General features: G+C 43.4%; 1 protein-coding gene across 1 annotated transcript; it reads left to right on the top strand.

The window, feature by feature from the left end:
* The first annotated feature begins 51,549 nt into the window (after positions 1–51,549).
* Positions 51,550–122,240, top strand: LOC141100007 (uncharacterized). Its single transcript, XM_073588176.1, has 6 exons — positions 51,550–51,618; positions 76,544–76,612; positions 109,636–109,902; positions 111,067–111,264; positions 118,695–118,747; positions 119,426–122,240. The coding sequence occupies exons 1-5, from the start codon at positions 51,579–51,581 to the stop codon at positions 118,724–118,726; spliced, it is 606 nt and encodes a 201-aa protein (XP_073444277.1). The 5' UTR covers positions 51,550–51,578; the 3' UTR covers positions 118,727–118,747; positions 119,426–122,240.
* Positions 122,241–125,479: the final 3,239 nt, after the last annotated feature.

Below are 125,479 nucleotides of genomic sequence, written 5' to 3'. Positions count from 1 at the left end.
AAGTAGAGTTGAGCGAAACAGGTCGGCCAGATTCATAAGTCACCGACTTATGGCAAAGTCGGGTTTCGCCGACCGAAACCCGACCACAGCGTGAAGTCGGCCATGCGGTCGGCAAAACGAGCGCCAAAGTCGGATTTCCCAGAATGCTTGAACGTGACTTTTTTTTCAGCCGATGAGCAAGGATGTACACTGTCGGCAACGAGATGACATGTGCAGCGTCCGGTGAGAGAGAGTTTTCACACACTTTAAAAAAGCGGTCCGGCATGTAGGTGTGTTTACTGTCCTCCACTCCCTGCCGACTTTGCTTCCCCATTGACTTGCATTGGGTTTCGTGTTTCAGTCGGACCTTCAACTTTTCACGATAGTCGGCCGATTTCGTTCGACTCGACTTTTCAGAAAGTCAGGTTTCATGAAACCCGACTCGACCCTAAAAAAGGCAAAGTCGCTCATCTCTAGTTGTAAGCAGTGGTTCATACTACCGTGACCTCTGACATTAACAGGTTGCGGTTGTTCGCCGGATGGTACGTACTACGTGAAGCAACGGAGTAAGTGCCTGCTAGCACCAGGTCCGTGGTTACCTACCAATGTCCGGCGTTTCTCCTGCATGCCTCCCACTCATTGTTTAGCATCAGTTGGTCACCGCTGTACGGTGGGCCCGGGCTGCGAACGCACCTCTTATATTTCATCTTTATTTATTTGGTGCGTTCCGCCAGCCCGTAACAATCTCCTCGTAGGTATGGTCTACATGCCTTAAGTCTTATTATGTATAGTGTTGGGGTGACTGGGTGGGTTCTTTGCCACAATTCTAGTTTTTTCCCCCCAAACTAGAGAGAGGTCTCACTGGAGGTGTGATCCCTCAGGAGAGCTCTACTCGGGTTGAACAAAGTTTTGTTTGAAATATTACTGTGCAGGTTTAGGCTTAGTTAAGAAAGTCTTTGATATTCTTCTTTGATTGTTCACATCCAGACTGTAATTTATAACTTGTAGGAACGTAGGCAGCAAATATGAAAGTAAAAATTCTATCATACAAAGTTAGAGGCTTAAATAGCCCGTACAAACACTTTGCCACTTGGAAAGAGATAAAACAAGCACAGGCTGATATTGTTTGCCTCCAGGAGGTCAAGTTAGACAGGAATGGCCACCCTTACTTCCAACACAAAAACTACCCCCACATGTCAAATCGCTGAAAGACAAAAAAAGGGCAGGGGTTATCACAATTATAAGCAAAGATATCCCATTCCAACTGATCAGTGAGGAGATTGATCCTCAGGGTAGATTCCACATCCTAGTTTGCAGCCTAAATTGTAAAATATGTACAATAGTCAATGTGCATGCTCCAAGTAAGAGACAATTTCCCTTCTATAATAAACTTATTAAAAAAATAGAAGAAGCCAAGAAGGGAGAGCTACTGATAGTAGGGTATTTCAATATAGTGCCAAATGGAAATATGGATTCCTCGTCTACCGTGCGTCATTTGGCTCCAACTCTAAATAACTGGATCATCCAAAATTAACTTTTCGATGTCTTTAGATGTCTCAATTCAACCTCAAGAGAATTTACACATTATTCAGATGTGCATAAAACATCTTTCAGAATTGATCTCTTCTTAACTAATATTTTCTCATTACCTCAATTCAAAAAGCTTGTGTAGTGAAACCTCCACCAGAGGGAGCTGGTGAGGGAAGAGAGGTTACACACTAAGGGTACCGTTACACTTGGATCGCTGGTGCATCGCTAAGTGGTCGCTAGTGAGCTGCCACACAGGCAGATCTCACCAGCGACATAGCAGGGGTCGGGGGTCGCTACTTACCTGTCAGACGCAGTGATCCTGACGTCCTCCCACCCGCGTCCATGCGTTGCTCGTCGGCACCACAGGAAGCCCAGTAGTCCAGTGGTCCAGGACGTTCTCGCGCGACCAGCGATGAGCAGCGGGGGAGCCGGTCGGAGGTAAGTATCAGACATAGCGATATCGCTAGCAATATCGCTGCTACGTCACAAAATCGGTGATGTTACAGCGATATTGCAAGCGATATCGCTATGTGTAACGGGGGCTTAAGAGTAGCAACACTGAGCAATAGCACAGGTGTGACAGGTAACGAGAGAGAATGGTCAGACGAACCGGGGTAAAAGCCAGGAAGTCAAATGCCAGAGAGGGAACGTAGCAACAGAGACGATTACCAAGAGATGGGGTCAGAGATCAGTCTGGGTCATACACGTGGATACTAGTCAGAAGCAGGAGGATCACCAAGGTACAAGGGTCAGTCAGAGGCTCTAAACTGGAAGCTTGAGCTATCACTAACACTGGTCAGGAGGCTGTGAAAGACTGAAATAGCCCAGCTAGCTCCAGAACGAGGCTGAGATTAACCCCCGCATGACCAGTACAGAGTGAAGACAGCAGAAAATAAAATCCGGACTGGACCATGACAGCTTGAAATATTAAACAAATCATTCTCTGACCAATTTATTCTAGGTCCCCCGATAAAAAATTTCTTTGGAAAACCAACCTGACATAGCTAAAAATCCCAGAATATAGAGAGATAATTAGGAATACTATTGATAACTACTTCCTTGAAAACTCCTCATCAGATGTTGACCCATTTATACTATGGAAAGTGCACAAAGCGGTCATTAGAGGTTGCTTAATGCAACTTTCAGTTAGGCATAAAAAAAAGAAGGGAAAAAAATTCAAGCCTGCAATCCCAAAATAAAAATAAAAGAGGATCAAAAAAATAAATCTGACTATCCATCTCCCACCATTCACATAGAACTGATGAAGCTGAGGCAGGAACTTAGGGTGGAACTCATAACAGAGTATGACTCAATTATTCGGGCATCCAAATCTAATGCTTATACGTCCACAAAAAAGCCGACTAGATACATACTTAACAAACTAAAGCAAGAACGTATACATAGGAGAGTAGACAAAATTAGATCTTCCTCTGGAGATCTTAAACTCCATCCTTCAGACATTGCAGATGTATTTGCAGAATATTTTAGCAAGCTTTATAATCTAAAGTCTGACTCTGCAATGCCTAGCCCAGATCAAGCTGCCATAGACTCTTTCTTCTCTGATCTTAACCTTCCACAGATAACTCCCTCAGATTTAGAGCTATTAAATTCACCTTTCAGTGTGAAAGAAATAGCAGGCACTATAAACAAATTTAAATCACTGAAGTCTCCCGGCCTAGGGTTTATAAACGAATATTTTAAAATATTCTCAGATATTATTTCACCTCATTTGAAAACCTTTTTTGACCATGCCTCGAATTTAGGAGCATTCCCTGCAGACATGTTGGAAGCATCTATAATAATGATACCAAAAGAAACTGGAGACATGGAAAAAGTCCAAAATTTTAGACCCATATCGCTAATAAATGGCAGTATTAAGTTATATGCCAAAGTCCTTGCAGAGCGTCAAAAATATAATGCCTTACCTGGTTAGAAAAGACCAAATTGGCTTAATTTCGGGCAGGCAGGCCTCAGATGGGACGCAAGAATTATAAATTTGCTTAATCTGATAAAGACATCAAACATCCCCTCTATGCTCGTAAAGGCCCTTTTACATTTAGCGATGCACCAGCGATCCAACCAGCGATCCGACCCGGTCAGGATCGCTGGTGCATCGCTAAATGATCGCTAGTGAGCTTTCATACAGAAAGATCTCACAGCGATGCAGCAGCGACGCAGTGCACGATACTTACCATTCACACACAGCGATCCTGCGTCCTCCCGCCCGCGTCCAGCGTCGCTCGTCGTCACAGCAGGAAGTCTCAGCAGGAAGCGCCTGACGAGAAATGGAGCCGGACATTCTCGCGCGATCAGCGATGGACAGCGGGGGAGCCGGTCGCTGGTAAGTATCACACATAGCGATATCGCTAGCAATATCGCTATAACGTCACAAAACCAGTGACGTTTTAGCGATATTGCTAGCGATATCGCTTAGTGTAAAACCCCCTTAAGTCTTGACGCAGAAAAAGCATTTGATAGATTGAATTGGCAGTATCTAAAAACTTCTTTATTTAATTTTGGCTTTGATAATAAATCCATCTCCTCAATCTTTTCCCTGTATTCTCAGCTGAATGCAAGAATTTATATTAACAACCATCTCTCTACGCAATTCCACATCTCAAATGGCACTAGGCAGGGCTGTCCTTTATCGCCCTTACTATTTGCCCTCGCGGTTGAGCCCCTGGCTGAAAAAAATTTGGAGTCATAATTCTATATTTGGCATCAAAACACAGCAACGTCAGCATAAGATAACACTTTTTGCTGATGACCTTATCATTTCAATCTCAGATCCAATAAACAATAAAAGCTTTGACCCAGGTGACAGGTCCTAGACCGATTCTCAAAAGTTTCTTACTTTAAGATCAATGCAGAGAAATCAAAAATTCTACCCTTCAATCTAAATAACACGGTAATTGAAAAAATCAAAAAGCAATCCAATTTTGTATGGGAAGAAAAGGGAATTGCTTATTTGGGTATCAAATCCATTATTCCCACCAATATAGATAACCTTATTAAAACTATTTCCAAAGATTTCCATAGATTCAAAACTCACGACCTGACCCTACTAGGAAAAATTTTAGTGGTAAAGGTCTTCATCTTACCAAAAATTCTTTATTTATTTAGAACTATCCCTTTAAACATACATGTCTCGTTTATAACAAAAATTCAGAATTTAATTCAGCTCTTTGTATGGAAAAATAAAAAGGCAAGGATGGAAGAGGATATTTTATACAAAACAAAGAAACATGGCGGACTCGCTTTGCCCAATATCTGGTCATACTACCAAGCGACACTCATCAAACTCAGTCAGGATTGGTTCAAAGAGAGTTTGCATCCGGCATGGCTGGATATAGAAAGAGCCCATATAAATTATAATTCCATTCCAAAACTTCTTTTCAGTTACTTCTTGGAATCTCGGCAGAAGGATCACCACCATCCAATCCTCCAGGCCATATTCTCGGCCTGGAACATTCTGACTAAGCTACATAGGAAAGAGAATAAGTAGGATATGGTTAGAAGACTCCCTCTTTCCTTCTTGGCCTAGATTTACAATTTCTCAATACCAGATACCTGGGATGAGGTACGCATAAAAAAAGTTGGAGACTTATGGGATGGGAGTTTAGTACTTTTAGTGAGCTTAAATCCAAATATCATCTGCCCTCGTCAGAAATATATTCTTTTTTCACGGTAAAAGAGAATATAAAAAAGCTGTTACGCAGCAGGGCTAAGAATCTGGAAATTGTCTCTTCATTACTAGTTAATATTAATCATAAGTTTAAATGGAGTATTAAAAATATCTACTCACATTTTAACAAAGATACGTCCTTTTCAAAAAACAATTATATGCAGAAATGGGAGCTTAATTTAAATATTATAGTTCAACCAGAACAATGGGAGTGCGCCATTAGGCATACCTATAAGTCTACTATTTCTATGGCCTTGCAGGAGTCCTTTTATAAAGTAATGAATAGATGGTACTATACGCCTATACGGCTATCCCATATTAATCAGGAGATCTCATCCCAATGTTGGAGAGGATGTGGAAACCCTGGCAATTTATATCATATCTTTTGGAGCTGTCCAAAACTAAAAATCCTCTGTTAGGAAGTCAAAATCCATATTAATACTTTACATGATAGTGAAATTACTGTAACCCTGCAGATGGTACTTCTCTCTTTAGATCTGGAGAGTATCAATCCTTCAACCAAATATATAATGATTCACATCTTTCTAACTATAAAAAATTCATTAGCATTTTTTAGAAAAAAATAGATATCCCTTCCTTCTCAGATATTCTAGACACATTACGCTTCCATAGCTCCACAGAAGAAAGATTTGCTTTTAATAGCAACTCTTTGAATAAATACCACACAAAGTGGGCTCAGTGGAACTCAAAATTTTTGTAGTTACAATAAACTGCTTACGGTTCCTACAGGAATGCGACTAAGGTTAAGCCTTAAGCCTGGATTGGTAGTAGTGTTAGGTTAGTTTAGTCTTTAGTTTAATACTATGAAGATAAATACAACAGTAAAATGTTTAATGCTTACGAAGTATATTGTATGGCATGTTTTGCAAAGCATCTATTATAAAAGAAGAGTTCTCTAAGTTTTATATTATTCCCTTTTCCCTTTTGTTCACCCTTCCTTACCTTATGAAAAATTAATAAAAAATATTTGAAAAACAAATGTGTAAATGTTGTAGGTGGTGTTACAGGGTAGTAAATAGGCCCCAAATATCAGAATTTGTTTCTTAAAGCACCACACCGCCATCTTCATTTCTTCCTGTCCCTGCTCTAGTCCCGCGCTGCCATCTCGTGACTTCAATTTCTGACTTACCGGAAGTCAAAAGTAACAGAAACAAGCTCTAAATGCAAGTCTATTAGAGTCAGGACAAGGCTTTCATAGACTTACAGTGAACAGTGACCTTCGGGTCACCAAGCATACACTGGGGGAAACCGGCAGGTTACAAACTGCTGGAGACCAAAAAGAAAGGTGCAAATTAAAGATGAATGCGGCGGGTACATTACTAGCACCACTCCGGCGTTGCAATAAAAAAACCAATGGAGTGGTGCTTTAACAAATGTACGCTGTTATCTGAATACTCTCTCACACACACACAGAGTGATACGTTTTAATACACATACAATACACAGTGGAACATCATATACACACCTCGGCACACTTAAACATACCTACAACATACACACCCCTCGGCACACTTACATATACATAAAACATACACACCTCGGCACACTTACGCATACATAAAACATACACCCACATCAGCACACTTACACATAACTACAACATACACACACCTCGGCACACTTACATACACATAAAACATGCACACACATTGGCACACTTACACACAAATAAAAAAGACACACCGCTGCACACTTACACATACACACAACATATACACATCTTGGTACACTTATATACACATAAAACATATACACACCTCAGCTCACTTACACATACATACAACATAATGCACCTCGGCACACTTACACATGCATACAAAATACACGCATAACAGCACACTTACACATACAACTTAAACACTCATATTCACTCCTTAAATATATACACACAAACATATGCAGCCTATTTATTCAGACATACAAAAATACATACCTTCATAGCATATACATAGACCCCTCAAAGTGACTTTGAATGTGATGTGGTCCCTAAAAATATTGTTCTGTAAATTTTGTTGTAAAAATGAGAAATCACTGGTCAACTTTTAACCCTTAAAACTTCCTAACAAAAAAAAATATTTGTTCCAAGATTGTGCTGATCTAAAGTAGACAATTGGGAAATATTACTTATTAGCTATTTTGTGTGACATATCTCTGTGATTTAAGAGCATGAAAATTCAGAGTTGGAAAATTGTAAAATTTTAAAAATTTTCGCCAAATTTACATTTTGTTCATAAATAAACACAAGTCATACCAAAGAATTTTTACTACTATCATGAAGTACAATTTGTCTCGAAATAACAGTCTCAGAATGACCGGGATCTGTTGAAGCATTCTAGAGTTATAACCACAATTGTAAAAATTGGCCTGGTCATTAACGTGCAAACCACCTTCGCGGGTAAAGGGGTTAAGTAGAATGATTTAATTTAGGTTGATTTATCTTTTGGCTTCTGACATTCTAAACTGATTCAGAATTGAGTTGATTTTTGTACTTTGGTTTAGAAGAAAGCTTCCATCTTCTTCTCTTTGGACATGGATTCCTAGATAATATGTCACATTTCCAAGGTCTTTATTTACAAAATGCTGATTCCAAATTTTTATCAACTTTGCAATTTCTGTTTCCTTTTGATGAACCATAATCACATTGTCCACATATAAGAGAATATTTATCCATTTTTCATCTTCCATGTTGTGTATAAACTCGGATCTGCTTGACCACTTTTAAATACTTCTTCCAATAAGACTTTGCTCATTTTGGTGCTCTTGCCGATTGCTTAAGACCATAGAGAGATTTTTGTTGTCTGCAAATGAGATTTTCTTCACCCTCTTTGATTTAACCCCTGGGTTCTCTCATATACAAGTCCTCTTCAATGTCACCATTTAAAAAGGCAGTTTTGATGTCCAAATGTCTGACAAACATCTTTTGTATAGCAGCTATAACCATTAGAGTCCTGAATATGGTCTGCTTAGCAACTGGAGAAAATGTGGAATCATAATCTTCACCACATTTCTGAGAATATCCTTTTGCAACTAATCTTGCTTTAAATCTGTGAACCTTGCCTTCAGAGTCATTATCGGTCTTAAAAACCCATTGGACCAAAAACATCTGTGAGTGCAGAAGCTGTCCTGATTTTGTAGTACTATTCTTTGGAAATGATTTTCTTGACATTTCATTGTCTGATTATACAAATTGACTGTAATGCCATCAGCAATTTGTTTTTGAACTAACTTTCCTATTGCTTCTGTGTCTCTATGTGCAAGACACCTGTGCCATACATGGATACAATTCTTGTGCTGTTCATGTTTAGCAGTGTTTACACTTTCCTTGAATTTTAGCTGTTACAACTCCTCTTTGATTTTTCGTGCTGCTAGTGTGTGTGTCACACTGTGATGGTCTTTGGTAAGGAAGACCTTAAACTATCCCTGGAACTGGAACCCTAACTATCCCTGTCCCAGGGGTAATTTTGAAGGTAGAGAGGCCCAAGTCTCTGACCTTGCTATGCTCCTGATAAACCGTGATCGTCCCTTCCCCCACCCCTTGAGGCATGGACATAAATATAATGTAAACAAGACAGAAAGACAAAACAGGGATAACAGAGAACCTCTATCATCCAAAAGCCACTATGCTCAATGAAGACATTAGGAGAAGTTACACCAATGTAGAATCAGTGTGAGTAAATGTACATGTAGATGACAATAATGGAAAGCTGCTAAATGGAGATTGCTACAAGCCTCCTAATGTAGCTGAACAGGTAGAGGATGAAATGCTGCAACAAATTAAAAAGGGCAGCAAACTGTAATAGGGTTCTTATAATGGGGTATTTTAACTAACTGTCCAGACATTCAATGGGACATAGAATATTCTGGATGTGCCAAAAGCTACAAGTTGTTATCCACAGTTAGGGACAATTATCTCTCTCAGCTGGTAAATGAACTAACTGGGGGGGGGGTAATCTGCTGGATCTGGTTCTGTCAAAGAGATCAGATACAATTTAAGATCTACAGGTGAGGGAGCATTTGGGATGCAGTGACCATAATATGGTAAGTTTCAAAGTAATTTTCAATCAAACATTCAAAAGGGGAAATGCCAAAACCTGGATCTTTAGGAAAGTTGATTTCAACAAATTAAAGCAAGAGCTTAATCGTGTAGATTAGGACATGCCATGGTAACTGAGGATACCGAACATAAATAGGGTATTTTTAAGGAAACATTACTAGAATCCTACAGAAAATTATAACCTCTGGTAATAAAATCTCAAGGAATAAAAATAAACCATTATGGGTAAATAAGACAGTACAAAGTTTAATAAGACAACAACAAAGAGCATTCAAAATCTTGAAAGCCAAGAATCCGGAAATAACATTTGAGGAGTATAACGAACTAAATAGGAAATGTTAAAAAGAAATCAAGCTAGCAAAGTTATCTACAGAGAAACAAATTGCCAATGACATTAAAATAAATCCATAATTTTTTATAATTTCATCAATGCCCAAAAAAACAATCATATGGTATCGGCCCCTTCAAAGATGACAATAACAAGATAATTACAGAGGACAAAGAAAAGGAAGAGATATTAAACAGGCACTTTTCATCTGTGTTCACCAATGAATTGTCTGTTACAGAATTCATTCAGCAAGGCAAAGTTCAAAGTTCACAACCTGATACAACTAGTTTAACACAAAAAGAAGTACACCTATGTCTCAGGAACTTAAATATTGACAAATCCCCAGGCCCAGAAGTCATTCATCCACGGATGCTGAGGGAATTGAGCTCAATAATTGACAGACCACTGTATCTCATATATTTAGACTCTCTTGTAACAGGGGTGGTGCCACGGGATTGGAGGATGGCTCACGTTGATAATTGAGAAAGGTAAGATGGTTGGATCCAGGCAACTATCGTCCAGTAAGCCTGACATCAGTAGTGTGCAAAATTTTGAAGGGCATAAAAAGGTACAAATCTGGTATAAATCTGGTATTACTGTAATCGCACCGACCCAAGGAATAAAGTGGCCTAATCACTAATACCGCATGAGGAACGGCATAAAAAATAAAACAAATTCTTCACCTTTTGTGGATTTGTTCATTCTGCCTCCCAAAGATCGCAGTAAGGGATCACAGTGGTTTACCTCCACATATGGGGTATCAGCGTCCTCAGGACAAATTGTACAACAACTTTGGGGGTTTAATTTCTCCTGTTACCCTTGTGAAAATAAAAATTTGGGTGGCAAAAATATCATTTTTGTGGAAAAAAATTATTTTTTTATTTTCGCGGCTCACCGTTATAAATTTCTGTGAAGCACTCGGGGGTTCAAAGTGCTCACCACTCATCTAGATAAGCTCCTTGGGGGTCTAGTTTCCAAAATTGGGTCACTTGTGGGGAGTTTCTACTGTTTAGGCATGTCAGGGGCTCTGAAAACGCAACATGACGCCTGCAGACCATTCCTTCAAAGTATGCATTCCAAAACGGTGCTCCTTCCCTTCTCAGCTCTGCCATGCGCCCAAACAGTGGTTCCATTCCACATATGGGGTATCAGCGTACTCAGAACAAATTGGACAACAACTTTTGGTGTCCAATTTCTCCTATTACCCTTGGTAAAATAAAAAAATTGAGGACTAAAAGATCATGTTATAAACTTCTGTGAAGCACTTGGGGGTTCAAAGTGCTCACCACAAATCTAGATAAATTCCTTGGGGCATCTAGTTTCCAAAATGGGGTTACTTGTGGGGGGTTTACACTGTTCAGGCACATCAGGGGCTCTCCAAACGCGACATGGTGTCCGATCTCAATTCCAGCCAATTTTGCCTTGAAAAAGTCAAACGGCGCTCCTTCCCTTCTGAGCTCTGCCATGCACCGAAACAGTGGTTCCCCCCATATCAGGTGTCAGCATACTCAGGACAAATTGCACAATAACTTTTATGGTCCAATTTCTTCTGTTACCCTTGGTAAAATAAAAAAAATTGGACCTGAAGTAATTTTTTTGTGAAGAAAAGTTAAATGTTCATTTTTTTAAACATTCAAAAAATTCCTGTGAAGCACCTGAAGAGTTAATAAACTTCTTGAATGAGGTTTTGAGCACCTTGAGGGGTGCAGTTATTAGAATAGCGTCACTTTTGGGTATTTTCTAGTATGCAGACCCCTCAAAGTGACTTCAAATGTGATGTGGTTCCTAAAAATGAAATTGTGTTGTAAAAATGAGAAATCGCTAGACAACGTTTAACCCTTATAACTTCCTAACAAAAAAAAAATTTGGTTCCAAAATTGTGCTGATGTAAAGTAAAGATGTGGGAAATGTTACTTATTAAGTATTTTGTGTGCCATATCTCTGTGATTTAAGGGCATGAAAATTTAAAATTAGAAAATTGCGAAATTTTCACAAAATTTTCATTTTTTTCACAAATAAACGCAAGTTATATGAATGAAATTTTACTACTAACATGAAGTACAATATGTCACGAGAAAACAATGTCAGAATCACCAGGATCCATTGAAGCGTTTCAGAGTTATTACCTCATAAAGGGACATTGGTCAGAATTGTAAAAATTGGCCCGGTCATGAACGTGCAAACCACCCTTGGGGGTAAAGGGCTTAAGAGAGCACATTAAAATCAGAAATCAACCCCCTGAGTCTTTATAATAATTTATACACTGAAACGCCACCGTATTTTTAAATAATATACATACCCCTGCTTTCTTGCCAGGGTTATTTGTAAAGAATGTGTGTGGGAATTGGGAATGGCTAATCCTGCTATTATCGGACTCCAGCAAATGCATCTCCTGCAAACACACCACATCAGCCTGTGACTTCCGCACCTCCCTCCACATCATGGACCTTTTCCCTGGGGAGTTCAGTCCCTTAACATTGAGTGATAGTATTTGGATTCTCATGGTGGAACATGTAATCGCCTAGGACTTCCCTTCCCATATGCCTCCAAGTACAATCCAATAGTGTTAATCAACGTGACTAAACACTCTTTCATCGTAGTATTACTTTGAGAGCACAGATGCATCAATAAATGTAAACAAGTCAGGGCTTCAAAATCGCACATTACCATAACAAGCAAAAAGAAGAAAACAACCGAAAAAAATCAAAAGTAGTTGGAGCTGGAAAAAAGGAAAAAAAGGAAAAAAGAAATTAAAAACAGGCTGCAAAAAACCAGAATGCAAACTGTTAAGTCAAGGATCAGCAGATAAAGTTGCTGCAAGGGCACTGTTTCCACTAGCCCCACAATGGGCCTCAGAGACATGGACCAGTATACTCCAAACCTCCAGATCATGGGTTAGACCACTCCTGGGTTAATTTCTTCCCATGATTGATTTTCTTAGGAGAGAAAGGAATCTTCCACTCAGTCTTTCTTCCCCTTGTTTGGGACAGTGACTTACCACCAGTCGTCCTTCATACGAGACCAACAACTTCACCGGCGAGAAACCCCATCTGTATCGGATATTGTTGTCTCTGAGAGACGTACAAACAGGACTGGGGCTGAAATTCAGTCCTGGCATTTGAAATCACACAGGCCCATGCTGTCCCCGTCCCCATGAACCAGATGGGACCCTGGATGGAGGAAAGGAAGATTTTCTACAAGACCAATATTTCTAATGATACCCATGGCCTGCTGGGGTAAGTGATGGAGTAAGCAACTTTGTGCTCCATCACACATCACAACTCTTAACAGTATAGGTATCTTGAGAACACAGGTTCTGTTAACAACATAGCAGACAAGGCAGCCCATGACCAGACAGGCCCTTCTGGCATTTGCCAGAAATGCCAGATGGCCAGTCCGGCCCTGCTTACAAACGAGGGCATATTCCCTCGTCTTATCTAACATTGCTATAGAAAGGTCTGAAAAAACTTGGAGGTTTTGCAAATCCTCTGGCAGGCTTGGGTACTTCCTTAATCTCTGCAGAAATGTTTCTTTAGTGGTGAAAAAATGCAGTCTGACTAATGTGTCTCTAGGGAGCTCAGGATTTATATGCCATGGTCTAAGAGTTTTATGAACTCTATCCACCATCAGATCTCTAGGGGTTAAATCAGGGAGACCTGCTTGCAGAAATGATTGCAGGAAAGCATGTAGGGTGTTATCAGCAATAGCCTCTGGGATGCCTCTTATGAAAACATTATTCCTTCTAGATCTGTCCTCTAGATCATATACTTTGTCACTAAGCTGGGCTAATTCTTCTTTTAGAGCTTTATTCTCAACAATTAGGGCATTATATGATGTGGTGAATTCTTCTATCATATTTTCCACATGGAAAGTGCGTTCTCCCAGGCGGGAGATCTCTCTCTTCATCTCCATCAGCATGGATTTCAAGCCCTCTCTTACTGAGGCTCTTAAGGAAGAGAGGAAACTTTCTTTTTGTGAGAGGTACATTAGGGTGTGTGCACACATTGCGGAATCTGCTGCGGATCCGCAGCGGATTTAGCCCTGCGGATCCACAGCAGTTTCTGCTGCAGTGTACCATTAGAACCTATATAAATCAAAAAACACAGTGCCCACGGTGCGGAATTTTCTGCGGATTTAAATCCGCAGCATGTCACTTCTTTGTGCGGATTCCACAGCGGTTTGGTACCTGCTCCATGACAGGTGTCAAACTGCTGGGGAAAACCGCAGGCAAATCTGCAGAAAATCCGCAGATAAACCGCAGTTCTTTTGACCTGCAGATTTACCTGCGGATTTAGGCAAATCCATGCAGAAAATTCTGCAGCCGAATCCGCAACGTGTGCACTCACCCTTATGCTCCTGCTCCCCTGTGTCCACTGCACCTCCCCCCTGCCATGTGAGGAGTGATAGGATCCAGAGGGAGAGGCAGGCACCATTTTACCTGAACTCCCAGCAGGTTTCCCTCTGGAAAATAAGGCCTCCAATCTTGGTGTGGATCCACGTTTCTGGGTTCTCCCCCTGGTCATCATGCACCCGGAGCCTTCAGACACCTGTAGCCTGTGTTATAGAAGTGTCGAGCTGTGTGTACACATCCGGAATTCCCACTTATTTTATGCATTTTTGCCACGCTTTTTCACCGCGAAAATGCGGCGTAAACGCTGCGAAAACACCTAAAATAAGCAAGCCATTGAATTCAATGGCATTCCGCATATGCTGTGCTAATGCTGCGTATTTTTCCATGCCTAAATTGCATCACGGAAAAATGCACAGCAGGCTCATTCTTTTTGCGGAAAATGTGTGGATGGCCTGTGTGTGTGCAGGCAAGGCGGCTGTGTGTTTGCGGGCTGTTTGCAGGGGAGCTGTGCTGTCTGCGAGGGGGGATCTGCTGGCTGTGTGGGCTGTCTGCTGGTCTGTGCGGGACTCTGTGTGTGCGTGTGTGTGTGTCTGTATGCAGGCATCGGCCGATGGGACTACAAGTCCCATCGGGCTATGCCTGCTACCCTGACAGTGAGTGACACATTAGCCAATGATGGGACAGTAGTAGTCCCATCATCCGGCTAATGTGTTCAGTGTTCAATGTAAAAAAACCACATACAGAACATACAACATATAACATACAGAATATATAACATACAACATATAACATACAGAACATACAACATATAGCATACAACATATAACATATAACATACAGAACATATAACATATAGAGCATACAACATATGACATACAACATATAACATACAGAACATACAATATATAACATATGACATACAGAACATACAACATATAACATACAACATATAACATATAGAACATATAACATATAGAAGATATAACATACAGAACATATAACATACAACATATAACATAGAAAACATACAACATATAACATACAACATATAACATATAACATACAGAACATACAACATATAACATACAACATATAACATATAGAACATATAACATACAGAACATATAACATACAGATCATATAACATACAACATATAACATACAACATACAACATATAACATATAGAACATATAACATATAACATACAGATCATACAACATATAACATATAACATACAGAACATACAACATATAACATACAGAACATACAATATATAACATATGACATACAGAACATACAACATATAACATACAACATATAACATATAGAACATATAACATATAGAAGATATAACATACAGAACATATAACATACAACATATAACATAGAAAACATACAACATATAACATACAACATATAACATATAACATACAGAACATACAACATATAACATACAACATACAACATATAACATATAGAACATATAACATACAGAACATATGACATACAGATCATATAACATACAACATATAACATACAACATATAACATATAGAACATATAACATATAACATACAGATCATACAACATATAACATATAACATACAGAACATACAACATATAACATACAGAACATACAACATATAACATACAACATATAACATACAGAACATACAACATATAACATATAACATACAGAACATATAACATACAACATACAGAACATATAACATACAACATATAACATACAGAACATACAAATAACATACAGAACATATAACATACAGAACATACAACATACAGAACATATAACATAAAAAACATACAACATATAACATACAGAACATACATATAGCATACAACACATAACATAGAGTGCGTACTCATGGCACACACCTAATTCCCCCAGGCCATCGATCACCTGTAATAAAAATAAAATAATAAGCCAACCTATATTTACCTTTCCACCGTAGTCCAATTAATAACAAGGGCCCTACGATGATCTCCCGTGGAGAACAGCCGCATCAGCTGATGTGACTGCTCTCCAGGGGCTCCAACTATGAAATGACAGGCAGAGGATTAGCTGTGTATCCCTCCACCGCTGTGAAAGAGGTCCCGTAACCCTAACCCTAGCCCTAACCCTAGCCCTAACCCTAACCCTAATTCCCACGCAGCAAAGTGAGACTTTGAACTCAGGTAACCCTAGTGATGCACTGCAGGAGGATTATCTCCTGTCAGTTCATCACTGGGAGGCTCCATAGAGCAGTGATATCACCTGATGTCACTGTTCAATAGGGGAGATCGTCTTGGGACACTCGTTATTAATTGGACTGCGTCGGACAGGGAGTATATGGTTGGTTTATTATTTTTTGTTTTTTTCTAGGAGATCGAGGGTGTCGCTTGGATCTGAGAGTTAAGTAAAAAGATGAAAACCATGTTGTGTTTTACTTCATTAAAAGACTTTATTCTTATGTGTGTTTTTTTAACCCTTTATTATTATAAGATTAATAATGGATAGGCGTCTTATTGACGTCTCTCCATTATTAACCGGGCTTAATGTCACCTTCCAATAGCAAGACATACAGTATTTTCAGTTGTCTCACACTTTTTTGTTAATTATATAATTCCACATGTGTTAATTCATAGTTTTGATGCCTTCAGAGTGAATCTACAATTTTCATAGTCATGAAAATAAGGAAAACTCTTTGAATGAGAAGGTGTGTCCAAACTTTTGGTCTGTACTGTATCTAAGGAAATATCTATGGAAATATCTATGGATATATCTATAGATAAATCTATGGAAATATCTATGGATATATCTATGGAAATATCTATAGATATATCTATGGAACTATCTATGGATATATCTACGGAAATATCTATAGATATATCTATGGAAATATCTATGGATATATCTATATCTATCCATCCCATTTTTATCTATTTCTCTATCTATCTATCTATCTATCCCATATCTATCTATCTATCTATCTATCTATCTTTCCCATTTCTATCTATCTATCCCATATCTATCTATCTATCCCATATTTATCTATCTATCTATCTATCTATCCAATATCTATCTATCTATCCAATATCAATCTATCCCATTTCTATCTATCTATCTACAATATCTATCTATCCCATATCTATCTATCTATCCCATATCTATCTATCCCATATTTATCTATCTATTCAATATCTATCTATCTATCACATATCTATTTATCTATCTATCTATCTGTAACGGGGTCTTCCAATCTCGGGTACCTCTTTCAGTACCACCCCGTGTTTCCGGAGGTCCACTCTTCTTTAGCTGGAGTCTGAATGAAGGACGCTGGCTGGAATTCCTTGGTTACATGGGCGCATATAAAAGATCACTGCTTCTCCACGTATTTCCAGTCTGACAACACTTTGCTCACAGGACACAGAAAATATCACACAGATACAGAGGGCAGGCCAATAGAAAAGCAGCAGGCCAGACATACATTACAATAGCCGCAGGTGGCCGGAGCCTGCCGATATTTACTGTGGGAATTACAAAGGTGGGGGGGGCAGACAAGAGGGGAATATCGTGTCCCCTCTGCCCAGGGCCGCAGCCTGTGGGCTGATGCATTAGGGACATGCATCTCCCATGGAACCTATTATACGTACATATAACTGCACAACATATTCTGGGTGCTGAGTGGTTCCGTAACACGTAACACTATCTATCCCATATCTATCTATCTATCTATCCAATATCTATCTATCTATCTATCTATCCCATATCTATCTATCCCATATCTATCTATCTATCTATCTATCTATCTATCTATCCCATATTATCTATCTATCTATCTATCTATCTATCCCATATCTGTTATCTATCTATCTATCCATCCCATATCTATCTATCTATCTATCCCATATCTATCTATCTATCTATCTATCTATCCTATATCTATCTATCTATCTATATATCTATTCCATATCTACCTCTCTATCTATCTATCTATCTATCTATCCCATATCTATCTATCTATCTATCCCATATCTATCTATCTATCGATCTATCTATTTATCTATCTATCTATCCCATATCTATTTATCTATCTATCTATCTATCCAATATCTATCTATCTATCCCATATCCATCCATCTATCTAATATCTATCTATCTATCTATCTATCCTATATCTATCTAGCCCATATCTATCTATCTATCTATCTATCTATCCCATATTATCTATCTATCTATCTATCCCATATCTATCTATCTATCTATCTATCTATCTGTCTATCCCATATCTATCTATCTATCCCATATCTATCTATCTATCTATCCCATATCTATCTATCCCATATCTAACTATCCAATTTCTATCTATCTATCTATCTATCTATCTATCTATCTATCTATCTTTCTTTCTATCTATCTATCTATCTATCCCATATCTATCTATCCATCTATCTATCTATTTATCTATCCCATATCTATCTATTTATCCCATATCTATCTATCTATCTATCTATCTATCTATCTCATATCTATCTATCTGTAACGGGGTCTTCTGTGCTGTAATACCTCTTACATTACCACCCCGTGTTTTAGGAGGTCCACTCTGCTTTTCCTCACTTCTGGATGGAGGACGCTGGCTCGAAAGGCTTTGTAACATGGGAACATATAAAAGATCACTGCTTCTCCACGTATTTCCAGTGTGACAACATTTTACTCTGCGGTCTCAGAATATATATACATACAGAGGACAGGACAATCAACATACAACATACAACATATAACATACAACATGTAACATACAACATATAACATATAACATACAACATGCAACATACAACATGCAACATATAACATAACATGCAACATATAACATATAATACATAACATACAACATATAACATATAACATACAACATATAACACACAACATATACAACATATAACATATAACATATAACATACAACATGCAACATATAACATGCAACATATAACATACAACATATAACATACAACATATAACATACAGCATACAACATACAACATATAACATTCAACATACAACATTACAACATATAACATATAGCATATAACATATAACATACAACATGTAACATATAACATGCAACATATAACATGCAACATATAAAATGTAACATACAACATATAACACACAACATATAACATACAACATATAACATATAACAAACAACATATAACATATAACATACAACATGCAACATATAACATGCGACATGCAACATATAACATATAACATACAACATATAGCATACAACATACAACATATAACATACAACATATAACATACAACATATAACATAACATACAACATATAACATGTAAGGCTGGTTTCACATTTGCATTTTTTTTTCGCGGTATTTTAGCGCTAAATAGCGCATGCGTTTTTTTTTCCTATACTTTGCATGGGATGCGCTTATGTGCGCATACACATGCGTTTGTACGCGTTTTACAGCGCATGCGTTTTTTGGCGGTATGCACTCGGGCGCACAAAATGCAACCTGTTGCATTTTTTGAGCGTCCGACTTGCCTCAAAAAAACGCATGTGCGCGCAATGCGTTTTTTTACAGCAAGACACCCATTATAAGTCTATGGTGAGCATATGTGCGCATTGGCATGCTTATGTATGCGTTTTTTTGCACATGCGTTTTTTTTTTTACCATTAGTTTAGACAATGGAATTTAGGGGTTTGGGTTAGAGTTAGGGTTAGTTAAGGGGGTTTAGGGTTAGGGTTAGGGTTAGGGTCAGGGTCAGGGTCAGGCTTAGGGTTAGGATCAGGGTATGGTTTGGTTAAGGGTTAAGGTTAGGGTTAGGGTCAGGGTTAGGGTTAGGGTTAGGGTCAGGGTTAGGGTTAGGGTTAAGTATGGTTTGGTTAAGGGTTAGGGTCAGGGTTAGGGTTAGGGTTAGGGTCAGGGTTAGGGTTAGGGTTAGGGTTAGGGTCAGGGTTAGGGTTAAGTATGGTTTGGTTAAGGGTTAGGGTCAGGGTTAGGGTTAGGGTCAGGGTTAGGGTTAGGGTTAGGGTCAGGGTTAGGGTTAGGGTCAGGGTTAGGGTTAAGTATGGTTTGGTTAAGGGTTAGGGTCAGGGTTAGGGTTAGGGTTAGGGTCAGGGTTAGGGTTAGGGTCAGGGTTAGGGTTAGTAAAGTCATGGTTTGGGTTAGTGTGAGGGGCCACCTAATGTTGGAAAAAAACGCAAACGCGGTAAAAACGCACTAAAAACGCATACAAACGCATAAAAACACTGCGTTTTTTTCATGCATGCTCATAAAAATGCTTGAAAAAAACGCAGCAGTTGTATGCTTTTGTATGCGTTTTTTCAATGCGTTTTTTTGCGGGAAAAACGCGCTGCAAAAAAAAGCAAGTGTGAAACTAGCCTCACATGCAACATACAACATACAACATATAACACGCAACATATAACATGCAACATATAATATATAACATATAACATAACATACAACATATAACATACAACATACAACATACTAGCTGAAGAGCCCGGCGTTGCCCGGGCATAGTAATTAACTGTGGTTAGTTATAGCAAATTATAATTATCCTCCATCCCATAGTCCCGTGCCCATATACCCATCATACATATCCACGATCCCATAGGCCCGTGCTCATATACCCATCATACATATCCTCCAACCCATAGTCGAGTGCCCATATACCCATTACACATCCTCCATTCCATAGTCCCATGCCCATATACCATCACACATCCTCCATCCCATAGTCCCATGCCCATATACCCATCATACATATTCGCCATCCCATAGTTGAGTGCCCATATACCCATCACACATCCTTCATCTCATAGTCCCATGCCCATATACCCATCATACATATCCTCCATCCCATAGTCCAGTGCCCATATACCCATCACACATCCTCCATCCCATAGTCAACCATTATGACATCATAGTGAGCGGTGGGGCTTGCAACCTATGATGACATCAGAGTCGCCATGGCAACCATTATGACATCATAGTGAGCGGCAGGGCTTGCAACCTATGATGACATCAGCATCGCCATGGCAACCATTATGACATCATAATGAAGGGCGGGGCTTGATACACACACTTTTTCCCCATTATGTAGAAAGGGGCAAAATTGGTTGGTGAATTGGAACGCGCGGGGTTAAAATTTCGCCTCACAACATAGCCTAGGACGCTCTCGGGGTCCAGACATGTGACTGTACCAAATTTTGTGGCTGTAGCTGCGACGGTGCGGATGCCAATCCCGGACATACACACAGACATACATACATACATACACACACTTGAGTTTTATATATTAGATAACATACAACATATAACATACAACATACAACATATAACATACAGCATACAAAATACAACATATAACATACAACATGTAACATACAGCATACAACATATAACATACAACATATAACATATAACATAACCAATACAACATATAACATGTAACATACAACATGTAACATACAACATACAACATATAACATACAACATACAACATATAACAAACAACATACAACATACAACATATATCATATAACATACAACATATAACACATACAACATATAACATATAACATATAACATACAACATACAGTGGGGAAAAAAAGTATTTAGTCAGTCAGCAATAGTGCAAGTTCCACCACTTAAAAAGATGAGAGGCGTCTGTAATTTACATCATAGGTAGACCTCAACTATGGGAGACAAACTGAGAAAAAAAAATCCAGAAAATCACATTGTCTGGTTTTTTTTTCATTTTATTTGCATATTATGGTGGAAAATAAGTATTTGGTCAGAAACAAAATTTCATCTCAATACTTTGTGATATATCCTTTGTTGGCAATGACAGAGGTCAAACGTTTTCTGTAAGTCTTCACAAGGTTGCCACACACTGTTCTTGGTATGTTGGCCCATTCCTCCATGCAGATCTCCTCTAGAGCAGTGATGTTTTTGGCTTTTCGCTTGGCAACACGGACTTTCAACTCCCTCCAAAGGTTTTCTATAGGGTTGAGATCTGGAGACTGGCTAGGCCACTCCAGGACCTTGAAATGCTTCTTACGAAGCCACTCCTTCGTTGCCCTGGTGGTGTGCTTTGGATCATTGTCATGTTGAAAGACCCAGCCACGTTTCATCTTCAATGCCCTTGCTGATGGAAGGAGGTTTGCACTCAAAATCTCACGATACATGGCCCCATTCATTCTTTCATGTACCTGGATCAGTCGTCCTGGCCCCTTTGCAGAGAAACAGCCCCAAAGCATGATGTTTCCACCACCATGCTTTACAGTAGGTATGGTGTTTGATGGATGCAACTCAGTATTCTTTTTCCTCCAAACACGACAAGTTGTGTTTCTACCAAACAGTTCCAGTTTGGTTTCATCAGCCCATAGGACATTCTCCCAAAACTCCTCTGGATCATCCAAATGCTCTCTAGCAAACTTCAGACGGGCCCGGACATGTACAGGCTTAAGCAGTGGGACACGTCTGGCACTGCAGGATCTGAGTCCATGGTGGCGTAGTGTGTTACTTATGGTAGGCCTTGTTACATTGGTCCCAGCTCTCTGCAGTTCATTCACTAGGTCCCCCCGCGTGGTTCTGGGATTTTTGCTCACCGTTCTTGTGATCATTCTGACCCCATGGGGTGGGATTTTGCGTGGAGCACCAGATCGAGGGAGATTATCAGTGGTCTTGTATGTCTTCCATTTTCTAATTATTGCTCCCACAGTTGATTTCTTCACTCCAAGCTGGTTGGCTATTGCAGATTCAGTCTTCCCAGCCTGGTGCAGGGCTACAATTTTGTTTCTGGTGTCCTTTGACAGCTCTTTGGTCTTCACCATAGTGGAGTTTGGAGTCAGATTGTTTGAGGGTGTGCACAGGTGTCTTTTTATACTGATAAGTTTAAACAGGTGCCATTACTACAGGTAATGAGTGGAGGAAAGAGGAGACTCTTAAAGAAGAAGTTACAGGTCTGTGAGAGCCAGAAATCTTGATTGCTTGTTTCTGACCAAATACTTATTTTCCACCATAATATGCAAATAAAATGAAAAAAAAACAGACAATGTGATTTTCTGGATTTTTTTTTCTCAGTTTGTCTCCCATAGTTGAGGTCTACCTATGATGTAAATTACAGACGCCTCTCATCTTTTTAAGTGGTGGAACTTGCACTATTGCTGACTGACTAAATACTTTTTTTCCCCACTGTATAACACATACAACATACAACATATAACATACAACATACAACATATAACATATACAACATACAACATACAACATACAACATATAACATATACAACATACAACATACAACATACAACATATAACATATAACATACAACATACAACATATAACATATAACATACAACATACAACATATAACATATAACATACAACATGCAATATATAACACATAACATACAACATATAACATGCAACATACAACATACAACATACAACATACAACATACAACATATAACATATAACATACAACATACAACATACAACATACAACATATAACATATAACATACAACATACAACATATAACATACAACATACAACATATAACATATGACATACAACATACAACATATAACATATAACATACAACATACAACATATAACATATAACATACAACATACAACATACAACATATAACATACAACATATAACATATAACATATAACATACAACATACAACACATAACATATGACATACAACATACAACATATAACATATAACATACAACATATAACATATAACATACAACATACAACATACAACATATAACATATAACATACAACATACAACATATAACACATACAACATATAACATATAACATATAACATACAATGTGCAACATGCAACATACAACATACAACATACAACATACAACATATAACATACAACATACAACATACAACATATAACATATAACATACAACATATAACACATACAACATATAACATATAACATATAACACATACAACATACAACATATAACATATAACATATAACATACAATGTGCAACATGCAACATACAACATACAACATACAACATATAACATACAACATACAACATACAACATACAACATATAACATACAACATATAACATACAACATATAACATATAACATACAACATATAACATACAACATACAACATATAGCATACAACATGCAACATACAACATACAACATATAACATACAACATATAACATATAACATACAACATACAGCATATAACATACAACATATAACATATAACATACAACATACAACATACAGCATATAACATACAACATATAACATATAACATACAACATACAACATATAACATACAACATACAACATATAACATATAACATACAACATATAACACATACAACATATAACATATAACATACAACATACAACATATAACATACAACATACAACATATAACATATAACATACAACATATAACACATACAACATATAACATATAACATACAACATATAACATACAACATATAACATACAACATACAACATATAACATACAAAATACAACATATAACATATAACATACAACATATAACACATACAACATATAACATACAACATACAACATACAACATATAACATACAAAATACAACATATAACATATAACATATAACATACAACATATAACACATACAACATATAACATATAACATACAACATACAACATACAACAAACAACATACAACAAACAACAAACAACATACAACATACAACATATAACATACAACATGCAACATATAACATATAACATATAACATATAACATACAACATACAACATACAACATGCAACATGCAACATATAACATAACAACATACAACATATAACATAACAACATATAACATATAACATGCAACATATAACATATAACATACAACATGCAACATATAACATACAACATACAACATATAACATATAACAACATATAACATATAACATGCAACATATAACATATAACATACAACATGCAACATATAACATACAACATGCAGCATATAACATACAACATGCAACATATAACATACAACATATAACATACAACATACAACATATAACATATAACATACAACATACAACATACAACATACAACATATAGCATACAACATACAACATACAACATATAACATACAACATATAACACATACAACATATAACATATAACATATAACATACAACATATAACATACAACATACAACATATAACATATACCATACAGCATACAACATATAACACATACAACATATAACACATACAACATATAACACATACAACATATAACATATAACATGTAACATACAACATATAACATACAACATACAACATATAACATATACCATACAGCATACAACATATAACATACAACATACAACATGCAACAGATAACATACAACATATAACATACAACATATAACATATAACATACAGCATGCAACATATAACATACAACATGCAATATATAACATATAACATACAACATATAACATATAACATACAACATGCAACATATAACATACAACATACAACATGCAACATATAACATATAACATACAACATGCAACATATAACATACAACATGCAACATATAACATATAACATACAACATATAACATATAACATACAACATGCAACATATAACATACAACATACAACATGCAACATATAACATACAACATGCAACATATAACATACAACATGCAACATATAACATACAACATGCAACATATAACATATAACATACAACATATAACATACAACATGCAACATATAACATATAACATACAACATATAACATACAACATGCAACATATAACATACAACATGCAACATATAACATATAACATACAACATATAACATACAACATGCAACATATAACATATAACATACAACATATAACATACAACATGCAACATATAACATACAACATGCAACATATAACATATAACATACAACATATAACATACAACATGCAACATATAACATATAACATACAACATATAACATACAACATGCAACATATAACATATAACATACAACATATAACATACAACATGCAACATGCAACATATAACATATAACATATAACATATAACATACAACATACAACATATAACATACAACATATAACATATAACATATAAAATATAACATACAACATGCAACATATAACATAACATACAACATATAACATACAACATATAACATATAAAATATAACATACAACATGCAACATATAACATATATCATATAACATATAACATACAACATATAACATATAACATACAACATATAACATAACATACAACATATAACATACAACATACAACATATAACATAACATACAACATATAACATACAACATACAACATATAACACATAACATGCAACATTATTTTTCACATGAAAACTTTCATTTGGGAAAACATCCTCATAAAATTCTTCATTCATACTAGTGTTTAATGATTCCGCATCTGAGGAGCTAAATGATACATGCTGCTCTAATGATTCTAGCGATCTTCCATGCTGCTTTAAAATAGAGCGAGGTGTAGATGTGGATTTACACCATCTTCCCCATTCATACACCTGGTCGTTCTGATAATCATGGACATCATGTTGGAATTTGCTTTTCTTACGAGACATAATGGTATTTTCAAGTTTAATTATATTTTGCTCAATGTTCGAAATTAAATCTTTACATTTCTCAGGCTCTTTCTCTTCAAGTTTTGATTTAATAGAAGTAATTTCAGCCTGAATTTTTTTCAGCTTCTCATCCTCATGTTTCATGATAAGTTGCATGAGTTTCATTGAGCAACTACTCAGGATCTTGTTCCAGTCTTCTACAAATTCCTGTGAGTAAATTGTAGTCGGTATTTTTTTGAGATGTAATCCTCTGGGGATCATACTTTTTTGAACATAATTGTCCAATGTAGTAAAGTCCCACCATACTTTCGTCTCTTGAACTAAAAGTCTCTTTTTTTGGGGGGGCGATGTGTCTGCCATACCAGAATTTGTCGGGTACTTAAACAGGAATGACTTTAATTTGCGTTTTACTCATCAATTGGATCCAGCAGGTGTTTCTTTTTTGGATTTAAAATTGCAAGGCATTCCTGGCCTTCCCATTATCACTTCCACACATTGCAAGCCATTAGCGGGGAATAATATCTTACATGCTAGAAGTAGCCATCCCCTGCATACCATAAAAGCGATTCCGGTGGGAGAACTCACCAGAATTACTAGAAATTGTAGTGACACACAAATGTTGACACATGAAATCCAGTCATGTTGTGATAAACTTAAAAAAAGAGGTTATCCACATTGGACATTGAATCGGGCCAAAAAAATAGTGAGCAAAAAAACCCAGAAGTGATTTATTGAATTCTCAAACAATATATAACCATAACAGTATGTATAAAATAAAAAACAAAAAATTGGTGTGTTCTATGAGTTTCGGTCCCCAATTTACCGCTATTAAATGGATTATTCGTAAAAATATGGGGATTTTACATGAGGATGATGTATTGTCAGTTATTTTGTCATAGGTTGCCATATAGTCGCCAAAAAAGCAACTACACTAGGTAATATAATTTCTCCTAGTTTTTCAGATTTCCGGAGTAAAAAACGCACCTGGCTACAACATTCAGGATTTTACAGATGTGGTGAAGCTAGATGCAGGACTTGTACACATTCTTAGGTAATATATTTTTTTTTCAGATAGCACAAATATACAACAATTTAAAATTCGGCAGTTTATTTGTGCTATTCCGTCTAAAGTTATTCTTATATGCTTTATATAGATCGTGTTATGTTACCATTCTTTGTGTACAGTCTTGCATTTGGTCTGCTGACACCTGCTGTCCTTTTTCTGTACAGCAGCCTCCAGCTAATTCTAGTACATGCCTTCCACTTCCGGGTCAGCTGACTCCTTTTCTTCCTGCTGGAGGCCATTCTAGTTTCATTTTCACCCGGGAGAGACATGCTTACCAGGCTGTGAAAGGCATCAGTTTTTCCACCACACGCACAATTTGTTGCTCACCTTGCTCCAACTTGCTACCAATTTGCTGCACACACATTGCTGTATCAACTTGGTTGTTACATCTGCACGTCTGGAGAACCTACTACATTACCAATCATATGCTGTATGTCCAGATCTCCAAATAAACAAGTCTGGACTTCACAATATCTGGTGTGTATCATCTCTCCGGACGCATGAATAGCAAAACAGCAACAATGGTCCTGTCTGCTCTGCATTGAGGAAACGGAAGGTAAGAATCTCTCCCAGCCCAAATCAACTATTCCTCCATTCACCTCATGTGGGGACAGAACAGTCAAAAAACTGCCTTGAAGCCCGGCAAAAAATCACCCTTATATCCTAACCCGTCTGCCCGCTCACATATTGCAGCCCTGCTTTGCTAAGAAACTCTGCAGCGTCACCCCAGACCGCATTGGGCATAGAGACTCTCCGTATATTATACAACATCGCTGCAGATTGTCGGACTGCAAAACCCCACAATTCTCTAAAAACACATTGGGAATCTTGTCAGGACATCTTAACTAAGCTGCTCTGTGATTTCCAGCCCCCAATTCAAAAGTTCAGTTTCTTAAAGAGACAGTGCACCTTAAATCAAAATGGCCGAAAAAGACCCTGCACAGTCTCCCACTGCTGAAACAGAGCAAATACTACCTGATACTGTCCATTATGAAGAGGGAGAAACAGAGCCAGCTTCAGAAACAGACCAAGACTCACGACCAAGACGCTCTGTCAAACCAACCATAAAGGCCGTTGAAAACTATCACAGTACAAAGGATGAGTTCAATGACAACCTGGATGACGTATGACCTATGGGAACGAGTCACCTCCCTCAAGTAAAGCATCCAAAAAATGATGCAGCGAGTCTACAGGACACAATAAAACGGCTAGACACGGCCCACGGAAGATGCAAGAGACTATCCACAAGGTACGTTGCCTTCTTAAAGGACTCAAATATTGATGAAGCCTCATTAGAATTAAGCAAAGTAGATTCCACAGAAAGAGAAAGGGACGCCGCCGTGCAAGACGCCAAAGATAAAGCGGAGCTCCGTATCGCTCATCTGCAAGAATCAAAATCTCACAGGTCAGGCTCATCCAGACACTGCTCGGTCATACAAATCATCCTGCTCAAGAACTTCAGCCCTCAGCGACAGAATCCTAGAGGCCCGTTTAAACGCAGAGCGATCCAACTAAGACGCTCTTACACAGAAAAGAAAGCAGAAGCAGAGGCAGAAAGCAAAAAGGCAGAGGCCCAAGCAAAGATCCTTCAAACAGAAGCAGAGGCAGAAGCCAAGAAAGCAGAAGCACAGGCAGAAGCCAAGAAAGCAGAAGCAGAGGCTCAAGCAAAGATTCTTCAAACACAAATGGAGGAAGAAACCAGGGGAAGAGTCTTGAGGAGATCATTTGCATATTCCCAGTGCCTTCTGGGATAAGTGAAGAGTCTCCGCGAGCTCAACGATCACTGGGTTTTGGCGGTTGCAGCTGAAAAGAGGAAATCGGAAAACCAGGGGAAGAGTCTTGAGGAGATCATTTGCATATTCCCAGTGCCTTCTGGGATAAGTGAAGAGTCTCCGCGAGCTCAACGATCACTGGGTTTTGGCGGTTGCAGCTGAAAAGAGGAAATCGGAAAACCAGGGGAAGAGTCTTGAGGAGATCATTTGCATATTCCCAGTGCCTTCTGGGATAAGTGAAGAGTCTCCGCGAGCTCAACGATCACTGGGTTTTGGTGGTTGCAGCTGAAAAGAGGAAATCGGAAAACCAGGGGAAGAGTCTTGAGGAGATCATTTGCATATTCCCAGTGCCTTCTGGGATAAGTGAAGAGTCTCCGCGAGCTCAACGATCACTGGGTTTTGGTGGTTGCAGCTGAAAAGAGGAAATCGGAAAACCAGGCTCATCTTTCATCGTTCTTAAGAAATCTCAAGATGGAAGAGGCCAGGAGCCATTTGGTGAGCTGCATTTCTTGCTACATGTTCACAGATTTACCAGTGGAAAAGCCAAACTTCACATGCCACAAATGCAAGCTTGTGTCCCTGTTGGAGGAAAAGTTGCAAAATCTCGAAGAGAGGTTAGCTACGTTGAAGATCATTAAGGAAGGTGAAGAGTTCTTGGACAGAGCAGAATTATCTCTTCATGTTACAGAAAGAGAAGAAATTCGAAGTGCACCTGAAGAAACAGAGGAATGGAGACATGTGACCCAGAGAAGCAGGAGGATCAGGAGGCAGTCAGCACCCATACTGCTCAGAAACCAGTACCAGGCTCTCACGCAGGAAAACGATGAAGAAATACATCAGGATAAGACTTTGCCAACAAACAGCAACCTTGTACGCCCTCAGAGTCCTCCTGGATGGAGAAAGAAAAATGTTGTGAAGAAGAAACGGAGAGTGGTGGTCATGGGGGATTCCCTGCTGAGAGGAACAGAGGCCGCTATCTGCAGACCGGATATAACTACAAGAGAAATGTGCTGTCTTCCAGGTGCAAAAATTAAAGATGTGTCTGACAGGATATCAGGACTCTTCAGACCTACAGATGACTACCCATTCCTGCTACTACATGTGGGGACAAATGACACCGCAAGAAACGACCTGGAAATCATCTGCAGAGACTTTGAAGACTTAGGCAAGAAAGTGAAAGAACTGGGAGCGCAGGTGGTCTTCTCTTCCATCCTCCCAGTGGATGGCCATGGAACAAGGAGGTGGAATAAGATTCTGCAGGTGAACAACTGGCTACGTCGATGGTGCCGTCAGCAACGATTTGGATTTCTGGATCACGGAGTGAACTACTTATACGATGGACTACTTGCTAGAGATGGGGTGCACCTTACGAAGACTGGAACGCATGTATTTGGAAGTCGCCTTGCTACACTTGTAAGGAGAGCTTTAAACTAGAACAACATGGGAAGGGAAGCAAAAGACCAGAAAAAGCCATACACCTGACAAATGCTATTGAGAACTCTGCTATTAGAAGTGGAAAGGAAGAACAAAGACGAAAGAATCTAATTAATAAAAATATTGGAGAAAGAGAAACCAATCACAAACTAAAATGTTTCTATACTAATGCACAAAGCATGGGCAACAAACAAGGAGAATTGGAACTACTAACACAGGAAAAGAAATATGATGTAATTGGAATCACTGAAACTTGGTGGGACAATACACATGATTGGAATACAAGACTAGAAGGATACAACTTATTTGCAAGAAACAGACTTGATAAACGAGGAGGGGGTGTCGCATTGTATGTTCGAAACGCGTATATCTGCACAGAGATTGAAGCTTCAGAGACTGGGAGTTCTGTGGAAACTGTTTGGGTAAGAATACAAGGACAGAACAATGGAAAGGACACCATTGTAGGCATTTACTACAGGCCGCCTGTGCAAGCCGAAGATATAGATGAACTCTTTATGCATCAGATGGCCAAGTTCTCCAAAAAATATGACATAGTTGTCATGGGAGATTTCAACTATCCAGACATTTGTTGGGAATCTCTCTCAGGCAAAACTAACAGGTCAAGGAAATTCTTATCCTCTCTTGCTGACAACTTTATCTTCCAAAAGGTAAGGGAGAAAACAAGGGGAACTGCTACCTTGGATCTAATCCTTATAAACAGGGAGGAAATGGTTGAGGAGGTAAAAGTGGCTGGGACCCTAGGAGGTAGCGACCATGCTATTTTAGAATTTTGGATAACTAGAGGTGGAAGACCTGTGAAGACTCAGACGTCAAGGTTAGATTTCGGAAAGGCAGATTTTAAGGGATTCAGAAAGAGAATTGGAGGGATCCAATGGCTGGATATCCTTAAAGACAAAAATGTCCAGGAAGGATGGGAAATCTTGAAAAATGAAATTCTCAAAGCACAGTTGTTAACAATTCCGAAAAGAGGGAAGAATAGGAAGCATTTAAGGAAACCAGGATGGATGAACACAGAACTTAAGCACATGCTAAAAAGGAAGAAAAAAATGTTTATAAAATGGAAAGAGGGAGGCATATCTAAAGAAGAATATAATGCTGTCTGCAGAACCTGCAGGGCACAATTCAGATTAGCTAAAGCTGAAAATGAACTGAGGCTTGCAAGAGATGTCAAAAGCAATAATAAAGGATTTTGGGGATATGTCAAAAGTAAAAGAAAAGTCAAAGATGCTATAGGATTTTTACAGGATGAAAATGATGAAATGGTAAGACAGGATGTTGAGAAGGCTGAACTTTTAAATTCCTATTTTGCATCTGTTTTCTCTCAGAAAGGAAATGCAACATCAACTGTTATTCACTGTCCTATTAAGGGAATAGAAGAATCCAGGATATCTATAAACAGAAAGATAGTGAGGAAACACTTAGTTAACCTAAATGAATTCAAGTCTCCAGGTCCAGATGAATTACACCCCAGAGTACTGAAGGAGATAGCAGAAGAAATTTTTGAACCCCTCTCCATAATCTTTGAAAATTCTTGGAGAACAGGAGAAGTGCCAGAAGACTGGAGAAGAGCAAATGTTGTTCCTATCTTCAAAAAGGGGAAGAAGGTGGACCCAGGCAACTATAGGCCGGTGAGTCTGACTTCTATACCAGGAAAGATCTTTGAACAAATTATTAAACAACATGTATGTCAATACCTGGATAAGAATGAAGTGATTAAACAGAGTCAGCATGGGTTTCTAACTAATAAGTCATGTCAGACTAACTTAATTTCCTTCTATGACGGTATCACTGATTGGGTGGATCAAGGAAATGCTGTAGATATAGTATATCTTGACTTCAGCAAAGCATTTGACAAAGTCTCTCATACAATCCTTATTGAAAAAATGACTAAGTATGGAATGGACAAGGCAACTGTTAGGTGGATTCATAACTGGCTTAGTGATCGGACCCAAAGAGTGGTCGTAAATGGCTGCACATCCAGTTGGAAGAATGTCTCAAGTGGGGTACCACAGGGCTCTGTCCTGGGCCCTGTATTGTTCAACATCTTTATCAACGATTTAGATGAAGGAATTGAGGGTAAACTGATTAAATTTGCTGATGACACAAAGCTAGGAGGGATAGCTAATACTAGAGAAGAGAGAGAGAGGATTCAAAAAGATTTAAATAAACTGGAGAAGTGGGCAGCAACTAACAGAATGGTTTTTAACAGGGAGAAATGCAAAGTACTACATCTGGGCAATAAAAATGAAAAAAGCATATATAGAATGGGAGGAATAGGGCTAAGTGACAGCACATGTGAAAAAGACTTGGGTATACTAATAGATCACAGATTGAATATGAGTCAACAGTGTGATGCAGCAGCAAAAAAGGCAAATGCAATTCTAGGATGTATTAACAGAAGCATACAGTCTAGATCACGTGAAGTCATTATTTCCCTCTACTCCTCTTTGGTCAGACCTCATCTGGAATATTGTGTCCAGTTTTGGGCACCACATTTTAAAAAAGACATCAACAAACTGGAGCAAGTTCAGAAAAGAGCGACCAGAATGGTGACCGGTCTGCAAACCCTGTCTTATGAGGAAAGGTTGCAGGATTTGGGAATGTTTAGTTTGCAAAAGAGAAGACTGAGAGGAGACTTAATAGCTGTCTACAAATATCTAAAGGGCTGTCACATTGTAGAAGGATCAACTTTATTCTCATTTGCACAAGGAAAGACTAGAAGCAATGGGATGAAACTGAATGGGAAGAGACACAGATTAGATATTAGAAAAAACTTTTTGACAGTTAGAGTGATCAATGAGTGGAACAGGCTGCCACGAGAAGTGGTGAGTTCTCCTTCAATGGAAGTCTTCAAACAGAGGCTGGACAGACATCTGACTGGGATGATTTAGCGAATCCTGCTTTGAGCAGGGGGTTGGACCAGATGGCCCAGGAGGTCCCTTCCAACTCTACGATTCTATGATTCTATGATTCTATGATTCTATGATTAAGAAATCGCGCTAGCTGAAGTAAAAATACTCGAGCAAGCATTGAATCAAAACCTCGACCCGATGTGCCTACCACCACTGGAAGAAGAGGACCCAGCCGTCCGCACCAGTGATTACGTGCAGAAACAGATATCTGCAGCACACACCTTCTCCAGCGACGTTCAACCCAACAATGTGGAAACGTCCAAGTCAGCCCTACTTACGGTGCCAGTGTTACCCACAGCATCCACAGAGACCCAAGACCAACGCCATAATGTGTCCCCTCAGGAGCAGCAATCATCACAAGCCAACTACAAGACGCACTCCAGTCCATCTCCACAGGTTAAACCACAGCTCAACCCTGCAGCAACATCATTCTACCCGGGAACAATTCACCCTTCCACGCCACACAGCTTATACGCCCGAGAGGCAACACAAGCTAACATGGTAACAAGGAGAAAAGGATCGGACATGTCCGAGTTAGCCAGGTTTATGGTGAGCAAAGAGCTAATCAGCACCAGCCTCTCAAAGTTTGACGACTGTGTAGAGAACTACAGAGCCTGGAAAGCAACCTTCAAGGCCACCATTGCTGACCTCAACCTATCTGCAGAACAGGAGCTCGACCTCATGGTAAAATGGTAGGGTCGTGACTCCACAAACCGCATCAAGAGTCTTCGGACCGTCTACTGTACGTGGGGCAAGCTGAAGCAGGTCTCGTTGCTGCCTGGCTGAGACTCGAAAGAACCTATGGCAGCGCTGAAGCCATAGAAAAGTCCCTATTCAAGAAACTGCAGAACGTTCCAAGGATCAACCTTAAGGAAGCCCACAAGCTTCTGGACTTAAGCCATCTGCTTATGGAGCTGGAACTTGCAAAAAGAGACCTGCATCTGTCTGGATAGTGCTACCTGGACACCGCCCATGGGGTGAACCCAATCGTCTCAAAGCTGCCACATAGTCTGCAAGAGAAGTGTGCTTTTCCAGGTACAAAAGGTCACATGATGTCACCTTTCCTCCGTTTAATCAGTTCTGCAAGTTTGTTGACGAACAGGCCCAAATGAGGAATGACCCTAGCCTAGACTTCCTGGAGTCTAACACTGCAGCTCCAGCAACACCGTCATCAAGGTATGAAAGCGCCTCACAAAGGCGCAAAGACTTGAAGAGCAGTATAAGTGTCAGAAAGACTAACTTGCCACCATCTGCAGTAACTATTCCATCGAGAGATAAGTCTTTCAATCGTGAGTGTCCCATTCACAAAAAAACGCACTCACTGAATAAATGTAGAGGCTTCAGGTCCAAAACCATGCAGGAGCGCAAGAAAATCCTCAGCGAACTTCGGGTATGTTTCAAGTGCTGCGCCTCATTAGAACACATGGCAAAGGACTGTAAATCTGCCATTAAGTGTGAAGAGTGTCATAGTGACAAACACTCATCAGCTTTGCATCCAACCTCAGCCGCCAGCGATCTAGCAGTCGCAGTTACCTCTAGTGCGGCTACAAGCCATGGCGGGGAGCCACAGAATAACGCCAATTCTACCACGGCTGTCTCCTACTCATGCTCAGAGGTAAGTGGGGAGAGCCAAAGTGATAAATGCTGTGCCAGGATATGCCTAATCAGAGTTTATCCAGAAGGGCAACCAGAGAAGGCAGTAAAAATATATGCCATCATTGACGATCAGAGAAATCGATCCCTAGCTGGACCTAAGTTCTTTGAAGCCTTTGGAATCAAGGGACCAGCAACGCCCTATACTCTGAACACTTGCTCAGGCCGCATAGAGACTAGCGGTAGGAGGTCACAAGGTTTCATTGCTTCTCCTGTCAACGGAGGCGTAGAAATACCCCTACCTACGCTAATCGAATGCGATCAAATACCCAGCCAAAGGGATGAGATTCCTACCCCAGAAGCTGCGTTCCACCAACCACACCTAAGCCACCTAGTCAGCGTTATCCCACCTATGGACACAGATGCTGAAATCCTACTTCTGCTCGGCAGAGACAATTTAAGGATACATAAGGTCTGCCAACAGTGCAATGGTCCTGACTATGCCCCCTACGCACAGAGACTCGACTTGGGGTGGGTAATCATAGGAAATGTGTGCTTGGACCGAACAAGAGTGAACGCCTTTAAGACCTACGTACGCCGAGACGGACAAACTACTTTCTGCAAACCATGCCCTCATCACTATGATGTGAAAGAGAAGGCTCCAGATCTCGTACAGCTGCCTGATGTCATTCCTTCTCCCTATGCAGACGACTTGGGAAGATCAGTGTTTCATACAACTAATGATGACAACAAATTAGCCCCGTCAATGGAAGACAAGGAATTTGTCAGAATAATGGACAATGAGTTCCTTAAGGACGAGACCAATCACTGGGTTTTTCCCCGAGCTACCAGGGTAAGACTCCCGAACAATCATGAACAAGCCTTGTCCAGATTCAACTCTCTCCAGCGCACACTTAGCAACAAACCGGAGATGAAAGAACACATTGTCACCTTTATGAACAAGATATTCCGGAATAACCATGTGGAGCCAGCACCTCCCTTAAAGGAAAACGAGGAGTGCTGGTACCTACCCTCATTCGGAGTATATCACCCACGGAAACCTAAACAAATTAGAGTTGTCTTTGATTCAAGCGCCAAACATCAAGGTGTATCTCTCAACGATGTCCTCCTCACAGGTCCTAACCTTACAAACAACCTAGTAGGAGTGTTGATGAGGTTCCAGAAAGAACCCATTGCCATCACCGCAGACAATGAACAGATGTTCCACTGTTTCAGAGTCAGAGAGGACCAAAGGAATTTCATCAGGTTCCTGTGGTACAAGGACAATGACCCCAGCAAAGAGATGGTGGAGTATCGCATGAGGGTGCATGTATTCGGGAACAGCCCTTCCCCGGCAGTGGCAACCTATGGCCTGCGGAGAACCGCTCAAGAAGGAGAGACCGAATATGGAACAGATGTCAGAGACTTTGTAGAGAAAGACTTCTATGTAGATGATGGACTAAAATCTCTACCCACAGAAGAAGCGGCTATCGATCTACTCAAGAGGACCCAAGGTATGCTGAACCAAGCTAAGCTTAGATTGCACAAAATTGTTTCAAACAGCCTGGCTGTCATGAGAGCCTTTGATTCAAGTGACCATGCACCAGGATTCAAGGACATAGACCTGGGACCAGACTGTCCGCCTGTGCAGAGAAGCTTAGGCTTGAGGTGGAACCTGTCAGTCGACCCCTTCAGTTTCCAAATCAACTGTGCAGACAAACCATTCACTAAACGTGGTGTCCTGTCAGTGGTGAATAGCTTGTACGACCCACTGGGGTTCGTAGCACCAATTACCATACAAGGTAAAAACCCTTCTGAGACAGCTTTCCGAAATCGTCAAGGACTGGGATGCCCCACTCCCTCCTGATAAGGAACCAAAATGGGAAAACCGGAAGCAGTCCTTGTGTGCCTTGGATGAGATCCACATACCGAGATGCTATGCCAGAACCTCACTTGCTGCTAGCACTAGGAAAGAACTCCACATGTTCTCAGACGCATCCACAGAAGCCATTGCAGCCGTCGCCTACTTGAAGGTGACGGGACACGACAATCAAGATTACGTTGGGTTCGTCTTCGGCAAGGCTAAGTTGGCTCCCAAGCCTGATCACACTATTCCCAGGCTTCAACTCTGTGCAATCGTGCTTGCAGTAGAACTCGGAGACTTTATACAGCGCGAGATGGACACCAACATAGACGACGTGCAATACTACACTGACAATAAGGTTGTATTAGGTTACATCTACAACCAAACAAGGCGCTTCTACGTGTCCGTCAGTAACCGCATCGAAAGAATAAGGAGGTCTTCCAAGCCTGAACAATGGCACTATGTCTCATCTGAACTTAATCCAGCTGACCATGCCACGAGACCTATGTCTATAAGGTCCTTTGCTAGCTCTTCTTGGCTTTCAGGTCCTAAGTTTCAGCATCCAGGATCCAGATGGCGATCCAGAAGTCTCCAGCCTCGGTTGCCAGTGCTTCGAACGCTTCTCCAATTGGATGAGACTCGTCAAGACTATCGCAAGGTTAGTCCACATTGCGAGATCTTATCTCACCTCACGTGGAGACAAAGACTGTCACGGTTGGCACGTCTGCCATAACTCACTACCAATTGAGAATATTCCGGTAGGATGAACCACGAACAGAACACTGCCCTAGTACTTCATCCATTGGATTACCGTTGGGTCAGAGACAGTTTGGCCTAGTGCGGCTTCTCAGATCCGAAGATGGGTATCATTGGATTGTCTCAGGAACTGACTGTCATCTACCTCGTTTTGAAGTTGTTATTGCATTGCATGTATATTTGTGTTTCTTTTCTAGGTTATTGAACTTCACTTAAACCAAAAAACATTAATATAGTGAAATCCCTTACGGAATTTCAGACCGGGAGTGTGCTATTCCATCTAAAGTTATTCTTATATGCTTTATATAGATCGTGTTATGTCACCATTCTTTGTGTACAGTCTTGCATTTGGTCTGCTGCCACCTGCTGTCCTTTTTCTGTACAGCAGCCTGCAGCTATTTCTAGTACATGCCTCCCACTTGCGGGTCAGGTGACTCCTTCTCTTCCTGCTGGTGGCCATTCTAGTTTCATTTTCACCCGGGAGAGACACGCTTACCAGGCCATGAAAGGCATCAGTTTTTCGACCACACACACAAATTCGTTGCTCATCTTGCTCCAACTTGCTACAAATTTGCTGCACACTTTGCTGCACACACATTGCTGTATCACCTTCGTTGTTACATCTGCACGTCTGGAGAACCTACTACATTACCAATCATATGCTGTATGTCCAGATCTCCAAATAAACAAGTTCAGGAAGAAACTGAGTATTATCTGACAGAATTGCAGGGGTGTCAATACTTTTGGCCACAACTGTATATTCCCCATGATGTCTATCTTTAAGCAGCTTGAAAAAGAACGTATTGTTTGAAACGCGTTGCTTTGCTATCCGTTCTGATGGGGCAAGTCCGTGTATCTCTGTTTTTATGTCTTTAATAAATTTTTTTGTACATTTGGAAACTGGATATTTTTTTTTTCTGTTGCATATTATAGTGCTGTAGCAGCCCACCTGATAATACTATGGGCGTCATTAATAGGTTGCAAGCCAGACACTTTGCATCACACTTGCTTGTGTGACTGGCGTCCTATGCAAGCCTTATCAATGTGCATTTTTTCTACTAGGCAGCCAACCCCTCCATGGTCTGGTAGGTGTGGGGTGGTTGTTTTTATCAGTAGTCTGCACCTGTGCTGCTCCTTGCCTTTATTAGTGGAGGCCTGCTGCATCCTGCTATATGTGCATTTGTCATCAGACAGGGTTTTGGGAGAGCCATATCTTGTGGTATGAGTTTTTTTTTTGTGTTTTTTTAACCCTTTATTATTAGAAGATTAATAATGGAGAGGCGTCTTATTGGTGACATTAACCCCTTCTATTACCCCATATCCCACCGCTACACAGGAGTGGGAAAAGAGAGGCTAAGCGCCGGAATTGGCGCATCTTATAGATGCACCATTTCTGGGGCGGCTGTGGGCTGGTATTTGTAGCCGGGGGGGGGGGCAATATCCATGGCCCCTTCCTAGGCTATGAATATCAGCCTGCGGCTGTCTGCGTAGCCTTTCTGGCTATAAAATATAGGAGGACCCCCACGTCATTTTTTGAGGGGTCCCCCTATTTTAATAGCCAGTAAAGGTTATGCAGACAGCTGCGGGCTGATATTAATAGCCTGAAAAGGGGCCCTTCACAGGCTACAAATATTGGCCCCCGGCCGTCTGCTTTCCCCCTATGGCACCATTTTTTTCAATGAAACATTGTTCATTAATAAACATGGATATGGATAAATTTCTATACATATATCTATAGATATTTCCATAGATATATCTATCCATATTTCCATAGATATTTATCTATGGAAATATCTATGGATATATCTAATCAAGCATAGGCAGCCTCAATAGTAAAAAAGTTGGTCACACTTGGCAAACTATGTTTGATGAGTATGACCAACCTTTCAATCAGCATGTGAATTTTTCGTGTATTTCCCGCGGCAGGGCAGAATTGCCACAGAAAATTCTGCGAAAAATCCGCACGTGTGCACATAGCCTAAAGGTAACAAGCAGGAATGCGGGATGCAGTGACGGGATGCAGGCAACAGAGCAATGGTTAACAGGTTTATTTACAGGGGAATATTCCACACAGGAAGGTAAAAGGTGGAACAGAATAAATGGCAATAGGTTTTGCAAGATGAAGTACAACGGTACAATTATCAGCAGTTCAGTAGCAAAAGTATAAGGAAGTCCCAAAACTGCAGCTCCTGCTGCAACCTCAATGGCGCCAGCAACGGCCGACACAGTGTCCTTTAATGGGGTTCAATAGAACAATATTCCCTGTCTTCTGGTGACAGTGGTCGGTCACCGGTACCTTCTACTGTCCCTAGTCCATATACCGTGGTGGCTGAACAACGATGAGGACCATGGTACTGTCTAAGCTCGACGTGACTCATGCACCACTCTCCTCACAGTCTCGGTCAAGCGAGCCCAGAGTGGCTGACAGCAATACAAGTCAGAGCCTTGTACAAGCCCTAGGTGGCTCGGCAGGGGCTTACTGGCACAGTCAGGGTGCTGGCGTCTGTCCTGTCCCCGGTCACTCTTATTGGGCACGTGTGTTATACTCACGGACACGGAGCGTTCTGTGCTTTGCTTCCTGACAGTCACCGGACTCGCACTGGAGGTCTCCTTCTCTCTGGTCTCCGCTGTTGTCGGTGGGCGATGACAGGCACAAGCTGGCACTCTGCTAGTGCTGTCATGGCATGGCACTTCTCTCTGTTTGCTGCAAGGCTAGCTCAGCTCTACTCGGAGTGCCCGGCTCAGCTCTGTATATGTGGCTCGGCTCTGCACAGTTCTGATCTGCTCTGCACAGCTCTGCAGCGGTCCCTCTCTCCGGAGCGTTGCTGGGCACGCTGGCTCTGCAGGTGACAGGCCCTCTGTATGCGACCCGTCACAGCGTCGGTACTTCGTGCAGGGGACAAGGGAAGCAGAGCGCGCCACTCACTGTTCTGAACGCTGCTCTGCCTTGGTACCAAAATGCTGTCCTTCACTCGCTTTCTACCCTACCATTTGGTTGAAAGCGAAGCTTTCCGCAATCTCATGGCCTATGCTGTCCCATGCTATGATCTACCCAGTCGGCACTTCTTTTCTTGAAAAGCCATCCCAGCCCTCAACCTGCATGTGAAAGACCGCATTGTCCATGCACTCAAGCAATCAGTGAGTGGAAAGGTGCACCTCACAACAGATGCATGGTCCAGTAGGCATGGGCAGGGCAGTTACGTGTCCATCACTGTGCACTGGGTCAATGTGGTGGATGCAGGCTCCACAGGGCACAGCGGCGGTGGAACAGTGCTGCCTAGCCCACGGTATTGAAAACAGTTGCCTGTAGGCTTTCGAGCCTCCTCCTCCTCCTCTATAAGCGAAAGCTCGTCCACTGAGCGCAGTCACGCGAGCACTCCATCCGCAGCTGTTAGTGTTGCACACGAGGTGTCCCACTATCAAACAGCTAGCGGTAAGCGTCAGCAGGCTGTGTTAAAGATGATGTCTTTGGGTGACAACAGACACACCGCGGAGATACTGGCCGACTACTTGCAGCGACAAACTGAGTCATGGCTGGGCAGTCTACATCTTGAGCCAAGCAAGGTAGTCAGTGATAACGGCCGTAATTTTGTGGCAGCCATAGGCCTTGCAAAACTCACACACATACCTTGCCTGGCTCACACTTTGAACCTGGTGGTGCAGTGCTTCCTTAATAATTATCCGGAGTTAACATCCCTGCTCCATAAGGTGCGAAGACTGTGCTCGCACATCCGTACACTCCAGTCGTATGCAGAAGCTGCAGTGATTGCTCCACCTCCCCAAGCACCGCCTAATTATAGATGTTGCAACAAGGTGGAACTCCACCCTGCACATGGTTGAAAGGCTGTGCGAACAGAGGCAGGCTGTAATGCATTTGTGGGAGGATACACGGGCAGGTAGTTTGAGGGCAGACATTGAATTGTCGGGTGTGCAGTGGTCAAAGCTGAAAGACCTCTGTAAAGTCCTTCAGTGTTTTGCGGAATGCACACGGCTGGTAAGCGCTGATGATGCCATCATTAGCATGAGCATCCCACTTATGCGTCTGCTCATGCAAAGTTTGACGCACATTAAGGAACAGGAGTCTGCAGTGGAGGAAGAACAGGATGAGGAGGAGGAGGAGGGAAGCCTTGCTGACAGTCAGCCATTGTCTGTTCAGGGAACTGTCCTGGACGAGGTGGAGGAAGAGGAGGAGGAGGATGAGGGGGATGATTATTTTGGGCAGGAGGATGCTTCTCAGGGGGCAAGAGAAAATGTTGGCATTCCAAGGTCAGGTGCAGGGTTTGTGCGTGACTGTAGGGATGTGGATATTCCAGAAAGTGCTCCTCCACCCAGGAGTGGCAGTGCATTATTGACACCTGGAACATTGGCCCACATGTGCGATTATGCCTTGCGGATCCTAAAAAGTGACCCCCGCATTGCCAAAATGATGAAGGATGACGACTACAGGCTGGCCAGCATCCTCGATCCATGCTACAAAGGCAAATTACACAACATCATGCCACAGGAGAACCTAGAGATAATATTGGCTAACAAACAAGCCACTCTGGTAAACCGTTTGTTTGAGGCTTTCCCAACACACAGCAGCGGTGCTGTTTCTCCCATGAGCTGTAGTGAGCACAATGGAAAAGGTGTTCGTGGTGCACACACCCGAAGTGGCGTTGGAGACAGGGCTTTCATGACCATGTTGTGGACTGATTCTCAAGTACCGCTCACACGACTGCTAATACTGCATCAATTAAAAGTGACAGGAGACAGAAGTTGTCAACTATGGTTACAAACTACCTATCCTCCCATATCGATGTTCTCCCTCACAGGTCATTGCCCTTTGACTATTGGGCCTCTAAACTGGACACCTGGCCTGAATTGGCACAATATGCCTTACAGGAGCTCGCTTGCCCTGCTGTCAGTGTGTTATCTGAAAGAGTCTTCAGTGCTGCTGGATCAATCCTGACTGAAAAAAGGACCCATCTGTCGATCCAAAATGTTTATGATCTAACCTTCATTAAAATGAACCATGCATGGGTTTCCAAGGATTTTGTCCCAGCTTCCCCTGATGACACCTAAGTTGCCAGAAAACTGCCTCGCTTTTGTTCTCCTCTTCCTCTGACTTGCCCAATTCCGCCATTTACAGCTGCTGAATATCCAGCCTACACATCAACATATGCCATTTTTTAAACCTCCTTTACTGGGCTGCCCCCCCACGGGCTGGGGTCAACACCTTGGGCACCCAGGCAAGTGCCGTTGCTCTGAACAGGTGGATGGGCCCACTGATGGCCGACTGCACTGGCACAGGGCCCCTCATAGTACAACACAGAGTCTCTGACGGTGGGGGGGCCCACTCGCCGTCAGACACACCAGCGTACTATGAGGGGCCCTGTGCCAGTACCTTCGCGAGTGTGCCCCCCCTGCTTGGTCATGGCCACAGCACTTGCAAGTTGCAATACTCACCTCTCCACCACTGTGTAGTCTTGTCATGCTTGCCATGTCTGTCATATCCGCCATGTGTTTTGCCTCATGACCCCTGGAGCGGTGTGCACGCGCATCTCATGTCTGCTATCCTGCATGTTCCCTAGAGCAGTGTGCACACTCACCTCATGACTGTTGAGCTGTGGGATGCCTGCATTTCTGCTCTGCCTTCTGTGATCGTCTCATCATGTCTAGAACCCTTGATCATGTGTCCTTCCTATGTTCCAGCAGAGGCTGGTTCTGCATTCATCTCTGCATGTCTGGAACTCTGATCATGTGACCAGCCTGGGTTTCAGCACTGGTTCTGCTATCATCTCTGCATGTCTGGAATTCTGATCATGTGACCTGCCTAGGTTTCAGCACTGGTTCTGCTATCATCCCTGCATGTCTGGAATCCTGATCATGTGACTGCTCTCTGTGATCCTGGAGGATCTGAACTGGAAGTTCTTCCCTGGTCCTGACCCGGAAGTGGAGGTGCTATGCCCTATATCAGACCGCCCCTTCCTATGCTCAGGGCCTGAGTATTGTGTTGCTTCCCTGCAGGGCTGCTTGGTCTGCTGGGTCGCGCCCTCTATTCTGTGCCCTTGCACTTTACTCTGTCGTGCGTCTCTGCACATGCCCCGTGCTCGTATTCCGTCTCTTGTCTCGTGCTTTGTCTCATGCTGTCCTTCGTGCTTTGTTTGTCCTCGCTATGCTTCCTTGTTATGCTATGTTCTGTACCCTGTCCCTGACATGTCTTTCTACAAGTGCAGGCCACCGCTCTGTACCCTGTCCCTGACGTGTCTCTCTACACGTGCAGGCCTCCGCTCTGTACCCTGTTCCTGATGTGTCTCTCTACACGTGCAGGCCTCCGCTCTGTACTTCGTCTAGTCCCAAGACTCTCCCTTTTGCCCGGCTCTGGGCTTCGGCCTACGCTCCGCTTCTAGACTCTGTCCCTGGCGTGTGTCTCCACACGCGCAGGCCTCATCTTGTACTTTGCCCCTGGCATGCCCTCTGCATGCGCAGGACTCTGCCTCTTACCCTATGCCTTGTCTCTGATGTTTCGTGCGCCCTTGCACTTTTCATACTAGGCTTTGCCGTGCTGTTTCGCACGCGTCTCTGTCTTGTACCTTTGCCTAGCCCTGCCTTGTGGCTCCGTGCCCTCGTGCACGTGCCTGGTCACCCTGTGCCTGCCTGTTGTGCCTCAGCCGTGCCGCCTCTAGTCGTGCTCGCCTGTGTGCCTCAGCTGTTGTGAGTTCATTTTCCCCTTCGTCACTGAGGTCTGGTGAACTCCCTATTCTGGTAAAGGAAGGTAATGAGCCTGATTATCAGGCACCTGAGTCTAATGAGGATGACTGGCTGAGTGGAGTCACGGACTGGATATAAGGCTGCCGACGCCCTTCTGCCCTGCGGGTGATTTCTCTGTGGACTTCTAGGACACCAGTCTGATTCCTGCTCCTCTAAAGCTAAGTTTCTGCTTTGCCTGTTAGCATTTATGTTTTGTTTTTGTTTTCCTTGCTTTTCTGTATTCTGCCATTCCCTGCTGGGGTGAGCTGAATCTCCTTTTGCCTGTAGCTCTGTCTTCAGAATATTCCTGAGTTCTGACATACCCTTTTTGAAGCCTAGCGTCTTCAGGGCCTTTTTTACTGTCAGTCTGTTGGCTCTAATTTTCATAGGGTTTTTCACGGATTGCAGACAGCAGCCTTCCTGTCCTTTTCTATTTAGTTAGCTTGGGCCCCGTCTTTGCTCAGTCTATCTTTCTGTCTGTGTTAGTGTTTTCATCTTGCTTCACCGTCATTATATGTTGGGGGCTGCCTTTTGCTTTGGGGTCTGCTCTGGGGCAGTTTAGATTTCCCCTTTCTTTCTTTAGGCCTATTTAATTCACCGGCTGTGATCGAGGGGTCTAGGGCATCGTAGGAACCCCCCACGGCTACTGCTAGTTGTGTTGATAGGTTCAGGGGTCTGCAATCCGATAGCTGCCAACCTCTTCTTGTTTTCTGGACTTAGCTAGCATTTCTGTTTTTGCCTCCTACGGTGACTCAATCATAACACTCAGCCATGCCCGCCGTCCAGTGCTATAGTGGTTACCGGCTGTGTGAGCAGCAGCTGTGCCGCCTCTAAGTCGTGCCCGCCTGCTTATGCCACCGTCGGTACCGCCTGCCGGTGCCCCAGTCGTGGTTTCTGTGCTCCCTTGCACGCACACGCTGGTTTTCGCACTGTGCCTTTTCGTGCTACTCTTGCACAAAGTCTTTTGCTTAGTTTGCTCTGCTCTGAATCCTGTCTTGCCTGCTGGATTCCATAACCTGCCGACCGCTGCCAGAGGTCCGGACCTAGATGACTGCGGCCTGATGTCCGGAGCTGATTTCCGCAGTCTGATTTCTGGACCCTGTCGGTCGATGCCAGCACCCCGGATTCCGATGCCACCGTACCCTATCTTGGTCCCTGGCGTGTCCTCTGCACACGCAGGCCTCTGTCCTCTATCTCTCTCTGGCATGTCTCTTCGCACGCGCAGGCCACCGTCCCTGTACCTGTCCCTGGCATGCCCCTTGGCATGCACAGGCCTCCGTCCTGTGAACCTGACCCGGGTGTGTTCGTTGACACGCATCCTGTTTCTAACTTTGTCTTGTCTCCTTGCATGGAACCCTGGTTTGCTTACCGGATGTAGGGAACCTGCCAATCACCTTCAGAGCTACAGAACCTGATGTCCCGGTTGATCGATGCCTGCTGTCCGGAGTCCGATGTCCTCGTGCCTCTGTCTACCATCTGCACGTACCATGCTTTGGACCTCGGCGTGCTCTTACACGCACCTTGCTCTATGTACTTTGTGTGTTCACGTTTTGCACCTGTCGTACCCAGAAGTGTTCCTTAATGAAGTTTCCTTGAACTAACGTCTTGTCTCGCTTTATCTTGTTTCCGTGAGCCGTCCGTCTGGTCCAGCTGCTGTGGTGGCTCACCCCCTTGGTCTTGCCCCTGACACTCCCTGTATAGGGGGTGGATTCTCACTAGGTCAGCTTGCCCTAGGTGTGTGGGTGCCACGGCCCAGAGGGTCCACTCATTCAAAAGGAAAACGACTCAGCGTAAGCTGACGCTCGTCACAAATCTGGGCAGATAAATCCTTCACAGGGGCAGCCAATAGAAATTTGGTGTATTGATCGATGTAACTATGGCCTGTCCTGCTGGCCTCTACCTTCAGATCAATGGCTACCATTTGTAATGGACGTCAACTTACAAGCGGATGCAGTGGTGCTTTATGATCACCTTTCACTGTTGTGATAGTCACAGACGTGTGACATTCCTGTCAACATTTTTCAATGTCTCCTCTCATGCCAATCTAATAGAATCGCCTACGGCCTGTGGCTTCTGTCTTTTGCATTCCAAAATGATCAGACACATCATGATAGGTAGTGAGGACCATGTCTACATCTCTCCCTGTGATCACAATTTGATGGAGACGAGTAACGGTGATGTGATCCACGCTACTGCGATAAAGCTGTCCTTTCTTCACAAAGAACCATTTTCGCTGTCTCCACAGACACAGTAATTGAGGGTCTGTATTGCCTCTGCAACATCTACCGTGAGGTTTTCCCGTGATGAGTAATTCCCAAATTTCTGCAAACACTTGACTTTCCGTCTGTACTTTTATCCATGTAGTTTGCAGTAGCGGAGAGTCTGGACTGGCTTACTGAAATTGAAATATATAAGAAGATTTAAAAGTACCACAACACTGTATGCTGGTGTACGCCTTGAATACCTTTCCCTTTTTCTACTTTTTAAATTCTGGTGTAATACATACTGAGCCTGTGAGTGTCTGTGTCTGATTCCGGAAGTGTAGACGGAAATTTACAATTACCGCTAGACTGGATACACCTGGTATGTGCTGATACAGTACCTTTGTTCAAAATTTTTTATTAAGGTATCATCCATAGTGAGTGAGCGTGTGTGGTTTCCGCCTTCTATATAGACGGTGAATCGGAGATACCAATTTTTACTCTATACTCGATACAGCTTGTATCTTGTTATACAGTACCTTTGGTCGACATTTAGTGTTACGGTCACATCCATACTGAGTAAGCGTCTGAGAGTGACTATGGGACTATGTATATGGAGATTTTAATTATACCCTATAATATATATACTTGCTATCTTGTTATCCAGTACCTTTTTGTCAACATTTTTTATTATGGTCAAACCCAGACTGAGTGAACGTGTGAGGGTGACTCCGGAAATATATACGGAGATTTCAAATTTGGCCAACACTGATTACAGCAGTACGCTTCTGATACAGTAACCTTTTTTGCTATTTAGATTCAGGTGTAATCCATAATGAGCCTGTGAACGTCTGTCTGTTACTCCGGAAATATATTTGGAGATTTAAGATTACCCCAACACTGTATATAGCTGTACGTTTGTGTTACATTACCCATTTACAGCTTTTCATATTCTTGTGTAATCCATACTGGGCCTGAGAGCGTTTGTGTGTGCCTCCTGAAATATATACGGAGATTCAGAATGTTTACACTATGCTATATATACCTTGTATCTGGTGATACGGATCCCTTTTTTAACGTTTTATTTTATTGTGTAATCCATACTGAGCCTGGTAGCGTCTGTGTATGACTCATGAAATATAAATGGAGATTTACTGTTATCCCTAGACTGTACAGAGCTGTACGCTTCTGATACAGTACCATATAACTGCTGGTATTTTGGGTCCATTTTTCAAAACATGAGGAAGTATGGTGGAAGAGGACGCCAACGTGGGTGTGGTGGGGCCACCTGTTAGTGATAGTGGTCGTGGTGCATCTGCTGGTAGTGTCAAAAACACAATAGCAGCTAGGGCAGGAGGTGTTGAGCCTGTGTCATGGTGTAGCTCCGGAAAGCCTGTAAGGCTCCCTTTTCTGGGAGTAGGTAGATTGCTTTTAAAGCCGGAGCATCAGGAACTGGTGTTGCCTTACATTGCTTAAACAGCCTCCAGCTCTATCACCTACTCTTCTGAAGTTTAAAAAAATCCAAGCACTGAGTCGTCAGTGCAGGCTTCTGGTCAGGAGCAACCCCTTTCCTTGTGTCCTTCACCCACATCAAAAGTGAAGGATGTGGCAGCACACACTTAAGATAACTCCATGGAGTTCTTTTCACATACCATGCCTTGGTTCATTAAAAATGGGGCCCATCATATACTGGAGCATTCCAAATGGGGGACATCAGACACTGGAGCAGCATTTACAGGGCCCATTATACACTGGAGAATTAGAAATGGAGCCCATTATATATGGAGCATTATTAGGGCCCATCATACACTGGAGCATCATCCATGAGTCCCATCATATACTGGAGCATTCCAAATGGGGGACATCAGACACTGGAGCAGCATTTACAGGGCCCATTATACACTGGAGAATTAGAAATGGAGCCCATTATATATGGAGCATTATTAAGGCCCATCATACACTGGAGCATCATCCATGAGGCCCATCATATACTGGAGCATTCCAAATGGGGGACATCAGACACTGGAGCAGCATTTACAGGGCCCATTATACACTGGAGAATTAGAAATGGAGCCCATTATATATGGAGCATTATTAGGGCCCATCATACACTGGAGCATCATCCATGAGGCCCATCATATACTGGAGCATTCCAAATGGGGGACATCAGACACTGGAGCAGCATTTACAGGGCCCATTATACACTGGAGAATTAGAAATGGAACCCATTATATATGGAGCATTATTAGGGCCCATCATACACTGGAGCATCATCCATGAGGCCCATCATATACTGGAGCATTCCAAATGGGGGACATCAGACACTGGAGCAACATTTACAGGGCCCATTATACACTGGAGCATTAGAAATGGGGCCCATTATATATGGAGCATTATTTGGGCCCATAAGACAGTGGAGCATCATCCATGGGGACCAACATATACTGTAGCATTATGTGGAGCTCATCATATACTGTATGGAACATTATATGTGACCAATTATTCTGCATGGAAAAATATATGGGGCTCATTATTCTGTATGATGCACAATGTGGAGGCCATAATACTGTCTGGAGTAATATACTGTCCTTTTTTTGAGCTATTGTAGAATTTAAAATAGATCAGTCATGTCATGTCATGTAAGCAGTGAAGTATTTTTCATTGCACTATACCTATATTTCTGTGCCGTATCAGAGCATCATGAGTTGTGGTATGTGGTAAAGGGGCGCACTGACACTCTTTGGCCCAGGGCACACGAAAACCTGGAGCCAGCCCTACCCCCCAGATCTTTAGCCAAATAACCCCCAGTTTTCACTGCGTAACTATTATTATGAAGTAAATTAAGGTTGACAAACTTCAGTAATAAGAATTGATGTTTTTGGCATTGAAATGGGCACTGTAAGTGTGTTTACTGTCCTCCACTCACTGCCGACTTTGCTTCCCCATTGACTTGCATTGGGATTCGTGTTTCAGTCTGCCTCTGACTTTTCCCTATAGTCGGCCAATTTCATTCGACCCGACTTTTGTGAAAGTCGGGTTTCATGAAACCCGACTCGACCCTGAAAATGCAAAGTCGCTCATCTCTACTCCCATCCCATCATCTGATGGAGCTGACACTGATTTCTCATCTCTCTGAAGCTTCGTTCATGTTATCTGGAATCCACTGATGATTTTATCATTTCTCCTCAACTCAAAATAGGAGAGACCAACAGAAGAAAAGCGGAAAGCTAAATGCCATAAGAGTACCAAATTTATTGAGCAAAATGTATTAAAAAACAATTTAAAAGTCATAAAGTGGGGACAAACAATGCAAAAGAGAGCCACTCATTACAGGTAATGATAATGAAAAGGAATCTATATCCATACAACATATAAGCCTGAATAAAGACGTCTTTATGTAAAATAGTTGAAACAACTTCCTGAAATGGTATAAACGGCTAATTAACACGGATTCCAAACCATAGCTAATTGTGCTTATAAGCTCCTAAAAAGAAAGAGGGTTTCGTGCTGCATTAGTGACCGGATATATGTGAACAAAAATACGTGGCCAGGTCATCAAGTGATGTAAACAAGTATGAACCACCAACAGAAAGTGGAATACAATGGCAAAAGAAACATGAAAAGGAGATATGCTAACACATTACCTGAATGGTGGCTGTACCCCAACACCCCGACGTGCGTTTCGCGTGTAGCTTTTTCCAAGGGGGAAAACACCTCCACGTTTTTTTGTTCACATACAATATATCCGGTCACTAATGCAGCACGAAACCCTCTTTCTTTTTAGCAATAAAGCATAATATATCTACTGGTGCTCTGTACTCCCCCTAGTGGCCGCAGGAAAGCAGAATTGTATCCTGAGGTTGCACGCAACGCTCTGCTGCCAGTATTATCTATTGAGGGACCTATTGTCACTATTGTCAAAGGGATTAGTAGTGTTCTGGCACTGATAATGGGGGTTGGGTTTATTTGCTGTTAGTAAAGTCACTTTGGCAGTCATTTTTGGGGAGTTTTCTGTACTTATGGGCATGAAGGACATATAAATACATGTATGCCATATATCTTTGTTTACAGGGCACCCATACAATCCAGTGCACCATATGTTTCGCATGTGGTGGTTTTGGTCCGTGCAACATTGCAATAACATGCAATAACGGGCTATCAAAATATTGTATCTACATCAAAATGGTATCAGTAAAAACATCAGCTTGGCGTGCAAAAAAAAAAAAAGCTCTCACCCAACCCCAGATCCTGAAAAATGGAGACTCTACAGGTCTCAAAAAATGGCACCATTGTTATTTTTTGGGTGCAAATTTTGGATTTTTTGCCACTTAAAATAAAATTCACAGGGTCTATGCTTCTTTTGCACTTGTTTTCTTTTTGGTTTATGCAGAAAAACCAGTGCACATTACATATGATAGCAATATTGTATCTTATCTTCTCACAACACATGGGAAAACTGCGTTTGGGTGAGGTCAGTAGTGGTGGTGCTACTGTCAGAATGCCAGATCTCACACAGAACACAGAGCTCGCCAAATCATCCGCAGGCCAGAGCCATGAGGGCGCATTTGTTATTGCTGACAACCTATGCCATCAGTAAGTCATCTTGCATTTATTTTCTTTACTGCCGTACTTTTCTTTGTTCCCTGTCTCTATGATGTTATATTTTCTGCATTTTCCATTTTTGCTGTACTCAATATGATAATTTTGTGGCTCTCGGGCCATCCATTGACTAGACAGCTGGCCCTTCTAGAGTTGGGGGATATTGCACATTGCAAAGTTTTCTTACTTATTTGAGAATCACTGATAAATAAGAATTTGTATATTGTACTAGGAAAAATGACCAGAAGTCAAGAATATGTGGATGTGTCTCATTCAAAAGAATTGGGGAGATTTGTGTCTAAATGTATAATATTGCATTGAGTTTTAGTCCTACTTATGATCTGATGTTTGCTAGTCTATGACAGCGGGGCATGGCTTAAAAAATGCAACGTAAGCCAAGTTGCATCAAAATTTAGGTGCATAAGCAGCACAATGTAAGAGAACCAAAATGTGATGTAAAGGTAGAGAAAAGCATGTAAAAGTATACCAAATTTGTCTTCCAGAAGATGCCAGCGTGATAAATGTAAGATGATTTTAGATATTTAAGACTAAGTTGGAGTACTGAATCAACCCCACTGAGTTGCATGAAGCTTAGCGCCCACCTGTGCACCGCAACTATCATAGTTATACCTGAAAGGTCTTTGAGCGGAAAGTCTGCGTGTTGCCCTCGCCTAATAAGGGGACGTTTCTGTGAGCAGATTGGTTAAATGGTGAACGATGCGATTGTAACTCACGACTAACAATCGATGTCAGACAAGTGTTTACACAGGATGAGAATTGTGAATGAAATGGCTGAATAGGGATTGCATCAATCATTGCAAATTGTGCTCACACAGATGATCTGATGTATGTTCAATGTTATCATCCCATAAGTGAGATTATTCATTTGGAATACATCAATTCATAAAGTATTGTACAAACATTTCCACTGATACTGTATTAACAATATTTAATCAAATTAATTAAGCCAATTTTTTTTTTCTACTTATGAATATATGTGCTAGTTCCACCTGTGGATGTGTGCTTATCCCTATGCTCCAACTACAACTGAACAATTGCTTTGGAAAATGGTCAACCAATCACTGAAAGGCAGATCTAGTTATAGTGCTTTTTAAAAAACCACTATCATGTAATCCGAACGCTGCTAACTTCTTCTTCTTCCTATTATTCAGTTGATTTCCGCAATTAATGCGGCCCGAACAGCTACACGCACAGACTCCGTTGAGGTGTCGTTTCGAAGCCAGCGTCCATGAGTGGTGTGCTAAGTATTTTTCGTGTCGATTGGATTTGTAGTTTTTGCGCAGTTTGCATTTGAAATTTTTTTTCCCGTCATTGGAATGCACTGTCTCAATGCTTTTCAATGGGAAACTGTTGCCACAGTCAAAACATGCCCTGAGGCAATTTAAATGGCAGTTAAGCTCATTGATATGCGCAGGCTCACCCAGTTACTATGCCAACGCCTACGAACATCACATGACCTCTCCAGGACACAGTTTCTAGCAGATAATATCAGCTCTTAAAGCGAAACCCACAGCACAAATGTAAATCTAGCTTCATCACATGACGTATGCCCCTGAGAGAGAATGTGAGCCAAAGTGGATTTAGAAGCCCAATGAGCCAAACTAGCTCTTAAACGGCCGTTGCGCCAAAGTGATTCTTAAAGGGCCGGCGCACCGAAATGAGTCTTAGAGGGCCGGCGCGCCAAATCGAAAGCTGAGTGACCCCGGCCTCCAGATCAGAGGCTGAGCCACCCTGGCCTCCAAATCGGACCCAGAGTGACCCCACTCCCCAAATCAGACCCAGAGTGGCCCCGCCCACCAAATCGGACCCTGAGGGGCCCCACCCACCAAATCGGACCCAGAGTGGCCCCGCCCACCAAATCGGACCATGAGGGGCCCCACCCACCAAATTGGACCTTGAGGGGCCCCGCCCACCAAATCGGACTCAGAGGGGCCCCGCCTACCAAATCGGACCCTGAGGGACCCCGCCCACCAAATCGGACCCTGAGGGGCTCCGCCCACCAAATCGGACCCTGAGGGGCCCTGCTCACCAAATCGGACCCTGAGGGGCCCTGCTCACCAAATCGAGCTCTGAGGGGCCCCACCCACCAAATCAGACCCAGAGGGGCCTCGCCCACCAAATCGGACCCTGAGGGGCCCCGCTCAACAAATAAGACCCTGAGGGGTCCCGCCCACCAAATCGGACCTTGAGGGGCCCCCCCACCATATCGGACCCTGAGGGGCCCCGCCCACAAAATTGGACCCTGAGAGGCCCTACCCACAAAATCGGACCCAGAGTGATCCCGTCCATCAATTCCAGCCCTGAGGAGCCCAGGCCACCGAATCGGATCCTGAGGGGCCCCACCCACCAAATCAGACCCTGAGGGGCTCCACAGGCCAAAGTGGCCCCTGAGAGGCACCCACAGTTAAAACAGATCCTGAGTTGAAAGTCTTGCAGGGGCAGCAGGCAAGTCTCTCTTAAAGGGGCAGCGCGGGCTCCATTTCAAAGCACTATCGACTTCCTTCAGGAAATACACATCTAGTTATTATTATTCAGTTGATTTCAGCAATTAATGCGGCCGGAATCGCTACACGCACAGATTCCGTTGAGGTGTCGTTTCGAAGCCAGCGTCCACGAGTGGTGTGCTAAGTAATTTTCGTGTCGATCGGATTTGTAGTTTTTGCGCAATTTGCGTTTGAAAAAACATTTTCCTCAATGCATTTCAATGGGAAAATTTTGCCACAGAGAAAACATGCCCTGAGGTGATTCAAATGACAGTTAAGCTCATTAATATGCGCAGGCAGACCCAGTTACTATGCCAACGCCTACGAACTATACATGACCTCTACAGGACAGAGTTTCTGCCAGATAATTTCAGCTTTTAAAGCGAAACCCACAGCACAAATGCAAATCTAGCTTCATCACATGATGCATGCCCCTGAGAGAGAATGTGCGCCAAAGTGGATTTAGAAGCCCAGTGAGCCAAACTAGCTCTTAAAGGGCAGACGCGCCAAAGTGATTCTTAAAGAGCCGGCGCACCAAAATGAGTCTTAAAGGGCCGGCGCGCCAAATCGAAAGCTGAGTGACCTCAGGCTCCAAACCGGAGGCTGAGCCACCCCGGAGGCTGATCGACTCTGGCCTACAAATTGGAGGCTGAGCCACCCTGGCCTCCAAATCGGACCCAGAGTGGCCCTGCTCACCAAATCTGGCCCACAGTGGCCCCGCCCACCGAATCGAACCCAGAGTGGCCCCGCCCACCAAATCTGACCCTGAGGGGCCCCGCCCACCAAATCGAACCCAGAGTGGCCCCACCCACCAATACGGACCATAAGGGGCCCCACCCACAAAATCGGACCATGAGGGGCCCCGCCCACTAAATCAGACCCTGAGGGGCACGCCCACCAAATCGGACCCGGAGGGGCCCCGCCCACTAAATCGGACCCAGAGTGGCCCCGCCCACCAAATCGGACCCTGAGGGGCCCCTCGCACCAAATAGGACCCAGAGTGGCACTGCCCACCAAATCAGACCCTGAGGGGCCCCACCCACCAAATAGGACCCAGAGTGGCCCCGCCCACCAAATCGGACCCTGAGGGGCCCCGCCCACCAAATCTGACCCTGAGGGGCCCCGCCCACTAAATTGAACACAGAGTGGCCCCACCCACCAATACGGACCATAAGGGGCCCCACCCACAAAATCGGACCATGAGGGGCCCCGCCCACTAAATCAGACCCTGAGGGGCCCGCCCACCAAATCGGACCCGGAGGGGCCCCGCCCACTAAATCAGACCCAGAGTGGCCCCGCCCACCAAATCGGACCCTGAGGGGCCCCACGCACCAAATAGGACCCAGAGTGGCACTGCCCACCAAATCAGACCCTGAGGGGCCCCACCCACCAAATAGGACCCAGAGTGGCACTGCCCACCAAATCAGACCCTGAGGGGCCCCGCCCACCAAATCTGACCCTGAGGAGCCCCCCCACCAAATCGGACCCCTAAGGGGCCCCACACACAAAATCGGACTCAGAGTGGCACTGCCCACCAAATCAGACCCTGAGGGGCCCCACCCACCAAATAGGACCCAGAGTGGCACTGCCCACCAAATCAGACCCTGAGGGGCCCCGCCCACCAAATCTGACCCTGAGGGGCCCCTCCCACCAAATCGGACCAAGAGTGGCCCCGCCCACCAAATCGGACCAAGAGTGGCCCCGCCCACCAAATCGGACCCGGAGTGGCCCCGCCCACCAAATCGGACCCAGAGTGGCCCCGCCCACCAAATCGGACCCTGAGGGGCCCCACCCACAAATTCGGACCCTGAGGGGCCCCACCCACAAAATCGGACCCTGAGGGGCCCCAACCATAAAATCGGACCCTGAGGGGCCCCGGCCACAAAATCGGACCCTGAGTGGCGCCACCCACAAAATCGGACCCTGAGGGGCCCCACCCACAAAATCGGACCCTGAGGGGCCACACCCACAAAATCGGACCCTGAGGGATCCCGGCCACTAATTCAAGCCCTGAGGAGCCCAGGCCACCAAATCGGATCCTGAGGGGCCCCACCCACTAATTCAGACCCTGAGGTCAAAGTGGCCCCTGAGAGGCACCCACAGTTAAATCGGATCCTGAGTTGAAAGTCTTGCAGGGGAAGCAGGCAAGTCTCTCTTAAAGGGGCAGCCCGGGCACCATTTCAAAGCACTATCTGTACTTCCTTCAGGAAGTACACATCTAGTTCTTCTGCTTCTTCTTCTTATTATTATAGTGGTTTGAAAAAACCACTATATTGTAATCCGAACGCTGCTAACTTATTCTTCTTCTTCTTCTTATTGTTAAGTTGATTTTCGCAATTAATACAGCCCGAACCGCTACACGCACAGACTCCGTTGAGGTGTCCTTTCGAAGCCAGCATCCATGAGAGGTGAGCTAAGTATTTTTCGTGTCGATCGGATTTGTAGTTTTTGCGCAATTTGCGTTTGAAATTTTTTTTTCCCATCATTGGAATGCACTGTCTCCAATGCTTTTCAATGGGAAATGGCAAAACGTGCCCTGAGGCGATTGAAATGGCAGTTAAGCTCATTGATATGCGCAGGCACACCCAGTTACTATGCCAACGCCTACGAACGTCACATGACGCCCCCAGGACAGAGCTTCTGCCACATATCAGCTCTTAAAGCGAAACCCACAGCACAAATGCAAATCTAGCTTCATCACATGACACATGCCCCTGAGAGAGAATGTCCTCCAAAGTGGATTTAGAAGAAGCCCGGTGAGCCAAACTAGCTCTTAAAGGGCCGACGCGCCAAAGTGATTGTTAAAGGGCCGGCACACCGAAATGAGTCTTAAAGGGCCGACACGCCAACTCGAAAGCTGAGTGACCCCACGCTCCAAATCAGAGGCTGATCGACCCCGGCCTCCAAATCGGAGGCTGATCGACTCCGGCCTCCAAATCGGAGGCTGAGCCACCCCGGCCTCCAAATCGGAGGCTGATCAACCCCGGCCTCCAAATCGGAGGCTGATCAACCCCGGCCTCCAAATCGGAGACTGAGCCACCCCGGCCTCCAAATCGGAGACTGAGCCACCCTGGCCTCCAAATCGGAGACTGAGCCACCCCGGCCTCCAAATCGGAGGCTGAGCCACCCCGGCCTCCAAATCAGAGGCTCATCGACCCCAGCCTCCAAATTGGAAGCTCATTGACCCCGACCTCCAAATCGAAGGCTCATCGACCCCGGCCTCCAAATCGAAGGCTCATCGACCCCGGCCTCCAAATCGAAGGCTCATCGACCCCGGCCTCCAAATCAGAGGCTCATCGACCCCTGGCTCCAAATCAGAGGCTCATCGACCACGGCCTCCAAATCAGAGGCTCATCGACCCAGGGCTCCAAATCGGAGGCTGATCGACCCCGAGGTCCAAATCGGAGGCTGAGCCACCCCGGCCTCCAAATCGGAGGCTGAGCCACCCCAGCCTCCATATCAGAGGCTCATCCACCCCGGCCTCCAAATCGGAGGCTCATCGACCCCGGCCTCCAAATTGGAGGCTGAGCGACCCCGGCCTACAAATCGGACCCAGAGTGGCCCCGCCCACCAAATTGGACCCAGAGTGGCCACGCCCACCAAATCGGACTCTGAGGGGCCCTGCCCACCAAACCGGACCCTGAGGGGCCCCACCCACCAAATCGGACCCTGAGGGTCCCCGCCCACCAAATCGGACCCTGAGGGGCCCCGCCCACCAAATCAGACCCAGAGTGGCCCCACCCACCAAATCAGACCCAGAGTGGCCCCGCCCACTAAATGGAACCCAGAGTGGCCCTGCCCACCAAATCAGACTCAGAGTGGCCCCGCCCATCAAATTGGACTCTGAAGGGCCCCGCCCACCAAATTAGACCCAGAGTGGCCCCGCCCACCAAATCAGACCCTGAGGGGCCCGCCCACCAAATCAGACCATGAGGAGCCCCGCCCATTAAATCGAACCCTGAGGGGCCCCGCCCACCAAATCAGACCCTGAGGGGCCCCGCCCACCAAATCAGACCCTGAGTGGCCCCGCCCACCAAATCGGACCCTGAGGGGCCCCACAGGCCAAAGTGGCCCCTGAGAGGCACCCACAGTTAAAACGGATCCTGAGTTGAAAGTCTTGCAGGGGCAGCAGGCAAGTCTCTCTTAAAGGGGCAGCCCGGGCACCATTTCAAAGCACTATCTGTACTTCCTTCAGGAAATACACATCTAGTTAGGATTTGAATTTTGACTACTTCTTTTTGCCTGTGAAATCATAGAAGAAGCGACAAATCTCAACTTACATTAAACAATTTTCGAACACTGAAAAATAATTTTTTCGATTACCTGAACAATGACTGAACATTTTTGGACACATTGTTCAATCACTCAACCCAGTCACATTAACCCCTTTCTGACATCGGGCATATATTTACGTTGATGTCGGACTCCCTCCCTTTGATGTGGTCTCCGGCGGTGAGCCCATGTCTTTCCCGGGATAATGCCAGCTGTTTGGAACAGCTGACATGTGCCCTTAATAGTCATGGGTGGAATCACCATCCACCCGTGGCTATTAACCCGTTAAATGCTGCTGTAAAACTCTGACAGCGGCATTTAAAGCGAGCCTGTCATCAAGGTTGGCCGATATAAGATACGGCCACTGCCTTTTGGGGCTTATCTACAGCATTCTACAAAGCCCCTGAAAAATAAGAACAATAAGTTTTATTATTCTCACCCGGGGGGCAATCCGGTCCAATGGGTATCGCAGGTCGGGTCCGGCGCCTCCCATCTTCTTATGATCGTCGCTCTACTGCTTGTTTCGTGTGGATGATGCATCCCTTCGTCATCCACACAGTCTCCTTGGCACTGCGCTCCTGTGCAGGCGTACTTCTCTGCCATGCTGAGGGCAGAGGAAAGTACTGCAGTGCGCAGGCGCTGGGCCTCTCTGACCTTTCCTGGCGCCTGCGCACTGCAGTACTTTCCTATACCCTCATCAGGGCAGACAAGCACACCTGCACAGGAGCGCGATGCAGGGGACCCATGACATAAGCAAGAGGGCGGCGATCATAAAAAGATAGGAGGCCTGTGACAACCATCGGACTAGACTGCCCCTCGGGTGAGTATAATAAAACTTATTTTTCTTCTCTTGCAGGTCGGATCGGTGCTTATCTACTACATTATAGAAGAAGGCGTTTTTGCCGAAACGTGCGTTGGGGCTGTCACTATCACCCACGGGAGGTAAAGTCTGCTTGCACTTGTCTGGTTTTATTTGCTTATGCATTAGCCATGCGCTGTTTAAATGGTAACACTATGCTGTTATGGAGTTGAGACACTAGCATTTGTATAGCACTAATTACATACCTTCGGTATGTGCAGCCTCCCTATGGACTCTTAGTGGGTTATCGTGTCATCTTTGTGGTTTCCCATTTTTTAAGTATTATCTTTTTTTAAATTTCTTATATGTATTATCTAATAAAGTTTGTATGTCTTTTTTGGTAAAATTGGTTTCTGAGTACATTTTTTTCTTGGATGTAACATTATAGAATGCTGTAGATAAGCCCTGAAAGGCGGTGGCCGTATCTTATATCGGCCAAACCTAGTGACAGGTTCGCTTTAACTCGCGCTTCGGCCATCGGGCCAGAAATCCGCCCACCGGTGACCCCCATTATGTGATCGTAGGTCTCCGGTGTGTTGGCATGACAACCAGAGGTGTCCTGGAGACTTCTATGGTTGTCAGTGCCGAATTGCTATGATCACCGCCGGGTGGTCGGCTCTCATAGCAAGTCAGCAATTCTGCTACATATCGGTGATCTGATCAGCTTCTAGTCCCATGGAGACTATTAAAGCATGCCAAAAATAAAAAAAATATATATGAAAAACTAAAAAATATATAAAAGTTCAAATCACCCTCCTTTCACCCCATTCAAAATAAAACAATAAAAAAATCAAACATACACATATTTGGTATCGCCACTTTCAGAATTGCCCGATCTATCAATAAACAAAGGATTAACCTGATCGCTATACGGCGTAGTGAGAAAAAAGTAAAAACGTCAGAATTATGGGTTTTTTTGGTCGCTGTGACATTACATTAAAATGCAATAAAGGGTGATCAAATGATCATATCTGCACCAAAATGGCATCATTAAAAACTTCAGCTTGATGCGCAAAAAATAAACCCTCACCCAACCAGAGATCATGAAGAATGAAGACGCTACAGGTAGAAAATGGCACAATTTTATTTATTTTTTTAACAAAGTTTGGCATTTTTCTTCACCACTTAGATAAAAAAGAACCTAGATATGTTTGGTGTCTATGAACTCGTAATGATCTGGAGAATCATAATGGTAGGTCAGTTTTAGCATTTAGCGAACATTGTGAAAAAAACGCAAAATACAAGTGTGGGATTGCACTTTTTTTGCAATGTCACCGCACTTTGAATTTTTTTCCAGTTTTACAGTACATGATATGTTAAAACCAATGATGTCAGTCAAAAGTACAACTCATCCCGCAAAAAACAAGCCCTCATATGGCCTGAAAAATAAAAAAGTTATGGCTGTGGGAAGAAGGGGAGCAAAAAACGAAAACACAAAAAACGAAAAAAGCTCCGATAATGATGGGATTAAACAACTACTGTGAATAATGGGTCATTACTGTTTGGATTTGACAGATTATCAACCAATGTAAATGGACCTGAAGGCCGGAGTCACACCAGCGAGAAATACGGACGAGTGCTATGCGAGAAAAAATCGCATAGCACTTGGACCAATATTAATCTACGGGGCAGCTCCCATCATCCGATTTTTTTCTCGCCTGTATTATATGTCCATAGGAAATTCCAGCATGCTGCGATTTGCACCGTATTACGCCCGAGACTCGCCAATGCAAGTCACATTGACATGTTAAAAAAGAATAGATAGAATACATGTATACACGTAGTATAGGTATATATATATATATATATATACACACAGGGGTTGGACAAAATAATGGAAACACCTAATGTTTTGGCATTATAATCTTCGAACATGTTAGAAACATGCAAACCGTGACATATGGTAATGTTTTGTAGTTGATTATTTGTGTTATGTGATATGTGTATGGGCTGGTATCATCAAAGATGAACTTGTGGGACCTTTTCGGGTTGAGGATGGAGTGAAGCTCAACTCCCAGACCTACTGCCAGTTTCTGGAAGACACCTTCTTCAAGCAGTGGTACAGGAAGAAGTCGGTATTGTTCAAGAAAAACATGATTTTCATGCAGGACAATGCTCCATCACATGCATCCAAATACTCCACAGCGTGGCTGGCCAGTAAAGGTCTAAAAGAAGAAAAAATAATGACATGGCCCCCTTATTCACCTGATCGGAACCCCATAGAGAACCTGTGGTCACTCATAAAATGTGAGATCTACAAGGAGGGAAAACCGTACACCTCTCGGAACAGTGTCTGGGAGGCTGTGGTGGCTGCTGCACGCAATGTTGATCGTAAACAGATCCAGCAACTGACAGAATCTATGGATGAAAGGCTTTTGAGTGTCATCGTAAAGAAAGGTGGTCACTGATTTTTTTGTTTTGTTTTTGAATGTCAGAAATGTTTATTTCTAAATTTTGCGTTGTTATATTGGTTTACCTGGTGAAAATAAACAAGTGAGATGGGTATATATTTGGTTTTTATTAAGTTGACTAATAATTCTGCACAGTAAGAGTTACCTGAAAAAACAGATATCCTCCTAAGGTAGCCAAATCTAAAAAAAACCCACTCCAACTTCCAAAAATATTAAGCCTTGATATTTATGAGTCTTTTGGGTTGATTGAGAACATAGTTGTTGTTCAATAATAAAAAGAATCCTCTCAAATACAACTTGCCTAATAGTTCTGCACGCAGTGTATAGTCTTGGTTTCCCCAGTGTGCTAGTGTTTAAATTGCTATTTTTGACTCTGACCTTAGCCTTGATTTCTGACCCTTCTACAGCCTGCCGATTTTGTACCTCTGCTGCTCTCCCGTTTTTTTGACTCTGACCTTAGCCTGAATTTTGTACCTCTGTTGCCCACCCGGTTTTGACTTGGACTCCTGACTACACTTTCGGTCCCGTTTATTAATCCCTTCCTGGCTACTGTCCTGCTGCTCTCATAGGCAGCTACTTCTTGGGCTCCGCTGTAATTCCAGATCCTTGTATAAGGGATAAAGGGTTTCAGTAAGACAGCACAGGGTGCTGTCTTACTTGCAACTCAGACTCGGACCAGACAGACGTCACATTATATCTGTTAGGTGTCGGGTTCCTGCAGATACACAGCGGGAATCCAGAGCCTTGCATCCTGCGGTCTCCCATTCTTCTCCGACCTCTCAGGAGCCTGCACAGCAATCTCAGCGTTGCAGACGCTCTGCTCAGACCAGCTCTGTAGGACTGGTTGTTGCTGCCACCTCTGGGTCAGCAATAGCAGTGCAGGCTGCCTTGCAACAAGCCACTCCAGTGGCTAAGTCCTCTCGTCACGCTACTGGGCATGTTCACGAGACGATCTCCCATTGGAGATCGGGAGTCACGTGCTCAGGTCCTTCTCCTGATCTGATTGGTCCTTCCCAGAGATCTGGAAGGTCCCGCACGGCTATAAAAGGTCCGCATGGCTGCTCGGCCATGTGCTAGCTTAGTCTCTAATTGCTATTGTGTGAATGATCATGGATGCATGAACCTGCGAATGACTCATTAAGATCCCCTCCCTCTGATATTACGTGGATAGGGACTTAGCCTTAGTGTCAGTGCCAGTCAGTGGCATGCTACAAGCCACAGTGCTCATCTCCACAGAGCTAGCGTTCGACAGTGCGCCCCTCCTGGGCATTGTATAGCGGCTGAGTCAGTTGCTGCACTGCAGTCACCAGCACTTGTGGGCGTCCGCGGTAGCGACGCCGCACGCACGGTAGGTCTAGACGGACACCGACCCTGTGTCTTGGGCCCGAGTCTTGTGACCATATACCGTGCGTGCACACTGCTGAGACCTGTGGGGTCAACAGGCTTGGCATTTATGTTTATGCCTTAAGGTGCCTCTGTGAATATAACAGAGTACGCCCAGTGCACACCGGGTGACGTTCAACCCGTGTGCGATATACCGCCATATTGTGCGTCTGCTATTATATAGCAGCAGTATAACACCTCTGCACGGTGGACCCAGGGCGGCGAATGCACTTTTTATTATTTTATATTTAGTGCGTTCCGCCTTCCCTAACAATATCTGGTCCCAAATCGTTTTTATATATCCAGCATATATATAAAAGCATTACCTTACCTTTTCCCTGAATTATTTTTCTCCTGCCTCGCTTTCTCTGAGTTGATTCTGTGGCTAAAGCACCTGTGTCCAGCTTCATTGCTCAGCCCTGTGGAGGATCACTCCCATCATTTTGCACTTGCTGCACAAGCCACAGTCTGGAGACCTCTGGGAAAATGCTGGACGTCAGAAGTCTTCACTCCTGGGACGTCAGCACCTGGCTAGTTCTGGTCATGCCTGCCCAGGTGCCCAGGTATTGCCACATAGACTTGATACCGCATTCTCGTCTCCCAAAGGGGAGAATATTTAATCTCTATGGTCCTGAGCGTCAGGCCATGAAAGACTACATAGCAGACAGTTTACAAAAAGGGTTTATTAGACCATCCACCTCACCAGTTGGGGCCGGGTTCTTTTTTGTGGAAAAGAAAGATGGTGGTCTCAGACCTTGCATTGATTACCATAAGTTAAACGCGAACACTGTGAAAAAACAGTATCTGCTTCCACTCATACCTGATCTTTTTAATCAGCTGTTGGGAGCCCATTGGTTTACTAAGCTTGACCTCCGAGGAGCATATAATCTTGTCCGTATAAGAAAGGGAGATGAGTGGAAGACTGCGTTTAACACACCTCTCGTCCACTTTGAGTACCTCGTAATGCCATTCAGGCTCAGTAATACACCTTCAGTGTTTCAGAATTTTGTGAACGATATCTTCAGGGACATCTGTGGGGTATATGTAGTCGTTTATTTGGATGACATCCTGATTTATTCTGCTGACCTTATGACGCAAGTCCAACATGTCTGTTCTGACCTCCAGAGACTTAGAGAGCATTCTTTATTCGCCAAACTAGAGAAATGTGTTTTCATGGTTGAGGAGGTACAGTTTCTGGGATACATTGTGTTATGATTGAGTCACCAAGGAGGAAAAAACAAAGCACAAGCTCAGCCCAGAAAATCAGAGTGGTTGGAAACTAGCGGATTGCAGACCCCTAATCCTATCACACAACTAGCAGTAGCCGTGGAGTGTTCCTACGGTGATCCTAGACACCTCATCACAGCCGGAGATCTAAATAAGCCTAAAGAGAGAAAAGGGAAAAACTTTCTGCCCCAGAGCAGACCCCAAAGCAATAGGCAGCCCCCAACATATAATGACGGTGAAACGAGATGAAAACACTACCACAGATAGAAAGATAGGTTGCGCAAACGATGGGGCCCAAGCTAACTAAAAAGGACAGGACAGAAAAGATGCTGTCTGCAATCCGAGAAAACCCTGCTAAAAATATTACGAGCACAACTGATAAGCAAAAAGGACCCTGAAGTCACTAGACTTCAAACCCTGTTATGATTGAGTCACCGTAGGAGGCAAAAATAGAAATGCTAGCTAAGTCCAGAAAACCAGAGAAGTTGGCAGCTATCGGATTGCAGACCCCTGAACCTATCAACACAACTAGCAGTAGCCGTGGGGGGCTCCTACGATGCCCTAGGCCCCTCGATCACAGCCGGAGGACTACATAGCCTAAAGACAGAAAGGGAAATCTAAACTGCCCCAGAGCAGACCCCAAAGCAAAAGGCAGCCCCCCACATATAATGACGGTGAAGCAAGAAGAAAGAACAAAACACAGACAGAAAGATAGACTGAGCAAAGATGGGGCCCACGCTAGCTTAGATAGGAAAGGACAGGAAGGCTGCTGTCTGCAATCCGTGAAAAACCCTATGAAAATAAGAGCCAACCAACTGACAGTAAAAAAGGCCCTGAAGACGCTAGGCTTCAAAAAAGCTATGTCAGTACTCAGGAATATTCTGAAGACAGAGCAACAGGCAAAAGGAGATTCAGCTCACCCCAGCAGGGAATGGCAGAATCCAGAAAAGCAAGGAAAACAAAACACTAATGCAAAAAGGCAAAGCAGAAATCTTAGCTTTAGATGAGCAGGAATCAGACTGGTTTCCTAGAAGTCCACAGAGAAATCACCCGCAAGCCAGAAGGGCGTCGGCAGCCTTATATCCAGTCATTAACTCCACTCAGCCAGTCATCATCATCAGCCCCAGGTGTTTGACAATCAGGCTCACTACCTTTCTTCACCAGAAGAGGGAGTTCCTCGGGCCTCAGTAGTGAAGGGGAAAATGAACTCACAACAGTACCTCCCCCTTGAGGAGGGGTCACCGAACCCTCAACCACGCCACCAGGGCGATCAGGGTGAGCCCGATGAAAGGCACGCACCAATCTTTTGGCATGAATATCAGAGGCAGAGACCCAGGAATTATCCTCCTGACCATAACCCTTCCACTTAACCAAATACTGGAGTCTCCGTCTAGCCAGACGGGAATCCAGTACTTTCTCTACCTCATATTCCATGTTACCTTCAACCAATACAGGGTCTGGAGGTGCAATCCCCGGAACAACAGGTTCAACAAACCTCTTCAACAAAGATTTATGGAACACATTATGGATTTTAAATGTGACAGGAAGAGCCAAACGAAAAGAGACCGGATTAATAATCTCCAAAATCCTGTAAGGTCCAATAAATCTAGGCTTAAACTTAGGAGAAGCCACCTTCATAGCAATATTTTTTGATGATAACCACACCATATCACCAACCTTAAATTGGGGACCAATGGTCCTATGTCGGTTGGAAAACCGCTGGGCCTTTTCCTGGGAGAGAGATAACTTATCCACCACTTGGTCCCAGATCTGGTGCATTCTCTCCACCACAGTGTCAATCCCTGGGCAGGCAGAGGGCTCCACCTTCCCTGAAGAAAATCGAGGATGAAACCCAAAGTTACAAAAAAAAGGAGACATCAAAGTGGCAGAACTAGCTCTATTATTTAAAGCAAATTCGGCCAAGGGCAAAAATGAAACCCAATCATCCTGATCAGCAGAAATAAAACATCTCAAATATGACTCCAAGGTCTGGTTTGTTCTCTCTGTCTGCCCATTAGTCTGAGGGTGAAAAGCAGAGGAGAAGGACAACTGAATTCCCAGCTTGGAACAGAAAGTTCTCCAAAATCTAGACACAAACTGGACTCCTCTGTCAGATACAATGTTCTCAGGAATCCCGTGCAAGCGAACCACCTGTTGTAAAAACAGGGGCACCAATTCAGAGGAAGACGGCAACTTAGGGAGTGGTACAAGATGAACCATCTTAGAGAACCTATCACAAATCACCCAAATAACAGTCATCCTTTGAGAGACAGGCATATCAGAGATGAAATCCATTGAAATATGGGTCCATGGCCTCTTGGGGACAGGCAAAGGCATCAACAACCCACTAGAGCGAGAACACGATTTAGACCGGGAGCACGTCCCACAGGACTGCACAAAATTCCTGACATCACGAGACAAGGAGGGCCACCAAAAAGACCGACTCACCAGATCTCTAGTACCAAAAGTACCTGGATGACCAGCCAAAGCAGAGCAATGAACTTCAGACATCACTCTCTTCTTCCACTGGTCAGGAACATACAACTTTCCACTGGGACAACGCTCAGGTTTGTCCTCCTGGAACTCTTCCAGAGCACATCTCAAATCGGGCGAGATGGCAGAAAGAACTACCCCTTCGCCTAAGATGGTAGCAGGCTTGGGCACCACAGGAGAATCAGCAAAGAAGCTCCTAGAGAGGGCGTCAGCCTTGACATTCTTAGTTCCAGGAACAAAAGAAACCACAAAATCAAAACGTGTAAAAAACAAGGCCCACCTAGCCTGTCTAGGGTTCAAGCGCTTAGCCGACTCCAGGTAAATCAAATTCTTGAGGTCAGTGAGGACCACGACTTGATGCTTAGCTCCCTCCAACCAATGTCTCCACTCCTCAAATGCCCATTTCATGGCTAACAGTTCCCGATTCCCCACATCATAGTTACGTTCAGATGGAGAGAACTTTCGGGAAAAGAAAGCACAGGGATTCATTTTAGATGTTACAGGATCCTTTTGGGACAAAACAGCTCCTGCACCAATCTCAGAAGCATCCACCTCTACCTGGAACGGAAGTGAGACATCAGGTTGCCGCAAAACCGGGGCGGAGGTGAATCTTCGCTTCAGCTCCTGAAAGGAAGAAACAGCCTCCGGAGACCAATTTAACACATCAGCACCCTTCTTAGTCAAATCAGTCAATGGCTTGGCAATACTAGAAAATTTTGCTATAAATTTCCGATAAAAATTAGCAAAACCCAAAAACTTCTGGAGGGCCTTCAAAGAAGTGGGCTGAACCCAATCGTAAATGGCCTGTACCTTGGCCGGGTCCATTTCAATAGTTGACGGGGACAAAATAAATCCCAAAAAAGAAATCCTCTGTACTCCAAAAAGGCATTTAGATCCTTTGACTTACAGGGAATTCTCCCTCAAGATCCGGAACACAGTCCGAATATGTTCCACATGAGAATCCCAATCCTTGGAGAAGATCAAAATATCATCCAGATAGATAATCAAAAATTTATCGACAAAATCTCGGAAAATATCGTTCATGAAGCACTGGAAGACAGAAAGGGCATTAGTGAGCCCAAAAGGCATCACCAGGTACTCAAAATGTCCCTCCGGAGTATTAAACGCCGTCTTCCATTCATCTCCATGCTTAATGCGAATAAGATTATACGCCCCCCTAAGGTCAAGCTTGGTAAACCAGCAAGCACCTTTAACTCTGGAGAATAGATCAGAAATCAGGGGTAACGGATACTGATATTTAACAGTAATTTTGTTGAGAGCACGATAATCAATACAAGGTCTTAATGATCCATCCTTTTTGGCTACAAAAAAAACCTGTCACCTAAGGGTGACGAGGATGGTCTAATATGACCCTTCTCCAACGCCTCCTTAATATAGGATCGCATAGCCTCGTGCTCGGGTACAGATAAATTGAAGAGCCGACCCTTGGGAAATTTACACCCCGGGCTCAGTTCAATAGCACAGTCATAACTCCTATGAGGAGGCAGAGACGCAGACTCATTCTCACTAAATACATCATAAAAGTCCGCCAAATAATCAGGAACTTCATGCGACTGAGGAGAGGTGGAAAACACCGGAGCCTCACTAAAGGCACACCGACAAACCCAACTCACCACAGACACAGATTTCCAATCCAAAACTGGATTATGAATTTGTAACCAGGGAAACCCCAGAACAATAGTATCATGCAGATTATGTAACACCAAAAACCTGCAATTTTCTTGATGGTCTGGGGCGACCCGCATTACCACCTGGGTCCAAAACTGAGGTTTATTTTTAGCCAAAGGAGTAGCATCAATCCCCCTCAAAGGGATAGGCGTCTGCAGAGGTGTCATCGGAAATCCACAACGTTTAGGAAAATCCAAGTCCATTAGGTTTAGAGCTGCTCCCGAATCCACAAAAGCCTTGGCGGAAAATGTGGACAGGGAGCAGATCAGAGTAATAGCCAAAAGAAACTTAGGTTGAACACCACCAACAGAAAACGTGTGTGCAAAGCGTTTCTCGCGTTTAGGACAGACAGAAATAATATGCGAGGCATCTCCACAGAAAAAACACAACTTATTACGCCTTCTGAACTCCTGACGCTGCTCTCTGGAAAAAACTCTATCACATTGCATAGGTTCAGACATCTGTTCAACAGGTGGCAACACCTCTCGTGAAGCTCTGCGTTCGCGTAAACGTCGATCAACCTGAATGGCTAAAGACATAGAATCGTCAAGACCAGAGGGAACAGGAAATCCCACCATAGCATCCTTTATGGCTTCTGACAACCCCTTCCGAAAGAGAGCAGCCAAGGCATTATCATTCTAGGTAGTAAGTACTGCCCACTTTCGGAATTTTTGACAGTACAATTCTGCAGAATCACGACCCTGGTTCAATGCCAGCAGGGTCTTTTCAGCCTGATCAATGGCATTAGGTTTGTCATACAACAACCCCAAGGCCTGAAAAAATGCGTTCACATTAGTCAGAATAGGATCATCTGGTTTCAAAGAAAACGCCCAATCCTGGGGATCGCCACGCAGCAAAGAGATGACAATTTTAACAGCTGCGCGGAGCTCCCTGACGAGTTAGGCTTCAAGGCAAAAAATAATTTACAATTATTTTTGAAATTCAAAAATTTAGACCGATCCCCAAAAAATACATCAGGTGTAGGAATCCTTGGTTCAGCAGCATGTGAATGAGCAAGGTAGGCGGAAATTCCCCGCACTTCCGCAGCGAGCTGCTCCACACGATCAGACAATTGCTTTATCTCCATTGAGAGAAAAAAAAAATTCCCCCTACGGCCTCAGAGATATTGAGGAAAAAATATACACACCCTTTTTTTTTTTTTTTTTATACAATTCTTTCCTGCTATTGAGTACCCTAGAATCTGCGGTATGGCGGGTGATTCTGTTATGATTGAGTCACCGTAGGAGGCAAAAATAGAAATGCTAGCTAAGTCCAGAAAACCAGAGAAGTTGGCAGCTATCGGATTGCAGACCCCTGAACCTATCAACACAACTAGCAGTAGCCGTGGGGGGCTCCTACGATGCCCTAGGCCCCTCGATCACAGCCGGAGGACTACATAGCCTAAATACAGAAAGGGAAATCTAAACTGCCCCAGAGCAGACCCCAAAGCAAAAGGCAGCCCCCCACATATAATGACGGTGAAGCAAGAAGAAAGAACAAAACACAGACAGAAAGATAGACTGAGCAAAGATGGGGCCCACGCTAGGTTAGATAGGAAAGGACAGGAAGGCTGCTGTCTGCAATCCGTGAAAAACCCTATGAAAATAAGAGCCAACCAACTGACAGTAAAAAAGGCCCTGAAGATGCTAGGCTTCAAAAAAGCTATGTCAGTACTCAGGAATATTCTGAAGACAGAGCAACAGGCAAAAGGAGATTCAGCTCACCCCAGCAGGGAATGGCAGAATCCAGAAAAGCAAGGAAAACAAAACACTAATGCAAAAAGGCAAAGCAGAAATCTTAGCTTTAGATGAGCAGGAATCAGACTGGTTTCCTAGAAGTCCACAGAGAAATCACCCGCAAGCCAGAAGGGCGTCGGCAGCCTTATATCCAGTCATTAACTCCACTCAGCCAGTCATCATCATCAGCCCCAGGTGTTTGACAATCAGGCTCACTACCTTTCTTCACCAGAAGAGGGAGTTCCTCGGGCATCAGTAGTGAAGGGGAAAATGAACTCACAACAAAACCCTATATCAGCACTCAGAATATTCTGAAAGCAGAGCAAAAGAGAACACTGATCAAGGAATAAGAATCCAGAACATCCCTGGCCGGGGATTGCTGAACTCAAAAAACAAGGTGAACAAAACCAAAACTAATACGTTCAATAGCAGAGCAAAAACTTATCTTGGGGAAGCAGGAATCAGACTGGTCTCTAAGAATCCAGCAGAGAAATCACCAGCCACTCAGAAGGGCGTCAGCTGCCTAATATTCAATCTGAAGTTCCTGTTACCCAGTCACAATCCACCTGATCAGGTGTTTGATTTCTTTCATCCAAATCAGCCTCACTACCTTCCTTCACCAGCAGAGGGAGATCCTCGGACACAAAAGGTGAATGTACAGATGAGCTCACAACACATTGTGTCAGCTAAAGGGTTTCACATGGATCCTGCTAAGATCCAAACCAATAAGGAATTTCTAAAGGCGCTGCAGCGATTTCTAGGTTTCACCAATTACTATCGTAAATTCATTAAAGGTTTTTCTGAGATAGCCAAACCGCTCACTGATTTGACTCGGAACGGGGTGGATGTGGTTAACTGGAAGCCTAAAGCACTTCATGCATTTTCTGTGTTAAAGGAATGTTTCTCCTCTAACCCGATATTGGTTCAGCCTGATCTGGACCGCCCCTTTATTGTAGAGGTAGATGCCTCTGAAGTTGGAGTAGGAGCAGTGCTATCGCAAGGCACTGCATCCCTCACTCAACTTCGTCCATGTGCCTTCTTTTCCCGAAAATTCTCTTCCACCGAGAGGAATTATGATATAGGTAATCGGGAACTACTGGCAATCAAATGGGCCTTCAAGGAATGGCGCCACTTCCTCGAAGGTGCCAAACATAAGATTACCGTAACTACTGACCACAAGAACCTGACCTACTTGGAGTCAGCAAAAAGACTGAATCCTAGACAGGCAAGCTGGTCCTTGTTCTTCTCTAGATTTGATTTTGTGATTAGTTTCCGACCAGGTACTAAGGATGTAAGGGCTGATACCCTTTCTCGAAGTTTTTGCTCCTCACAGGTCGAGGACTCTGAACCGAATCTGAATCCAATATTAACTAATGGGATTGTTATTTCGGCTGTGTCTTTTGATCTTCTGGAAGAAATCCGTAGATCCCCAGAACAAGCCCCTGACACTGCTCCTCCCCAAAAATTGCTTGTTTCGGCCACATTCCGCCTTGAAGTTCTGAAGGAATCGCGTGATTCTGTACTTGCAGGGCATCCAGGTATCAAAAACACCATCAGACTTGTAAACAGGAATTTTTGGTGGCCAACTATACTGTAAGGACTATGTACTGGCTTGTGAAACCTGTGCCCGTGCTAAGTCTACCCATAATTGCCCTGCCGGGTGGCTCCAGTCCTTGCCTACCCATGAGGGTCCTTGGACTCATATCTCCATGGACTTTATTACTGACTTACCGCTCTCAGAAGGGAAGACGGGTATCTGGGTGGTGTTGGATAGATTCAGTAAGCAGAGTCATTTTGTTCCTCTGTCTGGATTACCTTATTCTGAGACCCTGAGCAAACTGTTCATTACTCATGTTGTACGACTGCATGGTGCTACTGTGAATATTGTGTCCGACAGGGGTACCCAGTTCATTTCAAAATTTTGGAGGGCATTCTGTAAATGAATTGGAATTGAATTGTCCTTCTCCTCTGCCTATCACCCTGAAACCAATGGTCAAACCGAGCGCACCAACCAAGCACTTGAACAGTACCTCCATTGTTATGTCTCTGAGCATCAGTCCGATTGGGTGGAACACCTGCCGTTAGCAGAGTTTGCCATGCTCAGTAACAGGCGTCCATCAAGACTACCCCTTTTTACTGTAATCATGGGCTGCACCCACGCTTTGGTTCATTCTCTTCTAAGATGTCAGAGCTCCCTGAGGTAGAAAGATCCATACATCAGTTAAAAATTATCTGGTCAACGTAAACTTAAAAGGGGCTCAGGCTAGACAAGCTTCTTCAGCTAATAGAAGGCGCTCCAAGGGCCCGCACCTGGGAGTTAGAGACAAAGTCTGGCTTTCTACCAGGAATATTAAGCTTAAAGTGCCGTCTGCCAAACTGGGTCCCAGATTTATTGGCCCATATGAAATCATTGAGGTGATTAACCCAGTAGCCTTTCGTCTGAAACTCCCTCAAACATTTAAACAGTCTAATGTATTCAATAAGTCCCTTCTCAAATTGTACTGCTTTCCGATTCATCCTGTCCAGTGCCCTCCTCCTCCTGTTTTGGTCGGGGGTGCCTTGTAATACGAAGTACAAGGAATCCTTGTCTCCCGCTTAGTGAGAGGATCCATGCAGTATCTGGTGCACTGGAAGGGCTACGGTCTAGAGGAAAGGTCCTGGGTGCCTGCCAGTAACATTCATGCCAAGGGTTTGATCAGGAAGTTTCATCTCCTTCATCCCAACAAACTGGGTTTTGAGGGTCCGGAGGCCCCTCTTAGAAGGGGGGTACTGTCACGTCGCTGTCGGACTCTGAGGCTGGTGTTCCTGTCTCGGCAACTGGGAGGCGCTGGACTGTTACGTCGCCATCAGACTCGGGGGCTGGTGTTCCTGCTTCGGCCACTGGGAGGCGCCGGACTCCTTCGACTGGTGGTGCTGGCGATAGGAGGGCTATGTCCTCATGTGGTCCTGCTCCTTTGACACATGCCTCTGTCATTGGGCATCGCCGTGTTTCTCCTGTGGGTGATGGTGGTGACAGAGAAGGGGCCCCTGTGCAGACATCTGGTGGGTGCAGGCTTCGTTCTTCTGTCAGAGGTGAAGGGGTTGGTGCATCGCCATCTGGCCTGGTTCTGGGGGCGGTCCAGATTAGGTCATCAGGCTTTGAGCCTGTGAGGGATAGCCTTATCCTTCAAATACTTTGGAGCCTGTCCTGCAGGCCGCCAGATATAGTCTTGGTTTCCCCAGTGTGCTAGTGTTTAAATTGCTATTTTTGACTTTGACCTTAGCCTGGATTTCTGACCCTTCTACAGCCTGCCGATTTTGTACTTTTGCTGCTCTCCTAGTTTTTTTACTCTGACCTTAGCCTGGATTTTTGACCCTTCTTCAGCCTGCCGATTTTATACCTCTGTTGCCCGCCCGGTTTTGACTTGGACTCCTGACTACACTTTCGATCCCGTTTATTAATCCCTTCCTGGTGACCGTTCTGCTCTGGTCCGCTGCTCTCATAGGGAGCTACCTCTTGGGCTCTGCTGTAATTCCTGATCCCTGTATAGGGGTAAAGGGTTTCGGGGTTTCTCGGGGTGCTGTCTTACTTGCAGCTCAGACTCGCACCAGTGACATTAAGCCAGGTTAATAATGGAGTGATGTCAATAAGACACCTATCCATTATTAATCCAATAGTAGTAAACGGTTAAAAAGACATACACACATTAATTAAAAATTATTTTGATGAAATAATGATGCACAGTTTTTGACCATTTTTGACCAAATTTATTATGCTGCCAATCCAACTGAAGCCATTGTTCTCCTGTAATAAAAATTTAAAATAAAAAAACAACAATATCCATACCTCTCCGCAGTTCAATCAGGTCTCCCGCTGCAATCATCACAAGGGGTTAACTAGTTTACAACCGGGACCGGTGCTAATGCTATCGACCCGGCTGTAAACCACTGCAGAATGAATGAAATCATGTCTGCGCAGGCTACCTGGCTGACCGGGGATGAACTCATAAGCGTGGGAAAGTTTCTGAACTTTTTCCCACGTTCCTGAGTTCACCTCAGGTTGGCCGGGGACTAGACGCAGCCTCAGTGACATCAGTGGTAGTCAGTAAGATGCGCCTTTTCTGGGCTGGCTGGGGGCAGATGTTTGTATCCGGGGGGGTGCAATAACCATAGTCCCTTCCTAGGCTATTAATATCTGCCCTCAGTCACTGGCTTTACCTCTGGCAGAGAAAATACTTCGGGGGCCTACACAATTTTTTTCCGTGATTATAGCCTTAAATTTAACCCCTAGAGTTCCAAATTTTTCCTAACACAAACTAATAAATTTATTAAACACTGACATATATAAATGGTTTTGATATGCCATAGTTTACTATATGTTAACCATGTGTCATATCATGTTGGATTCTGTAATGATTTTACAGAAGCCAACAATTGATTTAGTGGCTATTATGCTGCGTAGAACTCTATGAACTATAAATATATATATGTGTCTCAATATATATATATATATAGCATATATATGTATATATTCTATGTGTATGTATCTATTCTTTCATTTCTGTTTTAACCTGTCATTAGGATCCATTATATGTCCATTTTGTTAGCTGGCAAGCAAATCTCGCAATATGGATGCAAAACGGATGTCACACGGATGTCACATGGATGCTTAGATGCGAGAAAATCGCATCCTCGCATTGCACACGGATGACATATGGATCACTGTTCATGAAACATTTTTGCGATTCTTGTCCGTGAAAAACGGACCGATTTTTTTTTTTTTATATGTTGTGTGTGACTCCAACCTAAAGCTCAACTGTGGAATAGTTTTTGGTAGATTTCTCTACCTTTCTTTATATTTATAAATTTTCTTAATGCTTTGAAATGACCGTGCACAGAGCAGAATGTAAAGATCCATTCACACAAACCGACCAGTGGCACGAGATATGACTGTTGATCGGTAAACTTTTACCAATCGGGCTACATTTAAATGCCTCTTTATAAAGACAAACCAAAGTAAATGATGTACACTGAGTGATGTATAGATCTATACTAGATTGCTTAGTGCGCATAGGCTGCTATGGTTCTCGGCAGTGTGAGTCCTGTTTACACAGACCAATGCGCCCCCAGAAACGATTATCTTTTACTCTGCATAAAAGATCAAAAAGATAATTTCACCAGATTAGCGAGTGTGTTGCTCGTTCATAGGGTGATTGGCAGCCTGTTTATGCAGCAATATAATAGTTTTTAACAACACTCGTTCACGATTTTCTCGCAGTATAAACACCCCTTAACATATACCATATGCAACTGACAGCAGGGGTAGCTGCGGACAAATGATAAATTACGGGTGCTACTCATGAAAAAATGTCTCTTGTAATTTTCAGTTGACAGTAAAAGGGGTTTTACACATAGCAATATCGCTAAAGCATCACCGATTTGGTAACGCTGCAGCGATATCACTATGCATGATACTTACCTCCAACCCGCTGTCTGTTGGTGATCGCGCAGCTCCATTTCTCGTCGGGCGCTTCCTGCTGGCACCGACGAGCGACATGTGGGCGCGGACGGGAGGACGTCAGGATTGCCGCGTCTGAAAGGTAAGTATCGTTCGCTGTATCGCTGCTGTATCGCTGTGAGATCTGCCTGTGTGGCAGCTCACTAGCGATCATTTAGAGATGCACCAGCGATCCTGACCAGGTCGTGTCGTTGTCGGGATCGCTGGTGCATCGCTAAATGTAAAGGGGCCTTAAAGCTCTCTCTGGTGCCATGCAGTAGTGTTTTGCATAAAGTGAATAATACCCTGCTGATGATGTGATGAGGGCTTGTCCACCATTGTGCAACCCCGGCTAAATCAATTCATGAACCCAATTAAAATAAAAGCAATTGTTATTCATCTCCCACAGCGGTGTTCTTCCAGTGATGTTGGTGCTGTTGTTGACATGATATTGTTGGGTCACGTGTGGACCACCCTTTTAATACTAACATGGTGGTTCTTATAAATTTGGTACAAATGCACACAAGGGCTGAAGAGACATGTTGTTTTTTCATGGATTATGACCTGGTCAACTCGGCTCAGAATATTAGGATAGAAATGCATGGCATCTTCTTCCATGTGTCTCAGGAGCCCACCAGGAGGGGAGAATAGTGGATTGGTAGCTAATATGTTGCGTGTGTCCTACTCCTGCTATCTTGGACTGGCTCCAAGTGAATGTGGCATGCTAACTGCACACTAAGCTTGACAAGTCTAGAGCATGTTAACTGAGATGCCATGGGACCTCTGTCTAGTTTGGTGGCACATGGCATCTACCAACCTTTTGCTTGTTTCTGAAACCAAACTTTAAATCTATTTCTTTTTGCTTACAGCTGTGACTGATACAACATCTGCAACCCTCAACAACACCGAACATGTAAAAAGCCATGTAACAGATACAGGTAAGAACTAGTTCCATATCTGGCACATTAAAGTAAATGTAATAAAGAGTTAGAAATTTAATGGTATTTTCTTATAGGCAGCGGAAGGCGACTGGTTAAGCCCTAATCCTGTCTACACTTCCAGAATACAGCTCCTTCTCTACTGAATAACAGTGGGATCAGTAGAGATGAGAAAATTTGTTTGGATTTTGTCTCTGAATCTGATTTTGACATATTCGGGCCATATTCAACCACTATTCGTGCTGAATGTATGTCTTATGATCGGTTCAGAACATATTCGGTAATTTCTACCCCCATTAACTCTAATGACGTTCGGCTGTGTTCGACGGATATTGCAAAAGCAATATTCGATTCTGATCGTATTCGGAACCGAAATTTGCTCTAGGGATCAGACCTATTTTCTACTTTCAGGTGCTTTTTTTTATTATTAACGTTCTGATTTCGTAGCATACGACATGGTAAATAGTGAGTGTAGATTTGCGGACTTCAGTGTCTCAGACAAGAAATAAATCATTGTTACCAGTTGGTTTCCTCCAAGCTCCACTCTTAGGACTCACATTGGTGAGGAGCATCCGATGATTCTTCATGCAAGAGAATCGGATGCTATATACCAATGACCCTTGGATCAAACTCTGCCTCGAGCATGAGGCGAGTGTAAATTTACTGTGATCCTTTTCTCTAACATGTGAGAATTGGATCACAGGTGCCGAGAAGGTGGAGAACTTAATTTCTCCATCTTCTCCATTCTGTGAGTCGGTGTATATCAGACTGTTCTTGGATGACATCTGCTGCTCATATGCTCTCACATTTTTCTAGTCATTGGGCAATCTGTTTTTCCTGCATCAGTGATGATGGATCGACATTGACTTGTGACTGCTGCAGCCAATTGCCACCTTCAGCAGTGATCTCCAAGGTGGATCCACAGCTACAGCTGTGATTGGCTTCAGCATTCACGTCATTTCAAAGCAGCATCACTGGATCAGGAAAAAAGCTGGGGATATACCAATAAAGTATAAATTTTGGAGCCACGGAGGATCGGTAAGGTGAGTATAATTTGTTTTGTTATTCTATAGCAAATTCATTCACAAGTTTTATAAAGTCAAAGTTGAGCTGTAGAATATCTGATTTGACACTGAAAGTTGTCAAATGCACTTAATAGAGAAACATTTATTAATTTTACTCATTTATATAGAGTATACTGTATATATTATATTAGTATATATTAATTCCCCAGTGCTTTACATACATTATTGGCACTGTCCCTGATGAGGCTCACAATTTAATTTCCCTATCAATATGTCTTTGGAGTGTGGGAGGAAACCGGAGAACCAGGAGGAAACCCACGCAAAACACGGGGAGAACATACAAACTCCTTGCAGATGTTTTCCTTGGTGGGATTTGAACCCAGGACCCCAGCGCTGCAAGGCTACAGTGCTAACCACCGAGCCACTGTGCCACCCTCATATGTTGTGATATTGCCAGTGGCCTCTGAGAATTGAGGCATACTGGGGTAACTTGACTTAAAAATTAAATGGTGAAAAAACACACCAAGGTTTGTATAGAGTGAAGCAGACAGGACATATTGAAGTCAATCAGGATAGTCTGATAGAGATTTCAAAAGCAAATGAGGCAGTGATGCTTTAAGTGCAAAATAGCATATAATACATGTAAAAAACAAAAACGGGAGGGATGGAAGAAGCACCAGGTTTCGGGACTATCCCACGAATGGACCACTAGAAAACATTGGAAAGCCAAACGAGGTTCAAGGGAGATAAAAGATCAGTAGTGTTGAGCATTCCGATACCGCAAGTATCGGGTATCGGCCGATACTTGCTGTATCGGAATTCCGATACCGACTTCCGATATTTATTCAATATCGGAAGTCGGCATCGGAATCGGAAGTTCAGTTGATTGACAGCCTGACGTCATCATGATGCGCGGTGTGTAGTATATACACTCACTGGCCACTTTATTAGGTACACCATGCTAGTAAGGGGTTGGACCCCCTTTTGCCTTCAGAACTGCCTCAATTCTTCGTGGCAGAGATTCAACAAGGTGCTGGAAGCATTCCTCAGAGATTTTGGACCATATTGACATGATGGCATCACACAGTTGGCGCAGATTTGTCGGCTGCACATCCCTGATGCGAATCTCCCGTTCCACCTCATCCCAAAGATGCTCTATTGGATTGAGATCTGGTGACTGAGGAGGCCATTTGAGTACAGTGAACTCATTGTCATGTTCAAGAAACCAATCTGAGATGATTCGAGCTTTATGACATGGCGCATTATCCTGCTGAAAGTAGCCATCAGATGTTGGGTACATTGTGGTAATAAAGGGATGGACATGGTCAGCAACAATACTCAGGTAGGCTGTGGCGTTGCAACGATGCTCAATTGGTACCAAGGGGCCCAAAGAGTGCCAAGAAAAAATTCCCCACACCATGACACCACCACCACCAGCCTGAACCGTTGATACAAGGCAGGATGGATCCATGCTTTCATGTTGTTTACGCCAAATTCTGACCCTACCATCCGAATGTCGCAGCAGAAATCGAGACTCATCAGACCAGGCAACGTTTTTCCAATCTTCTACTGTCCAATTTCGATGAGCTTGTGCAAATTGTAGCCTCAGTTTCCTGTTCTTAGCTGAGAGGAGTGGTACCCAGTGTGGTCTTCTGCTGCTGTAGCCCATCTGCCTCAAAGTTCGACGCACTGTGCGTTCAGAGATGCTCTTCTGCCTACCTTGGTTGTAACGGGTGGCAATTTGAGTCACTGTTGCCTTTCAATCAGCTCGAACCAGTCTGCCCATTCTCCTCTGACCTCTGGCATCAACAAGGCATTTCCGGCCACAGAACTGCCGCTCACTGTTTTTTTTTTCTTTTTCGGACCATTCTCTGTAAACCCTAGAGATGGTTGTGCGTGAAAATCCCAGTAGATCAGCAGTTTCTGAAATTCTCAGACCAGCCCTTCTGGCACCAACAATCATGCCACGTTCAAAGGCACTCAAATCACCTTTCTTCCCCATACTGATGCTCGGTTTGAACTGCAGGAGATTGTCTTGACCATGTCTACATGCCTAAATGCACTGAGTTGCCGCCATGTGATTGGCTGATTAGAAATTAAGTCTTAACACACAGTTGGACAGGTGTACCTAATAAAGTGGCCAGTGAGTGTATGTAGTATGTATGTATGTAGTATGTATGTAGTATGTATGTAGCATGTAGTATGTATGTAGCATGCATGTAGTATGTATGTAGTATGTATGTAGTATGTATGTAGCATGCATGTAGTATATATGTGTTATGTATGTAGTATGTATGTATATATGTAGTATGTATGTTGCATGTAGTATATATGTAGTATGCATGTTGCATGCATGTAGTATATATGTAGTATGCATGTTGCATGTAGTATATATGTAGTATGCATGTTGCATGCATGTAGTATATATGTAGCATGCAGTATGTATGTAGTATATATGTAGTATGTATGTTGCATGTAGTATATATGTAGTATGTATGTTGCATGCATGTAGTATATATGTAGCATGCAGTATGTATGTAGTATATATGTAGTATGTATGTTGCATGTAGTATATATGTAGCATGTAGTATGTATGTTGCATGCATGTAGTATATATGTAGTATGCATGTTGCATGTAGTATATATGTAGTATGCATGTTGCATGCATGTAGTATATATGTAGCATGCAGTATGTATGTAGTATATATGTAGTATGTATGTTGCATGTAGTATATATGTAGTATGCATGTTGCATGCATGTAGTATATATGTAGCATGCAGTATGTATGTAGTATATATGTAGTATGTATGTTGCATGTAGTATATATGTAGCATGTAGTATGTATGTTGCATGCATGTAGTATATATGTAGTATGCATGTTGCATGCATGTAGTATATATGTAGTATGTATGTTGCATGTAGTATATATGTAGTATGAATGTAGCATGTATGTAGTATGTAGTATGAATGTAGCATGTATGTAGTATGCATGTTGTATGTATGTAGCATGTAATTTTTTTTTTTTTTTTTTTTAACATTTAACACATTAGCCGGATGATGGGACTACTACTGTCCCATCATTGGCTAATGTGTCAATCACTGTCATGGTAGCAGGCATCGCCCGATGGGACTTGTAGTCCCATCGGACGATGCCTGCACAGACCCCCGAAGCCTGCACAGCCCCCCGGCAGGCCGGCACAGCCCCCCGGAGCCTGCACAGCCCCCCAGCAGGCCGGCACAGCCCCCCGGCAGGCCGGCACAGCCCCCCGGAGCCTGCACAGCCCCCCGGCAGGCCGGCACAGCCCCCCGGCAGGCCGGCACAGACCACCGGAGCCTGCACAGCCCCCCGGCAGGCCGGCACAGACCACCGGAGCCTGCACAGACCCCCTGGCAGGCCGGCACAGCCCCCCGAAAGGCCCGTACAGACCCCAGAGAGGCTGTACAAGGGAAAAACAGGATTTTTCTTATTCCGATACCGGAAGTCCCATAGACTTGAATGGGACTTCCGGTATCGGAATCGGCGATACCGATACTTTTTTTTAAGATCGGCCGATCCATTCCGATCCGATACTTTGAAGTATCGGACGGTATCGCTCAACTCTAAAGATCAGAGATTCCATGAGACCAGCACATTCAAAAGAGAGCACATAAGATTTAACACAGACCTCACATCTTATTACTGTGACATGTCAACCATATGCCTATAATGTTGCCTGATTCTGTGCATCTGCGGAAGGAGTTTATAGGGGTATATCTGGACTTCATGCACATTTTGATGGAAGAGATTCGACTTAAAACTTTTTTTGCTACTTCCATTGTTTCGATACTAAGAGAGCACTGTGAAATGATGAACCAAAGAGAGACCCAACATGCCTTCTCATATTACAGGCCAAGTTCTCTTTCCCACTTAGTCATGAGTGGATGTCCATTTGTTGCAGGGCAGTGGACATGTATTTTAAGGGTATTACCATCTCCAAGATTATATCCAAATATGTAGTAGGTGTAATACCAGGGCCGGCCCGAGAGATTACGGCGCCCTAGGCGAAACTATTTTGTTGCGCCCCTACTATTCTTGGCAGTAGATGAAAACTTGGGATATAAATTTAGGAGCAAAATAAACCACAACAACAATCATTAATTAACTCTCTCCTAACTCTTTAATCTTCTGAGAAGTTGTATAGGACAAATACACTCACTGGCCACTTTATTAGGTACACCTGTCCAACTGTGTGTTAAGACTTAATTTCTAATCAGCCAATCACATGGCGGCAACTCAGTGCATTTAGGCATGTAGACATGGTCAAGACAATCTCCTGCAGTTCAAACCGAGCATCAGTATGGGGAAGAAAGGTGATTTGAGTGCCTTTGAACGTGGCATGATTGTTGGTGCCAGAAGGGCTGGTCTGAGAATTTCAGAAACTGCTGATCTACTGGGATTTTCACGCACAACCATCTCTAGGGTTTACAGAGAATGGTCCGAAAAAGAAAAAAAATCCAGTGAGCGGCAGTTCTGTGGCCGGAAATGCCATGTTGATGCCAGAGGTCAGAGGAGAATGGGCAGACTGGTTCGAGCTGATAGAAAGGCAACAGTGACTCAAATTGCCACCCGTTACAACCAAGGTAGGCAGAAGAGCATCTCTGAACGCACAGTGCGTCGAACTTTGAGGCAGATGGGCTACAGCAGCAGAAGACCACACTGGGTACCACTCTTCTCAGCTAAGAACAGGAAACTGAGGCTACAATTTGCACAAACTCATCGAAATTGGACAGTAGAAGATTGGAAAAACGTTGCCTGGGCTGATGAGTCTCGATTTCTGCTGCGACATTCGGATGGTAGGGTCAGAATTTGGCGTAAACAACATGAAAGCATGGATCCATCCTGCCTTGTATCAACGGTTCAGGCTGGTGGTGGTGGTGTCATGGTGTGGGGAATTTTTTCTGGGCACTCTTTGGGCCCCTTGGTACCAATTGAGCATCTTTGCAACGCCACAGCCTACCTGAGTATTGTTGCTGACCATGTCCATCCCTTTATGACCACAATGTACCCAACATCTGATGGCTACTTTCAGCAGGATAATGCGCCATGTCATAAAGCTCGAATCATCTCAGATTGGTTTCTTGAACATGACAATGAGTTTACTGTACTCAAATGGCCTCCTCAGTCACCAGATCTCAATCCAATAGAGCATCTTTGGGATGTGGTGGAACGGGAGATTCGCATCAGGGATGTGCAGCCGACAAATCTGCGCCAACTGTGTGATGCCATCATGTCAATATGGTCCAAAATCTCTGAGGAATGCTTCCAGCACCTTGTTGAATCTCTGCCACGAAGAATTGAGGCAGTTCTGAAGGCAAAAGGGGGTCCAACCCCTTACTAGCATGGTGTACCTAATAAAGTGGCCAGTGAGTGTATATACAAAGTAATCAGTAACACAAAACAAAAACGACCATAGGTAATTAAAATTTTTGTTTCCTTGCCTTTTTTTTTTTTTAAAGGATGACACTAAGTCACTGAGATTAATTTGTTTAGCAACTTCAGATTCTATCGAAATTGTTGCCATTACAATAGTAATGACTAAAAACATTAAATACCAACCTTATAAAGTGTGATGTGTTCGGGACCAATGAGCCTGAGAAGCCAGCACAGCTATATCTTCCTTCCTGAAGCTCTGCAGACCAACTGTGGTATCAGGTTTCACACAGCAGCTAGAGCCAGGAGACTATCTAGAGGGAGGGGGTTTCCTGAAAATCTGGTGAGAAGGGAGAAATGAAATTAGAAGAGCTGCGCCTGTCAGATCCATTGTTCCTGACGGAGGGTTAAGTATACGTATTTTTTTCTCTCGGGCGCCCCCTTAGTGTAGTGTGTGCTAAGTGTGCATTTTTGGTTGTTTGCTTTGCCAACATTTGAAAACTTAGGAGCAAAATAAACGCGCGGGATCAAACACCTGTCAGCAGACAATGCAAACGACTCACGTCCATAGTTTAGCGCCTCCTTTCCGTGCGTAAATTGAAGCTCAACGGTTTTTCTTTTAAATTTATGGTAAAAAAATTTATGTACACTTTTCTTTCCATCCCTAAAACTTTTTGCCTTTTGAAAAGATTTTTTATAATTTTTTCTATTTTTTCTCTGGCGCCCCCTTTGGGTCGGCGCCCTAGGCGGCCGCCTAGTTTGCCTATACGTTCGGGCCGGCTCTGTGTAATACTAATAATATTAGCAAATACCTCCAATTAGAAATGTAGTATAGTTTTTTTGATTAGCTATGTCTCTTTCCTCATATGCAGGCATTACAGGACCTTCAATATCTATGGTTACGACCACTAGCAACTAGCTAATGATCACTTTATCAGTGGACTTAACCATTGATACCTAAGGTCCTGCAATACCTGCACATGAGGAAAGAAAAGAGACATAGAGAATCAGGAAAACTATACTATGTTTCTAATTGGAGGTATCTGCTAATATTATTATTATTCCACCTACTACATATTGGGACAAGATCTTGGAGAAGGGACTACCCCTTTAATGAAATGGATCAAATGTGTCAAAATTGCTTACCTTTGGTGAAGGTAGAATCATTCTTAACCCCTTCACAACAAGAGGTATTTTTGTTTTTGCATTTTTGTTTTTCGGTCTCCTTCTTCCCAGAGCCAAAACTTTTTTACTTTTCTGTCAATATGGCCATGTGAGGGCTTTTTTTTGCAGGACAAGTTGTGCCTTTGAACAACACCATTGGTTTTAACATATTGGGTACTGGAGATCGTGAAAACATTCCAAGTGCGGTGAAATTGCAAAAAAAAAATGCAATTCCACAGTTGTTGATAAATGCTAAAACTGACCTACCATTGTGATTCTCTAGGTCATTACAAGTTAATAGACACCAAACATGTCTAGGTTCTTTTTTGTCTAAAAAAATCCCAAATTTGGTAAAATAAAGGCGCCATTTTCCGAGACCTGATCTTGAGCTTGGTGACGGCTTATTTTTTGAGTATCGAGCTGACATTTTTATTGATACATTTTGTTGTAGATATGATCTTTACATGGCCTGTTATTGCATTTTATTGCAATGTAGCGGCAACCAAAAAAAGTAATTTTGAAGTTTTTAATTTTTTTTTCTCGTTACGCCAATTAGCGATGGGGTTAATTCGTTTTTTTATATTGATAGAATGGGCGATTCTGAATGTGACGACACCAAATATGTGTATGCTTAATTTTTTTTTATTGTTTTATTTTGAATGGGGCGAAAGGGGGTGAATTGAACTTTTATATTTTATTTTTTAAATATGATTAAAACCTTTTTTTTCTTTTTGCATACGTCAGTTGTCTCCATGGGAGACTAAAAGCTGCAGTACTTTGATTTGCTCTGCTACACAGATGCGATGATCAGATCTCCTGTGTGTAGCAGAAGTGTCACTTGCTATGAGTGCCGACCACTGGGCGGCACTCATATCAATCCATCAATGACAACCATAGAGGTCTGCTGGAGACCTCTGGTTGTCATGATGACTGTCGTAGCTGCTTTTTGTTCTGACCCAAAGTCAGGTAAGCTTGATCACCAGTGAGTCCAGATTAGGAGTTTTACGCCCTTAATTTACAAGCGCTTGGAGACAAAAGAGACTGCTCACACACACGGGCCATGGGCATATCACTTTATCTGACGTAATAAAATACAAGGCAATCTTTTATACCATTTACAACAATATGTAAATCTGTTGTGAGTTCATTTTCCCCTTCACCATTGAGGTCTGATGAGCTCCCTCTTCTGGTGAAGGAAGGTAGTGAGGCTGATTACCAAGCACCTGAGCAGAATGATGATGACTGGGTGACTGGAATTGCTGACTGGATATAAGGCAGCCGACGCCCTTCTGCCTTGCTGGTGATTTCTCAGAGGGATTCTAGGAGACCAGTCTGATTCCTGCTCCTCAAAAGCTAAGTTTTCTGCTCTGCTTTTTGCATTTGTGTTTTGGTTTTGTTTTGCCTTGTTTTTCTGGATTTCTGCCATTCCCTGCTGGGGTGAGCTGAATTCCTTTTTGCTCTGTCTTCAGAAAATACCTGAGTACTGATATAGTCTTTTTGAAGCCTAGCGTCTTCAGGGCTTTTTTCCCTATCAGTCTGTTGGCTCTTGTTTTGAGAGGGTTTTGGCGGATTGCAGACAGCAGCTTTTCTATCCTGTCCTATTTAGTTAGCTTGGGCCCCATCATTTGCTCAGCCTATCTTTCTATCTGTGTGAGTGTTTTTTCATCTTGCTTCACCGGCATTATATGTTGGGGGCTGCCTATTGCTTTGGGGTCTGCTCTGGGGCAGTTTAGATTTCCCTTTCTGTCTTTAGGCTATTTAGTTCTCCGGCTGTGATCGAGGGGTCTAGGGCACCGTAGGAACCCCCCACGGCTACTGCTAGTTGTTGTTGATAGGTTCAGGGGTCTGCAATCCGATAGCTGCCAACTTCTCTGGTTTTCTGGACTTAGCTAGTATTTCTGTTTTTGCCTCCTACGGTGACTCATTCATAACATAAATCTATGGAGCTCATGTGGCCCCCACCATTACCTTCAGGGTTATACCATGTTTACAATGTACCCAGAGTAAATTGTGGCTGACTATTGAGAACATATATGATAAGAAGCATTTTTCCCTTGAAGAGGAGACAGGCAAAACTACAGCGTCATAAGAATAAATGAAAGGCAAAAGGCAAATCAAGAATTAAAGGCAGTTTAGGCCTTTAAAGGCAAATCATTAACCCTTCTATATCATGACCCATAGGTGACCCGTGATCATGTGGTGGGGTCACCGATGGATGGGATTCTGAAGCTCTTCCGGTAAGCGTGAGTTAAATGCCGCTGTCAGAGATTGACAGCAGCATTTAACTAGTTAACAGCCTCGGGTGGATTGTGATTCCACCCACAGCTGTTGCGGGCACATGTCAGCTATATATCTCAGTTGGCAGGTGCCTTGAAAGGTTCAGGCATGCACCCGGAAAGCTTCCGGTAAGCACGAGTTAAATGCCGCTCTGAGATTGACAGCGGCATTTAACAAGTTAACAGCCGCTGGTGGATCACGATACCACCCGCAGCTGTTGAGGGCACATGTCAGCTGTATATATCAGCTGGCATGTGCCCGGAAAGGTGCGGGTTCATGTCATAAAATCATTAAAGATAAATGAGAGTAACCAACAGTAGCCAGAAGGAGCATTTCATGCAGTCCCAACCAGCTCCCACCCCACCTGTTGTCCTAACCCAGGCAGACCCCTGTACCTTACGTTATTGCTGGAAGTGACGGCCCTGCTAACTTGTATCGTCCTTTTGTAACCGCCTCCTTGTAAGCGTCCTCCTTTAGTCGACGTCTCCTTGCAGATCTTCGATGCTTGACCAATGGTGGGTGTTTCCTTGGCCTGAGGAAGAGAGGATTGGGTCCTGGCTCTTGATGGGTGTTGTATGGGCGCTGGATCTTGACTGGCATAGGGTGAAGGTTCTGATCTTGACCAGCACAGTCTGGACTCTGGGTCTTGACCAGCACAGGTCGGGTTTTCAAGTCTTAACTAGCGTAGTTGGGTCTTTGGATTTCACTGGGAGTCATCCAGGCCCTGTCAAACGGCAGCCAGCATCCCACTGCCATGTGCTCTCCTCTGAGGCTTGTCGCACTGGCTTTAGAGTCATTTCTGGCCCACATCTGCACCTCTCCACTCCCTGGTGCCAAATCCTGCCACCATTTGGTTCTCATGACTCTTATATCCGGGAACGTCATAATCCAAGGCACCTGACTGGGTCATAAACTTTCTCTACCTGCAACTCTTCTGGTGCCGGTTGGCTCTGCATGATTTTGTCAAGCCAGCAGATAACAGTCCTTCCCCACTAATGCAATATCATGCAGGGGATCTTCATCACCTCCTCTTACAAATACACAGGTGAGCTGGATACCTAAGTCCAGGGCTGGTGTCAGTGTAAGAAGATGGACTGGACCGGGGGGGTACCTCTCTTGCGCCGATTCTGGAACTGTTAGGGCTGTCACCATTGTTGCCCGGGGGAAAGCTTTTCAACCTGGACCGATCTTTGCACTTGACAGCAGGGGGCGTGACTATGATAAAAGGTCCTGTGCGTGGGAAAGGGAGAGGAAACTTGGTGGGAAGACAGAGTGCGCAGCAGGGGAAGGTTGGTGCTCCGTCCTCAGAGCATTGTGATAGCGCAGGCCTGCACTATAGAGTCCCTGCATCCAGGTACACTGATTGTGGACAGAGAATTACCGTATGCACGTTGTCTCCCGTGACCGAAAGACGCTCCGGACCGGTGGTTACTGTGCGTGTGCCGCCTAATACAGACTGGGTGACTCATCTAGAACTGTGTGATTCCTCACCCACATACTACTGCCGAGCTGAGTCACACTCCGGCGATGTTACAGACTGTGCTGCACCCCATATGACGCACCTTGGAACCTAAGGCTCTGCAGCCAGGAAGCCGGTGGACTAATAAGTTAACCCTTTCATGAACAGTTGCTTTACCTTTTACCTCACGCCGCACTCATACCGTGCTAATATTACCTCCTATACCCGCTGCTTAACCCAGTACCTCTCTGCGTGGAGTATACCTCTGTTTATAAATCTGTTAACTCTTGCTCTGCCTCCTGTCCATCACTGCATCCCGTTATGTTATGAGCTCATTTTATCATTCACCTTTGATGTCCGATGAACTCCCTCTGCTGGTGAAAGGAGGTGGTGAAACTGATTTGGATGGGAGAAACCTTTCACCTGGACAGGTGGATTGCGATTGGACATCCAGAATCTCTGAGTGGATATAAGGCAGCCGACGCCCTGTAGGGTTGCTGGTGATTTCTCTGCTCTGAGCTCTGGCCTCCAGTTCAGTTCCTGTCTTCTAAAGCTAAGTTTTTGCTCTGTTATTGTTCCATGAGATTTTGTCTGATTTGCTTAGTTTTGTGTTCAGCCAGCTCCGGCTGGGGCTTTGCTGAATTTCCATTTTTGTCCCTGATCGGTTAATTCTCTTTTGCTCTGTCTTCAGAATATATCGGAGTGCTGATATAGGGATTTTGAAGTCTAGTGACTTCAGGGCTGTTTTTCCTATCAGACGTGTTGGGACATTTTTGGTAGGGTTTTTGCGGATTGCAGCCAGCATCTTTTCTGTCCTTTCCTATCTAATTAGTTGGGACCCATCGTTTGCTCTGCCTGTCTTTCTGTCTGTTTGTGTTTTCATCTGTTTTCACCGTCAATACATGTTGGGGGCTGTCTATTGATTTGGGGTCTGCTCTGGGGCAGTTTAGATTTCTCCTTTCTTTCTTTAGGCTTATTTAGTTCTCCGGCTGTGACGAGGTGTCTAGGACCACCGTAGGAATGCTCCACTGCTACTGTTAGTTGTTGTGAATAGGATCAGGGGTCTGCAATCCGCTAGCTACCAACCTCTCCGGTTTTCTGGACTTAGCTTGTATTTTTGTTGATTCCTCCTCCGGTGACTCATTCATAACAGAATCACCAGCCATACCGCAGATTCTAGGGTACTCAATAGCAGGAAAGAATTGAAAAAAAAAAAAAGTGTCAGAATTTTTTTTTTATGTATATTTTTTTCTCTGGGGCCGTAGGAGGAATTTTTTTCTTAATGGAGATTAAGCAATTGTCTGATCGTGTGGAGCAGCTCACTGCTGAAGTGCGGGGAATTTCCACCTATCTTGCTCATTCACATGCTGCTGAACCAAAGATTCCTACTCCTGATGTGTTTTTTGGGGATCGGTCTACATTTTTGAATTTTAAGAATAATTGTAAATTATTTCTTGCCTTGAAGCCTAACTCATCGGGGAGCTCTGCACAGCAGGCTAAAATTTTCATCTCTTTGCTGCGCGGTGATCCCCAGGATTGGGCGTTTTCTTTGACACCTGGTGATCCTATTCTAATTAATGTGGACGCATTTTTTCAAGCCTTGGGGTTGTTGTATGATGAACCTAATGCTATTGATCAAGCTGAGAAAGCCCTGTTGGCATTGAGCCAGGGTCAGGATTCTGCAGAGTCGTACTGTCAAAAATTCCGAAAGTGGGCGGTCCTTACTACCTGGAATGATGGTGCCTTGGCAGCTCTCTTTCAGAAGGGTTTGTCAGAAACCGTAAAAGATACTATGGTGGGATTTCCTGTTCCCTCTGGTCTTGACGATTCTATGTCATTAGCCATTCAGGTTGATCGGCGTTTACGTGAACGTAAAATTACACGAGAAATGTTGCCACCTGTTGAACAAATGTCTGAACCTATGCAATGTGATAGAGTTTTGTCTAGGGCGCAACGTCAGGAGTTCAAAAGGCGTAATAAGCTGTGTTTTTTCTGTGGAGATGCCTCTCATATTATTTCTGTCTTCCCTAAACGAGAGAAACGTTTTGCACACACATTTGCTGTGGGTGGTGTTCAACCTAAGTTTCTTCTGGCAATTACTCTGATCTGCTCCCTGTCCACATTTTCCACTAAGGCTTTTGTGGATTCAGGAGCGGCTCTGAACCTGATGGACTTGGATTTTGCTAAACGTTGTGGGTTTCCTATGACACCTCTGTGGACGCCTATCCCTTTGAGGGGTATTGATGCTACTCATTTGGCGAAGAATAAACCTCAGTTTTGGACCCAGGTGGTAATGCGGGTCGCCCCAGACCATCAAGAAAATTGCAGATTTTTGGTGTTTCATAATTTGCATGATACCATTGTTCTGGAATTTCCCTGGTTGCAAATCCATAATCCAGTTTTGGATTGGAAATCTGTGTCTGTGTTGAGTTGGGGTTGTCGGTGTGCTCTTAGTGATGCTCCTGTTTTCTCCACCTCTCCCCAGTCGCATGATGTTCCTGACTATTTGGCTGATTTTTATGATGTATTTAGTGAGAATAAGTCTGCGTCTTTGCCTCCTCATAGGAGTTATGACTGTGCAATTGAGTTGAGCCCTGGGTGTAAATTTCCCAAGGGTCAACTTTTCAATTTATCTGTACCCGAGCACGAGGCTATGCGATCTTATATTAAGGAGTCGTTGGAGAAGGGTCATATTAGACCATCCTCTTCACCCTTGGGTGCTGGGTTTTTTTTCGTGGCCAAGAAAGATGGTTCATTAAGGCCTTGTATTGACTATCGTTCCCTCAACAAAATAACTGTTAAATATCAGTATCCGTTACCCCTGATTTCTGATCTATTCTCCAGAGTTAAAGGTGCTTGCTGGCTTACCAAGCTTGACCTCAGGGGGGCTTATAATCTTATTCGCATTAAGCATGGGGATGAATGGAAGACGGCGTTTAATACTCCGGAGGGACATTTTGAGTACCTGGTGATGCCTTTTGGGCTCACTAATGCCCCTTCTGTCTTCCAGAGCTTCATGAATGATATTTCCCGGGACTTTGCGGATAAATTTTTGATCATCTATCTGGATGATATTTTGATCTTTTCCAGGGATTGGGACTCTCATGTGGAACATGTTCGGACTGTGTTCCGGATTTTGAGGGAGAATTTCCTGTATGTTAAGGGATCGAAATGCCTTTTTGGTGTACAGAGGATTTCATTTTTGGGATTTATTTTGTCTCCGTCAACTATTGAAATGGACCCGGCCAAGGTACAGGCCATTTATGATTGGGTTCAGCCCACTTCTTTGAAGGCCCTCCAGAAGTTTTTGGGTTTTGCTAATTTTTATCGTAAATTTATAGCTAATTTTTCTGGTATTGCCAAACCATTGACTGATTTGACTAAGAAGGGTGCTGATGTGCTGAATTGGTCTCCAGAGGCTGTTTCTTCCTTTCAGGAGCTGAAGCGGGGGTTCACTTCTGCTCCGGTTTGGCGGCAACCTGATGTCTCACTCCCGTTTCAGGTAGAGGTGGACGCTTCTGACATTGGTGCAGGAACTATTTTGTCCCAAAAAGATCCGGTAACATCTAAAATGAATCCCTGTGCTTTCTTTACCCGAAAGTTCTCCCCATCTGAATGCAACTATGATGTGGGGAATCGGGAACTGTTAGCCTTGAAATGGGCATTTGAGGAGTGGAGACATTGGTTGGAGGGAGCTAGACAACAAGTCGTGGTCCTCACTGACCACAAGAATTTGATTTACCTTGAGTCGGCCAAACGCTTGAATCCTAGACAGGCTAGGTGGGCCTTGTTTTTCACACGTTTTGATTTTGTGGTCTCTTTTCTTCCGGGCACTAAGAATGTCAAGGCAGACGCCCTCTCTAGGAGTTTCTTTGCTGATTCTCCTATTGTGACCAAGCCTGCTACCATCTTAGGTGAGGGGGTAGTTCTTTCTGCCATCTCGCCCGATTTGAGACGTGCTCTGGAAGATTTTCACGAGGACAAACCTGAGCGTTGTCCCATTGAAAAATTGTATGTTCCTGACCAGTGAAGGAAGAGAGTGATGTCTGAAGTTCATTGCTCCACATTGGCTGGTCATCCAGGTATTTTTGGCACTAGAGATTTGGTGAGTTGGTCTTTTTGGTGGCCCACCTTATCTCGTGATGTCAGGAATTTTGTGCAGTCCTGTGGGACTTGCTCCCGGTCTAAACCTTGTTCTCGCTCTAGTGGGATGTTGATGCCTTTGCCGGTGCCCAGGAGGCCATGGACCCATATTTCAATGGATTTTATTTCTGATATGCCTGTCTCTCAGAGAATGACTGTTATCTGGGTGATTTGTGATAGATTCTCTAAGATGGTCGATCTTGTACCACTCCCTAAGTTGCCATCTTCCTCAGAGTTGGTGCCCTTGTTTTTTCAACAGGTGGTTCGCTTGCATGGGATTCCTGAGAACATTATATCTGACAGAGGAGTTCAGTTTGTTTCTAGATTTTGGAGGACTTTTTGTTCCAAGCTGGGAATTCAGTTGTCCTTCTCCTCTGCGTTTCACCCTCAGACCAATGGCAGACGGAGAGAACAAACCAGACTTTGGAGTCTTACTTGAGATGTTTTATCTCTGCTGATCAGGATGATTGGGTCTCATTTTTGCCCTTGGCCGAATTTGCTTTAAATAATAGAGCTAGTTCTGCCACTTTGATGTCACCTTTTTTTGTAACTTTGAATTTCATCCTCGATTCTCTTCAGGGCAGGTGGACTCTACTGCCCGCCCAGGTGTTGACACTGTGGTGGAGAGAATGCACCAGATTTGGGACCAAGTGGTGGATAAGTTGTCTCTCTCCCAGGAAAAGGCCCAGCGGTTTTCCAACTGGCATAGGACCATTGGTCCCCGGTTTAAGGTGGGTGATATGGTTTGGTTGTCATCAAAGAATATCTCTATGAAGGTGGCTTCTCCAAAGTTTAAACCTAGATTTATTGGACCTTACAAGATTTTGGAGATTCTTAATCTGGTCTCTTTTCGATTGGCTCTTCCTGTTACTTTTAAGATCCATAACGTGTTTCATAAGTCTCTGTTGAAGAGGTTGGTTGAGCCAGTAGTTCCTGTGGTGGCACCTCCTGACCCTGTATTGGTTGAAGGTAATGTGGAATATGAGTTTGAGAAGATACTGGATTCTCGTCTGGCTAGACGGAGACTCCAGTATTTGGTTAAGTGGAAGGGTTATGGCCAGGAGGATAATTCTTGGGTCTCTGCATCCGATATTCATGCCGAAAGATTGGTTCGTGCTTTTCATCGGGCCCATCCTGATCGGCCTGGTGGCGTGGATGAGGGTTCAGTGACCCCTCCTCAAGGGGGAGGTACTGTTATGAGCTCATTTTCTCATTCACCTTTGATGTCATATGAACTCCCTCTGCTGGTGAAAGGAGGTGGTGAAACTGATTTGGATGGGAGAAACCTGTCACCTAAACAGGTGGATTGTGATTGGACATCCGGGATCTCTGAGTGGATATAAGGCAGCCGACGCCCTTTAGGGTTGCTGGTGATTTCTCTGCTCTGAGCTCTGGCTTCCAGTTCAGTTCCTGTCTTCTAAAGCTAAGTTTTTGCTCTGTCATTGTTCCATGAGATTTTGTCTGGGGCTGGGGCTTTGCTGAATTTCCATTTTTGTCCCTGATCGGTTAATTCTCTTTTGCTCTGTCTTCAGAATATATCGGAGTGCTGATATAGGGATTTTGAAGTCTAGTGACTTCAGGGCTGTTTTTCCTATCAGACGTGTTGGGACATTTTTGGTAGGGTTTTTGCGGATTGCAGTCAGCATCTTTTCTGTCCTTTCCTATCTAGTTAGTTGGGCCCCATCGTTTGCTCTGCCTGTCTTTCTGTCTGTGTTTGTGTTTTCATCTGTTTTCACCGTCAATACATGTTGGGGGCTGTCTATTGCTTTGGGGTCTGCTCTGGGGCAGTTTAGATTTCCCCTTTCTTTCTTTAGGCTTATTTAGTTCTCCGGCTGTGACGAGGCATCTAGGACCACCGTAGGAACGCTCCACGGCTACTGTTAGTTGTTGTGAATAGGATCAGGGGTCTGCAATCCGCTAGCTACCAACCTCTCCGGTTTTCTGGACTTCGCTTGTATTTTTGCTTTTTGCTCCTCCGGAGACTCATTCATAACACCGTTACCTGCTCACATCAACACCCGACATACCTGGGCAAGTGCCAGGGCCCTGAGCAGGAGGGGGGCCCACACACCGGGATACTGATGCTCTTGCACAGGGCCCCAGCACTTGCGATTCTTACCTCTCCCTGCTCCACCACTGCGGCGTCCTCTGTGTCCTCTGACTGTGACGTTCAGGTCAGAGGGAGCGATGACTTCATGTCTGTACGTCATATGCCTGAGCAGTCATAGCGCAGAGTGCCGGAAGACAACAGTGCTGAGGAGTCCGTAGCAGAGCAGCAGCGAGTGAGGAGAAGTGAGTATTTCATTTTTTTAATGTTTGAAGCAATATACTGTATGGAGCATTCATTTTATATGGAGCATTATATATGGAGCATTATATGGGCTCATCATACAATGAAGTATCATATATGGGACCCATCATATACTGAAGCATCATATGGGGCCCATTATATTTGGAACATCATATGGGGCCCATTATATATGGAGCATCATATAGGGCCCATGATATATGAAACATTATATGGGACCCACTATGTATGGAGAAGTATATGGGGCTCAATGTACTGTATGGAGCATTATATGGGGTTCATTATATTGTATGGAGCAATATATGGGGCTCATTTTACTGTTTGACGCATTATATGGGGCTCATTATACTGTTTGGAGCATTATATCGGCTCATTGTACTGTAAGGAGCAATATATGGGGCTCATTATTCCTTATGGAGCATTATAAGGGGCCCATTATACTGTATGGAGCAATATATGGGGCTCATTATACAGTATGGAGCAATATATGGGGCCTATTATATACTGTATTCTTGTCGCTTGCACCTAAAGAACATCTCTAGAATCCGCCCCTTTCTCACGCTGAAAACAAAGAAAACCCTCACCTTTGCCCTGATCCACTGCCGCCTTGACTACTGTAATGCTTTATTAGTTGGTCACCCCCTCACTTGATTTTCCCCTCTCCAGTCCATCCTTAATGCAGCAGCCAGGGTCATCTATCTGGCTAATCGGTACTCAGACGCGTCCGCTCTTTGCCAGTCATTGCACTGGCTGCCCATTCATTATAGATCCAATTTAAACAGCTTGTTCTCACCCACAAAGCTCTCCACAGTGCGGCACCCCCTTACATCTCCTCCCTCATTTCTATTCATTGGCTTACCTGCTTGTTACACTCCGCAAGCGACTTGTGACTAACTTCTTCACTAATCCGTACCTCCTACTCCCAGCTCAAAGACTTCTCCCAAGTTGCACCACCTCATTGTAGATTGTAAGGGTCGTGATTATTTTCCTCTAATTATTGTATTATCTTTAAGGTTGTTACTTATGACTTTTATATGAACTGTTGAATTGTAAAGTGCTGCGGAATATGTTGGCGCTATGTAAGTAAAGATTATTATTATTATTACTGTATGGAGCAATATATAGGGCCCATTATACTGTATGGCGCAATACATGGGGCTCATTATTCTAGATGGAGCACTATGTGGTGCCCATAATACTGTATGGAGCAATATATGGGGCTCATTATTCTGTATTTGTCAATATGCCGGCCCTGCCTGTATAAATCTAGAAACCAAGGTCTCCTATCCATTCAAAAATGAAGCAGCAATTTTAAACAGGAAACACGAAATTTTCTAAGTAGTAAGTTGGAGTGGAAATTGTAAGGAGCCATAAATGATAAATTAATTTGAGTGATAGATTAATTTTTATTGTGTGTATTGTGCCTAAGCAGGATTTATGAAACAACACAACATTTTTCAATAATGTCTGCAAGGAATTAAAGATGGTGAGGATATTTAGCAGCAAAAAGGTATGCAGTATGTACATGTGATTTCCAATCCTAGATATTAAAAAGAGAAAGTAACTGAAAATACTTTTTTGAAAAAAAAATAGGTGTTTGATGAATCCCATTATGTTGTTTACACATACTGTATATTACTATTATATAACGTGCTGCATCCTGAAACCTTGTTATCTGGTATTACAATACTTTCGCACATGTGCAAATTCATGCTAAGTCACGCTGCAACCTTGCACAAAAAAGCCTAGTCATATTTTGTTTTAATAGTATGCATTTTTTAGTAAGACACGTCTCATTAAGACCAATGATCTTCATCTTTTTTACTTGAGAAGGAGCATTGACTTTGCAGTATGATTTTGCAGTATGTTTCCTCACACATGATGATGCGATTATAAGCTAGATTACACAACTATACCAAAGAAATGAGATAGATGAGCTGGAGGATAAATCTGTATATGTTCAATGTGTAGAAGCATGTTCACACTGTGTCCATTTCACAGAAAAAACTCAAGAACAAAACAAAATGAGCAAATACCCTGTTATAAGTAAATAGATGGTGGCCTGATTCTAACGCATCGGGTATTCTAGAATATGTATGTAGTTTATTTATGAAGTTTTAATAATAATGCACCCCCCAATCCTGATATGCATGGTCCTCTCACCCCCCAATCCTGATATGCATGGTATCCCTCCCCCCATCCTGGTATGCATGGTCCCCTCACGCCCCAATCCTGATATGCATGGTCCCCTCATCCCCCAATCCTGATATGCATGGTACCCCTCACCCCCCCAATCCTGGTAAGCACATTCCCCGCACCCTCCAATCCTGGAATGCATGGTCCTCTCACCCCCCAATCCTGGTATGCATGGTCCTCTCACCCCTCTTTCCTGGTAAGCATGATCCCCTCACCCCCCTTTCCTGGTATGCTTAGTCCCCCTCACCCCCCTTTCCTGGTATGCATGGTCCTGCCACCCCCCTTTCCTGATATGCATGGTCCCCTCACTTCCCTTTTCTGGTATGCATGGTCCCCTCACCCCCCTTTTCTGGTATGCATAGTCCCCTCACCCCCCTTTGCTGGTATGCATGGTCCCCTCACCTCCCTTTCCTGGTATGCATGGTCCCCTCACCTTCCTTTCCTGGTATGCATGGTCCCGTCACCCTCCTTTCCTGGTATGTATGGTCCCTTCACCCCCCTTTCCTGGTATGCATGGTCCCCTCACCTCCCTTTTCTGGTATGCATGGTCCCCCTCACCACCCTTTCCTGGTATGCATGGTCCCGTCATCCCCCTTTCCTGGTATGCATGGTCCCCCTCACCCCCCTTTCCTGGTATGCATGGTCCCCTCACCTCCCTTTTCTGGTATGCATGGTCCCCTCACCTCCCTTTTCTGGTATGCATGGTCCCCTCACCCACCTTTCCTGGTATGCATGGTCCCCTCACCTCCCTTTCCTGGTATGCATGGTCCCCTCATCTCCCTTTCCTGGTAAGCATGGTCCCCTAACCCCCCTTTCCTGGTATGCATGGTCCCCCTCACACCCCTTTCCTGGTATGCATGGTCACCCTCACCTCCCTTTCCTGGTATGCATGGTCACCCTCACCTCCCTTTCCTGGTATGCATGGTCCCCCTCACCCCCCTTTCCTGGTATGCATGGTCACCCTCACCCCCCTATCCTGGTATGCATGGTCACCCTCACCCCCCTATCCTGGTATGCATGGTCAACCTCACCCCCATTTCCTGGTATGCATGGTCACCCTCACCCCCCTATCCTGGTATACATGGTCACCCTCACCCCCCTATCCTGGTATGCGTGGTCCCCTCACCCCCCAATCCTGGTATGCGTGGTACCCTCATCCCCCAATCCTGATATGCATGGTCCGCTCACCCCCCAATCCTGATATGCATGGTACACCTCACCCCCCAATCCTGGTAAGCATGGTCCCCTCATCCTCCAATCCTGGAATGCATGGTCCTCTCACCCCCCAATCCTGGTATGCATTGTCCTCTCGCCCCTCTTTCCTGGTAAGTATGGTCCCCTCACCCCCATTCCTAGTATGCATGGTCCCGTCACCCCCCTTTCCTGGTATGCATGGTCACCCTCACCTCCCTTTCCTGGTATGCATGGTCCCCCTCACCCCCCTTTCCTGGTATGCATGGTCACCCTCACCCCCCTATCCTGGTATGCATGGTCACCCTCACCCCCCTATCCTGGTATGCATGGTCAACCTCACCCCCATTTCCTGGTATGCATGGTCACCCTCACCCCCCTATCCTGGTATACATGGTCACCCTCACCCCCCTATCCTGGTATGCGTGGTACCCTCATCCCCCAATCCTGATATGCATGGTCCGCTCACCCCCCAATCCTGATATGCATGGTACACCTCACCCCCCAATCCTGGTAAGCATGGTCCCCTCATCCTCCAATCCTGGAATGCATGGTCCTCTCACCCCCCAATCCTGGTATGCATTGTCCTCTCGCCCCTCTTTCCTGGTAAGTATGGTCCCCTCACCCCCATTCCTAGTATGCATGGTCCCGTCACCCCCCTTTCCTGGTATGCATGGTCCTGTCACCCCCCCTTTCCTGGTATGCATGGTCCCCTCACCTCCTTTTCCTGGTAAGCATGGTCCCTCACCCCCCTTTCCTGGTATGCATGGTCCCCCTCACCCCCCTTTCCTGGTATGCATGGTCCCCTCACCCCCCTTTCCTGGTATGCATGGTCCTGTCACCCCCCTTTCCTGGTATGCATGGTCCTGTCACCCCCTCTTTCCTGTTATGCATGGTCCCTTCACCCCCCTTTCCTGGTATGCATGGTCCTCTCACCCCCTTTGCTGGTATGCATGGTCCCCCTCCCCCCCTTTCCTGGTATGCATGGTCCCGTCACCCACCTTTACTGGCATGCATAGTCCCCTCACCCCCCTTTGCTGGTATGCATGTTCCCCCTCACCCCCCTTTGCTGGTATGTATGGTCCCCTCACCCTCCTTTCCTGGTATGCATGGTCCCGTCACCCCCCTTTCCTGGTATGCATTGTCCCCCTCACCCCCCTTTCCTGGTATGCATGGTCCCCTCACCCCCCTTTCCTGGTATGCATGGTCCCCTCACCCCCCTTTCCTGGTATGCATGGTCCCGTCACCCACCTTTACTGGCATGCATAGTCCCCTCACCCCCCTTTGCTGGTATGCATGGTCCCCCTCACCCCCCTTTGCTGGTATGTATGGTCCCATAACCCTCCTTTCCTGGTATGCATGGTCCCGTCACCCCCCTTTCCTGGTATGCATGGTCCCGTCACCCCCCCTTTCCTGGTATGCATAGTCCCCCTCACCCCCCTTTGCTGGTATGTATGGTCCCGTTACCCCCCTATCCTGGTATGCATGGTCCCGTCACCCCCTTTTCGTGGTATGCGTGGTCCCCTCACCCCCCAATCCTGGTATGCATGGTCCCCTCATCCCCCAATCCTGATATGCATGGTCCGCTCACCCCCCAATCCTGATATGCATGGTACGCCTCACCCCCCCAATCCTGTTAAGCATGGTCCCCTCATCCTCCAATCCTGGAATGCATGGTCCTCTCACCCCCCAATCCTGGTATGCATTGTCCTCTCGCCTCTCTTTCGTGGTAAGGATGGTCCCCTCATCCCCCTTTCCTGGTATTCATGGTCCTCCTCACCCCCCATTCCTAGTATGCATGGACCCGTCACCCACCTTTCCTGGTATGCATGGTCCCCTCACCTCACTTTCATGGTATGCATGGTCCCGTCACCCCCCTTTTCCTGGTATGCATGGTCCCCTCACCTCCTTTTCCTGGTAAGCATGGTCCCTCACCCCCCTTTCCTGGTATGTATGGTCCCCCTCACCCCCCTTTCCTAGTAAGCATGGTCCCTTCACCCCCCCTTTCCTGGTATGCATGGTCCCCCTCACCCCCCTTTCCTGGTATGCATGGTCATGTCACCCCCCTTTCCTGGTATGCATGGTCCTGTCACCCCCCTTTCCTGGTATGCATGGTCCCGTCACCCCCCTTTGCTGGTATGTATGGTCCCGTTACCCCCCTTTCCTGGTATGCATGGTCCCGTCACCCCCTTTTCGTGGTATGCATGGTCCTGTCACCCCCCTTTCCTGGTATGCATGGTTCCGTCACCCCCCTTTCCTGGTATGCATGGTCTCTGTTAAAATAAAAAATAGTTATATACTCACCTTCTGACGGCCCGCGACCCCAGTAATGCTTTGCGCGAAACATCGCTGATGACGTCGCGCTCTCGCGAGAGTGACGTCTTCTCCGGTGTAAGGTGCAAGGCATTACTGGGACCGTGAGGCCGGGCGCATGAAGAGGAGATCGGACGCCGTTGAAAGGTGAGTATAACCTTTTTTAATTTTAATTCTATTTTTTACAGATGCGCTGCGCCCGATTGAGCGCTGCGTCCCACAGACGTCACCAAAAAATACCAAATTCAATAAATTCAGCTGTTTATCCCAATATTAAATATACACAGTCATATTTGTGCATCTCATCATAGGCATCTGGCATCTTTGCTGCTATTATGGCTCCCTGATGAACCAGCAGCACGGGGAAACGCGTCGGGTCGTGTCCTGCAAACGATAAGTCACCAATATGACTGTGTATATTTAATATTGGGCTAAACAGCTGAATTTATTGAATTTGGTATTTTTTGGTGACGTCTGTGGGACGAATTAAAATTATACTGTGTGCTATGCAGCATATCTGTCTATTGGGGCATGCCCTGCAAGTGTTAAGTCACTATGATTGTTTATCTATGGAGCTAATTAACCCCATATAATTTTGTGACTTTATTGTGGGACCATCAGTATTGTGCTAGTAACTTGGGTGCAGCACATTTTTATTGTTGTATTATTTTGTATGGGTAATGCCTCAATTTGTTATTTAGGATCTAGTCGCACTGATTATCATCTAAACCCTTTGGCCTTGATATTTGTATATATTTTGGTATTTTTTATGACCAGTTTTTTTGCTTCTTTCATCTCTATCCTATTTTGACATTGTTTTCTCACCTTTTTAGTTAAGGTGAGCTAGGTGAGGGAGGGAGAGCCTTCGTTGAGTGGGGGGCACCGACTTTCATATTCTCTTAGGGTGCCAACCTCCACAGTAAGGCAGGATCATAGATAGGCCTATTTTAGGGGTGCCTAGTCTTTTTCTCGTCTTTTTTCTTCATTGTGGCAATGGCCCACTTTCACTGGGTAGGTGTGTGTTTTTAAATGAAGTATATTAAAAGTGTTCTTAAAGGAATATATGTTCACACACACACACACACACACACACACACACACACGTCGCATTCTGCCATGAATGAGAGGGACGACCGTGTCAATAGCTGATGCGAGAGTGGCATTGTAGAAAGCAGTGGTACTGTCTGTGTTGTGGAGTGAGGATATGGATGCCAGTGGTAGAATAGAGTCAGAGAGCGTGTGGGTGTCTAGGTGTGCAAGGTTTCTGCGAGGGTGCGCATGTTGCTTGACATCGGTGACAGGAGAGGACAGGTATGAGAAAGTGAGTACATGGTGGTCGGATAGAGGGAGAGGGAAGGTGGTGAAGTTAGAAAGAGAGCAGAGGCGAGTGAAGACCAAGTCTAATGTATGTCCGTCTGTGTGGGTGGCTGAGGAGGACCACTGGGTAAGTCCAAAGGATGAAGTAAGGGACAGGAGTTTGGAGGCTGCTGAATGAAGGGTATCAGTGAGGATGTTGAAGTCACCCATGATGATAGTGGGGATGTCAGTTGAAAGAAAGTGAAGAAGCCAGGGAGAGAATTGGTCAATGAAGGTAGTGGTCGGGCCTGGAGGTTGGTATATGACAACCACTTGGAAGTCAGCGGGAGAGTAGATGTGGAGAAAGTGGACTTCAAAAGAGGGGGGATTATGGAGGGAAGAGGTGGGATTGGGTTAAAGGTGCAGTTGGAAGAAAGGTGAAGACCCACTCCTCCACCGTGTCTGTTGCCAGGGTGAGGAGTGTGGAGGCAGCCATAACAGCGCAGCAGGGGAGGGGGTGTCAGAGGATGTTAGCCAGGTTTCTGTGAGGCTGAGGAAGTCAAGATTGTGAGAGAGAAAGAGGTCATGAATCACATGAAGCTTATTGCAGAAGTAGCAGGCATTCCAAAGTGCTACTGAGAGAGGGAGCAAGGGGGTGGGTGTCAATGGCACGGGTTTTACTTTGGAAAGATTGTGGCAGTTCTTAGTAGATAGGGAGCAGTAACATAGTAACATAGTAACATAGTTATTAAGGTTGAAGGGAGACTTTAAGTCCATCTAGTTCAACCCATATCCTATCCTAACTTGCCCTAACATGTTGATCCAGAGGAAGGCAAAAAAACCCCATGTGGCAACAGTAAGCTTCACATTGGGGAAAAAAATTCCTTCCCGACTCCACATACGGCAATCAGACTAGCTCCCTGGATCAACGCAATATTAAGGAGACTAGTGTATATACCCTGTAATATTATACTTTTCAAGAAAGGCATCCAGTCCCTTCTTAAATTTTAGTAGTGAATCACTCATTACAACATCATATGGCAGAGAGTTCCATAGTCTCACTGCTCTTACAATAAAGAATCCGCGTCTGTGAGTATGCTTAAACCTTCTTTCCTCCAGACGTAGAGGATGCCCCCTTGTCCCCGTCACAGGTCTAAGAGTAAAAAGATCATTAGAAAGGTCTTTGTATTGTGCCCACATATATTTATACATTGTAATAAGATCACCCCTAAGCCTTCGATTCTCCAAACTAAATAACCCCAAGTGTAATAACCTGTCTTGGTATTGCAGACCCCCTAGTTCCCTAATAACCTTGGTCGCTCTTCTCTGCACCCGCTCCAGTTCAGCTATGTCTTTCTTATACACCGGAGACCAGAACTGTACACAGTATTCTAAGTGTGGTCGCACTAGTGACTTATATAGAGGTAAAATTATGTTCTCCTCATGAGCATCTATGCCTCTTTTAATGCATCCCATTATTTTATTTGCCTTTGCAGCAGCTGCTTGACTCTGGCCACTAAATGTGAGTTTGTCGTCCACCCATACACCCAGGTCTTTTTCAGTGACTGTTTTGCCCAGTGTTTTACAATTAAGAACATAATTATACAACTTGTTCGTTCTACCCAATTAAAGCTCATTTGCCATTTATCAGCCCAAGCTTCTAGTTTACATAAATCCTCCTGTAATATAAAATTGTCCTCCTCTGTATTAATTACCCTGCAGAGTTTAGTGTCATCTGCAAATATTGAAATTCTACTCTCTATGCCCCCTACAAGGTCATTAATAAATATGTTAAAAAGAAGCGGGCCCAAAACTGACCCCTGTGGTACCCCACTGCTAACCGTGACCCAGTCCGAGTGTGCTCCATTAATAACCACCCTTTGTTTCCTATCCCTGAGCCAGCTCTTAACCCACCTACACATATTTTCCCCTATCCCCATTGTTCTCATTTTATGTATCAACCTTTTGTGTGGCACCGTATCAAAAGCTTTTGAAAAGTCCATGTACACCACGTCCACTGCATTCCCTTGGTCCAGTCCGGAACTTACCTCTTCATAAAAGCTTATCAGATTTGTCTGAGAGGAACGGTCTCTTGTAAACCCATGTTGATATTGGGTCATAAGGTTATTCTTCTCCAGATACTCCAGTATAGTATCTCTTAGAAAACCCTCCAGGATTTTACCCACAGTTGAGGTTAAACTTACTGGCCTATAATTTCCAAGTTCAGTTTTTGTCCCCTTTTTGAATATTGGCACCACATTTGCTATACGCCAGTCCTGTGGTACAGACCTTGTTATTATGGAATCTTTAAAGATTAAAAATAGTGGTCTATCTATGACTGTGCTTAATTCCTGCAGTACTCGGGGGTGTATCCCATCCGGGCCCGGGGATTTGTCAATTTTAGTGATTTGTAGACGCCGCCGTACTTCCTGCTGGGTTAAGCAGGTGACATTTAATGGAGAATTTTTATCCCTGATCATGTTATCCATCATGGGATTTTCTTGTGTAAATACTGTTGAAAAAAAGTCATTTAGCATATTGGCTTTTTCCTCATCCTCATCCACCATTTCACCCAGACTATTTTTAAGGGGACCAACACTATCATTTTTTAGCTTCTTACTCTTTATGTAGTTAAAGAATATTTTGGGATTATTTTTACTTTCTCTGGCAATGAGTCTCTCTGTCTCAATCTTTGCTGTCTTGATTTGCTTTTTACAGAATTTATTTAATCTTCTGTATTTATTTAATGCCTCATCACTACCTACTTGCTTTAATTCTCTAAATGCTTTATTTTTATCTCTTATTGCGCCCCTTACAGCTCTATTTAGCCATAGTGGTTTCCTCCTATTTCTCGCATGTTTATTCCCATACGGTATATATTGTGCACAGGTCCTATTCAGGATGCTAATAAACGTCTCCCATTTTCTTTGTGTATTTTTATGTCTCAGGATATCGTCCCAGTTAATTGCACCAAGATCATCTCTCATCCGTTGGAAATTTGCCTTCCTGAAGTTTAGTGTCCTTGTAACCCCTCTACTACACATCTTATTAAAGGATACATGAAAACTTATTAATTTGTGATCACTATTACCCAAGTGACCCTCAACCCTTACATTTGATATGCGGTCTGGCCTGTTGGTTAATATTAGGTCTAGCAGTGCCCCCCCTCTTGTTGGGTCCTGAACCAGTTGTGAAAGGTAATTGTCTCTCATCGTTGTCAGAAACCTATTACCCTTGCTGGAACTGCAGGTTTCGGTTCCCCAATGTATTTCAGGGTAGTTGAAGTCCCCCATAATAATGACTTCTCCTTGAGTCGCTGCTTCATCTATTTGCTTAATGAGGATATTCTTTGTAGCTTCCATTATTTTTGTAGACTTATAACAAACCCCTATCAGTAATTTATTATTTTTCCCCCCTCCCCTTATCTCTACCCACAGGGACTCTACATTTTCATTAGATTCATATATATTATCACGAAGGATGGGTTTTAAGGACGATTTTACATATAAACACACGCCTCCCCCTCGCTTATTTGTACGGTCATTTCTGAACAGACTATAGCCCTGTAAATTAACAGCCCAGTCATGGCTCTCATCCAGCCATGTCTCAGATATCCCCACCATGTCATAATTATGTTCCAACAACATTAACTCCAATTCCTCCATTTTGTTGGCGAGACTTCTGGCATTAGTATACATGCACTTTATGTATCTCTCTTTACCTCTATTCTTTCTTAAATTATTAACTGTTGGTAGTAATGGGGTAGGAAGGGGTAGTAATGGGGGTATGAGCTGTGGGGGTCCAGGATTGGGAGATATGTTGCCAGCAGTGAGGAGAAGCAGAGAAAGGGAGAGCAGATGGGAGAAGGAGAGTGGGCGGCTTGTGTTATGTTTCATTAGGACAGATTTGAGGTTGAGTAGCAGGTCAGCAGAGGAAGTCAGGTGGGGAGGAAAGAGGGAAGGGGAGATGATTATTTGGTTAGAGGGTGCTGGGGTTGGGGATAGCGAAGGAGAGTGATGATTAATGGAGCAAACACTGAGAGGGCATATGTAAACATGGTGAAGGAGTGAGAGGGTTAATAGAAAAGCTAGATCAAAGTAATAAGAAGTGCTTACTCAGCAGACATACCAAAAAGAGACAGATACATAGTGTGGGGTCCTGACTCTTGTCGGGACTAACTGCCATTGAAATAACTGCAGCTTCAAGATACTTTTGCTGCAGTGATATTTATGCTGCAGAAATACACGTGCCAGACCCCACACGCATACACCCCTTGGGATGCTACTAAATATATAGGACTGAGTAGAGGATCATGTGAAAGGGATTGTGGGAATTAATTTGGGATAAATTAGCAATTGGCTAGCACACCAGGGGAGGTTAGACAAAGGCACAGGGCCTAGATACATCCATATGCTGGTAACACCTTGCACCTGATAACATCTCTACTGGCCCCAACATGGATATACAGCAGTAAGTATTGAGTACAATGCAACAAATGAATTTAGCAAACAATCAACAGGCACTGTTATATACCATTAAAGGAAATGTTGCAGCAGATGACAGCAAGCAGGAGTTGTAGCAGAGATTATACCATTAAAGGAAATGTTGCAGCAGATGACAGCAAGCAGGGGATGTAGCAGAGATTGTACCTGTGTGAAGAGAGGAGATGGATGTTAATTCTCAGCCGTTGAAATAAATGCAGCTTCAAGATACTTAGGTCCTATGGGCCTTCAGAATTTTTAATAAATATCAATTAAAAATACTAACCTCTGATAGAGCTGGGATATTTCACTCAATAAAAAGTTGACTTGATGAAGATGATGTGCGCCTATAAATCCCTGTTGAACCCTTGTCCTATTGTGAAGAAACTCAGAATCATCTAATCAAAAAGTAGTATGAAGCCAGACATAGGCAACAGCCTAATCCCTGAAACATGCCAAAATCAATTGAAGACAACTAGTAGCCAACCAATTCGACAGGTTCAGCCGACTTGAATCTAAAGTGTATGAGGACTTTAAATGTGGATTATCCATACATGCACAGCTTTAGCCAAGACTGATTAGATGCACACTTTTCTGTAACAAAAGTCGTAGGTATCCCTAATCTATCTATCTAGGGATAGATGAAACATGATCAGATATTATAAAGAGAAAAGTTCCATCAGCTCAACACAGCTTGTACATGGCCACTTTCCTCTCCATGTGCCAATTGATCCTAAACACCAGCACAGTATTCAGAAAGAAAATATATTATTTATTACTTAATTTGCAGTGCATTAAAAACATGTGAAAAGTTAGTATAAAGAGTAGAATGACGCATTTCTGACATTATGTTCCTTAGTGGCCTCTGAGAAAGAAACGTATAGTCAGAAATGCATCAGCTTGAAGTGTTCTCTTCTCTCTATACTAACTTTGCAAATGTCTTTAATGCACTACAAATGAAATAATAAAGAATTAAATTTCTTATGGAATAATATTGTGCTGGAATTTTGGATGAATGAGCCAATAGAATAAAATGATTACACTTTACACTAGTCATCTACAGTTGAAATTAGAAGTTTATAAAAAGACACATATGGATGTTTTTCTAAATATCTGCCATGAAACAGAATAAACCTTTCCCAGTTAGGAATACTATAATTATATTTGCCAAATGCCAGAATGATGAGAGAGAGAATGTTTAAAGGCATTTTTATTACTTACTGCAAAGTCAAAAGTTTACATACATTTCATTAGTATTTGGTACCATTGCCCTTAAACTGAATGACTTGGGTCAAACGTTTTGGAAATCCTTCCACAAGCTTCTCACAATAGTTGGTCAGAATTTGGGCCCATTCCTCCTGAGAAAACTAGTGTAACTGATCCAGGTGTGTAGGTCGCCTTGCTCGTACCTACCTTTTCAGCTTTGCTCATACATTTTCAATAGGATTGAGATCAGGGCTTTTGATGGCCACTCCAAAACATTGACTTTGCTATCCTTAACTTAAGCCACTTTGTTACCATTTTGGCAGTATGCTTTGGGTCATTTTTCATTGAGCAGACCCATTTCCGCCCAAGCTTTAGCTTCCTGGCTGATGTGTTGAGATGTTGCTTCAGTATTGCCACATAATCTTCTTTTCTCATGATGCCATCTAGTTTGTGAAGTGCGCCGGTCCCTACCTTCAGCAAAACAACCTCACAACATGATACTGCCACCCCCGTGTTTCATAGTTGGGAGGGTGTACTTAGGCTTCCAAGCTTCTCCCTTTTTCCTCCAAATGTATTGATAGTCATTATGCCAAAAACGTTACATTTTAGTTTCATCAGACCGAAGGACATGTCTCCAAAAATTAAGGTCTTTTTTTCTTGTGTGCATTTGCAAACATTGATCTGGCTTTTTTATGTTTCTTTTGGAGTAATGGCTTCTTTCTGGCAAAGTGGCCTTTCAGCTCATGTTGATACAATACTCATTTCACCATTGATATTGGCAAAATCTTACCAGTTTCCACCATAATCTTCACAAGGCATTTTGGTTTTGTCCTTGGATTGATATGAACATGTCAGACCAAAGCACCTTCATCTCTGGGACACATAACCCATCTCCTTCCTGGGCGGTATGATGGCTGGACATTCCCATCTTGTTTGTACTTGTGTATAATTGTTTGTACAGATGAACGAGGCACCTTCAGGTATCTTGAAATTGTACCCAAGGATGAGCCAGATTTGTGCAAGTCCACAATCTGTTTTTTGATATCTTGGCTGATTACTTGAGACTTTCCCATGATGCTACACAAAAAAAGCAGTGTGTTTCAGGTGTGCATTTAAAAATATCCACAGGTGTGTCTCTAATTAACTCAGATGTTGCCAAAAAGACTATCAGAAGCTTCAAAACACATGACCTCATCATATGGGCCGCCCAGAATTGTTTAAAGGCATAGTAATCTTAGTGTATGTAAACTTTTGACTTTGCAGTAAGTAATAAAAATGCCTTAAAACATTCTCTCACTTTCATTATTCTGGCATTTGGCAAATATTAATAATTATGGTAATTCTAAATGACCTAAAATGGGAAAGGTTTATTCTAATTTCATGTCAGATATTGAGAAAAACATGAAACATGCAGATGTGTCTTTCTTATAGCGTGTATGTAAACTTCTGGTTTCAACTGTATATATTATCTCTTTCACTATCCTCTGTCTTCTCTGATGAGCTTTGGTGATAATTTACAAGAATGTCTTATGAAGATAACCAGCATCTGACCAGATTATTCACTTGTCTATAGGAAAGAAGGTTCAATCATAATAGCAGATGGAGAGGTACTGTCACACTTAGCGATGCACCAGCAATCCCGACCAGCGATATGACGCGGTCAGGATCGCTGGTGCATCGCTAAGTGGTCGCAAGTGAGCTGCCACACAGGCAGATCTCACCAGCGACATAGCAGAGGACGGGGGTCGCTACTTACCTGTCAGACGAGGCGATCCTCACGTCCTCCCACCCGCCTCCACGCGTCGCTCGTCAGTGCCACAGGAAGCCCAGCAGGAAGCTGACGACGAGAAACGGCCCAAGACGTTCTCGCGCGATCAGCGATAATCAGCGGGGGAGCCGGTCAGAGGTAAGTATCAGACATAGCGATATCGCTAGCAATATCGCTATAACGTCACAAAATCGGTGACGTTATAGCAATATTGCTAACGATATCGCTTAGTGTGACAGGCCCTTAAGAGCTGTGAGACTATCGAACTCTCTGCCTCTGTTGTAATGGTTATTTCACTCAAAAAGAACATGGAAGACCGGGATGCCTTTCTTGAAAAATATAATATCACAGGTTATGGGTACGAGATTCTGTGATGTGACATTGATCCAGGGAGCTAGTTTGATGTATGTGAAGTCTTGAATTATTATACAAAATGGTTGTCCTAATATGGGGCAAGTAGCATCTGCCTCAAGGAGTTTTTGCCTTCCTCTTTCTCAATAGACATGCTAATTATTTGTACCTTAAAACTATGAAACTATTAAATAGGGGCCACTCCATAACAATATACTTTTGTATTACATGATATTGCCTTAAAGATTTACATCCCCAAAGTGACATTTAAAGTTTATGTTCTTAGATTATCCCTGTTAGGATCCTACATTATCGAAATCACTATCATAAACAGTCAGTTAGTCTTTTTATGCCAAGAAGGATTTGATGAATTTACAATTTTTTGTCTCTGCCTTTATAACCATGCATTTATTTTTTTTATTATCTTGTTACAGGTTCTCTATCTAAACCAATAATAGAGTGCAGCCTTCTTGCCAACAATACAATGCATATAACTTGTTTCTCTGAAACTGGACCTCTGCCCATCACCTACCAACTCTTCTTATCTGACAAAATGGAAGACATGAAAGTTCTAAATAAATCAGAACCTGCAAAATTCATCATTAACATGAGTCCTGTTTCTGGAGCAGAACTTTATTTCAACTGCACAGCAATAAGTCCAACTGGAGAAAAGTCGAGTAACAATCTGACGCTAAGAATGGGTACATAATGCATTTTCTTTTTTTATTTGCGTATAAAGAAGACAATGTCACATTCTGGATCCGATGGAAGCCTTCTAGTTGCCCGTAGCTGTAGGCCACCAATAACCTCATCACAAGACTCAGTCCTAAGTAGATGTTATACCATGGAATGTTTATTTTAAGTTGACAGGCTTTGTACTACCGAAATTCACAAAATTTGAGAAACATTTAACGCCAAAACATGGATGAAGTTTATGATGCTACACCAGACTATTCATGAGCATAGATACCAAGAGTTGAATGATGTTCATATCTTGGTTGTCCATTTTCATTTTTCTCTTCCATCATAGAAGTATAGGAACAAAAATTACAAAAGTGCCAAATCTGTCAAATTGAAGACACCAACAGCCCCCATCAGCCATAAGGTCAAGTGCCCAGGATACGTTTTTGATACTGTGTAAAAAAAAACTCAGTGTCTTACTGTTCCAGAAAAGTAGATGAGATTTTTAGAAATATCGTAAACACTGTGTTTTTATTTTCTGCAGCGTTAACTGACCAGTGATTTGTGTTTGAAATGCACAATATGTCAATTTGTCTTCTGGATGCTGAATTTTATGTGTGGATTTTCCCCATAGAATCGCATTAGATGATGAAAGTTCACAGATAAAAAAATTATATTATCCACACGTCTGTATAAAGTTTTGTCAAAGCCAAATAACAAAGTATAAAAACAACAAAGCATGACACACCAAAAAGAGAGAGAAACTACAGTGCCAAAAATAAGATAAAAATACATTTACACAAACACACTCAAAAACTCAATGAAAAAAATACAAGTAATCTAACTTGTCTAATGGATGCAGAAATGCTGCCGAAAACCTGCAACATCAAAAACTGCCCAATTACTCATTGTGAGAACATAGCCTGGTGGGTTCTATTGGTTTCTGTCATTGTGTCCATTGAGAAACTGGACAAATAGTGTACCCTACTGCACTATTTTGTTCAAAGTTCTGCGACGGAGCCTTTGATGCACATGTACGCACAGTATGGTTCTGTCTGATTCCCTTCCTCTGGGATGCAAGGTTTTTCTAGAGAAAAATCATTACTTACCACTCCAAAGAAAACAAAGTGATTGAAGAGTGTTTAACGGTTGCTTATTGTGTTCTTTCGCTCTTTTTCTCCCAGATAATTCACCAGTCATAGCAGAAGAGGCTAAGACAGATCATAAAGATAAGGATACAGGACCTGAGTATCTGATCCCCCTAGAATATATCCTGACGTCAGTGACCTCTGAAGTTCTGAAGTGGAACAAATTGCTGCTGATCACCTGTGGCTCCATATTCCTAATACTCTTGGTCATTATTGTCACCATTTCATATTTACGTGAGTCTCTAAGTTATTATGTTGCATCCGAAACTATATAGACAGCTGTGCGAAGGGCTACCGTACTGTATGTAGAATACTAAAAGGACATAAAGTACATCTGTTCCAGCACTTTTTGGGGCAGTATAATACTATTGCGGAAGAATAATATCTACTGAGTGTATCCTGTGAAGCATAAATGACCGTAGTGAATTATTACTCTAATCTGTTCTAATGAGAAGACTCCTGTTACTGTAAAAGAGAATTATTTATAATGGATAAAAGAACTGAAGTGAAAATATAAAAAAGGTCCAACAATGATAGTTATTAATCCTTTAATGAGCAGGGAATGTTTTCATTTTTCACTTTCTTTTTTTTTCTCCCCTTGTTCCAATTGTTATAACTTTTTCATTTTTCTGTCTACATAGCCATTTCAGAGCTTGTTTTTGTTTTGTTTTTTTTATGTGTGTGAAAAGTTGTAGTTTCAATGACACCACTTGTACTGGAAAATGGGAAGAAAATTCCAAATGCGGTGAAATTCTGAGAAAAAAAAAGCAATTTTGCCTGTGTTTGGCCTGTGTTTTTATGGCGTTCATTTTGTGGTAAAAATGATATGGCAACAGGTCAGCACGATTACAACATTGCCAAACAATTTTTTCATTATTAAAGTTATGAAAAATAGTTCAGAAATTTAACAAAAAAAACCCCAAACACCTTTTTTTTGTTTTTCTCCTAATAGTATTTTTTTGAGGTTGAAAGGCAGCAATAGGGAGGTGAAGTGTTAAAAGTGAAAAACCACAAATCTTTTGTTTGGATTTTATTTGATGTTTTGAGTGATTTTTTTGCATTTCTTTCTGAAGTGCTGTCCCCACTATTTTTCATAACCAGCCAAGGTAAAGCACACAGATGTGAGCTGATATTACCAGGCTGGGAAGGTCTCTGGTTATTGGGTCCTTACCAGCATTAAAATACCGGCCCACAGCCGCTACAGAATTGGCGCATCATATTAGATGTGCCAATTCTGGCACCTTGCCAATCATATTGTCAAATCTTTGGCACCTTGTCAAAATTCACAGCTGGCATCAAGCCCTGGAGTTAGTAATCGAGAGGTTTCTATCCAGAATAAATAAAAAATAAAAACACACACATAAAAAAAAACATTTTAATTGAATAAAGACTCTCACACTATCCCTCGTTCACCACTTTTCTGACAAAAAAAACCTATGCAGGTCCACAGTAATGCATCGAATCCATTGTAGTCCAGAAATGGATACCTGAAAAACATAAAAAGTTAAAAATAAACCCCAGAGACATCCTTTGTTCACCAAATGTTCCCACGCAGCTCCAATGTAGTCCACGTACCTCGCAACCGGCTCCGGAGTGTGTGAATAGCAGGAAAGTTCCTGATCTTAACAGGCACTGGTTACTGGATACAATGCTTATCAGAGCTGATGGGTCTCACTGTGCTTGGCAAGAAACAATGAAGATGATGAGTGTTGACATCACTACCTGTTGCCTGAGAACAGTGGTAACTTTACTGTTATTCACCGATGCCAGAGCTGGATGCAAGGTACTTGGACTACGTCGCAACTTCGTGCGAACGAGGGAATGTCTCTTGTGTTTATTTCTATCTTTTTATGGCTTTTAGGTATCCATTTCTGGTTTACATCAGATTCAGTGTATTACTGCAGACCTGCATGGGACTTTTACTTTCAATAAAGTGGTAAATGAGGGATAGTATGGGGGAGTCTTTTTTCAAATAAAGTGTTATTTTCTGTGTGTGTTTTTATTTTTGATTACTGGGTTAGTAATGGGGGTGTCTGATAGACACCTCTCCATTATTAACCCCAGGGCTTGATGCCAGCTGTTTTTTTGACAAATAACAGCTGTCATCAACCCAAACTACCATTACTACCATTGCCAACACTCCAGAGCAATTGGGAAGAGCCAGTAAAAGCACCAGAATTGGCACATCTAATGTGAGGTGCCTATGGGCTGATATTTTTAGGCTGGGAATGGAAAAATAACCAGTGACCTTCCCAGCCTGATACTATCAGCATGCAGCTGTCTGCTTTACCTTGACTGGTTATCAAAAATAGGGAGGTTTCCATGTAGTTTTTTCCATTTATTTATTATCTTAATACAAGTACAGTAAACTATACACGCACGCAGGGCTGCCACTGGGAATTTTGGGGCCCCATACTGGCAAAATCTTCGGGGCCTCCTTGAGACTCCGCCCAGGCTCTACCCCAGCCTTGCCCTCCACCCCCTCGAACTGTCCACAATCCCACCGCTCTCTCTTGGAAAAACTTGACTTCACACCAATCACACATTAACAGTTCCCATCTCCAGATTACACACGTAGCCAGCAGCTCTTGTTTTGGCTAAAAGATTTTTTAAATATGCCACCATGACAAGGTAGACTCTTTTGGCCGGGCCCTGCTCTACTCTAAACTATTAATCATTTGTTAAATTATCCAATACAATTTAGGTATATTTTTTATTTATTTTTCAATTTTTAAAATGACCAATAATATCACATCCAAAGGGACAAATACCACATATTACCACCACATAGTGACCTATAATACCACATACAAGGAAGAAATACTGCCACACCATGAACAAACCACATATTACCACCACAGTGACAGAACAATAGCACATACAAGGAACAAATACCACCACACCATGCCCAGACCACATATTATCACCACATGGTGACTGAATACTATAATACAGATCAATAATAAAAAAAAACCATAATACTATCACTATAAGTGCAATTATACACAGGAGATCTGTACTTAGTATGCAGTGTCTGTGTACAGGTAATACAGTGATCACCAGTGACATTATGCACAGGACCTCTGTATATAGTGCCAGTGTACAGGTAATACAGTGATCACTGGTGACATTGTACAAAGGCACTCTGTATATAGTGTATAGTGTCAGTGTACAGGTAACACACTGACTCACCAGTGACGTCTCTAGGTGAAGTCCTTCAGCTTCACTTTTCATCTTTCATCCAGCACAGACCGTCATCACGACTTCCAGCTAGGGCTTGTATATGCAGGAAATAACACAGATATCTAGAGCTCCACTTGCAGAGCACATTACTTAATTTTTTCCCAACTTCTACAATACACCAGATGAAGAAAAAAAGGCGACATAATACTATCAGTATCATTACTAAATGGGAAACTGCTGAGGAAATAAGACATGGAAAAAGACTTAGGCATCTTAGTCAATAAGAAGCTAAATTGGAGTGCCCAGTGTCAGGCAGCTGCCACCAACCAAAGCAAATAGGGTCATGGGAAGCATTAGAAGAGGTCTGGGGACACGAGATGAAAACATAATTCTCCCTCTGTACAAATCACTCGTCAGGCCACACTTGGAGTATTGTGTGCAATTTAGGACGCCAGTGCTCAAGAAAGACATTACTGAACTTGAAAAGGTTCAAAGGCGGGCTACTAAAATGATAAATGGAGTTGGTTCACTACAATACCCAGAAAGGTTATCAAAATTAGGTCTATTTACTCTAGAAAAGAGAAGACTTAGGGGAGACTTAATATATATGTACAAGTATATCAGAGGGCAATACAGAGATCTCTCCAATGAACTGTTTGTACCAAGGACTGTGACAAGAACAAGGGGGCATTCTCTTCGTTTGGAGGAAAGACAATTTCTGCACCAGCATAGAAGAGGGTTCTTCACGGTAAGAGCACTGAGGCTCTGGAATTCTCTTCCTGAGGAAGTGGTGATGGCCAACTCACTGAATGAATTTAAGAAAGGAATGGATGCTTTTCTTGTGAGTAACAGTATAGAAGGTTACGAATAACAAAATATTATAGGTAGATGGTTGACCCAGCTTAGGGGAAGGAATTTTTTTCCCTATGGAGAAAATTGGCTTCTACTCTGTGGGTTTTTTTGCCTTCCCCAGGATCAACAATGCAGAACAGCTGCACTAAAAATAGGCTGAACTAGATGGACATAAGGTCATCCTTCAGCCTTGAAAACTATGTTACTATGTTACTATAGTGTCGCTCTGCACAGTAACAGTATCCTCAAAAAAATAAAATGCATCACTGCAGTAAAAATATCTCTTAATTAGCCCATATGGTAATAATTTCCCCCCATCCTGGCCCCCGTGTGTCTCATTTCTGGCTCCAGCCATATTTTCTCTCATCCTGCCCTCATGAGTATCCATTCTGCCCCCCATATGATCTCCCGATCCTGCCCCATCTGTCTACATTGTATCCATCCTGCCCCATGATCCTGCACCATGTGTCTCTCATCCTGCCCCATGATCCTGCACCATGTGTCTCTCATCCTGCCCCGTGTCTCGCATCCTGCCCCCTCCTGTGTCTCACTGTCACATTCTTCCCCGTGTCTTGCTTTCTGCCCCTGTGTCTCACATTCTGCCCCGTGTCTCACATTCTGCCCGTGTCTCGCATTCTGCCCCTGTGTCTCACATTCTGCCCCGTGTCTCACATTCTGCCCGTGTCTCGCATTCTGTCCCGTGTCCAGCATTCTGTCCCCATGTCCTGCATTCTGCCCCCATGTCCTGCATTCTGCCCCCATGTCTTGCATTCTGCCACCATGTCTTGCATTCTGCCACCATGTCCAGCATTCTGCCCCGGGCCCCCCGGATTGCGGCTTTCAAAAAAAAAAACAAGTTCTCCTTACCTGGCCACGCTCCTGCGGCGCAGCTCCCTCCACGCAGCTGAAGCGCACACTCAACGGTGACTGACAATGACATCAGACGCCGGCGATGTGCGCGCTGCGGCTGACGTCAGCTGCCAGCCTCCAATTGGCTGACGGCTGTTAACTATTGACATGCGGGCCCGCATGTCAATAGCGTTCAACTGCCGCAGCGCCACTAAGGGCCCGGTTTAGCCTGCCGGTAGGGCCCAGTGAGCAGATGAGACGAGGCCCGATGCGGGCCCCCTCTGCCCACCGGTCCCCATTCGCCAGTCAGGGCAGTAATGCCCTGATGGCTGCCCTTTATGCACAGCACTAATTATATATCTCATCTATCTATCTTTGCACATCTTTAACACCTGAACACCTGTCATTTCTATTCTGCATTCTACTCCAGTACGTGTCTTGCGGATGGTGCACATGGACAGCCCGCGGATGCCACACACGTACACGCATTACTGTTTTTTCCAGTGTCGGAAATATCAGGATGTGTGAAAGAGACTTAAAGCAGCCTCCCCTCCACTGCTAGAGAATGTCCACTTAATGAATAGTATTAGAATATGCTAAGATATCAATACAGAAAAACAAGACAAGCAGATCAAGGAATAAGAGGTCACTTAGATACATTTTTACAGGACTGGAGCCAAATTGCTTAAAAAAGTGATTTGCAAAGTTAAATAACTATCAATGATGGATAGAATTAGCAAAAAAGAAAAACAATTGGTAGTTTAGTTACTCTAGAAATAAAAAGAACAGCTACACATAGGTTAAATTAATATGACATAAAAAGCCTGAAGACCCAAACAAGGCAGAAAATTCTAGAGACATTAGTGTTACCAGGTGGTAAAAGACAACATATAATAATAGCAGTTACATAAACAGTAGCAGTAACAATGATGCCCTGTACTTATCAAAAGTGGTGTCACTTTGAGTAAATGTTAAATAAAATCTGTCAGTAGGATCAACCTTCCTAAGCCATCTATATTGGCATGTACCGGTAGGTCATAGGAAGCTGAGCAAAATGATACCTTGATATCTGCAATCCAATGTCTTATTCTAGAGAAATCCACGTTTTCTTTATATGTAAATGACCTTTTCCAGGCTATGGGCCGGACACAGATCTGCATGAGCATCTGCCTCCAGTGCATATTACAAATAGAAGGGGGAGTTACCAGTGTGATATGTGATGGCCGGTCTCTGCTCTCTTGATCTCATTGCAGAGACCGGCCATCAGACAGAGTCAGACAGCCTTATAACTTGGACAAGGATCGCAACGCAATGCTCGGACTGGCCTTTTGGCTCTCTCTCTCTACCCGAGCATGACATCATGTGATTCTATGCAACTGTCACAATCGAGTCGGGAATGCCCATGGCCAGTCAGAGCATGGTGTTGCAATCCCCGTCAAAGTTTTAAGGCCGTCTGACTCTTCCCTTACTGACACATCTGCAGGTGTCCTCCTTGTGTTTCACCTTCCATCTTACGGGCAACCAGTGTTGTAGTATTGTACCAATACACCAGAGCTGCGAGAGCTACAGCAGCAAAAAATGTGTTTGTAAGGAGACAAAGTTCAGTTTTACTGTCCTGCATTAGTTACATGTCTCACACTGCTAACACCTTCTTTTGTTAAAAATAATCCCTGCAGGCAGATTCTCATACACATCAGTGTCTGGCCCTAAGCCTGGAACAGCTCATTTACACATAAGAAAAACATGGATTTCTCTGGACTAAGACATCAGATTGCAGATATCAAGGTATCATTTTATTCAACTTTATTCATTTAGACAACTTAGGAGGTTGGATCCTACTAATTGCCACTTACTACTTTAAATCAGACATTCACTGAAACTGACACTACTTTCGATAAGTGCGATATCAAAATATCACTTTTATTCAGCTTTCCATCACCTACATGCAAATATAGACAGATGGCTTAGGAGAGTTGACCCTACTGAGATTTTCTTTAACCCTTTTCTGACATTGACCTCACCCAGCCTAAGATCACGAAAAATGGAGATGCTACAGGTCCCGGAAAATGGCGCCATTTTTCTTATAACAAATTTTTTATTTTTTTCACCACTTAAATAAAAAAGAACCTAGACATGTTTGTTGTCTATGAACTCGTAATGATGTGGAGAATCAGAATGGCAGGTCAGTTTTAGCAATTAGTGAACATGCTAAAATAAAAACTGTGGAATTGCACTTTTTTTTTTACAATTTTACTGCACTTGGATTTTTTTTTTCCGTACACAATATGTTAAAACCAATGGTGTCGTTCAAAAGTACTACTCGTCCTGCAAAAAACAAGCCCTCACATTGCCATATTGGCCAAAACATAAAGCTATGGCTCAGGGAAGGAGGGGAGCAAAAAACAAAAACGCAAAATCTGAAATACCGCTGGTCATTAAAGGGGTTAAAGGTTTGCAAAGAAAAATGATAACGGCACGTACCTGGTTTGGTATGTCTGTCCCAACAATGCCATTTCCATTCAATTTTTTCTTTGTGGATTAAAGACTTTATAAATGTATCTAAAGCCACAATCACTTTTTCAAATATTTGTGGTTTGTGTGAATGGCTCTAAATTCTTGCGAAAATTGGCACCACTTCGACTTGGTAAACTGGTGTTAGCGATATTTTATTTTTACAACCACCCCAGTAAAGCAAAGAAATTCCTATTTTTATGTTACGGAGGTGTAATTCTATAGAATGTCCACCTGTGAGTTCATTTTCTTTCTTGTCTTTAAACCAGGTAGTCAAAAGGAACAACATTTGGATGTCTGAGTCCATATTGATGGGCAGCAGGTGAGTGGCTTCTACATCATGTGCGTTCTTTATTGCTGTAATGTAAATATCTTTCTGTAAAAAAGGTTCTTTGTATTGAATGGGTTTTGTATGATTTTTTTTACTTTCCTCAGCCCAGTGATTGGCTGCAGCAGTCATGTGCTATAGTTGTGACATCACTGCTTGATCTGCAGAAGGTGGGAAAACTAATTTTATTTATTTTTATAGTGGGCAAGATTGGGAAGTAAAAAAAAATCCTGAAAAATCCTTTTAAAAACCAGGGCTGGTCTGTGTGCTCTTCTATGATCTCATAAAACTAAAGTTGGTCATATTCACCAACTAACCCATACAGAGGAATGCTTGGCTCCTTTGTTCTCTATGGGGAGAGTGGAGTAAGTAAATGCCAGTGACAGCTCTCAAAGGCTTATTTGTTGGCAAAGAAAAAGGCGCAAGTGATGGAATTCCAACTTCTCAATCTTTATGTCGCTTGGACATAATCTATTGGGAGCTATCAGAAGCCCTCCATATACATTAGATGGTTGGCAGATCCAGCTGAAATTGTCAACTTTGGACGACTTTTATTGTATGGGGTCCTAAGCGTTCTTGGTAGATTGGAGTTTGTTATTTTTTTTTATCTCTTGGTCAGTTCTGTGAATTCATGCTGTTCATATCAAGTCAACATTTCCTTCTTTTTGTTAGAACCTTTTGAAAGCCCCAAAGTTTCGATTCTGTTGGGAAAGAGGAAGCGCACATCTCAAAAACGTACAAATTCACCGGGACAATGCAGAGAACTCTACTGATTATCAAAGTCATGGCTAGAAAAAGGAATACTAATGCCATCAGACATCAGATTTTGTATTGACATTCCTTAACTCACAATTGGACATGTTGGTTGAAGAAATCCAGTAAGGACGACAGGGATGAGCATGCTACACTCAAAAGGATGGTCTGCCTGTTGATACTCTATATGTATGGACTGCACCCATGCCACAACAATCCCTCGATAAGCTATAAAAACAAAGATCACCCTCCTCAGCCCTTAATAAACCCCATTCCTACAGGAATATTTAGAGAGCCTACATATCATCCATGATTTTAGATTTCAAGTCGAAGAACCAATCAAGAAAATCAATGGAATCTTTCTTAAAGGGGTAATCTGGGACTTTTGATTTTTTCTCTATGAGGCTAAAAACTCCTGCTGATGACTGCGTTTCTACACTTGACCTCAGGTCAATAAAACAGCTAGTCCTCTTCCCGGCTGCTCTGTCAAAGGGGCATCACTGCTGATATGTTGATTAACAGCTGACATTGGCAATTATGCCCAGTTGACAGAGCAGAGCAGAGGAGAAGCTGATCTGTAGACATGATGTCACAAGAAGCCAACAGGAGTGGTCTATGACTATTTTGAAGTGGCACAGATCAGCCAAGGGCAGAACAGGCAGGTAGTTGTGAGTTCTAAGGGTGTGTGCACACGCTGCAGATTCTGTGTACAGTACCATTAAAATCAATATAAAATGAAAACCGCAGTGCACATGCTGCGGATTTTTCCGCTCGGATTTACTCCGGTTTCAAATCCGCAGCACGTCAATTCTTTGTGCGGATTCCGCTGCGGTTTGGCACCTGCTCAATGACAGGTGTCAAACCGCAGAAAAACTGCAGATAAACTGCAGGTCTTTTGACCTGCGGATTTACCTGCGTTTTTTCTCAGATCTGTGCAGAGCAATCTGCAGCGTGTGCATGCAGCCTTAGACTCATAGGGAAAATTAATCAAAGTTCTGGATAACCCATAAAAGTACTTATCTCTGTTCTGCTGACATTCTGTGATAGTCTAAGGGTCTGTGCACACGTTGCGGATTCTGCTGCGGATCCGCAGCGGATTTGGCCCTGCGGATTCGCAGCAGAATTAGCTGCGTTGTACAGTACCATTATTTTCAATGAAAAAGCAAAACCGCTGTGCACATGCTGCGGATTTTTCCGCGGAATACAATCCGCAGCATGTCAACTGTTTGTGCGGAAAATGCAGCGGTTTCACTCCTTCAATATTGTAGAGGTGTGAAACCGCAGGCTAATCCGCAGGTCTTTGGACCTGCAAATTTTGCCAAATCTGCGCGGAAAAATCAGCAGCCCAATCCGCAACGTGTGCACACAGCCTTACACTCTTCATAAATTCTTGTGGATCTGGTATCTAGCATACTCTTAGTTTTCAGATAAGACATGTAAAAAGGGACTGCTGTTCTGAATGTGTCATTATTTCTTCAAGAGGTTGAAAATGAAGGCGGAAGTGTATAATAAAAGGAAGGCCCCCGGAGTGTGGAACTAGTTGGTTGGGGCTTGCGGAAACACGTAAGCCCGCCCCTGTGAATGACATGACTTGTAAGATCAATGTCACTACCAACTCTGCAACGCTTGTGAGTTCTACATCACTGCTGCCTTCTTGGGCATGCACAGTGCGCTGATAAAGACAGAGAGTGTACAAAACGACGCATGCATGTGCAAATTGTACAAGGAGACAGAGGTGATGTTGCCTTTGTAAATCATGTTACTCACATTCACAGGGGTGTGCTTATATGATAAAAAGATTGGACCAGGGAAATCAAAGCTCTCCCGACTCCCCTCATCCCAATCTAGTCACCCACTGATTTATATAGTATGAACGCAGGGCTTTAAGTTACTTTTACATTTACTTACCAATCACTAAGCAACAAAAAGGGACTTATTAGTCAAGTCCCCTTTAAATATAGATAAGTCTGATGTTGTGATGCATCCATGTGTATCTGGAAAAGTGAACTCATAGCTCTCAACCGTTATGGATTCAGAGGGTCTGTTCCAATTTGAGGGGTCAGTCCCACTGTCCTGGCACATCAGGGCTTTGTCCCAACTTCATTTCCACTCTTTTCTCTCCCCGTCTTCATCGCTCTGTAGCGCCTCCTCCTCAGGGACGACCGGATCGGGCATCTCTAGGATCTCTTCTTCTGATCGGGTCTCCACAGCACTCGAAACCATAGCATCTATCATTGCAGACAGCAACTAAAGCTATGCGCCACAGCCTACATTGATCAGTATTGGATAATTTGGCATATTTAAAGCTGCATTGCAGACTGTAAACCCACAGACAAATTATACTGGTACAGAGAGATATAGTGGGGAAAATATGTATTTCATACACTGCCAAATTTGCAAATTTTCTCACCTACAGAGAATGGAGAAGTCTGTAATTTTTATTGTAGGTTCACTTTTATTGTGACGTATTTATAAAATTACTAATTTACTACAAATAATGAAAAACAATTCCAATAATGTCATGCTTAATATGCTTTTTAAAAATATGATAAACATCACAAATAAGCAAATAACACAGGCATATTTGGTATCCCTGTAATTGTACGACCCTCACAGCACAGCGATCAGATTATTTACTATGAAGGGGAAATGGTGAAAAAATTGGCATGACTGATTTTTCTTTCTCTCCATTAAATCCATAAAAAAACAATAAAAATGTTAAATTTTGGCCATGTTCAAACGTAGCATGAATGCTGTTTTTTTTCTGCAGGAGTCCTAACCACCCGGTGTTTTTGGTGCAGATGTGAAGCGACATTTTTAATGCTTTTTAATAGCACAAAAAAACTTTGATTCTACACTTAAAAATGCAATGACATTTTTTTTTACATGAGTTTTTTCAGGCTTCACAATGAAGCCTATAGAGGAAAAAAAGCACCAACACCACATTGTTCAGCAACATCTTTTGAAGCATGGAGGGTGGAGTTTTCATGAAATCACATCCACTTTGCTTGGACATTTAAGGCCGGTTTCACATTAGCGCTTTTTAAGCGCACGCACGGCCGGGGGTAGCTCCGCCCCCGAGCCGGCTCTCTGCCCGGCGTGCCCGCCCCTTGCTTGTAGCGCCGCCTCCTAGTGGACAGCGGCGCCTGCGATCGGCGCACCCTATCTTTAGCATAGGGTGCGCAGATCGTGCGCAGGCCGTGCGCTAGTTGCGCTTTGACCTGCGCTGCGCACTTTTGACGGTGCGCCGTGCGCGCCAAAATCAAACTTTTCGGATTTTGGCGCGCACGGCGCACCGTCAAAAGTGCGCAGCGCAGGTCAAAGCGCAACTAGCGCACGGCCTGCGCACGATCTGCGCACCCTATGCTAAAGATAGGGTGCGCCGATCGCAGGCGCCGCTGTCCACTAGGAGGCGGCGCTACAAGCAAGGGGCGGGCACGCCGGGCAGAGAGCCGGCTCGGGGGCGGAGCTACCCCCGGCCGTGCGTGCGCTTAAAAAGCGCTAATGTGAAACCGGCCTAAGCCGTATTCACACGTAGCGTAAATGCTGCGTTTTTTATGCTGCTGCTTTTTTTTTCACTTAAATTGTGGCGCAATTCTGTCCAAGCAAATCAGATGCTATTTCAGAAATTGCACCCCCCATGTGTAAAGACACTGCTGAATTGTGCAGTTTTAGTGCTTTTTTCTCTAGAGGCTTGTACAGTGGGGAAAAAAGTATTTAGTCAGCCACCAATTGTGTAAGTTCTCCCACTTAAAAAGAGGAGAGAGGCCTGTAATTGACATCATAGTCGACCACAACTAGGAGAGTCAAAATGAGAAAACAAATCCAGAAAATCACCTTGTCTGATTTGGCAAGATTTATTTTGCAAATTATGGTGGAAAAAGTATTTGGTCATTAACAAAACTTCTCAGTATTTTGTTATATATCCTTTGTTGGCAATGACAGAGGTCAAACATTTTCTGTAATTCTTCACAAAGTTGGCACACACTGTTGGTGGTATGTTGACCCATTCCTCCATGCAGATCTCCTCTAGAGCAGTGATGTTTTGGGCCTGCTCTGGGCAACACGGACTTTCAAATCCCTCCAAAGGTTTTCTATAGGGTTGAGATGTGGAGACTGGCTGGGCCACTCCAGAACCTTCATATGCTTCTTACGAAGCCACTCTTTCATTGCCCTATCCACGTTTCATCTTCAATGCCTTTGCTGATGGAAGGTTTGCACTCAAAATCTCACGATACATTGCCCCATTCATTCTTTCATGTACACAGATCAATCGTCCTGGTCCCTTTGCAGAGAAACAGCCCCAAAGCATGATGTTGCCACCCCCATGCTTCACAGTAGGTTTGGTGTTCTTTGGATGCAACTCAGCATTCTGTCTCCTCCAAGCACGATGAGTTTTGTTTCTACCAAACAGTTCTATTTTGGTTAAATCAGACCATTTCACATTCTCCCAATACTCTTTTGTATAATCCAAATGTTCTCAAGCAAACTTCAAATGGGTCTGGTCATGTACTGGCTTAAGTAGGGGGCGCACGTCTGGCACTGCAGGATCTGAGTCCCTGGCGGCGTAGTGTGTTACTGTTGGTAGCCTTTGTTATGATGGTCCCAGCTCTATGCAGGTCATTCACTAAGTCCCCCCGTGTGGTTCTGGGGTTTTTGCTCACCGTTCTTTTGATCATTTTGACCCCACAGGGTGAGATCTTGCGTGGAGCCCCAGATCGAGGGAGATTATCAGTGGTCTTGTATGTCTTCCATTTTCTTATTATTGCTCCCACAGTTGATTTCATCACACCAAGCTGCTTGCCTATTGCAGATTCAGTCTTCCCAGCCTGGTGCAGGGCTACAATTTTGTTTCTGGTGTCCTTTGACAGCTCTTTGGTCTTCACCATAGTGGAGTTTGGAGTGTGACTGTTTGAGGTTGTGGACAGGTGTCTCTTATACTGATAACAAGTTCAAACAGGTGCTATTACTACAGGTAATGAGTGGAGGACAGAAGAGCCTCTTACAGAAGAAGTTACAGGTCTGTGAGAGCCAGAAATCTTGCATGTTTTTAGGTGATTAAATACTTATTTTCCACCATAATTTGCAAAATAAATCTTGCCAAATCAGACAAGGTGATTTTCTGGATTTGCTTTCTCATTTTGACTCTCATAGTTGTGGTCTACCTACCTATGATGTCAATTACAGGCCTCTCTCATCTTTTTAAGTGGGAGAACTCGCATAGTTGGTGGCTGACAAAATACTTTTTTTTCCTTACTGTATATGGAGCCTGAAGAAAATGAAGGTGAAAAGCTGCAGTTAAATTTTTAAGTGCAGTGTCAAATTTTTTTCTGTACTATAAAAAACACATTAAAAACACTGCTTCACATCTGCACAAAAAAAATCAAATAAGCAGGAAAAGGCAAGAAAAAATCCATTAAGAAATGCAATAATTACGTCTCCCTCTGACATCTCCTCCTGCCAGGGTGGAGAGAAATGGTAAATGGGTGTGGTCTGGGAGTGTGGCTAGGGGTGGGGTCAAAATTTGGTATGGCTCAGTATGCAAGCTAGATGGTTTGTCCCTCTTTCTGTTCTGTTGGGAGGTATGGACTTCACTGATGCTTCACACGACAAACCTGTAACATAGAAATGTAGCAGAAACAAACTTCAAGTCTGACGTAGTGTTTAATGTACTCGCTATATGAATGGGCTAGAGCTAGTCTAATAAATAAGAATATAAAAATCCAAACACACCCTGTTCTGTACTGCAGAACCATCATCCATCTAACAGGTCTGTGAAAACAATATTTTGTTTATTACTATTTATGCCATGTGAAAAACATTCAATTTCCATGGTTACAGACTACAAACAAACTAAATGATGTAGTCTGATGGAATGGAGCTATAATTACAGAAACAGACAACTGAGTTTGTATTCTGTAGCCATGGAAACACATAGTTCAGCAAAGAAATTATTGAGAGAGCAGGAATTTT

The sequence above is a fragment of the Dendrobates tinctorius genome, unplaced genomic scaffold, assembly GCF_039654945.1.
Source record: "Dendrobates tinctorius isolate UK_male_01 unplaced genomic scaffold, ASM3965494v1 ptg000103l, whole genome shotgun sequence".
In the NCBI taxonomy this organism is placed as follows: Eukaryota; Metazoa; Chordata; class Amphibia; order Anura; family Dendrobatidae; genus Dendrobates; species Dendrobates tinctorius.
Note: the sequence above shows the minus strand (reverse complement) of the source record. Positions and strands in the feature narration are given on the sequence as shown.

Coding starts and splice junctions, on each gene's coding strand:
- LOC141100007 (XM_073588176.1), top strand. CDS start 51,579: ATGAGGGCGCATTTGTTATTGCTGACAACCTATGCCATCA. Junction 109,903..111,066: donor CAATCTGACGCTAAGAATGG/GTACATAATGCA, acceptor TTTTTCTCCCAG/ATAATTCACCAGTCATAGCA. Junction 111,265..118,694: donor TGTCACCATTTCATATTTAC/GTGAGTCTCTAA, acceptor TCTTTAAACCAG/GTAGTCAAAAGGAACAACAT.